This window comes from Strix aluco, chromosome 1, assembly GCF_031877795.1.
Source record: "Strix aluco isolate bStrAlu1 chromosome 1, bStrAlu1.hap1, whole genome shotgun sequence".
Classification (NCBI taxonomy): Eukaryota; Metazoa; Chordata; class Aves; order Strigiformes; family Strigidae; genus Strix; species Strix aluco.
Window position 1 is genome coordinate 34261681 of NC_133931.1, and position 144179 is coordinate 34405859.

At 38.3% G+C, this 144179-nt stretch overlaps 1 protein-coding gene across 3 annotated transcripts; it reads right to left on the reverse strand.

Annotated features, from left to right (window-relative positions):
- Positions 1 to 36702: 36702 nt before the first annotated feature.
- HNF4G (hepatocyte nuclear factor 4 gamma) lies at positions 36703 to 95794 on the reverse strand. Of its 3 annotated transcripts, none has more exons than XM_074847138.1 (10): positions 95495 to 95794; positions 52405 to 52573; positions 50814 to 50908; positions 47055 to 47161; positions 42980 to 43135; positions 40688 to 40775; positions 38446 to 38598; positions 38033 to 38269; positions 37427 to 37549; positions 36703 to 37051 (listed from the first exon to the last, which is right to left on the reverse strand). In XM_074847138.1, the coding sequence occupies exons 2-10, from the start codon at positions 52548 to 52550 to the stop codon at positions 36933 to 36935; spliced, it is 1224 nt and encodes a 407-aa protein (XP_074703239.1). In that variant the 5' UTR covers positions 52551 to 52573; positions 95495 to 95794; the 3' UTR covers positions 36703 to 36932. The 3 variants fall into 3 exon arrangements, with proteins under 3 accessions (XP_074703239.1, XP_074703230.1, XP_074703222.1); XM_074847129.1 differs by lacking the exon at positions 95495 to 95794 and adding an exon at positions 80489 to 80517; XM_074847121.1 differs by lacking the exon at positions 95495 to 95794 and adding an exon at positions 55529 to 56056.
- Between the last annotated feature and the right edge of the window lie 48385 nt (positions 95795 to 144179).

The following is a 144179-nucleotide window of genomic DNA, read 5'->3' on the forward strand; positions in this document are numbered from 1 at the left end:
ATTGTCCTGCATATTTGTCTCACAATGTATTTCTTGCATCAACAGACTCTTGTGTAAGTACAGAGAATTATGGAAGAGCTCTGCATCTCAGCTACCATGAATGGTGATGGCCTCAGAGATACCAAAATATATTATCCCCTGATATATTCCACCCACATCAGCTAATACATGTTGAGAATTCTCTGAGACCAAACATTTGAAAGATGCTTCTAGCAGTGCTTCTGACCTGAAATGTCAGAAATGACTTGACGTGACTTTCCAAATTGATATTCCAAGTGAAAACCTCTGGTTTGATTACTGAACTTGAATAATCAGTGCGGAAGAAAGAATCTCTTTTTTTTTGGCCATTACAGTGGCCTTTATAACCATAACTGCTGTAGTAGCAGTGTCCATTTGTTGAGTTAGATTACCACATCCAGTCAAAATTAGATTAAATGGCTCTAAAAAGTTTAGATTCTTGCTTTCCTCACAAATGTTTTTACTAGTTCACAAACCTCCAACAGCTTTGATTATTCAACGAATGTAGGCTAATTGCCTACAGGTCTCCCTGTATTACACCACTTACATAAATACAGTTACTAGTCTTCAAAGGGTAGCAAGTTAGCTTTTACAGGACCTAAAGTGAAATAATATGTAGCTTACTCTTTCCCAGACGCACCTTTTTCCTGGCAGGAGATTTCCCACATCCATTCCAGAAGCACAGCTATAATGCACAGCTATAATGATGGTTGACTGCTGCGCAGAGCCTCCCGCTGCTGACCAGCATGTGTTCCTGGTGGAATGGTGGCTTCCCACCCTCAAAAGGGGTTACTACTCTTAGGCTCGTGCCTTAAGAAAGCCTAAAAGATTGTTCAATTTTAATTACATCTTGTAATCCAAACCTTGTAACAACCTTTATTTGGACAGATGCCATTCCTAGGGCTCTGTAGCACAAATGGCAGCCTGAAAACAAAAAGAAAGGAAAGAACGTAAAGAAAGGAAAGAATGTAAAGGAAAGGAAGGAAGGAAGGAAGGAAGGAAGGAAGGAAGGAAGGAAGGAAGGAAGGAAGGAAGGAAGGAAGGAAGGAAGGAAGGAAGGAAGGAAGGAAGGAAGGAAAAGGAAGGAAGGAAGGAAGGAAGGAAGGAAGGAAGGAAGGAAGGAAGGAAGGAAGGAAGGAAGGAAGGAAGAAAGAAAGAAAGAAAGAAAGAAAGAAAGAAAGAAAGAAAGAAAGAAAGAAAGAAAGAAAGAAAGAAAGAAAGAAAGAAAGAAAGAAAGAAAGAAAAAGAAAAAGTTATGCTACAGCTAATCTCAATTACTGTGTTCATCACCATTACACACAGTAGGAAAAACTCGTCATTCCTACTATATTGCCTCACTATGAGGTACACCTCATGCATAACTTTTCACCCTTTATTACATTTGCATATCGAAATTAATATTCAAAATCAACATGCTTTGTGGAACAAGTGCACAGTACCAGGGACAGCCACATCTGAACTGTTCACATGGCCTACCCTAGTCTTGTTAGTAATTTACTCAGTCACACTGTGACAGTCTCAGTTTCATAGATTTCTTTGTGACTGGTCATTTTTGGCGGGGCTCAGGTAGCTTTTCTGAAATTTTTCTCCCATTTTCTGCAGTTCTTTCAGCCATTATCCTGCAGGCAAAAGGCTCTAAAACCCTCTTTCCTTTTCTTAAGCTTACAGGACAGTTTAAAGTAAAAGAAGAAAAGGACAGAGACAGGCATTCTCCTGTTGATAGAATGTCATTTCAGAAGTCCTTCTATGCTTCCTACTTTAGTCTGACCTACAGCAGTTCAGCAACTTTGCCTGAAGTTTAAAAAAAAAGTCTAGAAAGAAACATGGAGATTGAAAAGGATCGCTTTGCACTCTTAGAGCTGACCAGCACAAAAATTGGTGTTAAATTCCAGCTCTTGTTGTTGTCATACATGGAGAGATGCAGTCACAGTAATGGTTCAGAAGAGAAATGCCTAAGTAGAAATACAGTCCTATGTTTCTAGACCAAAGTTGCTCAGGTGTATTTATATTCTGACCTATTAATTAAGAAATAAATATTCAAGGTTTGCCACTTGAATAAGAATTTACAAAGAATCCCTTGCGTGCTCAAGCAATGCTGAGCAATGCTGGAGGGTGTGGGGGGAACACACAATTTGGCATGTCCACCAGATGGGCATACATTAGACAGGTATTTCAAAATAATCTCAAAGGTTTTACCAATCACAAGTAGGTAGGAAGACATCTGATTAAGAAGTCTGATTTATTCCATCATAAAATCCACCTGTGTAAAAAGGTGACAGCCACTTCATCAGCTAAACATTATTTTTCCCCAGTCTCCCTACATAACTCCCTGCATTCATAAAACATAACAAAGTCTAAAGTAACCAAAATTTTGGCTTGTGCAATGAAAATCAGACTTCAACTACTTCAGAATGAGACCATGCTTTATTGCAGACTGGAGACACCCACAGATACCCCCTCACCACACACACATGCTATCATTACTATTACCACACACGCTGCTAGTTCATCAACCCCTTGGTTCTCAATGCTAAAGTGCAAAGAAGAGGCAATCCCCAGTATAGAAGAACCTCTGACCAGGATTCTTAAAACAGGTCACAGGATTTAAATACTTTTTCCAATGACATGTCAAAAATCACCCAGACTCTTTTTGGGAATGTCAGATTACCAGTGTCATGCTGGATCCATCATCAAAAGAGGAATAATCTGATTTACATAGGGCCTAAAACTACAGAGGACTTTATTAGACAGAAGTACATCTCATGTTTAATCAAGAAACAAACGGGAAGCCGGTTCAATCTCAGGAGAACAGATATCAATGCTACTCCCACTAACGAGGTACATTACTACTTGTTGAACCCTGAGACCCCTAAAGAGGCTCAATTCAGCCAAGCAACCTAGAGGTAGCAAAGGTTTAGATAGCGCCAGAAGATCTTGCACCTGAATGAAGATTTTGCCAATCCTATGCCTAAGAGGGAAGGGAAAGGACGTGCTTGGCCAGTTCGAGTATCCCACCCTCCACAAACATCCAAGGTCTAAAAGGACATCCATGGTTATGAATCTGAGTAACAAACACAGGCACTTCCATTCAAATAATGGTAGTCCTGAATATGCTGTCAACCCTAAAGATAAGCACACTTGTACATCTTTTTTCTACCTTTCAGTGTTTAGAGGTATCTGCCATAGGGGGTCTTGACCCTTTAAAAAGAGGACGTGATAACTAGATGCTAAAGACTGGTATGAGGGTGTTGAGATCCCGCTTCAATAAGCTGTCCAAGAGGAACACAAACAGAAAAGGAGCTTTCTGAAAGCTAAACACTGTCCTGTCTCAGTTTTGGGTACTGAACACTGCACTCACTGAGCTTTACATAGAAGACAATCAAATCCTTAATCTCCACCTGTCTCTGAATAATATATTGGCATTGTGTACATACTCAGCATTGCTCTGTGCTTTACCACTTTATTCATGAGAATAACAGCTGTGAAGACATAGCTTTTTCTTCCTGCCTTTTATATACACACACCTACAAATGCAGAAATACACACACATGCCCACATATAAACAAATAAGCTTAGGTATACAGCCACATAAAAATTCACAGTAAGGCTCACAATCAAACAAAAAATTTGCAAATGCTCTAAACGTAACATGCAGGCTAACTAGACATACAACAAAAGACTTCTGAACCTTTATCAAATACAAATTAACAGGAATACATTTGAATTGTTAAGACGAACATTGCCTTTCAAATAGGTTCATCACTATTTCCTCCTTAGCATAAAGACGGGAAAAATATTGTTACAGCTCCACCTAGTGGAAAATGGCGGGAAATGCAGCGAGGACGCTCCGTCCCGGGGGGCCGCGGCCCCCGGGGAACGAGCAGGCGGGAGCAGGGGCAGCGGGGCGGCCCCGGCCCGGCCCCGGCGAAGCGACAGCCCCGGCCCCCCCCGCCGCCCACCGGCCCCGCACACCGCTCCCGCCTGGACCCGCGCGGACCGGTCTTTTTCAACCATACAAACTGCTCGGGTTTGGAGATCAAAGATGAGAGGATATTTGGTTTTATTTCTTTCGCGGGTGAGGCACTTTTGTCAGAAAACAGCGCCCTTTAATACTGGCAGGGTCATCCATCAAGACAAAAGATATAAAGCTGCCGAAAGTATATATTTTAATCAAAAGGAGTCTGAATTTTCATATACGTTCAGAATTTTCCTATGACCTCTGCCAAATTACAGGTAAGGGGATTTACTGTGTACACACTTTACTGCGGTATTCATCTTCACTTTTGTAATACATTTAATTGTTTCAAAGTTCTTTCCAAATATTAAGGTGTCAGTATTGTACCTGTAGCTAGACATGAGTGAAGCCGGGGCATGGTTACTGAAAAGCCTCTGTGCCTCAGTTTCTTTACCTGACATTCCGAAGTTCACAAAATACGGGAATGACAATGTCATACAAATGTGTCACCTCTTCATGTCAGACGCTGAAGGTAAGCACTGTAGAAGAACTGGAGGCGGGGAAAAAAACAGAACAAAACCAAACCCCCAAACCCTGTCAATGTCTATCGGTGTTACACTCCATAGCAGTTTTCTGAAAAGCAGTGAATGCAATGGAATGTTCTCAGCTGAAACCCTTGATTTATTTTATTTTTATAATTCACTTTTTGAACATTTTCTTACTGTTTTTTTCACAAGCAGTCTGTGTTTCATTGTGGCCTGTTAAAAGCATCCATCTTTTGAAAAGTCAGAGCACTCTGTTAAGGCCTACTGTGTAAGCAACATCTTTTGCTTCTGTATTTTTACCAAGTTGCTCCACTACTCAGTTTCTCTGCTCGGCATGTGACAGCCAGAACTGACCTTACATTTTGCAGGGCTCTAAACCACTGGCACTAAAGTCCGGGGCTTGAATAGCCAACACTCCAGCCCTGCTGCCAGAGGGGCAGTCTGACACTGAGCTGTTTCCTCCTACTAGAGGAGGCGATATAAAAGAGAGACCTGTGAACAGAAGAGATATTATTAATGGACAACAGACTGCAGATGAGTGGGACTATGCTGCTTCTGCTTCAGTATAGCATATCCATAGATTAACTTTAATTTAAAGCAGCAGTATAAATAATTTCATCATGCAAATAATTCCATTCATTCCAAAATATGCAGTATGCATTCTGCACAGTAAAGAGAATAATTGTAATTTTGTGCATATGCTTACAAAAATGCTTGGTATTGTATGGGGTAAAAAATGAAAAGAAAAAACCTTGCTGCATGTGGTTTAAATAGTGAAAATATTTATTCAGATGTTGAAATTTAATCTTGCAAGTTTTCTTGTTGCAGCTAATGGGACAGTTGACAGATCCTAATTCAGTATATGAATATATATTTTCAGAACTGTGGCTCCACATAAGCAACAGAAGGAAGGGATCCATCCACCAGAATTATTTACTTCAGTATTTGTATCTATTCTAGTTTGCTTCTCCTGAGAATGTAAATATTGTTTTCCTCAAAGAAGAAACCTGAAAGGTGCATAATGATTTCACTAAATTCACGTTAACTATACAGGGTAAATTAAGCAGAAAACATAAAGGCCAAACACTGTACACAGTAATTAAGCTCAATATTACAGGGCTGTACTGTAATAATTACAGCCAGCATTGCATGCACACTCTGATAATTCACTTAAATTGCCTTCAGAACATGCCAAGAAAATCTCCTTTACTCAGACAGCAAAAAAGATTTTAAAAAAAAGTCAGAAAGAAGGAAAAGCAAATTTGTACTTTTCATTTTGAAAACTATCATTTTTCCTTTCCCCATCTTGTCTCTTCTGGAAAAAAAAAAAAAAAACAAAAAAAACCCACACAAACCAAAACACCTAAATATAAATAGAGCATTTGCTGTTGTCTTTCTACTAAAGCTTTTAAATTTAAAGAATAATAGATGCCTGTCTAGACAACCCTAAAATTGTTTTAGTTACTGATGTATGGATGACTGATAAATGTCATCTTTTCTGCCTGCAGTGCATTTTGCATCCAGTCTAGTGACATTTGTCTATAGCTGACCTGAGTCTGCATTTTTCATTTGCATTAAGCATTTAAATTTTACAAGTCTGGAGCTCCAGGATTCACTGTTTACCGGAAAATACAATACCATTCCCTCCGCTCCCCTCCACCCCAAAGGAGAGATGCTTTCTTTGCTTGTCACATGGCCATTTTTAATTAAACCAGCAGGGAAGATTCTAATCAGACAAAGGCAGTGGAATTTGCTTCATACCTTTCCAAGTGAAATAATTATTAATTCCCTAGTTTCACATTTCTCATACAGATAAAATGAAATATGTAGCATGGGCAGTGAAAGGAGGTTTTTATTTAAATGTGAACAGGTTTTTTTTGAAACAATGCAAAAAAAATTAAGTATTTCATAGTAAATGACAAATACTTGGAGATGTAAGAAATTAATAGGTTTACCACTTGCTTTTAAAATATGCTTTATGCTATTAATGTCTTTAGGCATGTAATGGCAAGATGGTAGAATCACCTCATATACAGATTTCCATTGCAAAAAAGATCACTGTATTTTTACACACTTCTACTGAGAAACATTTGTTTCTGCCTACTTTGTAATACAGATGGTTCCAATATTTTTCAGTGTGAGCCATATTCTCCAAGCCACCGTTGCTCAAACAAGGCATGATTTTTGCAATACGTCACCTCAGACGACTGAACTCAATCGAAAGTGTTTGTAACCTATAAGCAGTCCCCCTGATTTTGAGTACGGCTTGTTTTGTAAAGACCGTGCAAATCTGGGATTGCAGAAAGCTTTTGCTGTTCACAGTTATTGCAGGCTTTTAAGCTTTGGGCTTCTTAAAAAGTCACCAAAAAATAATTCCACAGAAATTATTGTTTTCTGTTAATATTTTTGGTGACAAAACTAGAACCCTTTTCATTATAAACACTCAATATAATTTTTTCATTGCAGGTTTTTCCTAACAGTACTTTCACAAATGTTGCTAAGGTAAAAGTTGGAGGAACTGCTTTGCTTTTTTGTTGAACTAACAACAGAATGGCTTGGGTGGAAGTGATGGAAACCTAAAGCACGTGTCCAACTTTACATACATGAATAGTGCCATTAAAGGCCAATGGATTTGCATACTTTCCATTAAGGTTCACAGAAGTAGTCCACAATAGACTTTTTGTTCTACTAATAAAGCTATATCAGGGTATCTGCACTACTTCAAAATTCTCAGGCAAACATTTTGCCCTGCTGACTGCTATCATTTTCTTCAGCAGAATTATGAAAAGGCTTCTCTTTGGTGTAAGCTTATCAGGACTGTTCAGGTATTCAGGCTGGCAATTATTTCTCCTATGCCTTCCCTACCTTTGGCAGAAGTGCATCAATGTATGACAGAACCAGGGGCTTGTACAAGCACCTATCTTAGCCAGATTTCACCCTACCTGGTAGCAGACTCCCTGCAAATCCCTTGATTTAGGCAAATTTTCTCTTGGTGTTTTTTTGTCAAGCTATGCCTCATTTGCTCTCTATTCTGTGAGCTGGCTTTAACATTTTCACCTCTCCAGCACAGAAAACTATCAACCGTCAAGCACCCACAGCAGTCACAGCTACAGTGGGAAGAACTTTGTGGCATGTTTTTTTCTAACCACTGCTGCTGAAAATACAGTTAGATCCTAGAAACCAGAGCAAAGTGGAAGTGATTGCCGTACGTTTTTAACAAGCATAGAGGGTACTATTTTAAAATAGGACTTTTCACCAGGTTAATAAATACCACCCACCCAAAAAAGGTTCTTTTAAATAGTATCAAGAAAGCCTATGCTCTGAGCTCAGAGGAAGTTGTCGCCAAAGGAAAACAGAAAACAGTTAACCTCCACCTTGTATATAAATCAGTGCAACAGATGTAAAAGTAAGTGTACATTGGGAACCTACTGACCCAGAACACCAGCACTGAACCTGTGTTTTCTCTCCTCTCCAGTATGACTCCATCCTGCGATTTTTGGTCACAAGGCACAGAAGACAGAGTAGTTTTGTTCTCTTGCAAGATTCAATGAGAGAAACATTTCTTCACTGTCTTCTAATGCATCTGTTTTCCTCAGGAGAGATGAGGAAAGGTGTCATCACAGGACAACATCCAGTATTCAAGCAATCTAAGCCACCTCGTATTCTTAAATTGATTTTAAGATTGATCAGGTATTGATCAGGTATTGCCAGACCTGAAGAAAAAAGAAAAAAAAAAAAGAGCACAAAATCACTCTAGGATTGGCCTAAGTAGTCTCTCATCAACATTCAGCAGCAGTGCGATAGCAAAGAGAAGAAAAAAAAACACCCCACAGACACATGAGGAGAAAAGATAAAAGGAGTCCTGAATGAAGAAAAATATGTTATTTCTTAACTGAGCTGTGGATTAGGAAGAGGAAAGGGGCTCTGACATGGCCTGCAGCTCTTTGTTTATAAGAACATCCTTCCAGTGATCTGAACCAACATCAGATGGGAGCACAGAGCTACTCTTCATCTGTTTTCAGCACTCTGGCTCCTATGCAAACTTAGGGAGATACTAAGTGCAAATTTGTGTGAAAAGGCTTGTTATCAAAGGCTAGGAAGAGATTTTATTTCAATGCTTCATGCAGAATCTTTAAATTCAATGCTAGGAAACACACTAGAGGTTTGCAGGCTTCTCAGGAGTGAAGCTCTCTTACAAGAGCTCACACACATGTAAGGTCTTGTAAGAGCTCATCAATGTCCCGCTCCTTCAGTTAAGCCTCTGTGAGCAGCCCTTTTCAGTCCATCCCAACTTCAGGAATGCAGAGTGCTGTGGAAAGATGAACAGCACAGCAAGAACAGTTCAGACACTGATTTGGTTTCTAAAGCAGGAGGTCTGCATAAAAAAAAAAAAAAAAAAAGGCAAACTAACTTATGAATACATATATAATTTATTTTTATATATAAGTACTTGTAAATACATATATATTCTAGTCAATAGAAAAGCTCTTACAAGCCTTCATTTATTTCCTTTCATTAGGAAGGTCTTCTCAAAATCTTACTTCCTCGTTAAAGGGCTAAGTATGCATTTTTCTTTGAGAGACTGATACACTCTACATTGCCAACTAAAACTCTTTAATTTGCAAAAAAACTGACAATTGTCTTCCTGTGACATAAAAATTCTCTCTCTGTAAGAGCAGACCCATAGCAGAATGCTTAAGTTTTAGGATCCAGCTTGTACATGATGGAGAAAATTTCTTAGGGAACAGCTGTGTTAAAATGAAAGTGAAAGCATCTGTATTGCTTTAAGGATCTGGTTTTATATCACTGACACAGGCTGAAAATCATTCTTCTGAAACTGTTTGTGTTACATCAGTACAAAACTGATCTGAATTTGAACATTCAAACTTTTTCAGGAGAAATGGAATAAATGTGTGTCCTCCTACAGAGGGGCAGATTATTCTCTTTTCTTGGGCTTTTTTGTTGTTGTTCTGACTGCCGAAGGAGACAATTATTAGGACTGTCCTCTATAAATCTCTCTGTTTATCATTTTTATTTGTTTATTTGTGTATTTTTAAGCCATCCTTCTATCTCGCTCGCCTTTATAATAACAATAGGGTTTGCTTGACACCTACAGGGAGATCCTTCATGAATTTCTGCATACTATGCATCCATTTATGTATATAATGTGGCATTTAAATACAGAAATAATGCCATGCTATATTGGAGAAGATTGCATCCACCAAATATTTGCCTGGGAGAGATAGGAGGCTAGATAGATGGAAGTTTGGAAATGACATTAAAGGAAGGACAGATTGCAAATTGCTTGATCAATACAGTGGAGCAATGGAGAGAAGAACTGAAAAAGTCTATATCCTATAGGGATAAGGAGGAATATGGGTCAGTGATGAGAATTCAATTGCCATAATAAAAGAGATGGAAATGAAAAAGCACAACTTTCATGCAGGGGCAATAATTGCCTTTACATCCAATGGCTAGTGCTCGAAATAAAAAACAAAGTTATAAAAGCAGAAAAATAATATGAAAAATAATAATGAACAGTTGGGTCCCACTGTGTGTGACTGCTCTCCCTGTGCCCATTCTGCCTCTGCAAACTTCTGCCTGTCCCCAGACACATTTCTGGAGCTGGTCCACAGTTTTTATAACCTGCTTCTAACAGCACTAATATTTAGTAGACATCTGCACTCTGCTGTTGCTTATATTCAGGGATCTTCAAGGGCTGTAAAAATGGCATGGATTAGATGTTCTCTGTTTGCAAATGGGGAAACTGAGGCCTACAGAAAGCAGAATTTGCATATGGTTCCATGAGGACTCAGTGACAGGGAGGAAAAGCTGCTACAGGAGCCTCCTTAACAGTGGACTATCTTCACACCCTCTCTGTAGTGACCAGCGAAGTCCCTGTCATCAGATGTGAAGCTTGTAGGAGGGTTTTCTGCCATAAGATAGAAAGTAGCATGCAACAGCGCTTCACAGGCAAGGAGACACAGTGCCTCTTGGCTCTGGTGGGCGAAGGGCTGCCCCTGCAGGCTGTGGGGTTTTGCACAATCCCTGTCTGCGACTGAGTGTCCTCACCCTTCCCTGCCATTTGACCCCCCCATTAACTGTGTCCTTTAACATAAGCTCTCATGTAATGTGGTCTCTACAGCCAAAGCAGTGAAAACATGAGAGTTTTGGCTAGAAACACGACTTAGCTCTATATCTTTTAACTCCTAGCTCCAGACACTGTTCTGTTCTCCCAGAGAAGTTCCTATGCATCTCCCACACTCAACTGCATGACTGTAACACACCTCTATCTTCAAGAGTGTGTCTTTCTTGCCATCGTATGAATCAGATGTATAAAACATGAGCCTGCATGGGAGACTGTTGGTTCAGACTCCATTACAATACAGCAACAGTTGCAACCCTTTTCATGTTCATCATATCAAATTCAGACTTTCAGAACTTCCTGATATACCTGTTTTGTGGGCTGAAATTACCTGGGCGTAGGTTCTTCCTAAAGTGAAATTATTTAGGCTGTAGAAGTTTTCCAGATATTTCCAAGTGTTAGCAGAAAGACACATAAACAGGAAAAAAAGTCCTGCAAATCTAAATGTTAAAGAGATTGAGAAACAAAATAGTTCTTGATAAAAGCTGAATTTTGGTCTAAATGAGGAACATCATAGAGATTAGTCACCAAACTGCACACTTAATATTTGTTAGTCTTTTAAAATCATAAATTGGTAATATCAGGGGAGGGGGGTGTCATGCGCTTAAAAAAAGCCTATAATGCATAAAATTTTCACACTAATGAATCTTCCATGTTACCTTATAAAATATCATAAAGGATGCTTTACCATATAAAAGATGATAAAGGATGCTATACTGGATATGAGTCACCAATCTCATGTGAGATCATGATAGCAATTTTTTCCTTACTGTGAATGTTCTCCTTTCCAAAGGATGCAGTTAAGGTCTTCCACAGAGTTTTAAGATGCAATTTTTATGTGAAACCAGTGACTTTGGAGTTCGCAATTTCAAAAATCTTGACGAGATGAATGAAGTTAAAGAAATTAAAGGTCTTAAAAGGTTGTTTGAGGGTTTTGTGTAGGTCAGTCAGGGAAAAGTTATTAAATTGCTGTTTCGGGCTAATTCTCGGTTGCCTTTTACCTCTTGTTTTCAAGTGTTCTTCACCATAAAAAGCAAGAGGCATATAAAGTGTTGTGAAGTTGAGTTGCAAAATATTTACAATTATTTTGCACTGGTGTATACAGCTAAATGAAGTTCAGCACAACAGAGAACCAGTCCCCCATCTCTATCTGCAAGAGTCCCTAGGAAGGTGTGCACTGCACGAAACTTCTGTTTATTTTGGACACACTGGAGAAAGCAAAGACAAAAGTCAAGTGCCTCTAGTCAGCCAGAAACTGAGATTGCCTGTTAAAACTATACTTTTTTTGTATTATTGCTTCCATAGTCCTTTGTTTCCTATTTGAAACAAGTCAGTAGCATCTGCCTATGGCTTTATTTGTACTTGAACTGGTTCTGCCTACTAGTAGCACATTCCAGTTTGGAGAAGTCCAGAAAACCTAAAAGCCTAATTACAGGTGACTCCACAATCCCTCATGTGTTATTTTCATCACCAATACATACTCCGTTCTGTTGTAGTGGGGAGGTTTTACTTCTGATGGGTGTTTTATGGGATAATACCAGCCTCATTTCTCTCCCCTCAGTTTAACAGGACAGTCAAGGAGCTCTACTTTCAACTCCTCAGAATATGGGAAAATCAATGGAGCAAAGGAGAATGTGTTAGTGCCATGGCAGTGAAGTCAATGGGAAGCTTCACACCAGCTCCAGCAGGGTCTGGATCCCACATCTTAACCAATCTGCATTTTACCTCTGTCTGGGTTCTTAAATATCCTTGACAGCATTGCATGCTAACTAGCAAAACCCTTGAGCAGCATTTAAAAGAAGTAAGATTTGATTATATTTTGTTCACTGAGAACTATGCAGCCTTCTTACAACTCAAATTCGAGTTAATGTCACTTCGCGGAAAAAGAAGGAAACCAGATCATTCGAATTACAAGATTGTTGATGGATTAATTTGTGACAGAAGAAAGTGAAAGTGAGGTGGTGACAAGGGGATTAGTTAACAAGATGCAGTAAGAATGCTAGGAGAGCTGCTCTTGCTTTACAAATACACTAGACTTTTTGAAGATATTGCTAGCATGACAGATAAAGGGAATGTAGCTGCATTATATATTTAAATTTTCCAGAGACATTTGAAAAGATACTGCACAAATGGCTTATTTTGAAAATAAAAGCCCATGTGATGAAGAGGAAGCCTCAAAATGAATTAAAATGTAAGAAGAAAGGAGGGGGAGGAAAGGAATAATGAATATAATACACTTAAAATGGAAGGTATTCTCCTGAGAAGTATCACAGAGCTCTGCAGGCTTAAAACAGGGCACCTGCACCTTGTTATGTAATCTATGTAATGCTTTGCTTATAGACTCTTATTTGACTGAATTGATGAAAATAGTTTATGGGAATACTGATGTAAAAATATTTTTTTTACCTTATTTATAGTATTTATACTATATTTAAAGTATGAAGCTCCTTCCTTGATATCACAGAGATGGAAGAAGAGCTTAGCAATAGCCCTATCATTACAAAAATCACTTGTTATGGGCTTAATTGTTACAGAAATCCTTTCCCCCTTCAGACATGGAAATTACTTTTCTGCAATACCTCTGTTACGGCTCATCTTACACTGAACACCTGGAATGTCTAGAAAAGAAGTGCCTGGTGGAGTCCATAACACAGAGGTGCTTCTTCTTAGTTTCTCATTTCAGCTTTTGTGAATCACTGGCTCACTATCTTCATGCACAATTGTGTTATTAGATCCACATGCACAGAATTTACATGGTCCCATTAACCTTGTTCCTGCAATTTTATAATTACACTCAGGATGTGAGAAGCACCAATATCCCATTTTTATGGACAAGGAAAAAGATACAGGGAGAAACTTAAAGGGTTGGCCCCTTAAAAGTAATGACATGCAGTATTGCAGAATTTAATTCATCACCTAATGGAATCCTCAGTCATTAACCCTCCATGCGACTCATGAACCTAAACCTTGCCCTTTTGCAAAGAAAATTATAGAAAGAGCATAGAGTAAACTGAAGTCTAAAGCACTCCCACAGAGGTAGGAGATCTGCATTCAAGTTCTGCCTCTGCTGGAGCTAGACCAAGAATTTTCAGCATAGTTCTGCCAGTTTCCATGTGAGTACCTTAATTGTAAAATACTTGGCTTTCCAGTGAAGGGTAAATTTATCTTATTGGAGTTACTCTGTCCTTTATAAATGATTTAGTAAGAAAAAAGGGAGTGTCTCTTTAATCCAGCAATTTTCATCTATCACATGGAAGGTCTTGTGTTAGCTCACTGTCATGAAAAAAGCAGAACAGGGATTTGAATCCAGTTTTCCCCACCCCAAGGGAAGTGATCTTAGCACTTACTCACTCTTGTGTTGGACGCACAAGTCAAAAACATTGTTCAGGAAACATCTATTTCAGAGGTGTGCTTCATTAGCTCTAATTCTAAACAATGTGTCTGTACTGGACAAGTGTTAGCTCCTATGAACCTCTGTCCATATTCTTGGACATTGAGGATGGTACCTAAGAACTATTTAAAGCCTGTTTTGAGGAACTCAAGAACTTCTGGGGCCAAGACATTTGCCAGAAGACACACAGGTGAAAGAGTGGAGAAACTGAACCCATTGCTCTTAAGTCCATAGTCTATGTATGAGACTTTCTCTTGCTAAAATGAAAAAAGAGAGTGCATATTATAGCATTTCCTGTAATTGGTCACAATGCAATTTGTCTCTTGCCACCTCAGAATTCTGTTATTCTACCGTCTTTTCACATTTGCTAGGTAATTTGGTCTCCTTCATAGCCATAGTTTTGAAGAAAATGCTGTAATTTGCTGAACAACATAGTGAAGTTGTTGTTTTAGTGGTGGTACTTTTAGAGAATGACATTTCAGAGGCCATTGAAGCAGGTTTGGTGTGGTTTCCTAAGTGGCTTGGAACTTTCAATCTGAATGCCATCTTCTCCTTCCAAACCATGTTGCTGCAGGTGAGATCAGCAGAGGTGATTAAATTCTCTGGGGCCTGATCCAATAGAAAAACTCCATTGATTTGAACGAAGCTGGGACAGACATTACATAAATAAGAAAAACACCAGGTATCAAGGATGTTCTTGCCAGCCCAGTTCGGGATAAATCATTCTACACATACTCAAATTTAAACTCCTGCTTAATTCTTGTCAAATCAAATATTGCATGCAGATATGAAGAAATTTCTTGGAAGGAAAACTGTGCCTACAGTAAATTTTGAATATGTCCAATATTAAATTTTAGTTCTTGCTTAGTGCGTCTGGACTTCAGTTCTCCAACATGAATCATATAACCTCTTTTTTGTTGATATCCAGGCATCTGCAAAATCCTTTGGAGGACAGGAAATTATGGAAGTACTTTGGCTCAGAAATTATGAAGAGAGAATTTGCTATAAGAGATTGTGACTTCTAATACCTTTTGGTTTGGTTTTTATTTTATAATTGGGTCATGATATGCTGTTACTTTGGGTTCTTAAAAATTTCTGAGTTTTAGCTTGAAAATTCATGAATCTACGTACGTAGGCCCCATGAAAGCATGCTTAAATTTGTCCTCCAAATAAATGTGTCTGTAGCTGAGAGAAAGAGAAAACATATATATGGTCCACAGTGAGTTTTTAACATGTCTTCAAATGGCTATTTATTGTGACTTTTAGTGATTAGAAGCTACGGTTCTAGTCTGCTATGAACAACTATATTAAAACCAATACTACTCATTTGGCCATGAATTAAATTGCAAGCTATGCAAAAACCCAGCAGCAACTCGAAGGAGAAAAAAATTACCAGAGAAGGAACAGATATTAAGTGAATTCTAGGGACAACAGGATAATTCAGAAGACATTTCTGATACATTCTGCTCTCCTTGAATTTCCTGATCTGTCTTCAAGGTCATCATCAAATGGATTGCCTTGGTTTAATGAAGGCTATCATGCTCATCAGCATAGATTAAAGAAGAATCACAGCCTCACTGCAAACTAGAGATGGAAAACATTGTTGACTATTACTTCTGCCTATAAATTCAGAAGGAACAAAAACTTCAACAAGACTCAAAAACTAACTAGCAGAAAAACAAACCTCAGGCTGCATGTCTGTTGGATACCACATGTATTTTTAGCTTGTCTGTCTCCTCTTTCGAATTTGAGAAAACCTCAAGGTGGCATGATTTCTGTGAACCTGTTCTACTGTGAACTGAGGATAGCTTCAGGAGTAACGTAGCATGGACTTTGCATAGATCTCCAGAAATCCACTGGGGAAGACTGAAAACTTGTGGGAAGGCAGAGAAAACTCTCAGTGGAAGAAATTCAGGAAACTATCCACCCATAGGCTTTCCCACTAAAGCCTCATTAATGAAAGAATGAAACAAAAAGCAGGTGTTGGTCGCAGGTTTTTTTTACCCATTCTGGGTTACTGGCTCTGCCTTTGATGCTCTTGGCCATGGCGTGCATTTTAACTGCCTTTTACAGTCCACTGGCATCTTAGGAAAGAGAACCTAAACATCAGGGCTATCAAAGCTCTTTTGTAACAAACTGCAAATGGGCACTACAAGGCAGAAGGTGCGTAAGTTTCATCAGCTTTTATTTTGGAATGTGGGGAGTATGCTAGGTATGAAATGGCTTTTTTGTTAGGGAAAATGTTAATTACTGAATAGTGGTAGAAATAAGATGGGCTAATTTTCACGTCAGTATAGATGCAAAATTGTTGATGCTGGCTTATTGCTACAGGGAGGTGTTAGCTGTCAGATGCTATTGATTTCAGCTTAGATGTCTTAATTAGTCAATCCTATTGATTTCGATGAGGATGTCATGAAAAGTAATTACTCTACATTCAGCATAGTAATTTTTCTATTTTAACATCTCTTCTCTTTCAAAAAGCAGACTTTTTAAATTGCTAACGGCACTAATACCAAGAAGGCAACCAGATTATTTCGTTTAAGAATCAAACTAGACTCCTAAGACCACTTATCGTTTTGACAGTTTTTGAAACAGACCACCAGAGCTACACTCAAAACTGTCGAAAAAAGTTGTGTTTCAATACTGCTTCTTCCCCAAGGCCTGATTACAGTTTGGTATTCTTAACTTACTTATTGAATTTTCCCTCAAGTAGGCTTTGTGCCTGAAAATTGTTGAACTGTTCCATCATATTAGCAAGAAGTGCTTGTTCTAGTATAGTACAGCAAGGACAACAAAGCTCAACCAGTGTTATGTCACTTCATTCATTTTTCACCTCTTTTCACTTCTGTATTTCATCTCTGACAAGATCTTCTCTATGTATTTGTATGATCAAAGTCAGGAAAGTTAGTTTTTGGTGCACTGAATATGGATCAAAGAGTCTTTTTATCTAAAAAGCTTGCATTTGGTTAAAATCAATATACATATTTTATAAAACATTTCAGTTTAGTCTCAAGTGGTGTTTGGGTCATTCTTTAATTTAAAATTAATCACATTTTACAGACAGAAGAGTCCAAGTAAAAGTATTAATTCATGGAAAAATGCTAACTACACTTGAATGTGAATATATTTGTACAAACTGTAAGAAAAGTTCTCCAGAACTAGGACAGCAGAAAACATTTCTTCTGCTGCTCTTATTTAAATAATATAAAAAGGGAGAAGAAGAAAATAAAATAATAAAGCCAGCAGGTCTTCATGAAAGGTACCAAAGTTTGCTAGGAAGTCTTTTTAATGTAAAGAAGTAGACCACAAAGTTTTGACCACACAATGGCTCTATCTGTGTGACTCTTACTGCTTTTGCAGGTAAAGATTAGCACATTATTGCAGTGCTTCTCTTTTACTGAGCCTGCCCCAAGTATTCCAGTTAAGGCCAGTTGTATATGAATGGCTTTCCAATGTGGATACCAAAAGCAGGTCCTGAGTTTTAGGAGCTGGGTAGATTATTTTAGGGGTTAGGAATTCTAGTTTTGCAAGAAGAACTGCACAGAGATTATGAATATATATTACAAACAAAAAGCAGCATCCTGATGTCATGAAGTTTGATGACAAACAATGGCATCCAGTTTCAGAGGAAATTTCAGACTTAAAAAGGAAAAATTCCATACTTCCTTGCCCATTCCTAAATTGCTTTTTCCCCTCATAGTGTTGAGATTGTGGAAAGTAAAGCAGAATATAAAATGGGCATGCAAGAATCAGAGAAATTTTTTCTTGACAGGTTGGCTCACTGCAACAGACTCTTCTCTGCGTAGTCAGGATGCTCCTTGATTGTCATCTGATCAGTCCTTGAAGCCTCATTGAAATAAAATCTTATCCCTTCCTATTAGTCCAGAAGTAGCACTGATGAGCTGCAAGGCTACTTCATGTACTCTTGCAGTGTTACGTTCTTGTTTTGAGAAGTAAGGGGTGAAACAGTCTAAAGGGATTCACTGTAACTTGTATCCAGGACATCATGGTCTTGTGCACATGCCCTGCTTTCATGGAAGAATAGTACCATTTTTCAAATAATTTATACAGAAGAAGAAGGAGCTGATGGTAGTTCATGGACTAATTTCCAACACTAGAAGAAGAAACACTGTATGAAAACCTTCTTCATTTAGACTTGATTCTGGTACTTTATGAACCTAATACTTGGTTCACATAGTGGTACTGAACGTATATCAAAGATTCTGGAAATCACGGAGTCTATAATATCTGCCAGGAAAATGAACAACCTGTAAAGCATGTTGGAACAGATTTATATCAGCAGTAATTGTCTGACTATGTAAACCTGTACCATGTCTATTATAATAAATATTGGTTTATTGTAGAACTGAGATTGATTTCCTAAAGTATGAACTTTTATAAATTCATTGTTCGAGCATCATTCATTTCAGTGTCTGAATGTGATGTGTTATGTAATTGTATTACTATTTTATTTTTCTATAAAAACACCAGTTTCCTGGCATGGCATATTCTACTTGTTTCAATATGTATGTTTCCCTCTTGCTTTTGTTTCTCAGACCTTCTGAGCACCCACTGTTTTCATTGGGATGAACAGGGCTGGTACAAGTACCAGTACCTCAGTATCTCAGAAGATAAGGAAAAAACCAAACAAACAAACAAAAAAAAAACCCAAACCTTACCCTGAAAATACCTATAGAAATTCAGTTCTGACAGAAATATTAGAGGAAACCTTTTTGTTTGGGATTCTACATTTTAATAATCTATAAGTTTATTTTGTGTCACTTTTTCTGAAGGCCATTTTTTAATTTGCTATATTTGTACTCTGTTTCTGTATCAGCTTCTTCCTTGCGATGTCAAATCTTCCTCTTTCTTTTTGTGCTTTAAATGTTCAGATTTCTCCACAAAGTCTAAATTGTGAAAACTGACCATGAAGTTCAATGACACAATAAAGAAATTCTCAGTGAGCTTTGTGGCTACCATTTTAATACTCTCTGTATCTGTTTTTTATTCAGGTGCACAAGTAAAACATAATATGATCACTCAGATCTTTACAGATACTGTGACTATTGTATTTATAGTGTGCAAGATGGAACTGATCTGTGTCTGCAATGAACAGTATTATAAAACTGGAGCATCTTTTATTGCAAAATGGCTAGGCCAGAAACAGTTTTCTGTGTATTACCTTCTGAGCTCCTTTAGGATCATCCTCACAAATTTGAGTCTAGTTCAGTGTGTAAATTAGGGTGACAGTGTGCTAAACTTTTATGATTATGAGGGGAAAAAATGGTGTCTTCAGGTGGTACAGTAAGCTGGAGTTTCTGTGGAAGAAAAAAACCACATTTATTTTGTATATCTAAGTTTGGGTATACATAAGATGTAAAATGATACTGCTCCATGCAGGGACCAGTTTCTTCCTAAAGCTACTGAAACATTGGGAATAATTCAATGTTCATTGTATAATTGAAAGAACCAAGAAGCTGAATCTACAAAGAATTCCTAAAACGTTGTGCCAGTCTTTATGTGCATATGACAGTTAATCAATGTAATATAAAAATATATACAAATACAATTCATATGTGTATGCACCATAATATGCATACTTTATTTAAATAAAGTCCCAAATATACACATTTAAAATAAATAAATATCTAAAAATGTTGCAACAGAACCTTTTCTATCAAAAAAATATAATTCTGAAGGGTCTGAACATCAATATACATCAGAGTTCAATTCTTTCTAGTAATATGAAGTTGGTTTTATTTCTCTTTTAGATTGCTTTTGTCCCACTAAAGTGAATTGGAGCTGTGGGTTATTTTGTGTGCTGATGTGTATGAGTGTTATGCTTCAGAAATATGGCATATCAATTTCTTATTCATCTCCTATACAAATCTCTGGCCTTTGGAGTTCTTACAAAACATTTGGGTTGTAACCTAAAAAATTAGGTTATTAATATCCATCTGACATCTTTTCATGAATAAGTCAAAGATCAAAAGCAGCAAATTTAAAAATCTCCATTTTATCTTTGGTCAAAAAGATACTACGAAAAATAGGGACTGTCAAAGGTGACACTGAGCTAATGAGCAAAGTCAGAGACAAAATACTGTAGAACTGGAGGCAGGGGCTGTATGCATCCTGCAGGTCCTGGACTTCCCTAATTATTGCAATTGTATGCAATTTTTAGGAATATATTAAACAAAGTTTGAAGTAGGGAAGACTGCCTTACATTAGGGCTCCGCTGGGTCCTTGGGCTCCAGCACGGTCTGATGCTCTGTGGCCACTGCACTGCCACAGGCCCCCCCAGGCTGTGGGACCCCCCCATAGCTGCTGACCAGCAAGGCAGGCAACTAAGGGGTGTGCTGAGTCCTAGAGATGAAAAGTAGCCATCACAGGGAGGTGAGATGGGAGACAAATATGTTCACAGAAGAAATATCCTGCTCTCATGGGCAGTTCCTCTTTTCCCTCTGGGAAAACTTTTTTAAGTTTTACTACCATAGGTTCCAAAGATAATAAATACAGTTTTCTTCCGCTCCTCTGCTCCCATTTTCATATCACCAAGAAACATGAGCAGTGTTTTCTTACTTGTCCTTTTAACTGTGCTGAAATTCCTATTGTGTATTCCTACTGTGCTTGTTCATTCCTATTTTTCTTTTTTGTCTCTTAATGAGAGAAAGACTGTTTATTACCTTCACCCTTATAACTTTTAAGTTACTTAATAGACTAAAAAGGTTTTTTGGAAGACCAAATATATTTCTACTTTCCTTTTCTAGTATTTTGTTAGTATGCTCAGGAGAACTTTAGTATATAAAGCTCTGATTCGTCAGATCACTTAATCCCAGGTTTAAATCTTTTTGAAACACACAATTAGGTGGGTGTTCTACTGAGTCAGTTCTTTAAGATGTGATTTTCTTTTATGAAAGTGATGTGGGTTGTAATAAAATGAAAGGACCATCGAACTGGTTCAAAATTGTGCATTTAATTTCTGTGGTGGTTATTTTTTTTCTTCACTGTGCCTGATAAGATTAATATAACTGTAACTCTCAATATCATTTTATACACTTTATTCAGAAGAAAGATATATATTGTCTCTTTGTCATTTGTGTAAGACCGAATACAAAGAACAACAGACTCTCTTGGCTATAGTTCAAGTATCTGCATGTCAGTACATTAAGCTGATTGACCTCAATGTGTCTATCTTTCAGTTAGTGGAATCTTTTTTTGCCTTGATTGCCTCTCTGAGACATGCATACAGACTAGGGTTGTGCAGTCTTTTAGCATTTATGGCCAGATGATCTTCTGACCTCCATCCTCTAGAGGAGGAATGAGCAGTCTGTGGCCTGTGCTGTTCCCCATGGCATGTCAACCTCCCATGAACCCTGGAGTGTCAGATGGGCTTTTCTACGGGGAGGGAGAGGGGCCAAGGTCTGAAGCACAGTCTCATGTTGAAACCCACAGGCTCACACTGATTTTCACACTGAAGCTGGCAGAATGCATGAGGCCAAATACCGGATTGCACACATTTAGATCTATTGCAGTTTCCCTTGAAGGACTGACAGGAAATAAAAATGTTTCCCAGACACAGAGAATATGGATAAACCTGTAAGGCTTAAGAGATTAGAGTAAGTTATTGGTACTGAGGTGGTATTGGTTTGTCAGTGTACCAGCCCTGGAGACAAACTGGCTCCAGTAACTCCCTCTCCTGATGCCTTTGTATCACCGCAAGTGACTGAATCACAATGATGCTCTGCTTCCACTGAGAACTTGTTCCTTCATTTTTTTCATGGACAATTTGGCCTCACATACATCATATCAGCTGCCCTTACTCCTCTCTACATAGTAAATAAAGGAGTTAAGCAAAAACAAAAACACACAAAAAAAATCAAAAAGCCTCATCCAACCTAAAGCTAAGTCCAGAATTCCTCAGCATTCATGAAGCTTCAAGTCAGATCTTGAACAGGGTTTCACATATCCAATCAGTCCTTTCTTCAAGGTTAAAAATTGACCTTCCTTTCTGAAGAAAAAGTAAGGGAATGTTCCAGGTCATTATGGAAATGCATTTCTAGTTAGTCCCCTGAGGTCTTCTGTCCAGTTACTTCAACAAGCGTCCTCTCAGTTCTTCTGGACACTCACTAGATGCCACTGTGGCCGTCTCCCTGAAATCTGAGATTTTATAGAAGGCTGAGGTTAGTTGTACCACACTTTATCACCTTTTGGGGCACCAATACAAACCTCTGCTCTGTGAAAACATAAATATGTAACAGAAACTTAGACACACACAAGTCTATGGGACCAGATGGGATACACCCCAGGGTGCTGAAGGAGCTGGCTGGGGTGCTCGCCAAGCCGCTTTCCATCATTTACCAGCAGTCCTGGCTGACCGGGGAGGTCCCGACAGATTGGAAATTGGCCAATGTGACGCCCATCTATAAGAAGGGTCGGAAGGATGATCCAGGAAATTACAGGCCTGTCAGCTTGACTTCGGTGCCCAGGAAGCTGATGGAGCAGCTCATCCTGAGTACCATCACACAACACATGCGGGACAACCAGATGATCAGGCCCAGTCAGCATGCGTTTATGAAAGGCAGGTCCTGCTTGACAAACCTGATCTCCTTCTACGACAGGGTGACCTGCTTATTGGATGAGGTAAAGTCTGTGGATGTTGTCTACCTTGACTTTAGTAAGGCCTTTGACACCGTTTCCCACATCATTCTCCTGGTGAAACTGGCTGCTCGTGGCTTGGATGGGCACACGCTTTGCTGGGTAAAAAACTGTCTGGATGGCCGGGCCCAAAGAGTTGTGGTGAACGGAGTTAAATCCAGTTGGCGGCTGGTCACGAGTGGTGTCCCCCAGGGCTCGGTTTTGGGGCCACTCCTGTATAACATCTTTATTGATGATCTAGACGAGGGGCTTGAGTGCACCCTCAGTAAGTTTGCAGATGACACCAAGTTGGGTGGGAGTGTTGATCAGCTCGAGGGTAGGGAGGCTCTGCAGAGAGACCTGGACAGGCTGGAGCGATGGGCTAAGGCCAACTGTAGGAGTTTCAATAAGGCCAAATGCCGGGTGCTGCACTTTGGCCACAACAACCCCCAACAGTGCTACAGGCTTGGGGAGGAGTGGCTGGAGAGCTGCCAGTCATAGAGGGACCTGGGGGTGTTGATTGACAGCCGGCTGAACATGAGCCAGCAGTGTGCCCAGGTGGCCAAGAAGGCCAATGGCTTCCTGGCTTGCATCAGAAATAGCGTGGCCAGCAGGGACAGGGAAGTGATCTTACCCCTGTACTCGGCACTGGTGAGGCCACCGCTCGATTACTGTGTTCAGTTTTGGGCCCCTCACCACAAAAAGGTCATTGGATTGCTCAAGCGTGTCCAAAGAAGGGCAGTGAAGCTGGTGAAGGGTCTGGAGCACATGTCGTACGAGGAGCGGCTGAGGGAACTGGGGTTGTTTAGTCTGGAGAAGAGGAGGCTGAGGAGAGACCTCATCACCCTCCACAACTACCTGAAAGGAGGTTGCAGAGAGCTGGGGATGAGTCTCTTTAACCAAGTAACAAGTGATAGGACAAGAGGGAATGGCCTCAGGTTACCCCAGGGAAGGTTGAGACTGGATATTGGGAAGTATTTCTTTACAGAACGGGTTGTTAGGCGTTGGAATGGGCTGCCCAGGGAGGTGGTGGAGTCCCTATCCCTGGAGGTGTCTAAGAGTAGGGTCGACATAGAGCTTAGGGATATGGTGTAGTTGGGAACTGTCAATGTTAGGTTAATGGTTGGACTGGATGATCTTCAAGGTCCTTTCCAACCTAGATGATTCTGTGAAAGAAAAGGATCGTGCCAAACATTTTGTGGCACAGATGAATTTTTGTAAAAGTGCAATGTCCAAATATAAAGAAGTGTTTTAAGATGCATTAAGTACTACCCAAAAAAAAAAAAATATGGAGGGAAAGAAGGGATCCTTTCAGTCAGTATATACTTACTGGAAATACAGGCCCACCAGTCAACTGAATATTTGTTGGAGTGATTCTGGCAGGGACCGTTTAAATCACCTTCCTGTTCCTTTGTTACCTCATTTCAAATATTTTGGATTTAGTAAATAATTATGAAGATCATATACTGTTGCCTGCTATTTTTTCTATCACTAGCATGAGCTAGGGCATTTGAACAAGTAATTCACTGAGGAGCACCAGTTTGTGCTAAGTTCTGGTTTCTGCCCATTTGCATTGGTGCCCTGAAGCATTTCGTAGTTTTGTTGCTTGGAAAAATCAGCTGCAGCACAATATTTACCGGATCACTCTCACACAGCAAATTTGATCAGCAGAATTTGTTCTGCAGCTACTTGTTTATTTTTTTGGTGGTTGTGGTCAATTAGGCAATGATAATTGTCAGGACACTGGAACAAGACTGTGTTCCCTAACAGGGAGGTCAAATGATATTTCAGCTGGTAAGTAGTAGAAGTTCAATTAGTACATGAAGCATTTAAAACCAAATTGAACATAGCAGTCAATAACATTCTTTTGGGAGTAATCTTGCACTTGCAGAGGGATCTGTCTGCCTACTTAGCAAGGTAGCCTCGGGGATGCTCTTACCTGTGCCCAAGGGCTGGCCCTGCACACAGAAGCCCCAGGAGAGGGCATGGCTTAGGTAAGAGTTCCTCTTCCCATGCAGTCCCTCCCTCCCCAAACTGGACAGTGCACTTAGCCACCATACCTGAAGATCTGGCCCATGTATCAGCACTTTGTTCCTTAGCCACTTCTTCACTATCCAGCTGTTTAAATCGAATGCCATGAGAGCATAAAACTGAAACCATTCATTTTAATATTATTGCAAAGGCTTCCTTTGTCTTCCTCTTTTATTTCCTTCACAATTTTTGAACTGGCAGAACAAGTGCAATGGGATGTTAACAGCAAGCTGGGACCAACTGCAGTCATCAGACTTAGGCACCTACTTCCTACTTCTAAGCATTTAGGATGAAACCCCATCCCCCCCCTTAAGTCTCACAGATTTCACCACACCATTTCCAGGTAAAATTAATGCTGCCATCATGTATTGCATTCTATATCAGCTTGACTATAAATTTGTATAACAGTTATCATATTTCATTATATTTAGTTTTTAAATTTACTTACTTCCTCCACCATATCTGTATCTGTAGATGTAATCATATAGATCAGTTAAGAAGTCAGACTCGGAGAAGTGGCAAAGAATCCTCTGAAGAAAGCACTGAAAACTAGGTCTACAAAGGGATCCAACAAAAATACATGCGTGACCAGCACAGTGCAGCATAGGTGAAAAATACCAAGCTAGCATAGACATACCTGGAAATACTAGCCATATCAGTGCATTATATCTTCAGTCTTCATGTTGTACTGACACAGGTATAATGCTTTCAGTATGACAGCTCGCATGTCAGTGAGAGCCCAGAGGTGGATCAGAGGCCACAGTATTATCCTGCATCACGAAATATAGATAGGCCCAAAGAGGGGCTGAGGTCCCAGCTGCCGTCCTCAAAATTCTTCTCTGCCTAACACCAATTTCCCATAAAAAAGTTCCTAAATTCTTACTTGTATACACAGACAGAAGCATCTCAGCCTCAATAGTTTTGAACTTCATGGAGATTCTACATGGAGATCCACAGCCTCATCAAGAAAAGAGAAGAAGGAGGCAATGTCTTGTTCTGCCTTTTAGTTTCTAGCTCAGTGGTTAGCACACACGAGAATTCCCACATGGGAGATATCTGGACTAGGAATGTTTAACTTTCCAACTTGCTGCCCACTGGTCAAATTCTCAGCCTTGATTTAGGGGCTCTGTCCTTACCCTGCTTGGGGACATAGTTTAAATGATAACCGTGGCAGCTAGTAGGCTAAATGATGAGTTCCCTGTGTTATCCTGTAGTAAATGAAGACAAGATGTTTCATGCTTGTTCCTCAGTGGGTGTTCACTCAGAGAGACTGTCTCCGCTCAGGATGCATCCTCCTCAGCGCTGGGTGTTTGAGGTAGGCCAGACCCTTGAGCCAGAGAGATTCTGTAGATACAAAATTGGGCTAGAGCTTCTACAAGGCAAAATATATCACTGCTACTATAAAGATCTCAGCTTACTCTTTTCAGTGATTTATATACTGCTAGTGTGTAAACCTTTTTTGCCCCTATATGAACTGTAAATGCTAGCCACATTTTTTTCAGATATGACAGTCTCATGCAGTAGGTTATTTTTTTTCCATTAGAACACATGCCATTAAATCCATTATCCTTTCTAGTTTCGCTGTCAGTGCAATCTGTCTCTTTCTCTTGCTACAGTTAATGCCACTATTAATTAATCTTATCCTTAATTCATACCTCGTATATTTTTTAAAGTAAATGTAGAGCTTGTAATGAGTTGGACTGACAGATTTTGAGATCAAAGGGACAGATCATGAGAGATACATGGGCAATTAATTACTATTTATGTACCCAACTTCCAGTGATTTCAGCAGTAGTTAGGTGCCAAAATATCTTTGAAGATTGGTGCAAAGTTTAGATTCACATGTTAGCTGTAGTGCAAAGTTCCCATCACTAGATTAATTTTGAGGGCGACTGCATCTGAAGGTGTTAGGACATAGTGCAGTCCCTCATAGTCCATTCAGTCACCAACCTTGCTGAAAGGATATGAGTGTAACTCCACTGTGAGCATAGCTTTGTGATAGAACAAATGTTTCTACCCAGCTGGTGGTTGAGCAGTGAGTTCCACCAACACATCATACACGGGTGGAAAGAGCTACTTGCTCCTTTCAAAACTCTCACCCAGTGTTCAGGGATAAAGATCAGAATTTTCCATCTGTGATTAATTTTGTGTTCAAAATGATGAGGAGGTGGGAGAGTTTTAGCAATTCATAGAGGACACTTAGCTCAGTCTGCATCTTGTCTTCTTACATTGTTTCCTGCGGATAGGAAAGAGCATCCATTCTGCTGAAAGTGGTTGTGTTTTTTAAAATACAGTGGCTGAAGCAGCAATAATTTGTATGTTGGACTGCAGCACTGTAATTTTTTCCGTTCCACAGGGTGGCATGCAGCAGCGTGCCACTTGTCCCTACACAGCACAGCATGCCAGGGTGCACTCGCCTTTAAGCCTATAAGCAGCTCCGGTGAAGTCAGCCATGACTCTAAAGTTAAGCATTGCTTAAGTGCTCTGTTGGATTGGGTCAGAGTTAAGCATTTATTCAGAATGTATCTCAAATGTCTTAGCAGCCTGAAGAGCTCTATCTCATGCCCTGAGGGTGGCTGCTTACTCTTATAAACTAGGTTACATTAGTGAGTGATACCCAGATACTCTTAATTTCTGTATGAACAGAGCTAATAGGACCCCTGCCATCTTTTCTCAAGTTTGCTTACTTATACAACAGAGTTTGATCAAACTCCAAGGTAGGCTTGTTACGCTCTTTAGCAAAACTTTTCTTCGAATAATACTGTAATGTTTTGTATTGTGTCATAATATTGCACTGTAATATTATTCATATAAAGAAGCAACATTCCTAATACATGAATAAGAATCACTCCAATGGAGCAGCAGCTTTAGTGGAGACTGAGCAGCAGAAAGAAACTCCCTTCCAGTTACCAGGTGATGTAGCCCTACAGACATGCTGGAGAAGGCACTCTGCTGCTCCCTTCTTACTTTAGGGGTCATCTGCACCACTTAGCCTCATTACCACTGAGGACATGAGTCACGTGGGACTGACCAAGCACTCTCAGTTGTATTCCTCATCATCTGAAATGAAAGAATATTAAAGGAGCTTGACACCCTACTTCAAAGGTCAACAAATAACTCTCAGTGTCTCCATATATAAAGCAAATGACAGTGGACAATGGGCACAGCTTTGTCTCCTGTGCTGGCTGTAGTTTAAAGCAAAGTGACAGGAAATAATGAGGTTTAAATTGGTGAATTGGTTTGTGTGTACTGGGGATTAACCTGTAATACACATTGCACCCAAATTACAGAACTTCAGAGAAGAGCAGCTTTAAAGCATTGTAGCACACATTCTGACTGCAGTGATACCTCATTTACAGAAATACTGGTATTCCTCGTTACGGTCCCACAGTCACATGTCATAAACTTAGATTAAAATCTTAAACTACCTTGCAATAAAATTGAGTGGTATTAGAAAATGAACACTGCTGAAAACTGATTTTAGTAAGGTTAGCTGTAAAGAAAGTGAAACGCATCAGCTAAGATCTCGTCCAAATGTTACATTTTTAATAATACTTCAGCATCAGTATTTATGAATGAAATAAAGTGCAAGGAGGAAAAGCATGACTCATGCGTTTGTGCTTTTTAAACAAAAGAATGGGATGAAATAACTGTGCTGCTTACATCCTTCCACACACTCCCTGTAACAATCCAGATGTAGATTGCACAGAGAAAATGAGTGGCAGCATAGAGACCTTTGTGTCACCATATGTCTCCCTGTGACATGAGGAACTACCGTGGAGTTGCTAACATGTTCAGAGGTCACAAACAGTAGGTAGTGAGCTCAGCAACAGTGAGTAACAGAAATGACAGGATGCTCTGCATCCTTCTAAATCTGCTGATGTTCTCTCTTGCCCTTTCTAGTTATTTTACTAGGTGCTTTTTTTTTTTTTTTTTGCCCCAGGAAACTCAGTCTAAGCTCACATGAAACAGGGCTAGCAGTGTGACAACACAAGTGCTGTAAGCTTGATGGGTTCAAGGATTCTCAGGCACAGGATTCAATATAAATTAAGCTGTAAATAAATAAGGATTCTTACTCTGGGAAAGATAAGATTTAGGTGAGAGAGAGGACAGAGCAATGCAATTCATAGTTATTACACTAAAGAACCTTTATCGCCAGCAAATGATATTATTAGGGTTGAAGACAGTAATTTGAGCAAATAGTTCCATTCACATGTTTTATTTGAAGTAAGCCCCATGAATCTATTTAGTGTGCTGATGAAGGCATATTCTTTGGGTCTGAGAGTTCTCACTGCTTTGGCTTTTTTTGGCCTTTTAATGTCTTCATTCACTGCCTCCACTCCCCCGCACCAGACAGAACACAAAGATGACATCTGACATAGCATGGTCATTTCCAAGCATTTAAAATCTGAAAAGAATACTCAAAATACCAGAAAGCTTGACTTGTATAAAAAACCCAATAAGTGGAATTATTTCCAAATCAATATAATATTTCTTCTTATTTTTCTGAGTGTAAATTTAATCGTTTGAGGAGATTCTCTGTTAACCATGATGCCTTGAAGCTTTCTCTGACCATGACAAAAGAAAGATTACTTTTCACGTACTCATATACCTCCAGAAGCTGAGGCATTGCAAAAGGCAATAGTGCTGTGTTAGTTCCTTGGCTGACTGCCCTTCTGTGCTCATCAAGCCTTCTTGAATCTATCCTTTCTAACTGGGTACCCTTGAGACTAACAACACTTTATTTTTTAAGGGTTTTTTTCCCACTATTACCCCTATCTTCAAAGTGCAAATTTCTGCTTAAGCAGGTGTTTCGTTCCTCATGACCAGGGAGACGTGGATTCCTCTCCTGCCCTCCAGAAAGATGCCATCCCTATTCCCAAATTATTTGTTGGTTAATGAGCAGCACCTCAGTCTGTTAATGTCTGAAGAGGCACGATGTCACAGGGATGGAATAGCTGCCTCTATGTATTTAAGCACACGATGCAATTTCAATCAATCTGCAAAAAAACCCACACTAAAATAGAGGACAGATCATGCTACAGTTAGATTGTGGTTTTGCTGTTGAGATAAAAAATGGATATTAATGTTCATGTTGCAAAAGAAAAGTGTACTTCACAGTACATAAATGAAATATATAAAGTTTGTTATTTCATAATACATTTGTCTGCATATTTTAGACTATTGTTCTGTTTTATTACATTTCTGATCAAGACTAATGCTCATTAAAAAATCTAATATGACAATGAAAAATTTTATATGGAAAATTCTTGTCCTCTATTACAATTGCTATCTGCTCCACTTTTTGGAAACACAGCAAATTAGTCTTGGGCCATAGTAATCTTAATTATATCTTGGAATACATGATGTTGGAAATATATTGAATAAACTCTTTTGGTGAGATTGCCTTTGCCTCTTAACGCAAAATCTCTATGTTCATATGCTTGCATTATTTAAATTACAAAAGGCAGGCATCTGAAAAATGGGATGCTTTGTTGGGCAGTCATATTCATAAAAATTCATTCAATTGTGAGGGGGGGTCAAAAAAATAGGGGGGCAGAAACTGCTTGCTGATCAAAATGTAACATAAACTGCACCGTTTCATTTAAACAGCTAAATGCATAGACTAAAAAAGAAAGTTTTATATGATCTCAAAACTGTGTTTCTATGAATTTGGCATGCTTTTAGCTAGATAGCAGTTGTAACCCAATCTATTTAGTTGTTTTATTTCAAAAAGACAGGAAATAGGGGCCATTCTAATAGGTGACACAAGCACTCTGCAGATTGAGCAGCTGATGTGAGGATGACAGATGAGAACATCACCAGCGCCAATGCTTTTTTTTTTTCCAAAGTTGTATCAAATTGAAATGTTGCCCATGTATAGAATTAAAAACTTGACCAAATTTTTATCTCATCTCAGTTGGCCTGTGAGAAGTATGAAATAAAACATGACTTAGCATAATGGATGAGCTGCTACCATGATCACTTTGCAAGGTGACTCTGACTGCTGGCATTGTAGCATCAACTGGGTGCTCGCTGTCTTGCAGTGTTCCCAGCATGGGAGAACTTCCAGAGCTACTTCAGGAAAAGTGGTCAGCACATGTGACAGTAAGCACTGCCATAGGCTACAAGAAGGATCCCATTTCACTCCCATGGCTTTACTGCCCATTGATAAGTAATGTGTTTAAATAACACTTAGAGGAAGGGGATTGGAGCAGTAATGGAGAATGTGCCAGGCCTCCCTGCACAGCAACCCTGTGAAGAGCCAACAAGCTGTCTGTGGGCACCTGAGGGCATGCTAAGGTACTGGGATATGGTTCATGAACTGCTCAAGAAAAACTGTAAATGAATCAGCTGTTCCAACTTAATCTGATGTTTGCAATATACAGGTGATACACTGGACCACAAACCAAACTATATTGAGCAAAGCTATCTAATCTTATACCTCCACTGTAGAGGTTCTCATAATCTCTTCATGGAATTGACAGCATTATCAGATTTTTGAGGGTCTTCTTTCCTTCCTCCTTTCACTAAATTCCGTTGAAAGACTGTAGTATGCCTTAGTCTATACTCTATTAAATATTTTTCTCTAACCAGTCACTATCTCCTTTAATTTCTTAAGGTAATTTCACTTCCAGAAACACATCTCCCTGTGAAATCTTTGTCATTATGTTTCCTTGAAGACATTCAGAATTCTAAAATTGAAACACAAACTGCTGTCTGTTCAGTCAACCTACTAACAAACCAGCAGAGAAGATTACATGGGAGGCCAAACCCCACAAAGCCACTGAGTCTAATCAGACACATGAGGTTCTCAATTGTTCAGCTCTTGCTACAATCAGACTCAAAGAGTGGATCACACTCATCGAGTGTGGATTTCTAGGCTTTCTTCTCGAATCTCAGAGCACAGTGTCTAAACTTCAGATGAAACTACCCCTTGATCAGACTGGCTAAAGGAAAATCTTCGACACTTGCTGCTGTTCACCTGGTGGAGCACACCTCATCATGTTAGACATCAGTGACTTTCACACTTGCAAAAGGAAAAAGTGGCGTCAGGCCCAAAATCATGGCATAATTAAGAACTCTGTGATGGTGCAAGGTCGTCTTGCCATGATGTGACCTGGACCAGCTGTCATATCAGGCAGTGTTAGTGAGGAGGTGACAACCCTCTCAGGACCACCAGTAAATCTCTTGTTGATGTGGCATCTTTGACTGAAATGAACTACCAGATAATGTCAGTAGCAATCGTAGCCCCACCACAATATTAAGGAATAAAGATCATTGTCATAAGAACATTTTGTAGGCATAACATGCTTGCTCCCCCAGCTTGATGAGATTTTGCCCATCCTGTTTAGAGGCTATTTAGATATGCTCGTATTCAAAGAGAATGATTTGCCTCTTTCCATCTTGTGATAGAAAATGGAAGTTCTCTTTCACTGTGTAAGTCTTTATATTTAATTTCTGCCTTTAAGTTTCTTACCCTTTAATAGAAATATTTATCATTTTGATTAGAAATTTTTTATGGAAGAAATTTTTTAAAAATATATTTCCTGCAGTTCAGCACCTTTACTGCTCTCTGTAATCAAATTTAGATTTTGACTTCATAGAGGGCTGTTTATTTACATGCAGATTTTACAATTAATGACAATATTGGGATTCACCACAAGACAATAAGGAATGAGAAGAAAGTAGTGATTGATGGCAGCCTTGATGACAACTATGTCCTCTTTCTTTTTATATTACAAAAACAACAGAAGAGAGGGAAACACAATTACATTGTTAAAACAATGACTTTAAATTTTGGGGTAAATAATTTTTTTTCATTTCTTGATTTTTCCTAGGGAGAATAAAGGGAGAGAAGAAAGCTAATGGCTGTACATCAGGACAGTATGAAAAATGAAGATATCTGAAAACCAGTCCAGAAGATTTTATGAAAGACTTACTGTAAAATATGGAACTAAGTATTTGCTTACTATATACTTTAGTGTAAGTAACACAAATATTGGAGGTGCACAACTAGAAATAGTCTGTTGGAAAGACAAAAAATTTTAGTCACTCAAAGACTGACAGATATCCTTGAGGTGAAAACATAACTTCCAAGTATACAAATATTAACCAAGAGCTATTACAGATTTTCTTATATTCTGAGAATCTTAAATTTTCTGTCGCAGAAGGTTCCTGGAGCTCAGTAAATACCTTCACTCACATTCAGAATTCCTTAGTTGGGAGGAATTTTGTACAGTGATTAGAACTTAAAGTTAATGCATCCATTTCTCTCTGTAAAATATACACTCCTGGTTAACCTGTTGGAGCTGTTTGCAAAGTTGATTTATGTAAATCCTTAATGAAGAGTCTGTCAGCACTTCATAGCATTGAAGATGTAGGGGTGTTTCCATGTTTTCTCCATTGTAGGCTGAAAAAAAATCTCTTCTGTTCCCTAAAATCATAAACTGCCATCACCCAAGTCAGCATTCACATGTAAAGGGCTGAGAAATCTTTCTAGAATAATCAACCACAGACACAAAAGTTCCTCAGAGGGACCTGAAGATCTCCAGCATTCAGAAGTCTCTTCTTCCTCCTATGGTAGCTTTGCCCTGCAGCTCTGCACTCCAGAGTAGAGCACATGTGCGCAAAAGCAAACAGCCCAATTAATTGTGTTATTACCACCACCCAATCCAAAAAAAACCCCAAACACCTCTATTCAAAATCTACTCAAAGGAGACATACAACTGAACATACTTTCCAAAGCTGAGGAGATACTGGTTATCTAAAAAAATGTATCTTAAAGAGTCTTTCTAGAGTTTTCAAAGTCTTTATCTACAGAATAAATAACTGCTTGGTTGCAACTAAATTAGCCAAAATAACAATGCACTAGAAGAGCAATGAAAGGGAGTTATCCCTGTCCAGGAAAAAAAAAAAGGCTGTTGAACATATGCTTCATTTTAAACACAGATGGAATTAGGCATGTGCTTCAGTTCTTTTCTGAGTCAGAACTAAAAATTGAAAACCATAGCTGTGTAATACTTTGCCATGTTACTGCAGAATCAACTAAAATGTTGCCATCATATTCTTTCATATGATTTCAATATCCTGCTTGAGCAGGGGGTTTGGATAAGATGACCTCCAGAGGTCCTTTCCAACCTCAGCCATTCTGTGATGCTGTGAATACTGCAAAGATGAAAGCATGTTACAGTTTTACACTTATTCATAATATAAGCAATATAAACCACTGTCATTGTTTATGTAAATAGTAAAAAATTACCAAAAGGCAAATGTGTCATTTGGATCATTCATTTTTCTTTATTGAGCTTTGATGAAAAACAGTCCATTTGAAATATTTCCAGCAACCATTGAATTCCAAATGCTCAACACAAAAACTTGGTATCAGAGTTCAAACATATAAAGTTACATCTCATTATAATTTAATATTTAACAAAGTTAATCATTTCTGATTTTTCATAATTAACTTTACAAAAATAATGTTACATTTATAAAATAAATCAGCTTTTCCCAATAAATTACAGCAGTGATCTTATTCAAAAATGTAATATATTGTACAAAATAGATAACAACTTTTTGTCAGATAAAATACTAAACTGTATTTTTCATCCAGTACATTTTGGCAGTGTGTGAAAATATTTTATTGTACACTTGATATCTGAAGTACAGTGTGAAAAGTAAACCCATTAAACTATTATGCACATTGCTTATATAAGGCAAGGGTGGTCAACTTGGGGACTACTTTTTATTTCCATTTAAATGTTTTTAGTCAGACCAATATTGCCATGTTTATGCAACTGACATAATTAATCTGACCCAGTGAAGTCATGCAGATCCAACTTGAGCCCAACACTTTTTCTATGACAAGTACACAAAAGTGACCGCCATCAGTCAACTTTTGGGCTGCTCAGTATGTCTCACACATGCTTGGTGTTTCCCCACAAAGCACTGGTGGCCAACTTGTAAAAACAGCACAGTCCAGATTACCCTAAAGTTAATGGCAAAACTTCAGTACTTATTCTGTCATAAAAACTCATATTAAAAGGGACTTGTAAAAAGAGCAATGCATTGATAAAAAATAAACAGTAAACAGCAAAAAGAAAAACACTCTAAAAAGCAAAAGGTAAACATTAAGAGCTACTGTATGCAGACTTTACAAAAGCAACTACTTTCAAATAACATAAACACAGCATCTACCTGGTGTTAAGTGTATTCTCATTAAAGCCTTTTGAACGTTCAGGTCAGCTCAGAATTTACTGTTGCACTTCCTGTGTTGCATTTCCTGTCTGCAAAAATGTATCTGAAGAATCATATCAGTTTGTTTGAGCAACTTTTAAAAGCCAGAGGTTTAACTATACCATCTTTGGATGCTATGATTAAGTCAGGTGTCTGGTTCAGGATGATCAACATCTCACCTTGCAGAAGTTCTGACTCCACTATGTTTTCTCTTTGCAATAGTTCAGCAAACTTCAATATTTTATTCTCTCCTATTTCTCTGTTTCTCACTTACATAACTTCTGGGAAGAAAGTCTACTTTTAAAGTACTAAAGGAAAATCATTGCTGTCTGGAATAAATAAAATGTGCAAAGTGGTGATTTTCTTATGGCATCAGTATTGTATGAACAACAGATCACTTTATGTATCACAATAGATTATTTTCACAAATTGTAACTGACTATATGCCCAAGTGCATATGTGTCACAAGGTTCCCTTTGTGCAAATCCACAGAGGGTCCAAATCCAGATGGGTTATTACAGACTCCAGACACAAGGCTTAGTCAATGTTGGATCCCTCCAGACTGGAAGGGGAGAAAGAGGAGAAGGGGACTCATCACAGTAAATCAATTCATCCCAAGCTTCTGAAAACTCCAGAGGATGAGTATGTGGTGTGCTGGCTGTCTTCTGGCTTGAAATACCATGGCTCAAAGCAGGAACATCTGGAGCTGAACTCAGGTATGTTTGCTGCTTGGGTTAGTAAGACACAGAGCTACTACATAACTACAGCTTCTCTGCAGGTGAAGTTTAGAGTGAGTGCTGAAACATGCATTCACCAACCAGTTAGGCAGACAAACACAATGGCTACATTTACGCTAGTAGATCAAACAGTACAAAGTCTATACTTCAGCCCTTAGGTCAAGCGGCATGGTCTGGCCATATTCCTAGTTATACTCTCTGTGCCCCTGAAGAGAGGTGGCCATATCCAAAGCACCTGCTGAAAAGTGTCCCTAGACTGGCCTAATTTGCAAAGCATGCCCAGAAATTCTTTGGGACAGTACTAGTTAGTCCTGATGAAAAAGCATATCAGTCCTTGCTCTAACTACTTAGCAATATAAGTGCTAGCACCCATGCCTCGACACTGTCCAATTGACTGATACAGACATTACTGTGTATACAGATTTTAGAAAGCCCTCAAACGTATTTGCCCATGGCAGGTCTCTGATTCATAGAAAACAGGTAAGCAGGGAGGATTCAACTCTTTTGTTGAAATTATACTTGAAAGAGATGGTTCTTTCAAACCAAGATCTTTTCAAAATGAGTTGGGTATTTCTGTCTATTAAGTATTTTCTCCTCTTTATTTAATGCATGTGCTTTGTTTGGTAGCCTACTGCTTTATTATTAATGGAATCTTGTCTGTTTGTCTGTTTAACCCACTTTTTCATGTCTACAATTCACAGCTAAACAACCACTAACCAGTTCCATCACAATGAAAAAATTATATACACATCTGAAACAGTAATATTAAGACAACAACTGAAACAGGAAATAAAAAATGAATCTGTGCAGTTAAAAGATCTAAAAATAATACCAACCTCTATACATATTTGTCAGACTGCAGTGTCCACAGTTACAGCTGTACGTGGCAGTCAGAACATTGAGTATTCTTTCCAAATCATGAGGTGTTTTAAGAAACACCCACAGTGGTGGCTGCTGAGGAAATAATTTCCTTTATCATCCTGAGATTTTAAATGTGCAAGAGTCCTACCAATTTATCTAGTGCACAAAAAGGAAGAAAGGAAGGAAGGGAGGAAGGAAGGGAGGGAGGGAGGGAGGGAGGAAGAGAGGAAGGGAGGAAGAGAGGAAGAGAGGAAGAGAGGAAGGAAGGGAGGAAGGAAGGGAGGAAGGAAGGAAGGAAGGAAGGAAGGAAGGAAGGAAGGAAGGAAGGAAGGAAGGAAGGAAGGAAGGAAGGACGAGTAAGACAGAGACAGAAACATTATCACAATGGTTTTTGTTTCAAAATAGATTGCTGTGCAATGACTGAAGCCTGATTTGTAGACATTTTGTATTCTTGCCCAGAGCCTTGAGGAGGGGAAGGTAATGGAGTTTCTGGAGTTGCTGAAAAAGAATATAGAAAGAATTACATATTTTATATTCTACATACACATATGCATACTACTACACCGGAAGGAAGTTCTCTTACATTTGCCATGCTAGGGAAATAGGATATTTTAATTAGCAGAATTTTTAGTTTATTAAAAATTGTACATGTGAAAACAATGATATATCTGAATGGTGCTGAATTTTAAACATTAAGTTAAATTCAGGTCAAAGTCTCTTATGTAACACTGTTTATATACATATGTTTGTAATGCACAATTATTTTAATTAAGAATGCTGATGAAATAACTGAGCACTGACAAGCCACCATTCTAATATTTTTAAATGTAACAGTGGAATGTTATGACAGAAGGCTAACTTGCAATTACTTACAAATCTGTTCTGTATGTACAGGAGCAGACATTGAACTTATGAGGATAGTTTGGCCAGTTAATGGATCCTGGGCTAAGTGAGGATGTACTGGATGATGCAGATGACTGGCATCATTAGAAGTACCTGCAAAAATAACATAAGCATATATCAATTTGAAAGAGCATGTTGTTGCCAGCAAATTCAATAATTACATTTCTGCAAAGTAAATATTTTGATTGGCAATTTGAATAATTGCCTCTGGGTATTCATTAAACAATTTTACCAGACTTCAACTGTATTAAGCACTGTGTTTATTTTCACTGTTTTGACTGCATTAACAGAGGATTTCACAAAATATTTGTAAGGATTCTTCTATCTGCCTAGGGAATTGTATGTCTAGATATTCAGCAATGACTGAGAAGTACACAGCACAATCTGAGGTTGTAGGACTGAGTTAACAAGATGAGCAGCCAAGACAAGAAGGCTTTAGCTAACAATCAGATGAACCAAAGCTCAGCCAGCAAGGCAGCGGTCAAAGTGCTTGCTAACATCATGATTCCCTCAAAATCCCAGTATGCTAAATTCAATATAATACAACATGATAAATTTAACAAGTTGTTAGCTTACCTCCCAGTAACATTTCCTGAAGCAAACTGTCAATTTTAACAATTCCAAATAGTTTAACCAATTGTATTTGCTCAATCATTTGCCAAGTGATGCTCTGGAGTGTAGGCAGTAGAAGCAGAAGTTCTCCAAACCTTCCTCGGGAGTCGTACTGACGATCATTAATATAATCCTCTAAACTGATTTGGACTTGGAACCGCATGTTTTTAATCTTCATTGGGTTACTCAGGCCTTTTGCATCTTAAAAAATGACAAAACCTTAAAGTCAAGGCAGATTATGATTTGGGAGGAGCATCTTACTTGTTTTCATTTTATTCTTTTCCATCAAGCTAGATAACATGAGCAGATGCTACATCAACAAAAATTACTTTCAGTATAATCACATATAATTCTGAGAGATATTTTCAAAAAGGTACCTGGATCAAAAAACACAATTGCTTTCAAGCAAGCGTACTCATTGTCGTCTATTTGAATCTCCTGGAAGGGTCGAACTAATTCATCTAGAATCCGATTTGCCACTCGGCTGATCTCTACTTCAGTACTGTTGCGATGGATTATGTAATTGTTGCCTTAGAAAGAAAGGATACCAACATGTGGATTGATGTAAAGACTTTGATGTAATGTACTAGATGAAGCCCATTTTCAAAAGCACATTTCATTTTGCTTAATCAAATTAATATATTTTAAGTAATAACTCTCCTTTGTAGCATACAAAACTGTTCTTTGCAAACAGACTATATATGTAAAATACAGCTCTCAGTAAATAATCTGCGCATGTAAATATGACAACATGTACAGTTACTGATTAGTCCACAGGACTGAGGTCCATACTTGAATGCACAACTATGGAGCAAGTAGGCCTTTATCTTTACATAATAGATAAATGGTAAACTGATCTAAAAATTTCTTCTTCTTCCCCCATTAAAATAATGTATCTCAAGCTGAATGATCAGGATTTGTGAATGGACTTCTTCTAGAGGAGACACCAGGAATGCTTCTTTTTCTAACAGATGCTTCTGTTACTCCTAATAAAATTTAGAAGTATTATAAAACTTTCAGTAAAGAATGAATTTTCTCTTCTAATTTGAAATTTCCATTTTGAAGACATCTCCATCATAGCATCTTCATTCACATTCTGTCCAGAAATCATCTAACCTAAGTGATGAGATCACTGGGAAAGCCAAAGAGCTTCCGGAAGTCACCAAGCAGTTTTTGAAAGAAAAGCTGATGATATATCATAAGAAAGCCATGCCAAAATGACTCTTAAGCTTTACCTCTAAGTATCAGAAATAAGCCTTGGAGCCTCAACTTGTTTTATTACATATATGCTGATGCTGGAGATGCTGACTATAATTTTCTGCTTATTGTTTTATCATTATTTGCCTTATTACCTACTAATCCAAATAAAACTGCAAATATTTCTTTTTTATTTCTGTTAATTTTGTCAATAAAACTGTATCTACAGAAAGAACTAGGTTAAGAAAGTAATCTGTATACTTTTTAACTTGAAAGTATTGCTGGTGAGAGTAACATGTCCAGACCAAGACCTTCTTAACCTTTTAATGTTATTATATGCGTAAAAATAAATTCAAGCTGATTTAGAGCTATGAAAAGGCAGGCCCAAAGAGGAAGGAGAACAAGTAGTGGAAAACCTTCTTGTACCATACCACCAGTGAAGAAACTAGTTTGAGTCCATATTCCGCATAGCATTCATTGCCTCACATAAAAAATCCTGTCCAAGAAGACCTACAGGCTTTCTCACAAAACCGCCCAAGTGCTGCACATGTTTAGTGTGACCATTTTTGGGAGGGTGCACTTCAGACTGACAGAGTAGTGTGTCAAACAATGCTAACAAATGCCTCATCACATCACTATACACACAGGCACACATCTCATCATATTACTGTGCCTCTTCTGTTGTGTGAACAAAGAGAAGACATGCTTCCACCACATGATGACATCCCCTTCCCTAACAGCCATTTTCTCTTTATATAACCCAGTGAAGGAGCCATTTCAAGTGACCAAGAATAAGCTTATGCAGGCATGATGACTCCTCATGCCATGGATGCACCCATCTCCCACATGGCATGGGACAACAGGCATGATGTTTATATGATGGCCACATGGCAAGGCAGCAGTGAGAAGACTCTTGGGAATGGGAGTTGCAGGGAACAGGTTATCCAATTTTCTAGCCTGTACAGTCTTCTCTGACTCTGTCTGAAGGGCTCTTGAGAAAGCTCCAGATAAATGGTTTTCATGAAGACTGAAATTAGTACATGGGCCACAGGTTGGCTGCTCCTATCTTAAGCAAAGGTTTTTTTATGGTTTTTTTGTTGTTGTTGTTGTTGCTGCTTTGTTCTGTTGTTTATGGGACAAAGGTGTAAAGAGGATGCTAATGTAAGGAGATAATTTTCCAGGAACTCCCTTAGGTTGTGGTTTCTGGTAACCAATAAACATTTAGCTGTATTAACTCACAGGAAACTGTCCACCTGCTTTTGCTGGAACAGGGCATGTGACATTATGTCATCAATAGCTATTTAGCATTCGCAGAATGCATTGCTTTGATTGTGCTAGAACAGTTGTCCCACTTAAGTGATTACATGGTTGCTAATGTACTATAACATCATCATTATTAATTAAAACAAAACCAGTATTTACCTAAAAGTAAAATGTCCTTATATGCCATGGACCGTTTTGCTGCTCCAAGCAACAGGTGTTCCCCAGCATGGGCTCTTAGCAGGGCAACCTCAAGAAAAGAAGATCAGACTCATTAGATGATAAAGCAGTAAGTTCCAATAAGGGCAAAAGAAATGAGGATGCATATTACTGTGAGTGTATTCAGCTATAGGTACATGTTTAAGACTGTTAAGATTCTAATGTAAAATGTAAAGTGAATGTAAAAACCTTAACACTGTACTAACAGCACACTATAATTAAATTGTCATCCTCTGTCACTTCTAGCATTTGGTCTAGATTTTAAACATACAGCTCTTCAAAATGTTTCTCAATAAATACAATGCTTGTATTTATTTCCTAGTGCCTATTTCCTTAACAAAATTTTCTCTTGAATTTTAAGTTGACACTAAAGACTCTGGTGGGCTGGAATGAACAGTTACAGTAAATTCAGCACTATCAGTGTTTCATTTTTCTCACCTTGAACCAAAAATTTATGTTTCACTTAAAAGAGCCTTCTCCCCAACAAAGCCATCTATGCTAAACTATCCACTACTGTCAACAAAGAAGAAACCTGATTCATACCAGGATGGCACTTAAAAATGTGGTCTTTAGTTTACTCTTTGTCACCTATTTACTTTCATTAATTTTTAATGTCTGCTTGTAATTTCAGCGCTGGCCTCTGTTTCCTCAAGGAACTCCTCTCTTGGCAAGTAATTCTTTTCTTACAAATCCAAGCCAAAGCTTTATGAGTGATGTAAATGTACACAGCACCTAGGAATACTTAATGTGCTAAGACTTTTCAGGTTCTCAACAGAGTTAACTTATCTGCTCTGGCCTGCTCTATGGTTTGTAAATCAGGCTGATTCCCAGATAAGGATTCATTTGTTCAAAACCAGATGGTTTATTTTATAACTAAATGCACCAGTGCCCCTTAGAAAGAGGCTATCACAAATGCAAAAGTGGCATTTGTTTTAACTCCCAATACCTTTGTCACTACTCTTTAAGGTTCTGGAGTATTTCCCAACATGTACTCTTCATGCACTATAGGGGTGTTTTCAGCCTATCTTTCTAAGCTGATTTTTTTTTTTTTAAACACAGACAGAACTTTTTAATGAGGTCTGATCCTTCTCTTTTCCTTCATGCTATCTTAACAATAAAAACAGCAATATTTTTGCTTGCTTTTGTTGCCCTTGTGACACCAATGCATTTAAAATTCTCCTTATTTTGCATTAAAAGATTTTTAACTTATTGCAGTATGTTGAACTTATGCACACATATCATATTCTGTGGGCCTGCAAAGACAACATTAAGCTCCTATTCTGGGGGGTCTCCTGTGGCCTGAAACACCTCCATATTCCTGCGGAAGAGTATAAGAGGGAATGAGCTCAGTTTGAATCTCAAACCCAAAAATGATCTAAGCCTGCTTGCAGGATTTTATTAAAAAACTGAGAGACTGAAGAGGCAAAAAGAAGAAATTACACAATTCCACTTCACAGAGTCATTTTCAAGCTGAATCAGATTTTGGTGGACTGGAATCAAGAGAACCTGAGCTGTGAACTAACCTCCTGCCCAGGCGGACAGTGAGACAATTGCTTACCGCAACATGGAGACACTGGTTCCAAGTGTGCCAGCACAACTTACTCTGAAACCCAGTGATATATTAGGATATATTACAGATGTGATGATAGACCAAACCTCTGTCATAAAAACCCTTAAGAATTTTCAAGGTTTGATGTTTTTTTCCCCCATGTTCATTGTATACAATATAATTTTAGTACACTGTATTATATGAAAGATTATTTGCTGTGCATTGATATCGGTATGTTTGGCATGTTTAAGATTCTAATGGCTTTTATTTTTTGCAAATAGAGAAGACCTGCTTCAAATTAAGTAACGTGTCATAAACCATATTATAATGAAAGGTGAACATGAACTAAATATTTTCCAAAGTCAGAAAAAAGCATGGTGTTTTTTACAAGATTTTTTTCATTTTTGCATGCAGCTTTGTACCTCTGCTTCCAAAAGAATATAAAAAGCACAAAACACTGAACGACATACTGGTTTGCTACTTCTTTTTGTTAACGTGATAGAGCCTTATCAATTTCCTCTTTTTTTTGTGGTGGTACTATTTCAAAGCTTTAAAAAATTTTAAGATGGTGGGTGTAGCACCCAGCTCTACTGATCAGACAAGAAATAAGTGTTTAATCATAACATTTAAATATCACAGAAATAACAGGACAGTAATTAAGTTCTCTCTTTTGTCTCCTCTTATACCTGGTCATCCAGTGGTAATTCACAGAAGCCTGGAATATATTTAGCCCATTCCACCAGGACCAAAAGCTGTTGCTTCATAGATTCACAGACATCACTAATACCAGCAATTTTCTTAACATTTATGTCAGTGCTAGCACCAGGACTGGAGATTGAGATCTGGCCATAGTGAGAGAAAAAAAAACAATATTAAATTTCATATAATTGCATTTTCTCTGGTTAACAGCATATTTAAGAAAAAATCGCAGCAGTAATCATGCGTACTCTTGAGAAATCCCTTGACCATATGGACCATTAGTCTGCACATAAATTATAAAATTTTATTTCTCATTATTACAAGTATGTATCACAGTATGTTAAAAATTACACTATTCATATCATGATACAATATCTTCTCATTCCAAAATACTGTTTTTAAATATACCAGAGCCCTTATTATCTGTAGGAGGGAGGTGGGTTTTTTATTCCTTTAAACTGGTTGACATTTACTTCAGAAAAAAAAAGAGCTCATAGGGGCATGCAGTAACATTAAGGGCAAAGAAAGAGAGAAATAAAGGGGTAGCATGTTCTTCTAGTGAAAAGATAAGTATCATTAACTTTAGAAGGTAAAATGGGGGTTTTTTTAGTGCCTGGAGGAGAATGGTTTGTAATGATGAAGCAGCAGTATAGGTGGAGGCCTGAGACATTTCAGAGCAAATGTAAAGGATATGAGTGTGCATTAGACCACCTGCAGTGAACAGTGTGCTGTGAAATAAGAACAGAGCAATATCTTTCTGGGCCTGAAGCTGGGGCACTGTCACATAATCACTGAGCCAAATCCTGAAATTCTTAATGACTTTTCAAGGAAAGGAACAAAACCAAGCTTGCTGTTAAGCCTGACAGGAAAGACAACGTAAGATAAAACCAAGCCTGAGAAGAGGTCAGTTTATACCTCTTATAAAACCAGGGAAGAAAAAAGTAAAGAAGAAGAAAAGGAAAAGGAAAAAGGAAAAAGGAAAAAGGAAAAGTAAAAAGGAAAAGGAAAAGGAAAAGGAAAAAAGGAAAAGGAAAAAAGGAAAAGGAAAAGGAAAAGGAAAAGGAAAAGGAAAAGGAAAAGGAAAAGGAAAAGGAAAAGGAAAAGGAAAAGGAAAAGGAAAAGGAAAAGGAAAAGGAAAAGGAAAAGGAAAAGGAAAAGGAAAAGGAAAAGGAAAAGATTCCACCACAACAACATGAAAACCCCACCGCTGTACAAGGCCTACGAACCTGACTTTCACCTTACGTTTTATTACAGGAAGCATACTCAGGAATTCTGTATTGATTATCTTCCCTTGGAAAAAAAAAAATAATTGTTTGATCTTCCAGTAATGTGTACCTACAAATTTCAGGATGCTGGATGCTGTTTAGGTTGATTCCTACCAGATCCCCTTAAACCCCCCAATGGGATCTGTGGTGAAATCCCATTATCCTTGGGTGGTCAAAAGGAGTTGCACTTCTAAACTAAAGCTCAGTGCTTCCTACATAATTTAGTAGTCTAAAACACTGAAAACAGCTTAGATATTAATGGCAGTTAACTAGCTGAACATTAGTTCTCAGGAAAATACAGAGCTAGGCAGATGAAAAAAAATCCTCAGACACATAATTCAAAGGTTATCATGTAGGAGAAAGGTTGGAGGTATCATCTCTTTGTAGACAGAGCATTTGTGAAGTCCTTATTGTAATCATGAGTCCATTTCTGGCATCTGTTCTACAAAAACGAAGCTGAAAATACTGAATATAATTCAGATGAGAGCTACCAGTAAAGAAAGAGAGTAAAGTAATTCAATGTATTTAATTTTTTCCAGAAGAGTATGAGGAGTCTTGATCAAGATTCAAAAGTACCTACACAAAGAGTGTTCTGATAGCAGGAGGCACTCTGATATACCAGAAAAAGATACTACCATGCACCAACTAGAAGTTAATTCAAGAAGTTAAAGAACAGGCAGATTGTTTAACCAGTAGACTTACTGACTCTTGAACTTCATACATTGCCCTTCCCTTAATATCTTTTAATCAAAACTATGCATCTTTATGAATTACATCTTACAGGATAAACTATAGACTGTGCTGAAATTACTTGGTAAGCTTCTGCAGGGGATTCATGGGATTACTCCCATGGAGTTCATTATGAACTCCTAGGGTTGCATCTCTTCACCAGGATATGAAGCTATGAACTTTCCTCTCTATTTCTCTACTGCTCTAACCTGACTCTCATTTCTGCAGTGGAACATGCGAGTCGTTGACTTCATTGAATCATAGACTAGCCCAGGTTGGAAGGAACCTCAAAAGATCATCTCACCCAACCTTTTGTGGGAAGGGGAGCCTAGATGAGATTATCTAGCACCCTGTCCAATTGTATCTTGAAAATCTCCAATGACGGGGACTCTACCATGTCCCTGGAAGGTTGTGCCAATGATTGATTGTTCTCACTGTAAAAAATTTCTTTCTTATATGGAGATGAAACCTCTCCTGATGCAACATATACCCATTAACGACTTGACGAATATGACAATATAACACTGTATCCCTATTGTCCTGAGAACCATCAGAGACACATGCCTTTACTCCTACAATAGTCCAGCATGTCGCTTCCATATTTACATAATCCTGAAAGCCTCTCCTGGGTCTGCAGGAGAAAAAATCATACTTGGACAACTTTCCCCTGTGAGTGATCTTCAGAAACAAAATAATTCATTTTCTCTATTTTAATATGAAAATTTTAAATGAGATAAATGCACCTTCTTCCTCATTTCACAGCTGAAGGACTTGGCCAATGATTTGTGACACTACCACCTCCTCCAAGTCATTCCTCAGGACTGAACTCACCTTAGAGACTCATTCGACTGAGGAAAAAACAAGGACTTTTAAGACTTTACTACTCCATCATGTTAATGTGACTTCTTGGTCTTTGAGGACAAGAGTGTATCTTCATATATGCTTGGCATAGTGGGAGCAGTTCTCTCCTATTACAACATACCAAGTAGTAAGTAGAATAAATTTGTATGTATACACAACCTGATGTTTTAGGCCAGGAATCTACCATCTGAAAAGAACTTTGTGGCAGGAACAGCTGAGGATGTGATCCTATTTAAGATAGATCTTATTCCTGAATTGCATATACGAGTTGGAAATGATTAAGGGAGTAACACAAAAAAGCACAATAAGAAAGTTCAAAGAATTACTAAGGAGGTAAAAATAGGTATATTTTTCATACTGTATAGGTATGAAAGGTAGGAAGGTCCATTACGTTCATCTAGTCTGCCCAGACATATGTGCCAAAGACTATCAACCAGTAATTCCTGCATCAATTCTTTACAGACAGTTCTACCCTAAGAGAGATGCTGATAAAGGATGAGATTGCAAAACATTTGGTGATGTATAAATCAGTCAGCATGAAATCATAAAGGTGGCAGTTAAATTCTAAGTAAGTTAGTAAGAGGTGCAAGAATGCAGAATCAATGACCATGATTTATCTGAGGTGCAGAAAAGGACTGGAGACTGTTCCATTCAGCAATTGATTGGATAGGGGGAAAAAAAAGAAAAAAGAAAATGAAGTTCAGATGAGACAAAGAAAATTTAAAAGTGATATGTGAATAGACTCTGCAGTTGGAACACTTCTGTTTGCCTTATTTATAATGTCTAAGGATATTAAAAATGGGATTTTCAAAAGAATGTAAGGAAATGAGTGTCTACACCCCTTTGAATGTAATGGCTTTGGACAATTTTTTCCCTAATGTTTCATGGTAAAGCCAGCCTCAAGGATAGATAGATGCCACCAGCTGCCTGAGACAGCAACTGATTTAAAAGCAGTAAGAACCATAAAGCTTTATTAAGAAAGGCGCCTAGGACATACTGTCCTGGACAAAGTAGAAGATTTTTATTGACTTTGCTTTAAGAATGTATTCTATTACTGATTCTTTCATTGGGAAAAGGAAGCTGGGTGCACTTTGGAAGCAGAAAAAAGTAATCTCAATAATTAATACAATAAGAAATTGAAAAGTATTTAACTTTAGAAAAAAATGGTCTTGAAGTCATAAAATAATTTTGTGGTAGATCTCAGTACCTGGCGGGAAAGTGTCTCAGCTTGTGACAATGTACTAATAGAGGGAATATTGCAGCCATCAAAAGTGTTTCTTCTCGTACTTATCCTGTCCCGTTCATTTTGTACAGCTGGAAAAGAATAATCATCTCATTTATTGACTTGCAGACATTGACACACAATACCATTTCAGAACTTTATTAGATAACTATAAGAATCAAAAGGTACGACATTCAAAAAAGACCTTGCACTTTTAGCTCTGAGTAAGGAGGAAGGATGACAATACATGTTTATGGTCTTTATCTGTATACTGTTTGCCTGTAAAAAACAGGTATAACTAATTGTAGATAGATACTGAATTATCAGCACTTTTGTGACTGGCTTTATTACAGTAAAACCTCTTTCTTCCTTTGAACTTGAACACATGTTGTTGTTTTGTTATTTTAACCAATTTAATAAGTGAGGCTTTATGATAATGGTAGAAATGGACATCTCCAGACTGCTGAACAGGTCAAGAGGTACAGCATCACCACTGACAAAATGTCTGTCAGAGGAAGTCTGAAAGCCCTACTCCTGCTCTCCTGTGAGAAACCCTGAAACAGGAATGAAACGTGAATTTAACCCACTAGAAAGATAATTTTGAAAGTTAAATCTCACGCTCCTCCTCATTGACACTGCCAGTTTACCTAGCCAGTTTACAGAACATTAACTAAGGAAAAAGAAAAGAAAAAGCAACAAAAAAGTTTCAGGCTAATAAGTTTTGTCTCATGGTGTCCCAAAAAAGGCAGTTGAAAGGGCTTTGGATAAGGAATCCTTAATCAGCACATGCAACACTTATGAAGTATCAAGGCTTACTTTTGAACTGAAGGAAGAAAAAAAAATAAAACTATCAATCAGATTTTTCTAAAACCTAGATTATGTCCAAGGTTAGGCCAAGGAGAAAAGAAAAAAAAAAAAAAAAGAATTGTGCTGATCAAAATCTTTTTATTGCACAAGGAATCTCATCATCTTTTAAGAGCAGCAGCTTTATTTCCAAAGATATGTTTGCTATTTTGTGGGAAACAATCTGCATTACAGAATTTAGGAGTAGTACCAAAGGTTTCAATAAAAAAAATAAAATATTCTATACACTAAATAGTTTTCAGGGTTTATCTGAACAATGCACATAGTTTATTCCAGAGGTGTACTAACTTTTTGCCAAGGACACTCACTGATGGGCCTTTTATTAAGGTCACAGTAAGAAATGTTGTGCAGTGATAAAGTGCTAAATGTTCATGTAGACAGGAAACAAAAAATATAGCCTTTTTTAAAAGAATGGAGAAAAAAACATTCACTGATCTTAGCAGCTGAAGTGCTACCTAGATAATTAAAATAAGGTCAGTGCTGATTAGTATTAGAAAAATAATAAGCTATTCTGACAATCACTAGTGAAAGTCACTGGTGGAAAACTTTGAGAATAATAGGGAAAAGCTTCAATTTTCTCCTGCGTATGCATAATTTTGGATTATTAGACTGGATTGTCTGTCTTGCTAAAGCCTTTTTGACAGTTCAGGCTAAAATTGCCTTAAACAGAGATTCCATGAGGAAGGGGGAATATTTGCTCAAAGAGGGCTTGTATAGCTTTTACCAGATGAAGCCCTTCTTACCTTCGCCCTGAAGAAAGTGATTTGCTAGAAACAAGCATAGAAACTATCATATAGACCATGCTACACTTATGCTATGAGACATCCCCTGACAGTGTAGGGAGGTATATAACAACACACAAGCAGTGAAATTTACAGCTGAGCTTTTTGAATTATTTTAGCACTGGGAAGCATTGAATAAACATAGCTTGGATGCAGTGAAAAATTAAAGTTTTATAGGTAGTGGGACCAGAGGAGGCAGAGTGGTGTAAATTACGTTAAAAGTTTTGGGCAAGATATATCTTCACTTCATAAACATGAGTCAGCAGCGTGCCTCATGGCGATGTCAGCTAGCCATGCACCGGGCCGCATTAGCATCTTGAGGGAAGTGATTTTTTTCTCTGGTTTAGGCTTCCCAGTAGATGAAAGATGCTGGAAAACTGGGCAGTGTCCAGCAGAGGGCTATGGAGATCTAACCCACAAGATGCACAAGGTGATTCAGAGAGAGGTATCTTTGTTTATGTGGAAAAGAGGACCAAGGTGGAGGTCTTAATTCCTGAAGTTTACAGAAAATGGGGTCAGATTCTTCTCAGATGCACAATGAAAGAACAAGAGGCAATGGACACTACCCTAATTGCAGTACGACACATTCCAGTTAGTTATAAGCAAAAATCTCCTCCCAGGGAGGGTGATCAAGCACTAGAAGGAGTTGCTGAGAGAAGTTGTGGAATCTTCCCTCCCAGGGACTGTGTAAACTTGGCTGGATGGGGTCCCAAGCAACCTGACCAAACCTAGAAGTTAGCCTTGCTTTAAAGGGGGGGGGGGGGGGGGGCCTGGACTAGATGGCATCCAGATGTCCCTTCTGAGCTAAAGCATTCTTTAATTCCAGGTTTTGAAAGTCTGTGAAGCTTTGCTTTTTGCAAAACTTTTCGGGTCTTCCCTTTTCTTCACATCAGATTGATAATGTGTATACAATATGCTACTGATTTTAATGGCTCACATTCCAAAAGGCTAAACTGTGTTCAAGGCGACCCACAAGAATTAGCAAACCTGTTTCATACATACACAGTGTAACACTGTTTAGAATATCCCCATCCAGCTGCAAGGAGAAAATCCATTTTACCTCATACTAAAACTTGATTACTAGCAAAGCAGTACTACAGTATAGATATATAAGAGCATAAAGAAACAGCTCCCTTTATCTTAGGAAAGCTATGTATAGACTAAAAATATTATAGCCTAGTTACAGTGCAGGAGAACTGGATGCTCACATTACAGACTGGCCTTCAGGTGGATATACCATGCTCCCAACAAAACAGATAGCAAAGTTTGTGATGAACCATTCTGGATTTCTTATTTGAATCTGATCAGGTTGTCTTTTGCCTCTACATCATAATTGCCAGTGAAGCAACAGCCCCAACAACCCAATACAAAAGTCCTCTGTTATTCCCACTGCCTTTCTTTCCCTATTGCTCTGCTCCTGTGGTTGTCTGGTCCTTTCACTTTGACAGGAGGACCACTGTGACACCCATGTTTCTTCAAGTCTGTCAGTGAGATGCATAAATAACTATCTTCCCATGTTTGAGATTAATGAGATTAGAAATTTTTTAAATAATGTGGACACTCCACTGACAGCTACCACTACAGCTACCACTACAGTTCTCACCACTACTTTTTTGCTCAACTTCACACTCCTTCCCCTCTAGCTTAAATGCTTCAAACATTTAAAACTAAGGGGAAAACCAGTAAATTGGCATTGTCATTACTTAGATAGGGTAGAGACAAAATCCCAGATAGAGATTTTATGATTCAAATTTGATAAAAATTAAAATTAAAATCTCACTCTTTGAACTTTTACAGGATACAGCTCAACACTTAGAAATCAATGAATTTTGGTGCCAGGATTCGTGGATTAAACAGTTGCAAATCCACTTTAAACCATAGATTTGCTAATACTCAAAGTGTTAGAACTGCTTACCCACCTGCAAATTAGATGATGCATATTTCACCTCAATATAAAAGTTGATGCCTCCATCATGAAGGCATTACAGCAGACTTTCCATTGAATTATTCTGCTGGAGATTTTTAGAATTCTTATTACATTTTAAAACTAATTCAGATTATTTCTCTTTGTATATCAAATAATAAATGACTCTATTACCTTCTTTTTTCATTCCTGCTCGAAAACACTTTTTTAAACGACAATATCTGCATTGATTCCTTTTGTCCTTGTCAACAATACATTGCCGGCTGAATCTATCAGAGATAAGAAAATGTAAATGTAAAAGAATTAATAAAGCTGCACCCTGATTATGAAGAAGAAAACCAACTAATGTTATTTTGATTTGTTTTTTAAAATAATCAGTCTTGAGCTGTGTTTCATACCTGCTCGGTATATGCATTGGAATGGGGAAGTGTGGAAAATTTTGAAGTTATGTGCATCACTTACACCTCAGTTTATTTCTGAGATGTATCAGTAATTGGCTGCATCAAATGACGGTGGAGGAAAAAAGGAAGAAAAAAGCTACAAATAGAAAAAGGAAAGGACAATCAAGGAAAATGCCAAATGTCACTGTCACAGAGGACCCGTTAGTTGCAAAACCAGTACCCTTGTCTGGAAAAGTTTACTCGTTCTGGGAGACACCAATGAACAAGCTACATGTTGTATTGTTACAGATGAAAACCTAGACAGGAAATGGGAGGAAAATTTTTTAGCACCACAATGAAATAAAGACATAAGGAAACACACAGAGCACGACACTGCAAGAAGGCTTACCCATGCTCTCATGCACATCTACAGGTACGTATATGAGGGGAATGTACATAAGCCATCCCCTCCTCTCCCCGTTTGCTTCTGCTTTTTTGCTGTGCATGTGTTTGTTAGATAAATCTGTTTTGCAGAGCTCTTCTTGAAATCACTTATATCAGCTCTTATCACACCACTTTAGGGGTATGTCTATGCTATATCACCATGTCTATAAGGGAGAGATTTCCTTATAAGAGTATTAAGAACCAAGGAGAGCAAACAACATTTCCAGTAGCAAGCCATTTTTACAAAAAATTTTCTCCTTTAGTGATTTGTCTAAACTCACAGAGGTTTCCATATTCTGTGTATGGCTTAAAACTGACGTTTTATGGACTTGTGCATGCAGACAGAAGTTTGTCAAACATGGTGCAATAACCTGCAGACATCCAGAAATTAGCAGATTGCCATTCAGACTACCAGGAGGGAAAATGGTCACTCAAAAGAGCCACATGTCACCCAAAGTGGAAAGTTGTGCAGATGTACTTGCACAGCCCTTAAAATAAGACTCATAAATCTTAAGACTTTCTATTCAGAAACTGCCTTCGTAAGAAAAAAAATTGGAAATAATTTTTACAAAACAGTTAAGAACTACACTTTTCACATTAACAGTGAAAATATGAGAATTTTTCTTTTCTTTTTTTTTTCCTAGGAGATGACCTTTGTAATCATAAATGAAAGAATGAAACAGCTCTTGAGTGATGTAATGATATCAACAATATCAAGACATCTGCAATGTAGTATATGGAATGTGTAATATCAAGTAGTCTTGAATAAAAGACTTTTTTTTCCAATCGTAAGACTTTACCATGAACCACACGCTCATCAAAAATGCTGGTTAGAATTCCTTAAGAAAAAGCTGAAATTGCCCTGACATAGTTCTGAAAAGGTCTGAATGTAATTTTTGCTTAATTTCATTAATTTAGTGCCCGTAGAACTTTTGAAATACCTGCATGTATAGACGTGATTTTTCCGTATACTGCGTCTAAAGAATCCCTTGCACCCATCACAGCTGGAAGCACCGTAATGTTTTCCAGTTGCTCGGTCTCCACATATTGCACAGAGACTACTGATCCCGTTGTCAGAAGCATTCATGTTGACAGCTTCTCCTGAACTGTCTGAGGAGAGGCAAGAACAACATACTTAGTTAGGGACAAAACTTTTAACAACCACCCCATGGACAATTTGTACTTTTTCTGGAGGCTTTTTCTGACCTTTTCTCTTTTAATTGCCACTTACTATTTATATAGCATGGCACATCTGATTACATCTGGTTCTTATTCAGATGAACACTTTCAAAGTTATAGAGATGTTAACAATTTATGAAGTTCACAACAACAAATAATTTTATTCTAAACTCTTTTGAACTGAAAGGGGTCAAAAATTAAAGTGTAACTCTGCATGTGTAATTACACATACATTCTTACTAACAAGAAGAGGAACTTTGACACAAAGCAGTGTTGCCTAGGTTGCTGGCAAAGATCTTGTGTATCAGTTCTCATAGGAGTTGGCAATAACTATCATACAAAGATAAAACTGCATATGTGACATTAAAAAATAAAAAAAAACACAAGACAGTTTTTGCACAATACTTAATGGGGAAAAAAAAAAAAAAAGCAAGCTCAAAGAAGACCGTCTAAGTGTTATTTCCTCACACAAATTTTCCAAGGGAACACTGGTGCAGACTTTCCTTGCACAAGTGAATATTAGCTACATGATTAACAATTAGTCACTGAGTATGGTAATCAATACTGAAGAAATTCACCCGAAATCAAACTAGACATATTTATTCTTCTTTTAACAGATGTGTTCAAAGAAATAGTGTGCAAATATATGTGTGCAATAATAAGAATGTGTGCAAATAAGAATGTGTGCAAAATAGCTTTTTCTGTTATGCTTCTGGTTTTGCAAAAGGAAAGCTGTTTGCAATATGCCCTAAACATTTGTAGTTGTTCAGCCAGGGAGAGGAAAGAGTGCCACATTAATCAGTTTTTCAAACATGCATTCAAAAGTCAAGTACATGAGTTCATGAACAGTGGACAGGTCGAAAAGTAAAACTGTTAACATTGATACATATTATTATTCATATTGTACTAGATCCAACAGAAATGTACTACACAAATATATTGTAAAATTTTCATTGTGTTCCAAAGAGCTTACAATTTAGAGTTCTTTAGACAACGAGAGAAGAAGCAACTTTTTAATTTTGTTTTACAGAGACACAGTTAATAGGAATTATATTAAAAATTGCTTAAATAAAAAATGAAATCTTAAAGGTAAGAATTCAGTTCTGTAACTATTTTATTTTAAAACTAGGTTTGTCATGACTGGAAAACTACTTTTAAAAATGGGTTACAGAATTACTTTAGCTAGAAAAATACAAAACCTTTGTCTTGGAGTTTTCTAATTTTGCATCATGATGCAGCAGAATAATTAAAATATTTAAATTTAATGATTAAATATTTCACAGCAATATAAATTGTGTGTATATATAAGGATATACTTATTTTCCTTGGTATTACTCTGAAACAATTGACCTGATTTTGCAAAATTCTTTGATTTCAACAGAACTGCATGATCTGCCTGAAATGTTGCTTGTTAAACTTCTCTGAATGTTTCTAATTAATTTGGACAGCTAGGAAAGACACATAGAAAGGTTTGTAAGAGGCATCCTTCAGTTCCAGACTAGCACTGTAGCTACAAGACAATGTTTTTATAAATGCTATAAGAAAATACTTCAGCTAAACTCAAAGAAAACTCTAAACAGAAAAAGGCTATCCCTAATAACTAATAATTATCAAACTAATCACTTAAGAGTGAATAATTTAAATAGCTCTATCACCAACACATAATGCAACACAGCACAAACTCCTTAATCTGTTTTCCCATTTTATGTAACATTAACAGATCTGAAAAGGTGCTATTCAGCAAAAAACAAATGACCAATGAAATCACCCGTATTAGAACAAAAAGCAGAGAAGTCATCTAAAAGTTACATAATCGTTGATAGCTTCAGAATCACTTAGGGCATAAAGGTCTGTTTTTTCTTCCTAAATCAATAACCAAATCTACCTTTCTGTTTACAAAGCTTACTGTAAAGTAGCATCAGAAATTCAGATAAAACTTCCAGCTCAACAATAAAAACTAATTTAGGTTCTACATAGCAGGAATATGTGTAAATGCAGGTGCTATGTATTTTTTCTGCAAATCACTTAATATTTGTTCTCCCTTTTAAAAATACATACTACAATAGATCTATGAATTTTACTTTATGATACAATAAAGCAATTGTTTAAGTATATTAGAAGATTTGGAAAGCCATTTTAGAGTAGTCTAATTTGCCTGATACTTTTCTTCACTTTAACAGACTGACATTTTCTTTATTTTTGGCCAGTACTCAATGAAGGCAGAACAAAAGCAGTGTGCTTCCTATTTCAATCATGACTTACTGATACAATTTCTCAAAAATTTATTGCATTAAAAATTCCACATAAAGTGTTACATTAGCCAAACACAAGTAGTTTTTCTCAGCTAAACATTAGCTTCTAGAAAGCCAATGTGATTTTTTAAAAAAATCACTCTAGTTCATATACACATACCTAGAAAGTCTAGATTAACATTTAAATAAATAAAATACTAGTCAACCAATTAGAAACTAGGCATCAAGCAACGGTAGCGAATTCTTTTCACAAGCCTCTGGATAATTTTGTCCTGTCCTTCCGGATGTTATATCTGAAATATACTTTCATGTCCAAACTGTCAATACTAGTTATTCATTTGTCTTATAGTAAATAAAGCAACTGCTGAATACACCATTTTCTTCCTTTGATTAACTGACTGGTGACAGTACAGTTCAGTTACTTTATTACATATAATCTCTCTTTTACTTTCCTTAATGTTAAAGAATTATAATGTTATTAACTTAGTGATGAAGTGTAAAAAAGCAGATACATAGTTTGAAAACAACCCCCAAATGCTCCATTAATAAAGCATTTAGTTAACACCTTATAGAATTACTAAACTTCACTTTTCCTGTTAACTGGCTTGATTTTGCATCACAGAGCAGAACTCACCATTGCCATTATACAGAATCTGCATCGTTTCGAACTCCAGTGCTGTATATGTCGGATCTAAAACTTCACTGTAGCTCGCCATTTCCATGTCTAGTATTGGTTCCGAAAGCCTCATCATTGATCATTGAATGCAAAACCAGTGAAAAGGCTGCTCAGATGCACAACCTTCCCATTCTGTTTCACAGTGACTGATAATCCAAAGTTAACTATAACTGTGTCACTTACGTGCTGCAATGGGAGGAGCTGGAAAACTGCTTCTGCATGCTATATTCTACCTGCATTTTTTTTTTTTTTTTAATGATACAGTGCAACCCTTCTGATAATCTTGGAATGGTTTATGGAATAACCTTATCAGGAGTTGTACTGGTTCCAGTTCTTGAGTGAACCCAAGGACATGCAGGAAGCTTCCTATCTCCTATGCCCTGCTACACATTTGGTTTTCAATGTGTGATATAAACAGTCCTAAACAAACCACTATGTCTATGTAAAGACACTGTAGGTTCATATGCCATTTTGCTCTCTGTCTTCAGAACAATAAGGAAGTGTGATACAATTATGGAGTATCTTCATACCCAAAACATCCATCATCATATTTTAAAAGACAGCTGCAAAACCTCTCATTTTTACAACCATTAGCGTTCTTTTAACAGCAGCAATGAGCTGGCTGCATAGACGCTTAACCAAGGCCTCAAGCAACACAAGCTCTGCAGCAAGGCCAGTTTATAGATCCCCTCCATCACACACAGTGTTGCTGCGATTGCGCTAGGCAGCAGACCTTGCACATTCCCAGAAGGGGGACTTCCTGCTCTAACCCTTCTTCATACAAGATGTAATGGCAGCATGTTGTTTTCAAGCACCATTCAGATGCACATGTTAATTGCTTTAAACATGATACTTAAAATAATATACAAAGGTTTACATGTTAACTAAAATTATCTTTTGTTCCTTAGTGCATATGTTTTGATAAGATTTTCTATAAATAATCTCTTTTTTTGCTTTTTCATACCAAAATTGTATGCTGCACAGATACAAACGTAGCTAAGACTAGCTGAGTTTACATCAAAACTCCAGTCCTGAAAACATTCTGGCATATGAGTAAATTTAAAATAAGGGAATGAATGTAAGATGGAAGATATCATGTATGACATGATCAAATCTTGCTATTCCCTCTGCTGTTAGCAGAACTTCTTCAGTGCTGCCAATGCAGGCCCCTCAGTGACTACTAAGGAGAGGGAATGAATTGACCCTTCATACTTCTGTCATACAAAAACTCATTTCAATTGATTTTTTAATATGGAAAAATGTACACTATAGGAAAGACGTTCTTTATACTATTTTTTTCACTCTTTGCTAAGGAAAATTCTTACAGTCAAATCTTGCATTTGTAAAAATCTGCTTTCTGGGGGATTTTTGCCATCATGAAGTAAATCACGAACAATTAATGTATACTAAATGACTACTGTAAAATATTAATATATTTTCTTTTTGCCTTATGTGGATCAGAATGCAGTCCTGGAATTAGAGCAGCTGTGGAAAGAAGCTAATGATGAACAGCCTTTAATCTTATGTCAGTTCAAGCTTTATAACGTTCACTAGTATTCAGACCCCTGCACAGTAGATTTCTTTTCCTATAGGACATCTGCACTGTTTTTCAAATTCTGAATGACCTTGCAGCTTGTAGTATGAGATGTTCTTTCAAATTCTATGTCAAGTCATCTACTACTGACAGGCAAGAAATATTAGCCTTAGGTAAGCATAAGTTTTAAAGTTGTATAATTAGTCAAACTGTGAAACATTCCTTTGAGATAAGTGATACTGTAAACTTGAGTAAGAAATGATTTTTCAAAATAAATTTTGCAGTAATTGTGAAGAAAGAGAAAGCTACACAATGGTTTTGTTCATGTGGTTGTGTTGTGCTTTTTCTTTAAATCTGATGATCTCACAATCACATACAGAAAGCATTCCTATCTTATCTTTAAGACTATTAACTCTGTTAATTGTTCAGTTCTCCATATTAAATGTAATCATTCTTTCTGATTGTGGTATCAAATAGAACACAACCTAATAAAATCAAGGTTATTTCCATAAAAGCCTTCCTGACAATAAAAACAAATCTCAAACTACTGTCACTACTGAAAACAGGTTTGGGTTTGTTTTTGTTTTTTTTTTTACTAAGTAGCAATATGTCCTTTAATCATTCCAGCTTAGTAAGAAATGTAGGTCCCCAGAAGAAAGTCTTCTTAATTATCTCCCATGTGTTCTGAGTAAGGAACACAACTTCACAGCATTTCTTGTTTTGCAAGTATAGTGAGTTGTGGTGGACACGCTTGGAAGGCATCTAATTTTTGTCAATAAGCTGGCATATTTATCCAGTATGTTGATAAAACACACACTTTGATATGTCTCCCCTCCTATTTGCTGGCACACATGTGAGACAGGGTATGCACGTAGTCTGCACTAACCAATCCTAATGAAACCATATGAGCTGAACCAGAACATCTTGCTACGGAAAACTCCAAAGATCTCCAAGTTAGAGAGTTTATTTGCCAAAAGCTTGCTACCCAGGAAGTGGTGTGCAAATTTATGCACACCAGCAAGGAATCTCATCTTTGACTTACAAAGACATACGCCCATGTCATACCAGAGACTGAGTGTCCCTCTCCTGTAACACACCCTCAGCACCAGGAAGAACACTGCCAGTCACCATCACATCAGCTCTGTTGCAACCCACTCCCAAGTATTTGATAAATGGTCCATGAGTAATGATTGGGAAATGTTTGCTTGTATTCTAAAATGTATAAAATTATGACGTGTTTGACATAAAAAGATTTGTAACACTGTAGCATTGCTTTATTTAATAGAGATTGCCAGCTTTTTTATTTTGTAAATAAAAATGTTAAGAGTTCGATCAGATCTAAAAATTAGTGATAAAATCTAAATGTGTACTACCAAACTTCTTTGACTTCTCGGAAAATATGCTTTTGTGCTTAAAATCTAAATACCATGATGGAAACATGGCTACAGTCCTCTACAACTCTAAAACATTACAGCAAGTCTCAACATTTTCATGCCCCCCTGCCCCCCCCTCCCCCGCCAAATAAAATAAAAAAAAAATTCAGAGCCAAACAAAGACAAAGTTGCTTCTGAGCTGGTTAAAGGATTCTTCAGAACAATTCGTGACCCATGACAGTAAATGCACAACACAACACCTGCTTCCAGTAAGATGATCAAAGGCACCATCTCATATGCACTTTTCAAACCCAGCATCAACTATCAGCTTTACTGAGTAAATTTATGACACTTAGATGCTTCTGTGCCTTTTCATTTTGCATCTTCCTTTTGGTGTTGTCCTAAAAATATAGTGGTTAAATAAAACACTAGAAAAGCAAAGCCAGTACCAGAATTGAATAACAGGTTTTCATGGCACACTTATTAGGCAAGGTGGTAAGATTAGCTGCAACAAATCATTCCAGGTGAAACATAAGTACAAATCTTTGTGGGAAATCTAGGCTAAGCCTGTTTCCATTACACACATTTTTAGACACTTAGACCACCCCAGGCATTCTATAAAAACAAGATTCTTGCACATATTGAATCTGCCTCTTTTTTCATTTCAATTGGTGATTCATTATATTGAGCTCCACTGTATCATACAGCAAAAATACATAGCTTTCTTTAATAAGTTATGATGAGGGCTGTTTTTACTTTTTTTCATCTTGGCATAACAGAGAACAGACCATTATTGCGATGTCTGAATTGTCTATGTTTTTGGCTTCCTAAAGCATCCGTCTTTCAGAACACCCAGATACAACATCAACAGCCACGAATATGAATAAACAGAGAAAACAAAGAACACACCTGGCTTCTGACTTGTCAAACACTATGGACCCACCTTATTTAGCATGTTTTTCAAGATGGAAATAATCCTAAAATAGTTATGATGATGATAACGAGTAGTCTACATCAGAGTTTCAAAGCTGAGTAAGAGATTTAATACTCCAAATTCTATGAAGTGCAATTTACAATTCTAATCTCACATCCACTAGGGTCTTTGGCCTGTCTGCACTTGAGGGGAAATATCAAAGGAATATGAAAGCTCTAAAATATTTTGAGCCTGAAGAATAGTTGCTGCAGGATAATTTTGAAGATAATTTACACTGTCTGAGGATATAGCCAACTTTCAGATCCTCCCTCCCTATTCTAAATATCATTCTGAAAGTATAAATGATTTAGTCACTTTATATACCACATTACCATTGAGGGGATATGCTACTAGCATTGCAACAGTAATATAATGGTGTCATATGGAAAAGGAGGATGATACATCCACTACTTAAGGTCAAGGTAAACAAAGCTATCTGGTTTATCTGATTTTATTTATCTCTTACACATGCGTACATGCGTCAGTGAGTGCCTTGGGTAGCATGTCAGAACATACAAGACACATTCCAGTTGCAAACCCTTAGTTGCACTCTCTTTAACAGAAAGGTGTGTTTTGAGGATTCGCATATTGCATTTACTCACAATCTGCACAGATCAGAATTATTAAGATAATATCTTCTGCATTTTCCAGATGTCCTGTGCTACTTTCTTTCAATGGTTTAGTGAAACAAGTAGTATCTGCGTGTGGTGGTCCTGCAACTGCAATCTCCAGCCCTTGACTACCTAGCAGATTCAGGAAGATTTGTGCTATTATTTCACTTCTTTATTATTCTCATGTTACAGTGACTTTCTTCAACTAAGGAGAGCTGGATTACACATATAATAACTGTACGTCAGCTGCTAATAACTTAAAAACTTTATTCTGAGATTTCTCAGCCTTCAACTTAGCATAGGACAGCCTTTCACCAAATAATACCACTGCTGAAGAATAGGAAATAGTCCAGGAAAAGCCATCTCATAGCCAAGAGATCATACATGGACCACTGCATACACGCCACCACAAAATGTCAACTAGTAGCTGTGCAACTGCGCTGATGGAGAGCAGTATGTCTGGGTAATGGAAAAGTCAAGGCCATGATGGTGCCAGTTGAAGAACCACATTTCTAAGGTTTTTTAGAGGCATAGCTAATGGTGAAGTGGAAGCCTGATGACAGCCAGTCGAAAAGGAGGTTGAGAGACAACCTCATTGCTCTCTACAGCTTCCTGAGGAGGGGAAAGGGGAGAGAGAGGGAGGTGCTGATCTGTTCTCTCTGGTATCCAGTGATAGGCTGTGTGGGAATGGTTCAAAGCTGTGTCACAGGAGGTTTAGAGTGGACATTAGGAGGAATTTCTTTACCGAAAGGGTAGTCAAACACTGGAACAGGCTTCCTAGAGAGGTGGTTGATCCTCCATGCCTGTCACTGTTTAAGAGGCATTTCTACAATGCCCTTAATAACATGATTTAACTTGGTCAGCCTTGAATTGGTCAGGCAGTTGGACTAGATGATCATTGTAGGTCCCTTCCAACTGAAATAGTCTTCTTCTCTTCTCTCCTCTTCTCTCCTCTTCTCTCTCTTCTCTTCTCTTCTCTTCTCTTCTCTTCTCTTCTCTTCTCTTCTCTTCTCTTCTCTTCTCTTCTCTTCTCTTCTCTTCTCTTCTCTTCTCTTCTCTTCTCTTCTCTTCTCTTCTCTTCTCTTCTCTTCTCTCCTCTTCTCTCCTCTCCTCTTCTCTCCTCTCCTCTTCTCTCCTCTCCTCTTCTCTTCTCTCCTCTTCTCTCCTTCTTCCTCTCCTCTCCTCTCCTCTCCTCTCCTCTCCTCTCCTCTCCTCTCCTCTCCTCTCCTCTCCTCTCCTCTCCTCTCCTCTCCTCTCCTCTCCTCTCCTCTCCTCTCCTCTCCTCTCCTCTCCTCTCCTCTCCTCTCCTCTCCTCTCCTCTCCTCTCCTCTCCTCTCCTCTCCTCTCTCTTCTGTCAGAACACAGTATGCCAAGTACAGGGGTTAGGAGGTAAAGACTGGGGACAGAGAGTAGTTATATTCCTTTAGTTATTCTAGGAGGCTGTCCACAGTAGACTGCAACATATGCAGATATCAAATGTTACACAGATAGGTATCAAATGTTACACAGATTTAAAATCTTGGTTTATATATACATAAGTATGTGTACATGTGTACACAGGAATTTATTTTCAGTGTTTTAGTGACAGCTGGGTTTGCCACCTGAATTATCACTGAGTATACTTATAGAAATGGATTTTACAAGTGGAAGTTCTCCCTCCTACATACTGAGTTCTAGTAATTCTTGACATTGTATTGTCCATGTGCAGATTCTCTCCATGAGCTAGAAGTAAATCTGTAGTTTGCTACTTCAATCCATTTCTGTGCTTGCTTTGTGTCCAGATTAACAGTAAATTTGCTAACCCTATCTGGGGTTAGCAGGCACTATTAGTAAATTGTGCATTTTCATGGGGAGGTAGTTAAAAAAATAGGATAGTTTTGCTTTTTAGATAGCAAAAGATATGGTTTACCATTAGACAGACTTTAGTATTTAATATTTCTATTTTAACTTACTAGTCTTTAGTTCATCTTGTTCTTGAAAACTCACAACAGCCAAATGTCAGTTTAGAGGGCTTAAAGAATTTTGTAGCATAGAGTTTTGTGGTGAGATTTGCTGAGTTACAATTAAATGACTGGAGTCACTTGTTAATTATTTGCTTAAATCAGGTAACTTATTATTTTCTGATACACACAGAAAAATTAATCAGAGACTTGTCCTAGAGAGCAGAATGAAATGAGAAGAGGAAAGAGTTCAGGCATAAGATAAAAACAAACTCTCGTGATGCTGATTAGCAAGACTAAACACTCTTGTTCAGTCATCCCCAGGTGATTAGTAATTTCTTAATAAGCTGCAGTTTTTTATGCACACTTGATCATAAACTATATTTTATATAGTCAGTTAGATAAATTTTACTTACAATTTATCCATATTTATCTTGAGAGATACCATATAATGAGATTTTTTTTTGCAGATAAACACTATTGCCTTTGTCATACACTATAAAAGAGTTCAAAAAAAGGTTAACTAGTATCAAGGCAAGGTTTGTTTGGGGCTTTTTTTCAGCTTGCCTAGAATCTTTCTTTTCTATGTGATGAATTAATCACAGCAAGTCTTCTAATTTCTATATTCCATCCACTGCTGAATGATTTATATATTCTACATGTTTCAAAACAAACTCAGTACACTTCTGCCCATACTAGTGACTATATAACTTTTGGTCCTACGTAAAGGGCTAATTAAATAACTGAATAGTCAGACAAGTCCCATTATTTTCAGTTACTCTGTCTAAAATTAAAATTTTTAACTAGAATCTAAACTGACTCATCACATTCCCGTAGAAAGAATGTTGTGTCAACACACTTGACTTAACTCTTCCGGGACACTAGTGTGGTTATGCTTAGCCTGACAACTCACATTTTTATTGTTACAAAAATCAGTTAATGAGAAGTTCAGAGCATGTTAAAGTCTATGAATTTAAACTGAAAGTATGACAAAGGGACAGAAAATTCAAAATATCACACAAATAAAGCAACAACATGAAGGCATAAAGGCATATATTCTGTTTCAACAATATTTTGGATCAGCTTTTTAAAGTATGAAAATAACTCAATTTTATGCATCAAATAAATATGAAGACTTTTAGAACAACTCATCTCTTAGGGAGGCATGCATGTAAACTACCCTGACTTTCAAAGGGATACTTTTCCCTCTGAGAACAGTAGTATATCACGGGATTGAGTACTGCTGAAAAAACAGCTTGTAAAGCATATCAAAACCAACAATCCAAAGCTTCTAAAAATCCTAAATTTGGCCAAGGAAACCGTTACACTAAGTCATAAACCAAGAAATTTCACATCTAAATCATTACATTATTTTCCTTAAGAGAACAAATTCATTCTTGTTTTCAGCAAACATGAAATGACAACAGCCATCTCCTTGAAAATGCAAACAACGGGGCTGTGCTAAGAATTGGGGAGACCGTGGACCCTTGATATCTTTATGAGCAGAGGCATCTGCATTGTGAGTACAGCAAATTCAGATCCCAGTGTACATAAAACAGAATAATCTGGAGAAGGAGCTTAAGTCTATTCTTTGCTGCACACGCTCTGCAATTGGCCAGTAGTTATCTCTTAATTTTAACACTTGCTAGGTGTGTTCCCAGGTAGGAATAAAACATTAACTACCGTGACTTACAAGAAATACAGATGTATCTGCTCCCAACAGACTTTTTAACAGTGATTTCAATGAGCTCAAAATCAGTAAAAGTCCCTTTTAAAAGCTGATAATAAATATTAGAAAAATAAGGTGGGCTGCATCTCTCTGATTAATAAAGCCAGAACACCAATCAAGCTGAGCAGGAAAAAATTCACTGGCATGGAAACTGAGAGAAGCGGTCCTGCAAAGTTGTGCTTAGTCTCTATCTTAAGAGCAGGTAAGAGGAAGCACTGAGAAATGGTCATAGATGCAGTTACGAGTGAAAACACAATGCAAATCACCAAGATAAAATCTTAAAAGTTAGTGTAGGTGCATTAATGTAGGTTACATGATCAGGTCTACCTTAAGTACCATAAATAACAGCTGTGTCTGGGTGGGTTTTCTGGACATCAGCAATATTCATTTGGCTGTATTCCGTGTTTTTAATGTATTCATGTAGGTAGGCTCCATCATTTTATCTGAGAACTTTGCAGTCAGTAACATTATCTCCATACCTGTGAGAGAGGTACAAACTCTATTCCCCTTTTATGAACTGAGAACTGAGGCAAAGAACTGAGGCAAAGGACAACTAAAGATAGTGTTTATGGCACTTGAGTCCACGTGTCTACAATACAGTCATCTGCATGCAAACTAGATGCCTAATTCCCTTTGTATACAATGATCAGAAACAGGCACATCTAAACAGATTCATCAAAACTATCTTTAACAGTAGGTTGAATGGAATCACTTCTCAAAACACCTATTTCTTCCCACTGGTTGTCTAATCAAAGTGCTCACACAAATGCAACAGATCCCTAGAGTTAAGTGAGGTGAATCTACATAAATGACTCCCCGAAATCTGAGAAGAGAGCTGGAGACCCTGGATGGAGACCCACTTCCTGCACTATCCACCTGAGCACTTTCTCAAAGCTGAAAGTGTATCATACAGCCCACCTGCTACAGGTTATGAATGCCAGAAAAAACATCCTTTATCACGTCTTAAATCAAATTCAAAATATTGTTATACTCCTAGTTCACATAATGAATGTTTGCTCCAATTTAAGATACGTTTCAGAAGGCCTGAACTTCAGGAAGAGAATCAGCCAACATAACAGGAATGGTCATGTGTACAATCATAAAGTGAGGATTAACAGAATCAGACCCAGGTATCTCTGCATTTGATAAAAATGAAGATTTATGTAATATAATCCAAAAATAAGTTAGGTGAAGAACATTCCTCACAACAGAAAGCGACAAAGCAAATGTTATGTTACCATACCTAAAAGGGGAACAGCTGCAGCCCTGGTTTGTGTACCCAAAATCCCTGTGACCGGAGGACAGGCCTCTCTAATTTCTTCTGGAAGGTATACCAAGCACACAGGCTCAGAACCTAGCTGATACCATCTCTGGTCTGGGGAACCAGAAATACAAGGCATACAGAGAACACAGGTCACTCCCCCACCTTGCTGGGACACTATTTAGATGCATCTCCTGGAGTCAGGATTGTGATGCACTTACCCCACAATGTAGATACAGGTGCAGGAACAGCTTTCCGCTTGAAGTTAAGCTGCCTTATCAAAGCTACATTCTATGTTGAAAAAAGGAGAAATTACAACGAATCTGTTAAAATTATCTCAGGAGACACGCAAAAGATGTTGCACTCCAAGGTGTTGGTGATTTTTCAAAACAGTGCAGTAAATATATACATCTTTTCATCTGATTAAGAAGAAAAAGCAGCTGTAAACTGTACTCTCTACTGATTAAATGCCCTGACAACACCTAAAACTGATTCATCTTCCAGATAACATTGCTTTAATTAGACACATGAGAAAATATCTAAGGTGACAGTCCACTTCTGATCAGTAAGTTCTGTAAATACATCAGCATTTAAAACACATTAGTATTTGAATACCCCTAGCTGATTTGTGAGAATGGAAAAAGTAACTTCCTATGAAAACTTAGTCTTTCAACTTCCAAAAAGAAGCAGAAGAAAAGAATGTCCTAATCAGAAAGAACTGCAGAACAAATTTGTTTAGGAATCAGGAAGGCTGAGTCAGTAGCAGTGAAGTGCAAGGAAATAAAGATGGCTTCACTTAGGTGATGAAAAGGTCACTATTGGGTGTATCCTAGCCATTCATGTTAATGTTTTATTACAGATATAACAAATTAGTCAGAATTTGCAGGTGAGTGGAAAAAACAGGGTAACAGGATTTAAGTGATGTAAGGTCTAGAGTTGGAGGCACTGTTGTAGTAGACTGACTGTTACAGCTAGCAGAAACAACAAAATTGCTGCACCAAAGAGAATATCAATGTTAGCTGTCTGAAGTGGATGTCCTCCTTGGTCCAATAAAGATGCAACTTCCTGCCAAAACCTAGCCTTGCCTGGGCATTTGAATAAGTACAACTAAAATACTGGAACTTCTGTGTTACACTTTTCTTTGATATATAATAAATATTAGGGATAGGAAACACAGTAAGTATTTTCTAATTGAAGATCGATGTGACTTGTCTCATTTGATCTGCATAGCATTCTTATGAAAAAAAATAAAACAAAACTACAGCACTGTTGTCTACTGTTATCTTGGAAGGAACAGTTAAAAAAAAATCTGAAATCCAACTATTCCTACTAAGTGTGACAGAAATAATTAGTCTGGGACTCCAAAGTCTTCAGAATCACTGAATCCAAAAAAAGACATGAAGACACAGTCTTTGTTGAAAGCATTTTTATTTTATGTAAGTGAAGTCGTATTTTTCATTTGTTAGGAGAGAAAAGCAAGAAGACTCGGAGATGAAACAGTTGTTTGCTAATTTCCAACACTGAAGAGAATTAAAATGACTAAAGTAGTATTGTAGCAGATTGCTGTGCTATATTGTTTTGAAGAAGGAAGAAAAAATAAAAAGAAAAATTAATAATAATGATAATGACAATAATAATGATAATGATGATGATGATGATGATGATGATGATGATGATAATGTCTTGATGTTATTTCCTGAAGGGCATCTGAACATAAATTCAGTCAAGAAAGAAGAGATACAGAAGTAAACTAAAAGGCTGGGTATTTGCATGACGCCTTATAATCAGTTTTATAAGTCCAAAAGGAGGAACTATATGAAATACCACTATGGAAATGAGGAATATATTCTTAATCCTCAATTTCAAGGACTTCAGAAGATCATCAAGTTCAGCTTTATCCTCAGTGCAGGTCAGACCAGGTTGTTAAGGGCTTTATACAGTCGTATCTTGAAATACTTTAAGGGATAGAGACTGTCCAACTTCTCTGGGCATCCTGTTCTTTTCTGGACCTGGTCCTCCCTCGTCCTCAGAGAGGGGATTTTTCTCCCTACTTCCAGTCCAGAATTCTCATGTTTCAACTTATGTCCATAGTCTCTTGTTCACCCATCTGCACCAGAGTGAGAAGCCTGGCCCCATCTTTTCACAAACTGCCTTGAGCTACCAGAGGCTGTGAGGCCCCCTCTCACAAAGCAACCTCATCTCCAGGCTGAAACAGCTCTGGTCTGTTAGCTTCTCCTCAACCTGGCAGGTGTTCCAGCCCCTGACTATCTTGGTGGCCCTCTACTGAACTTCTTCCAGTTTATCCATGTCTTTCCTGGAAGAAAGGGGACAGGGGCAGGACGGAGCTAAATTGGATGCACTGTTCTAGATGCCATCTAACAAGTGCTGAGTGAAAAGGAAAAATCACTTCCCTCGATCCGGCTAATATACAGCCCAGGATGCTGTTGACCCTCTGCTATCAGGACACACTGCTGGCTCACACTCTGATTGCTGTCTATCCCTTGGTTCTTCTCAGCAGAGCTTCTCTCCAGCCAGTCCCTTAATTGTCCCCCCAATACAGGATTGTTCCCCAACTGTCCCCCAGTTTCTCAATTCTCAACTGAATTTTTATTCTCTAAGAATCACAATACATTTCTAGCCACCCCTGGCTAAATTACTACAGCATTCCCTAGTTTTTAGATGTACACATAAATTAAGTTACCATGATGGACTTGGTTCGAAAAGATTGACTTAGCTGTCTCAAACAGTTTTAATTAAAATACTGCCATATCTGTTCACTTAGCCAGACTAAGAAGTCAGTCAGTGGCACCAGTCACTTCCACTAGTACTTCTGGACACATTTTGTAGAGCCAGCAGGACTCATCTACACCTCCTGCTATCTGTCATTCATCTGACAGTGAATGGCATTTCTGTTTCCATCTGCACAAGGGGGGGAGAGTTAAAAACTGCCATTACAGCTGGAATTAAGGAGCAATAATGGCTTGCCAGCCATGTTCAGGGCACAAGAATGCAGATCTTACAGAAGGACACTAAAAGGTGTTGGTTTGCCCATCTCAGGGAAGTGAAAAGTGAGAGGGAGTTTATTCCACAAATAAATCATGCACGGTAAACATCACAGGGGGGGGGAAATTATTTAGACAATAAAACAATGCTGCCATAAGAACAAAGGCATAAATTTGAGGCTGGCAAGTGGAAAGCTTCTAACATGGCAGGGTTATGACACTGTAACAAAGCTCCATTTAGGTAGTAGAGACAAGGAACCTAACTGATTTAAAGACACTGAGAGAAATTTATGAAAGGTATTATATGAGTTGGTGACATCAGCCAAGTTGATGACTCAGGAGGTCTCTTCTAGTCTTATGTTGCTGAACATTTGCATCATGAATAATTTTTTTACAAGTGGTCAGTGAACGATATCAAGTGTGTTATTCTAATTATGAATTAAACAAATATAAATGACAAAGTTAACCTTAGTGCAATAAGCAATTAACAGAATTATGCTTTGACTGCAGCTGATACATAATTAACTGCTGTAAATGACGGTATCCATCTAATTTGCCCAGATTGGAGTAGCATTATTCTTAGGCATGTTTGGCAAGTTCTTCAGTAATGTGCACTTGAGTGAAGTGCTCTTTACTAACATGTTCAAATTCACAAAGCTGTTATTAGAATTGCAAATAAGATATACACCAGCATCATTTCCTCAGCCCATCATTTTCTCATCTTTGGAACTATCCTTGACAGAAAATCAAACTGTAACAAGTCCAAAGGATGTTTGCACAAATGGAGCAAAAGTGGCGTTATATAATTAAACAGGGAAAATGTACAAAAAATCATCCTGATGAACCAAGCGAGACTGAATTGAAAACACGTGAGTTGCTGCTGAGTAGGAAGGAACAAGAATCATGGAGTTCACTGGGAGACAGAGGGGAACGATCACAGTAGAATTCACTTAAGAAAGTGGAAAGGGGAAGAGTGTTTTTTGAAGTGTGTTTGTTTAAGGCCCAGAAGTGACAAATATCTGATCATTCACAATCTAATGAAATTAGTAGGAAAAATCATCACCTTTCAAGAACTGGGTTTTCAAGGTCAATAGATGTTGGAGTTACAAAGTCCTTAAGTAGCTGATTAAAGCATACAAATTTAAAAAAAGAAGAAACTAGTGGCTCACAGTTCTTCTGTTCGTCTTTCCCAGAACAATATTGGAAAATCTGGACAACTGGAGAAAGTAATAAGATATCATGAGGGAGCAATTGCCTGATAAGGATCACACACAGCCTTGGGTGAACAACATAATGATATCATTTAGCAAAAATCTTTGGGCTGTGTTTACCTTCCACCAAGCTACAACCAATTTCTCTGATTTCATAGGTATTTATGTGGCTTTCAGAAGCACATAATCTTTCCAACAGTTGCAACTCCAAATGGTCATAATTTTCTGAGTGGCATGTCGAAATAGGACAGCTAATGACATAGGCTCTAGCAAGCAAGGAGGTTAGTGAAGCATGCAGCAAAACTAAACTTACATTCAAAAAAGAAAACAACAGAATACAGAAGCTTCAGTTCTCCATATACAGCTGAGGGAAGACTTCCTAGGCTGTATTTCCATCCTCACCTCTAGGTAATACCTGCAGCCAATAAGGGTAAAATAAATGCTAAGCTACCTGCAATGCAAACCAACTATGCCCCTAAAGAAAATTCTTATTTGGATTATAAAGGTTGAGAATACAGTGCTTTCACTCAAGGTGCAAAGGCATTTCTGAAGATTAAAGAAACTTCAAGAAAATGCTTAAGTCAGACAATGTTGATGCCAGATTTTCTTCCACTTGTAGAATAAAAAAGCATAGAATTTATACAATGTCTTGAAATACTATCTGGAAGGATTACATATAGGGAATAAGAGACAAACTGGTTTTTAAGACTGCGGAACTGTTGACATAGAAGCACATGAATAAAACATTCCCTGCTCTTTGGATGACTCTAATGTTTAGGTACTAGGTAAACTACATACTAAAACAGGATTTGTAGTTGAAAAGTCTGAAAGAAAAATAAGTTTAATTTGACTATGTGGAGAGGGTTTCAAGTAGAATGAAGGCATGAAGGAAACAAAGGTACATTTTGTAGTAACCCTGAGAACTACTTTACAACTCTTGCAGCCTCACTAACTTTCTTGGGTGAACTGCACTTTTAAAAGCTACACTTTAGCTGGGCAGTCACTATCTTGTTTTGGTTTTATGTATACTTATGTCAATGCTACCTACTAATTCTATACATTCTGATGTATGTGTAGTCTGTACATTTATGAGCAATTCTTAAATACAAACAAAATATACAGTGGCCACTCATAAAGTTCTGAAAGACAATTTTTTCTTCTGCATCCCAAACGTAACTCTCTGCTATTAAGATCCAAAGAAAAGCATGTAATTTTTAGGTTTTCCTATTAAAAAAAGTATCCACTAGCTTCAGCCAAGACAGCATTCTTTGCTTTGCTTTTTACTTTACTAGAAACCTTATGGGTCATACATTGTTCTTTCCCTTGGAAGAAACTGACAACACAGAAAATCATTTCTAGACACCAGGGATGAAACTAGCTCCCCTTATTTAGATACAACAGGACTTTAGTCAAGAACAGAGATTCTTATAGTCTAAATTGTAGGTCTGCTGAGGCACTACATTCTTTATTGATCTTGTAAACTGCAGTGCATGCAAAATAGAAAGCAGTAAAATTATTAGCCCATCAGTACTTTCTGTCCTCAGAAGTGATACGGCTACACCAGTATACCAGACTGATTATGGCAATATCAAAAATAAGAGTGGTTTATTTAATAGTTAAATATATATAAAATTAATTCTTATCTGCATATTTTCACATGTAGACCCTGGATCAGAAACATACCATTTGGCTAATTGTGGAGGAAAAAAGCACTACTTGTAATGACACAGCCTCTCCCACTGGGGCCACTATAAAGGCACATAAAAATCACCAGGTGTACTAAAGTGAGGATGAAGCCTAGAAATGGATCTGTTCTTTAAGTCCCTCTGTGCCCCTCTCCTTACCCTCGCTTATCTATGCAAGGTAAATTAGTCTCTCCATCATTCATGATGAGGAAAAGTTGGAATCTCTATGGGAAGCACACACTTTTTTTAAACCTCTTTTAGTTCTGCATTTCCAGAACTCCCTTACACACCTAATCCTATAGCCATTAGTAAGGCAATAAAATGACATAAAATGAGCAAAGAGCAATAAAGCAATCATATCCCAGCATGTTTATTTAGTCGTGGTCCTTAATGACGGAGACCTTCGTACCCACTGATACCTGGAGCTACTAACTCTCTGCTGTCTCAAATCCCTGGTTATCATTATTCTCAGACTTATGCCCAATGTTTTAAAGCCTTCTTCACACAAATCGTGCAAAAAAAAAAAAAAAAAAAACCAAAAAAACCCAAACCTCACAGAAAGATTAGTTTTATGGAAAAAAAAAGGCTTTACAAATTCAGCCCTAATCCATTTCCTTTTAGAGCAATACTGAAAGAGTTGAGTTAGGGGAGGCAGAACAGTGGAAGAAGTGGACATCTGGTCTGCCTCACCTGACAGGTACCAGCTTTACTTCTGCTACCTATAATCTGACCCGGCTGGATGTGAGTTAGATGCAATGCAAAATTTGCATATCTGCACTGAGGTTGTGTCAAAATGTGTTAATGTGTGCCTTAGCCTTTGAGTGTACTGTCCAAATTAGGAACGCTAAATGGCTGAAACATCAAACAGAGCTTGGTGGCTGTTGTTATTAGACAGTAGACATAACCTTAGTGGTAAGAAATGTACTTAAAATCTAGCTATGCACTTGAAGGCAAATCAGACTTTCCTCAAAATACTTAACAAGCAGATAAATTTAAGCTGTACTAACTAGTATATTGTGATTATTTTTACAATCATTTATATGTCAATCTAAAATCCGTTCCTTTAAAATACCACACCTTTTTAATTTAAAGAGCCATAGTTATCTATTCAGTGTTTAAGTAGTTTCCTCTATCTTTACTTCACTATTTATATTATTTTCTAAGATGCTTTAAGAAGCATAATTCCCATAATGGGACACTCTGATAATCTAGACTGACTTCTGAATAACACAGAAAAGTGCAGTTTGACCCAGTTATGCCTAATGGGGACCAAGAACATGTGGTTGTCCTTCAGAAGAACCCATTTTGATTTAAAAATGGCCAATAGCAATCTACCAAAAAAATCTAGGGACCAATCACAACCCAGTGATTGGTCACGATTACAGTCACAGCCAAAATACAGTAACTTACTTCTAGTTTGGATATTTCTAGTTTCACCTTTAACCATCCCTGGTTGGTTGGCTGTTTTTTCCTATCTGTGAAAAACAACCCACTTTATTTTTTTAGGGTTGCCTCTTTATATCATGTAAAATGTTTGCAGAGTCACTTTATTTTCACCTCAACCACGTGCTGTGTATGTTCCAGTCTTTTCTTCCCAATCTTTTTCTTTCTCTTATTTCCCTGTCCCACTTGCTCCTTTTCAGACCATTTCTTCCCTCTTTGATTTTGTCATTTTGCTTAATTAATTCCCTACATATAAAAATCACTTCAAAATAATTAAAATGTAATGAAGCCAACATGTCTTTAGACTACTACTGAAATTAGAGAAATTCTTTCATGGAACCATTTTTCAGGATCTAAAAATCATAGTATTTCTGAACCTGAAAGAGGCCACCATTGCATTTCTTAATACGTTGTACTAAAATGTCAGCAGATCTTACTTTTTCTTCTTTAAAACCTCCACAACAGATGTTTATAAAATGTCTGTGAGTACAGTTTATGCATTTCTTGTGGCAATTTGAACAGGACTGGTCTTTGAATCCTTTCCTTTTTAGTCTGAAAAAAAAGATCTGGAATTTTCTTTTAAACAATTTGGGGGGTGTTAAGCTTTATTTCCCTGTTTGTATGATACACCTGTTGCATTGCTTGTTCTTCTCTTGCTCACTCCATCTTCTCTAGACTTTTCCAGAGATATTCCCTCTTTCAGTTAGCCTTTTGTCAGAGATTGGTTTTACTACAGCTTTCAGCAGTGGTTTGTTCCTCTACTGGGCGTTCTCAGAATCTGTCCTCTTTCAAATTGGGATGAGCTGTGCAGATGTGGAAGCCCAGCCATAAACTAGCAACTGTTCAGAACAAATAAATTACGTGACCTAGATAACATGCGATATGTTGCATTAATATTGTAAGCAAAAAATACAACAGGTTGTGTTTGCACAAGTAAATGCATGCAATATACAAAAAACGCATATAGCCTGGCAACGTTCTTCAAATAGCGTGCTCTAGATAGAAAAGTTGCTCAAAAACTACTCTGAGGAAAAGATTCCTCTTTTCATTTGAATTTTCAAGTGTCCAAACAGTATGCTATTCTTCAGAAAATACCTTGCTGAAATAAAAACAATAAAAAAGAGCTATGTGTTGAATTATTTCATTGAGCTAGGATCAGAAGTAAAACACTGTGATAAATCATATCATTTTGCTTAAAAGCATGGGAGAACAAACCATGGACAGATAGAGGAGAAAAAGAAGAAGAAAATAATGGGAGAAAAACAAAAAACCAGTGCCCCTTTCCGGATGATTGAATTTTGTTTAATCCATATTTTACTCTCTGCTACATAATTTTACACTCTTGACAAAGTGTCAGGCAATTGGAAGAGGGTTGGAAAAACACATGCAGCTTTTTGTGAACTTTATGACTCCCTAAATTTAGATGACTTTTCTGAATAAAGAAAGTAAAAATAAATCAGGAAACAGTGTCAATAATGGGGTCTGAATTATCCAGCAATACAGAAAATGAAAACATCTTTAATATATTTAAATAGAACTTTCATAACATAAATAGCGGCAATGAGATTTGTCGACTGGCAGTGAAAAAAAAAAGTGATTTCTAGCTGACTTACACAGCTGACCTTTCAAAAAAAAATATTACACTGCCTATATATACTGTGGCTTATTTACTTACATGTTTCAACTATTGTAAGAATTCATAGTTAAAATGTGGCCAACATGTACCTTACCTAATCTTAATAGCAAAAGCTGGCACTGAAGTCTTGGATAAGCAAATATATTCACATTAATAGTTACAATTTTAGTTTCCAGAATTAAAATCAATGCCAATTTACCTGGATACTGCAAATAAATTAACAAACTATACAGAAAAATTAATGCCTACAGATTTACATTACAGTTTTATTTTCATCACACATATATAGTGTGCTTTTGTGTATATAGAGAGATAGAAATAGAAGGTTATGCAGTTCGGCTTAGTGACAATTTTATGATAGAGTCATGTTTAAATGCAATACAATTATCTTTAAGGAAATGTGCTCATAAGTTAAAAAGTTGGAAAATATGCATTTATATAACAGATTTGTCTGGATTTTCTAATAAGAAATCTTCCAGAATTCTGTAAACATTCACCATACTAATTCTTTGGTCAATAGAGTAACATCATCAGAGAGACCTGACAATAACGGTAACTACTAGGCTAAGTCAAAAATTTGGTTAATACATACAAATCTTCTGAAAAAGCATCCACATAATAATGCCAGTAAAAAATGAAAAAAGGGGGAGCAAGGTGGTTCTCAAAATCAAGAAACTGTTGGTTAATCCAAATATGAAAAATTACTAATCAGTTAAAAAAGTCCTTTAAAACTTTAGCAAATTAATTTTTTTTTCTACCTAGCTCCAACAATAGTTAGATGCAACACTGAACCCAAGTTCATATTTACATCCATTTCTGCCAATTCTTTACCTCTTCTCTATGAAATAACATAGTAGGTCCAGAGTTGCAGCACAGTGCAGTACACCTGCCCAACCAGCCAGCAAGATTAATCTTTTTTCTCTTTGGGAATTTGTGACCAGTGAGGAGCAGAATGATCAACCAGCTTTTTTACAACCTCCGGATGAGATTAATCATGTCTCACCTTATAAGTCACTCAAGTCCCTGAAATTTTTCATTCTGTTAACCTTTCATGTCAATCCTCTTGTTCCTTATCCTTTCCAATCTTATTAGGCTTTTATTTTCCTATGTTAATGAACATAGACTTCTACCACTCACGCTGAAAAGTTTATCAGTGAATCCATTGCTCATCAGAGGTATGTAAAAGCAAATGGTATTAATTCTACCAGAAGTGTTAGCAGATTGGTGCTTTATCAAGCCACTGTTCTTGCTTTTCCAACATATCTGCATTAAGCTAAACAAATATGATCACACAATAAACTTCCAATATTTAACTGAATGTAGTCATAAAGTGTATCACTCAGTAACCAAATCCACACACAAAACGTGCAAATTATTACAAAGCGGCACTACATATGAAACAATAGCAACATGCACTATCTCCTAGGTAGTACTAAGGGACAAAGGACACAATCCCTATCAGTGTTAAAAAAGGTATATCATTCAGGATACTTCCTTCAAACAAGCCTACGGGAAAAGCTATCTAAAACTCGTAGTAAAAAGTAGAATTAGAAAAGACAAATTTGAGTCCAGAAATAGAAATAAATCTAGAAATAGAAGCTCGCATGAGTCTAAGGATGATCTTCAGATGATGGCTTGATGGCAAGTCTGATAAAAGATAATCAAATTTTAGTCAGACCAAGAGAATAAATTTTCCAGTTGTTTTATGCCACAAAAATATTTATTAATGTGTTTATAGGCTGCCATTGATTTTAGTTGAAACAGTCCACTAATTATCAGAAGACACAGTATGGAAAACTTTGTGCAAAGCACTACCTAGTCTTCAGGAAATTAAATATAACTATGAGATGAGATGGGATGAGACGAGATGAGACGAGACGAGATGAGATGATATGATGCGACAAAACAAACAGGAACAAGGAGAAACAGTAAGATATATCCACCTACTGATGTGCTTTTCATAGACAACATTCTGTCCCCTTCAGTTCTAAACACTGAAGGTGGTGAGGAAAGAGATCTTAGACCTGCCTACAACTCCTCTTCTCAACAAAACATCAGTGAACAAAGTGAAATGAAAAGCACACACAAACCACAAACCAGCAGAAGATCAAGTACTCCCATAAAAAATGAGCTGCAGAAATTTTTCAAAATTATTCAGACATCTTAAGATGCAAATATGCACTGCAAGAGAACCCATGGCTCTTGATAATGGCTGGACTCATCCTGTTGGGAGCCAGCATGCTGAAAAGCATGGTTCTCAACTGAAAGCACATACACACACAGAGTAACAGTATTTACTGTACCACCATTCTCAGCAGGTAGGAGAACCAGCAAGCACAACAATTTATGATGGTTTTGATCACCCTGTTCCTTTTCACTGGCAGACAAGATGATGAGTTTACAGACACCACGTAGGATATGTAGACTGTATTTCATCAGACATCTACTTGCATCTTTTGATGCATGAATGCCTTTGAAAATCTGAGTCCAGCCCTAAGTATTCCCTACAGAAGTGTGATGATAAAAGTTTGTATTTGCTAAACTTTTTTTGTCTTGAGCTCATCAGTTGGCAATTATTGTAAATGATTAAGGAAATAATGAACACTAGCAGGCAATTCTTAGAGCTCAGTTCCTGGTGAAAATGAAATCTGTTTTATGAAACAAAGTCTTGGGAAGTACAAACATCAACTGAATACCTGAAAATGCCTTTTTTGTAGTAGACGTATCCTGAAAAAAACAGTCCAATTCTGGCTTTCTGGTTTTTTTCTTCTGCATGGATATGAATTTCATGGGCACTGTATGCAGCTAACAACCATACAGTATACATGATAAATTTTAATTTAAATGCCTCTAAACTAATTGAAATAACTGAAATAATTTTAAATATTTGCAATTATTAACTAAAGCCATTTTTCCCTCAAATTGGTTTCCGTGTATCTGAACTTCATGTGACTGTACTATAAGCCACATTCTGCTATACCAAGACAACACAGCCAGTAGCAATTGAGAAAACACATTATACATAGCACTTAGTTTGCCATGAAATTCTAGATGAGTTAATGATATATAATGGCCTACAATTCATGTGTGACTTATTTTAGCAAATCTCACTGATACAGCAATTCAAGCGCACTGCATCAAGGCTGCACTAAGTATAATCAAATGGGCTTGCAGAAAAATCAGCAGAAATTACAAAACACTTAACGGAGAAGAAAGTGACATGCTTAGAAGTCCTGAACTCAGTGTTTTTAGACTGTTTTAACACATCTGTTTTATTAGGATTTCCAGTGCAGAATTTGTGGAGAAAAGAACTAAAGTGTCAGCGCTTATTAGTACCCTGCTCCTTACCCCAAGCTATTGAAATAGTTACAAAAACCTGTCCAGTTTCACTGTGATGGCTGACATCTTGACTGACACTAAAATGACATGCAAAGGGTATCTTTGCAAGCTCTCTTACAACTTTTTAAGTGGGTTACCAGGTACACAGCCAGTACCTAAGATACGGATGCACACCAGATGTACCCTGTGGCAGTAGGTCTGCAGCAAGAACAAATTTTGCCATCTCACGAATCAAACCATTTCAAGAAGCCCTGATGAATATATTGAATAACAGAAGTCCCAGGAATACCTGTTTATCTGCACAAGTCTATGTGTGACTTCGTTAGCAATTTCCTTTCATTACGAAAGCTAACCTTAAACCTAATCCTAGCCCTACCCTTTGTGTTCTATCTATTAAACAATCATTAATCCAGGAAAAATCCTTTCATTTTAACCCGTTACAGCTTTGTTTCTTTAAGTGCCCTTTGGAGGAAATTTGCCAAAGGCTTTCTGGAAAATTAACTATACTGTGACAATGACTAAAATCACAACCAGAAAGCACATCAAAGCTCTGAGCCTGACATTCCGTAGGTTTGCTACATACTGTAGTGGGATGAAGTCTGGAAGGGCACCAGCCCCCTTGTTTCCCTTTCACTAGCCTTGTTGGCAGGAAAGGAGATACAGCATTTGCTTTCTCTCTCAAGACAGGACAATCAGAAACCAGCATACAACACCAGGAGGTCCACTGCGGCACACCTATGTCAATAACATATCCTTTTCCCTATACTTAGTGACTCCTTGAAAGAACTGCAAGCTTATGCAGTGTGTACTCCCACTGAAAAAATTCTTTTTATTAGAGATTTAAACATTATCTTTTCTGCATCAAGCTCACACTGTACTTCCGCAGATTTCATCTGCAGCCCTTTTTAGAAAAAAAAAAAAATTAAAAATTGCATGGCATTTACCGTTTTCCATGACATTCTGGTCCTTTGATACAGGTATACAGGGTGACATAAAACAGACTAGTGAGACAGATTAGTAAATATAAATCATTCTGTAGTTGGGAACTGTCAGTGCTAGTTTAACGGTTGGACTAGATGATCTTCAAGGTCCTTTCCAACCTAGACGATTCTGTGATTCTGTGAAGATAATTGAAATAATAATACTTTCAGATACCTTCCTACTTGTAGTAACACCAGTTTTACCAGTAATATGTGCAAGAACCTAATGTGGAAAAATTGAACAGGTGAGACAGAAAACATCTAAGGTAGAGCAAGAATAATCCTGGTTCCCATCTCCTGCTGCCCTGCAGATGGCTCCCACACCACCATGGGAATTTACCTCACCATGGCTGGTCACCCCTAATGCAACGCAGCCACCTCCGGCTCTAGATGGCAGCTCTCTCTGCAGCTCCTGCCAAACAGACCAGTGACAATGGGCTCACCTAAATACAAAAAAACCTCCACTCTGTGATCAGAAAGCCATTGAAGTTCACAAATAATAGATGTTGGAGCAAAGCCAGTAGAAATGTATCTGATTATTAAAAAATGTCTGCATTCATTTGTGGTGGAATGTCCATTTTTTATATGGTGCACATTATTTAATTTTTGTGGTTTGGGAAATAATGGAACAATGCGCAGTAAAAATATACATGCAAAAGCCCATACAGATACTAGAGAACTTGAAACACTTTTTGCTATGAAAAATCTAAATAAAAATTCAGGAAACACATCATCAGACAGAAAAGTCATTGGAATAAAATTTGTCTTAAGAGATCTGGCAAAACTAGTCTGTTTCCACAATAAAAAAAATAGCCTGAGGCATAAACTTTACCATTACTTAGTTTTCTCAACTATCTTTATTCACCTAATAGCAATACAAATCCGCATAACTGAGTAGATACAGAGATCTCCTGTGTAATCACATTACCTAAGTATATGATTTTAATTAATAAACACCAGACATAATAATTATCTAAAGCTGAATTACTGGTTTTACTTGATATTACCTGTCCATTCTCTTCAACAAAAATAAACAGGAACAAGACAAATGTCTTTGCCCTTCTGCTACTCTTTCAGTGGAAATCTAAAGATTCAGGGCTTTTCAGACTCACCTTTTATAAATTACATGGCGTTTGATATAACATAATTAATTCACACACATAAAGATGGGCCCTCTACAGAAATGTCAGTTTTGGTAGCAATGGCCACTTGTCAATAGGAAAAATGTACTTTATCTAGATAAAAAGACTAAACCAGTTCAAAGTACTTTATTAGCAACAGCTCCCCTAAGAAAAGTGTGCAGCAAAACCTAACACCAACACACCACTTCTTCCAAGACCAGACATTATTTTCACCGAAAGAAAAATATCTGTAAGAGTATGTATAACAGTGCCCTCTGGTGAGTAGTGGCCAAGCAATATGCTTCCATTGTAAGGGTAAAGAAAGATTTTTGTGGCAGGGCTGAGACGTCATTTGGACAATTTTGCAAACTGAATTATGGTATTACTCTTCAAAACCAGCAATGAAGAAGTTACATGTTTTGAGATTATAATTACTTCATGCAATTAGTTTATGCTTATTTTTTTAAATGCAAACTTGCATGAAGAAAGAGACAGTAGCCTTGACAAGGTGAAGATTTATGAGTGCCATAGACAGCATAGTTACTTTTATGGCTCAGAATGTAATAGATCCTAAGCAAACACTGATAAGTCCTCTATTCTTCTGAGAAGTATCCACCCACCAAGTGTCCTGACATTGGAAAGCCCCACAGTTTTGATAAGAATAAAGACAAGCTAACCGTAGAAAACAACTTCATTTCTTAAGTCAGTTGAAAACATTCATCAAATGTTTTGCAGGCAAGGGCTGCATCTTCCTCCATTTATTGGACAATGACCACTGCACTTTCAATCCTACTGAAATGTGTAAATCCTACTGAAATATGTAAAAAAAATATATATATACACACACCATAAAATACATGTGTATATATAGAGATACATATGTGTATCTATATATATACACACACATACAAAATTAAGTTGCAATATTGGAGAGACTTGTTATTCAACCAAGGAGTAAAATTCTACTTTCAAAAGGTTTAATTGTCAAACACAACAGAAGGTACTTCATAAAATACAGTTGATATGAAGTTGCGGTGGTGGTTGAGGCCTGAAAAATACCGTTCTTGTCTACTTTATTACCTGCTGTCTGAGCTGAAACCAAGAGTAGCTTTACTGGGAATGTCCTTGTCCTTCATCAGTACTTTCCAGTGATCACATCTGCTCTGTCTCTGGAAGTACCATGGCAGTTACTTCTAGGCTCCTCAGTGCAACCTGCACCACAGCAGTGCTCTCGTGGGGCAGGAAGACTTAGGGAAGTCACCAGAGCTGTTTGTATCTATGATGTTTGTACTGCATAGGAATGAGAAAGTGAACTTAATGAAAATGTTACCCTAGTCAACTTATCTACCTCTTATGACAATCATTCTTCTCATATTCAATATACCTCATCACCCTCTTGCTCTAACTGTGGTGACTAATTAACTTCACGGTTTTTAAGGAAGGAACTTGGCAGTCCCACTCTGCTGTTTAACAAATAACCAGCTCTCCCCAGAGGACTCAAAGGAGTCTCTTCCAGCCAAGTTCCTCTGGGCCAGGTATAAATATCAAACAAAAACCCACCTCAGCAGGTGGCAGAAAGAAGTGCGGGAGGACAGGATTGATAAAATGTCATCAGCAAATAAAAAATCTTTTACATTATTTTTCAATATTTGGTTAATTTATTATAGAAACTGCGACGGCTACATTGGACATTGTAGCCCTTTATTATACTATATGACTCGTCAGATTTATGCATTAGCATCCTCTAATACATTTACCTAACACCTCCAAAGATCCAGCTATCAGCTTTCCCAAAACAGAGGCTCTGGTACTTTCAAAGGAGGACGAGCTAATTAATTTTACGCAAAAAAAAAAAAAAAAGAGTGTGACATGTTGTAAATAACAACAACAAATTATAATACTTTCAAAAAGTTAAAAGTTCTCCCTTCTCTGCAAATTGCCACCCTGGCAAATAAGTGGATGGAGTAAACTGTTTTTCAAAATCTAACCCAGTTTACCAGAAAACTCCACATGTGAAGAATGAAGCCAATTTGATTTATTTTGGCAAGTAAAGAAGGGAAGGGGCTGTGAAAGTCAGGTCTGCAGTACAAATATTAACTTTCCTGATAATACTTCAGCAATCACTAAAGATCCTAGAGCAAAGGCTACCTTTTTATTATAGCAACAAACGGCATTCAGCCTTATGAGGCCAACAAGCATCACTGTAATACATGAAAAACATAGTAATAGTTCAGATCAATTTGGGGTCTGCTCTGAACCTCAGATGTAGGGTAAGTTAGAAGTCAGCAAATTAAATTACTGGCTTTTAAACTTTTCCATCATATATTTTTGTATAGCTCCATAAATACTTCTAAATTAAGGCAGCTGTCAACATAAGACTTATCCAGCAGCAAAATGGAAGAGTGAAACTACAGTGTAAGACGTCACCATTTGCTTATGCGAGAGACATTAAGAGCTCTGTACAGTCAGATCATGTTAAGCATTCTTCACTGGTGAAGTAGTCACTAGCTGGAAGTGCTAGGGTGAGAATGTGGTAATTTTGTGACAGATTGGTAATTTTGTCAGAGTGAAAAAAAATTATCCAGGGTAGTTGTAAACAATACTTCATGGGAATGTATTGGAAGCAACACAGAAACTTAAAAGCAGACAAACAAATATGAAAAAGCACATTTTTGCAGAAAACCTTAGCAAATTGACAAAACTTGACAAATTTGTTACAGTCCTCGTAAGTTCAAAGTCAATGAGATTTGACCATATCGGACATTTTTTTCAGGTGCTAAAAGCAAGAACATAAAAAAGTCAGAAACACTGTCCTGCTTGGGGGTTCAGCCCAGGCTTGTTCCACTTGCTACAAAGCTCCGCATTCCCTAGGGTGCAGCGCAATCCCTTGTGTGCCACCAAGGCTACTGCCAGCGGCTTTCTCACTGAGCCCTTGTAAAAGAATTAAAGGAAGTTATACTGAAATTAACTCTTCATTAATCAAAGGCAAAATAATTCTCTCTCTTCCAGCCACATGAGAGAGGAGGGGACAGTTATTTGGAAACTGGAGAGCCCTGGCAGCACTCCTGGCTTTTTTAGCTCAAAAGAGTGCATCTCTGTCAGTGCTGTGGCGTGACTGCATCAAGCCGACTTTATTCTTCTGTTCACAAAGGGGTACTTCACATGTCTTAGATCAGTCACAACTTGCCCCAGTGATTCTAAAGAAAAAAAAAACAACTATTATTCTAGATTTTAAAAAAAAAACAAACAACAAAACAACTGGCAGAACACACAGATTTCTTTGAGTACTACTTATTTTCCTGTGCATTCCAGTATCTCAAGGTGCTCTGACAGTGATGGTGCATAGTAAATAAAGTAAAAAGAAATCCACTCTAATTAAATCTATTTATGATTCCTTTAGCTGTGTTACATCACTGACAAAAAATGGACTCTGGTTTGCCTTCTTTGGGCTGTGGGATCACATCACTACAGCTCTTTCAACACAAAGTTATAATAAAAAGTGGGATTAATATTTTTTTTTGTTTTTATCAAGTGTTTATAGTGTCTAGGTTTTCCATCTCAACTGTTCTTGTTCAAACTAAATCTAGTTCGGGAAAAAAATCCCCACTTCATTTCCCTGAGAACCCAGTTATTTTATCTACCTCACCAACCAAGCTACTCTACCTTGTCATTTCAATTTTCACATATTTTCTCTTTGTGTATTAGTTCTATGATTCAATGAAATCTCATCTCTTCAACCCACTGCCATAAACTACTGTCCGGAACAAAGCTCTCTCTCTCAAATTCAATCTCAAACAAAATGAAAAAGAGAAAATCACAAATGAGAAAGTGGACCACAACCAATCCTATGGGTCCCGTTCTCACAAGGTCTGCAAGTTATTTTGATTCATCAAGTAAACCTGAACTATGGGAAGGTGCTATCACCTCTCTTGTTGCCGAATGAGAAAGTGTTAATAAAAACAAGACCTCCTTCCAGGGACACTGGAGTGTCAATATTAATCACTGATCTGGCTGAAAGACACTTCTTGATCTTAAAAGTGATTTCCAGATGAAATACAAACAGCTGAAATTTTATTGTTTAAATAAATGGGGACACAGACTGTCACACATCTGGTGGAATTACTGTTGCTAAACTATGGTTACTATAAATAGCAATTACTTACTGTAATGGTAACACCTAGAAATCCTTTGTGCTCAACTGAGTCTTCTCTCAGACATTTAACAGCCCTAGTAATCAGGAAGGCAAGAAAAACCTTTATGTTTATGTCATCTATACCTCTGCACAAAGAACTGAGCTGCAGAGATCTCACAGTTGAAAGAACTTTTAGAGAGGGATTAATTTATTTTTGTTTAAAAATTTAGGACATTTATTGCACTTTCTTATACTGCCTGTTAAAAGCTTTGTAATTTCTGTCTTCAACTCTCTGCATGCATTTTTTTCTCCTGTTTATATGCCTTTAATAGCTTTGTATAAAGCCCCACCTGCTAAAGCCTCCACAAGAAAGCTGCAATAGCTGTAACTCATAGGACTGGATTATGAAACTTTTCCTTCAAATGAGTATCTGGAAAACACCAAAAATAAAGTACTTACGTAGCGAACATCTAAAAATGCTGGAATTGAGCCACTATATGTGAACCTGAGAGTTAAAAGGACTGAGCAAAGAATCAATTAACGTTCTCTACAGTTAGAAAATACTTTGTCATATAATGGTGGCTGAAAGTAATTTTTGCAATCAAGAACAAGCAGTTGTCTGTATCCATACTGTGCCATTGTTGAGGTACAAGCAAGGCAAGCCCATACCATTGCTTCAGTGGAACTACATAGAAAGGGAGTTAGCACTGAATTAAAAAATCAGTTTCACACAATGAAAGTGTGTTTTAATAAAAAATGAAGGAATTCATTTTTCCTTCTATCACAGTGATTTTTAAATTGGTGTAACTCAATTAGTTGAAGTTTGATCAGCAGAGCAATCAGCAACAGAGTGCGCAGAATTGATGCAAATATTCCCACATGCCACATGAAGCAGTGACATACTAATAATAGCATATTGATGCTGATGTTCATAGAGTCTCTGTGACTATTAGAACAGTTTCATTTGTTGAAAAGCTGTACTTAGAATTCTTTATCCAGCTACAAATAGGAAATCTCATTAATAAAGCTATTTTTCACTTCTTCAGCTGAGCTTTTAAAAAGTTAGGTTGCAGTGAAAAATTGCTAGCATTTCTCCATGACTTCTCAGTGTAGCACCTCTTTCTTATCAGGTTTACCCTGATGTTATTCTGTAAGTGTGCATATGGTATAGAATGAGACGTTATTGAACTTGACAAGCTGCAATATACTAAGAGTAAGCCTCTAACCTGCATATGTATACACACCTTGTAATACATACACATTTCTCTAATTCCCTCAACCTTCCCATTGCCGTATTATAACATAAATCTATTGCTACTACTTTGTCTGAAAAATGCTATTTTTTCACATCTCAACATTTTGTTTTCTTCTAAGCACAGAATCCTTCCTTTGTGGACTCCTACAAGGCTCAGTTCTGAGCCCTCTGTTCTGTTCTCTCCCAGGTCTTCACCTTACTACTTCCGAGCACTGAACCTGAGGTCATCAGTCACCTATAATCTTAACCACCACACCAGCTTCAGTGATGCTTATTTGTAGGCACTTTAACACCTGTTAACAAACCTCCTTCTCCTTTGTCCCTGCTGTTCAAGCAAGTTCTAGTCTTCCTCTTGGCTTACAACACCAAAGCCCGAGATATGCCCAAACAAAGCATCTCTCTCATTATTACCCCTTCTCTCTGCTCCTTCTCAACTGCTTCCATATTTCATAATTTCAGCATCAATCTGCTTCTTCTCCTCCTGCATCTCATCTGCTTGCAAACTGCCTGCTGACTCCTGAAACATTCTCTGTATGTAAAAATTTCTTTGGCACGCAGCTGGAGAGGGTTTTTTTTCCCCAAAAACTGTGAGGGCAACAGCTTTCTCAGAATCTCAGACCTAGCAATGGAAAGTTTTGTAGACTTTGTCCCTTTTCAAAGATACTGCCACCTAGAAGTCCAACCACGTTCAGTAGTTGCTATGACTGATGTCTGAACTGTGATCTTCCCGGCCACAGCGACTCAGACGCTGGAGGCCAGTCACTTAATTTCATCCCTTCCAAGTGTGGAAGTATGGGAGAGCAAAACCTTTGGAAATATGCCCTACGCACTTCTTCACCAAATCCCTCATCTTGAATTTCATCTGTTTTCAATTCAGCTACATCTCTTTCTGCCCTAAAGCCAAGCTCTCCAGTCCTACAGATGTACAGACTGTAATCCATCCTCTAACACAGAGAATGGTGCTCCTGCTCTTCACCCAAGAGTAAATTACAAAAAAAGAATAAATCTCCAACATTAATCCCCTCACTCTCCAAAGAATTTGCTTGGAAGAAATCTACAGCAACTCAAAAAGAACGTGCCACATTTTTTCATGCTGCAACTGCCCACCAAACAGCTACATTTAATACACAGCCAACTGCTCTCCTCGTGTCTTTAGCAAAAGCTGGTGGGCTACTCAAAAGACAAACAAAACAAAAGGAAAAATAAAATTTAAAAAAGCACCAAACTCTCGAACACATACACAAAAACCCCAGGTATATATATGATCAGCCTTTATACAGAAAAAAATACCTTTGCACACTATTCTTACTTATTAACATTAATGTCTATAAATAACTTGCACACAGTTATCTTGTTTCAGCAGGGCAATTCTGAAGGAAATGGACAGCCATACTAAAAATGGAAGAAAATATATTTAACAGGCAAAGTCAAGTTTTACCTTCATATAGGTTAAACAATTTATAATTTTGCTTAAATAAAAACGTGTATAGTTGTTCTTCTTTAGACACACACCTAGAAAGTTTGAAATGAGCTGTTTGGACATAGGTATCAACACAGAATAGGCATCAAGGCTCAATCAATGGGCATCAATAGGCATCAAGAAATTGCTCAGGGAATTTAAAATGTGTGGGATTCTTTCCTTCATTACAACCAACTCCATTTCTTAACACAGCTTACTAAACCTTAATTTTTTATTTAAGTAAGTCTACAATAAGGTTCCTACACGTGGGACATCACTCTAAGGTGTTCTATGTGAAGTTCCTAATAATTGAAAAATGTGTTGGTCAAGACCTAGATGAGTCATCACTTATTCCGATTTTATTTTAAATTTTATGGTTTAATTTTAAATATTATTTTAAGGATCTATTTCAAAAAACAAACCATTGAAATATTTATTGCTTTTGGCTTTATTTTGGTGGAGATTACTCTTAAAAAATAAATTTAAGTAAGCAAAAAGTGTGCTTAATTTACTAAACACTGACTGCATGATGGAAGTAAATATAAAAATGAATATACGTATATAAATACATAAAAAGTAGATATACTTTATAAAAAGTAAGAATTGTTTAATAAAGCAGCTGTTAAAGGCTTTGTTTTTTCTTACAACAATGTCTAGTATAGCTGCACCTGATTTAGTATTGCTGCACATTTTACTACATGAAAAAGTAGGTGTCACTGTACTTATAAGCATAGCAAATCTTATTTCTTCACACATTCATTACATATGACATTCAATATTTTTCTAATTCAAATAATGCCTATCTTCAGTTTTTTCTGTAGGTCATGATCAACTCCATCCCATTTATTTCATTTGGCGTAATTCCCACAGGGTTACTGCAAGGAATTGCAAAGATTCAGCATCATTAAAGGTCACCAACTATGCATAGAAGTAAGTAAGTGACCCTTTCCTGCACTATCATCTGCTCAGAGAACTTCCAAAACAGTCACTGGAAGTTTTATATAAAGTCAACAATATTCTTCTACGGTATATGGTGGCTTCCTTTCAGGAACTTAATACCTTTTTGGTTTAAATGTCAACTATGCTTAAGTACAGGACCTGTCTTTAAAACAATTTCTGTATTTATTCACGTCGACCATCCACTTTCTAAGGGGTGATTGCACAAAATATTTAGGAATGCTTTTAATCCAGTGCATTTAGTTTCCATGAAAGCAATGTAGTAGAGGAAAGAAGAAAGGTAGCAGTGGCATCGTACTACCTACAGCAGTTTGAGAAGCACTGCTCTGTTCAACTGTAAACACAGGTATTTATAGACTAGCAGATATATTTAGTGTCATAAACATCCCCTTTGGTTGGAAAAATTAAATTACATACATTGTTTAATATTAGGTGGCTGGTTTGTTTTCTTTTTATTCTTTCTTAAATTACAAGGCTAATGAGGCATACAAAATGATTCTAAATGAATTTAGGAAAGGATGTAAGGCTTGTTTTATAGGAAGGTTATTGATTTTCAACAGGACTCTAACTATGTCACATACTAATAACAGCATTAAATGTTTTGTATCAGGGCAAGAAGGCAAGCAACTTGGAGACTTGTATGATTCACAGATATAGAAAATATATATACATCCAAATGCTGTATCTAAAGCTTGAGATGATACACTGTAAGTAGCTCCCAGTGTTCCCAGCAAGAAAAATATCCTTGTACAGAAGTAAGCTCCTCTTACAGTTCTAATACAACTACACTGACTCTAGGGTCAGGGTCATCTCAAACAGACAACATTAGATCTGACCCAAAATGGGTTAGAATTTTGAATTCAGTGGTATTAGGATCAGGACACAGAGAAAGAGACAAAGATGAGGATGTCTGTCTTCTCTGGCACACCAAAACCAAACCATATATGGAAAGCATCTCAGCTGAAAGAAAGGGATTCCTGCAAACAGCAGCCACTAGCAAGACACAGATTTTTCTTGATACCTGAAAAAATATATCTTGACTTATCAAGGATTACAGGACGTGTTGAATTCTTTATCTAGCTAAGAATAATGGAGCATCTTTAATTTTCCAGCATCACAAGCTGTACTTGTGGTGGGCTGATGTATCCTTTGCAAAGTGCACCACACAATCCGTTTTCAAATTTCTAAACCATTAGTGGGTTGATGCCAGGGCTCCCCAAAGTTTCTGCTTCCAGTTGTACTGGTCTGAGGTAGAACAGAGCTATTAAACTGAAAAACAGCAATATATTACTTTGTCTACCTAAAATTACCAGCCGAGGCAGACAAAACTGTTTTCATAGTGACTTCTAAGAGTATATTGTCTTTCTGGGCTTGATAATGTGTTTAGTTCTATCCCGTAGCTTCCCTACAACTATTTAACTACATTACTTTGCCCAACTAATTAAATACTTTGTACCAGGAGAGTTTTTCCTTCACGACCTTCCCTATACAGCTGAGGTTTAACAAGCACCTTGTTGGCTTGAGCTGCCCTGCAATGCTGCTTTTCATACTCTTACGGAAAGCAAGAGCTCTGACTTACAAATTCAAGGCTACTAGATGGAAAAGGAGACCACAAAGGGTTAAAAAATTTGCTACAATCTCATAGATACGTTCTTCAGGCCATTTGAAGCTGTGTTCATTTTCTATCTGCCAAGGTTTTTGCAATTCATACATGTATCTTAATTTCAGAATGCTCATATGCGCTCTCTGGTTCCATAGAAACTCGGGAACGATTATTCCGAGTGTTTTTTTATTTTCTACCCTCTTTCAGCTTCAAGTATCTCTCGGGAAATAAACTACTTTACCTATTGGATTAAAATAAGATAAAAGCTCCACTATTAAGTTCTGTACTAACAAAATTCATGGTGAAATTTCTGTTAAAATTTGAATCCCTTTCTCAGCCAGAACCTGAAAACTGCTTAACATTTCCTTGCCCTTAAAATGTAAGCCTATTAATTGAAAGTTTCCAAGTTTTGCTCTATTATTGAAAAGGTCTTTATAGACTTGCTATTGGAAGGATTACTGCAGTGGAATTGCTTGTTCTCCTATTTACCACTAACCAACGTGATGTTAAAAATGAAAAATGAGTTCCACTCAGTCAGTTTTCGAGCAGGTAAATACCCCTACCATTATATATCCACCAGTCAGCTTTCTCTTTTTGGCAAGAAAATAAATGACTGATTTTGTTGACAGAACAATTTGTTGAGGTCTGGCTGCAATAATCTAAAACTTCAGCCTCGGCTTTCCTCAGAACTGACCATTTCTTTCAACGGGGACAGCAGAAGCAGGCACGTGCCCAGACCTCAGCCATGGAAGTTCAACATCCACTAGATCAATGCAAGCGTCCCTATATTTGGCAATTTAGGCAACTATCATCTCAGCTGCGGACAAGGATATGTATTAATCGTTGTACCTTTGTTAAGGGGACAATGACCTTCAGGAGAGGTGGGAGATGAAGTGGACAAGCAAGTGATGCTAATGCCTTAAACTGCCTTGGTTGTTTTGGCTGAGCCTGAAAATGGAAGTGAAATGAATCAGCCTGCACCAGGGAACTTGTACTGTTTCTCCTCCACTCTTACTTATCTGCAAACAAGGGCATCTGAATGAAGCCTGAAAACTTTGGCTGAGGAGATGGATCCCAAATTAAAACCCAAAAGCTCAAACCAGACTTGTGTTCTGTGAAATACAGAATGCACTGACATTTTTAAATGTAGTATGGATTGTAAATTCCTGGGAGCTGTGGCTCTGGTTCATCCCATTTATGTTTTACTCTCAGTCCTAAATAACAGTAGTTAAGGAGATACAGGCCCTGTAAAGTACTTTTTATTTGAGATAAGTTCTTTTCATCTTGACTCACTTTAAACCAAAAAAAGCTGTAACCAACAAACAAACAAACAAAAACCACTCACTAAGTTAGCCTAATAGACCTGCAATTAGTTTAATGCATTTTACATTTTTACAACTAAAACTTCTTCCCCCTAGTCCTGAGGTTACTTTTTGCTCTTTGGGGAAATTCCAGTGGAGGTTTCCTTTTATTTATTTTTTTATTTTTGCAGATAGCCTTTTGTCTTTCATATAATGATCTGATTTTCTATGCAAGTTGGGTGTCAACACCAAACTCTTAAAAGGGCAAGTTTGTATCCCTGTAACTTATATAGAAGATTCTGAAATGAAACATATCAAGATAAATCTCACATTAAAACAGAGTGCCTTCTTTTGCATTTTTTTCTCCTCTTACTGTCAAGGCCAAAGTTATTCACATTACTGTGCTCAAATCTAAAGTTCTTCCTTAAACTTACATCAGACCAAGTTCTGACACTTCAACAAAACTGAAGGAAATTAAAAAGCATTATCTCTAAGTCTCCCTAAACCACCCATTAAAATTACATGTATAATACTAATATAAAAAGTCATTGAAGCTCAGAGAGCCAGATAAAAAGAAAAAAAAGTTAAAAGCGATAATATAGGGTAAGACACTGTAAAATGTGAACTGAGACAAGAGGCTCAAAGACATTAAAACCTCTCTAAAAATGTAAATCTTTTTGAAATGTTTTGGATTTGGACATTACAAGCAGGAATATCACTGTTCTCCCAAAAGGCAAGAAGAATATTAAAGAAGGATAATACATACCTACTACGTAGATAGCGTCTACCATCAAAATTAGAACTAGCAGTAAAAGCTATGCACGATTTTCACTGTTCATAAGTAAAAAGCCTACTGCCATTTTTTTGAGGACAAAAGAAGAAATATGGATTGAAGGTAAGTGCCCAGAAACCATATGAAACTATACACGCAGTCGACAACGTACAGGATCTCTATCCCACCTAACCAAGTCACCAAATGGTCCAGTAGAAAAGACTGTTTTCAACTTGTTTAGCAGTTGGGAGCAGGGGAGTAATAAACAGATGAAGTATTTAGCAATCTGATGAACAAAATCCTATCCATTTCCAAAATCGTAATTTTACCTTTGGAACTACAACAGCAGGTACAAGCCAACACCTGACTACATCTATCCGGTGCAGAAAGAGGATGGTGAGTGTGTATTAATGTGCAATCACAGCCTGGTCACCATCTCACTTCTCTGAGCAGTGTCTAAAACTCTGCTGAGGGAATTTCGTCTGCTAATGTAATGTCAGTCTGACATCTCCTTGCAAAAGGACTGTGTGCAAAACAGTCTTCAAGCATCTGGACCACCTCTGAGTGTATGAACTGTTCCCATTCAGTGCCCAGTGATGATACTTTACATGTCATCAGTTAATGACAAAATGACTTATTTAACAAAGAAAAAGGTAAATTCAATCTGCATAACTTTCTGCCAGCGAGGCCTATTATGGTTAGCAAGTAGCTGGTTACTGATAGACATTGCTGCTCAGACAGGTATAAACCAGGCTGGTGCAGCACAGCAAACCCATACAAAAATGATTCTCAAAAAGGGGATTCTCATTGCCACATTGCCATAGATGCACTATCAATTGCAAGCTGAGTCATGTTTGTCATTTCATGGAGGCTCGATCCCCATCGCCCACCTGAGCCAAATCCCTGTGTTTGGGCAGGTACTGTCATACATACACACCAAAAAAATCCTCTTCCATCACAGAACTAAATAAATAAAAAAACAGAAGTCTAGGGGCAAACTTTACCATGCTAGGGATAGTGGAAACAGTGCTATTTGTATAGGTCTATTGCAGTTGGATTCTAACAGGAGGCAAGGAAAATTCACACGGCACCTTGTATACTGCTGACTGTAATGTATGTCCTTGTTGCCTGGATACCTCTAGTGAATTACTGAGCAAGGGTGCGAGTCCTTTTCCTAGTCAGTATTAAATAAAAAAAATCCCAATCTCCTACCCCATAAGAGGCAGAAGATGCACATGGAGGCTTCCTGCGCCTGTGCCAGCTGTGTGCCAGAAAAAGACAGATCGAGCATTGAGAATTTTAAATCTTGTGGGTTGCCATGCCACGTTATGAACTAGATCTCATACAATTCATCACCCAAGTTGCAGAAAAATAGTTCAAGAACTCAAAATAATGAATTCTGTCATTTCCAATAGAAGTGTGAAGGGAGAATTATGAATGAACCTTTTAAGAACACGTATGTGGAGGGAGATTGCCCTTCTACAAAATGAAAGCAGCAGGCTTCTATTTAAATGGCCCAATCCTGAAAGCGAGACCTTTCATTTTCAATTAACTTAAATTGACAATTGAGAAAGGTTTGAAAATGTTGTTGGAGCCTTTCAGTTTGATAGATCTCAGCTCTGACATTGCACACAGCATTCTGACCTGATTTTTAGGGTGTGCTGGTTTAAAATTGAAAATTTGAAATTAAAAATATTTGATTCAGTCAATGCCATTGCAAGACATCCAAACATCTTAATCTGTGAGAAATGCATTTTCCATATTTTTTCATCATATGTTATCTAACGCATCATTCATTAAGATACATTAAACCTAACAGCCATGCCTTCCTGCAACCTTGTTATTTTATGTTGCAGCGATAATTTTGTTGAGACATTAAATTCTATCACAGAATATATTACCATGTACATCAGGTAACTATTTACCACAGAAATAAAACATTTATTTATATTCTAAAGCACTCTATGTTACCAGTCTACATTAAAAGAATAATGCAATTATCTAATATTACATACCTCTTCTCAACATGACACAAGGCAAATCAAACTCATTTTCAGGCTTAATATTCATTTTTAAGCACAGAAATGGAAGACTTACGAACAGCCGAATGACTTCATTAAATAAAAAATTAAAATAAAGAAATCGGAGAATATTTCAAAGCTCACAAGCAAGAGACAGAACTTTGAAATCTTTGAGAAGTGCGGCATTGAATCCCTGCATTGAAAGAGTCCATTTATCAATTAATAAATGGAGTACATTGACCCTGCTTCTTGACAGATGTAAAAGCACAATCTGCTCAGCTCAGAACCCCATTTATACCAGCGATGACCTCTTAAATCAGTTGTGAATTATTATTGTTTTGTTATGATAGACTCAATTCCCAAATAAAAACAGTTGATGATATTTTCCATCACATTACTAGATTTGAATTTTTTTCAGAAAGTCTCTCTCAATTAATGACCTGATAAGAAGAATTAATATTGTTTAAAGTATTATTTTGTTTCTTGTAGCCAGTGTAAATTGATGTACATGATGGAGGTTTGCAGGTAACACTGATGACATGTGGTGGACCCCATTCTTCCACCCGCAGTCATAAAGAGCTTGGACTCGGACCAGCCTAGTATTGAGTCCATATGCACATGATGTAAATTCTGCTGCAAAGTTTGAAACAGGAGCCATGTCAAGCACAAGGACCGAGTTCTGTTCTTGCACTGCTGTAGTTTGGTAAACTCAGCCAGATCAAATAGAATTTGATTCAGAGACTCAAATTTGGCCAAGCAATACTAGGCCATATCTTGAGGAATGGGAGTAGCAAAGATGTGTTTGTTTATACTAGAACACTTTTGTTATGGAGTTGGCCTGGAGACAATTATGCGTGCAAATTAGCAGTAAACATCACTTGGCCATCCAAGGAACTGGCTAATATAGCCTGGCCACAGGACAGAGGTACTTATAATAGCCATCTTGGAAGTGCAAACTGGACCTCTGCATTGCTCTACTTTTACACTACTGCTACTAAGTACAAAATTTGGGAATAGAGATACTTCTCTAGTTATATGAGATATGCTGCAGAGAAAGTTATGCTTTGTGTTAAGGAAACACAAAGTTTGTGTTCTGGGAAATGAGTCTAAATGCATGACCTGAACCATGAACAAGATCACAGCATCCTGATCTTGTCCTACACTTGATTTTATTTTTTTTTAAATATATGTATGAAGTGAGCCTCGGGCAGCCTGGTGCGCTTCAGTAAGAGAGAGAGGGACAGGGAGCCTAGTACTGGACAATGGAAGTAGCACTTTTAAAATTCTTTTTTCCTCTCAGTGCTTCAGAGATGGAAGGATAAAGAGAAGTGTGAACTGAGTTACCACTGAGCATTTTGTCCCTTTTTCCCTTATCATAAAAAAGAGGAAAATAATGAAATGACCAAAATAGTGTTTATATTATTTGAAAATCACCTGTATGTATATAAATGTTTCATATGTCTCCTGTATAAATTGTAAGGACTTCTGTTCTTAAGGAATATGGGGAATTACCTAGCACTTCATAGTTTCCTTCAGCACATAAGAGACTCGGGGACTTTGAAAGCTGTGTTAGCATTGTAAGCCTTCTTCACTAACTCATTTTAATGAACTCAGCACCAATTAACAAAGATGTTACATTAAACTACTCTCTTTGTAATATGGATGAGAAATCACAGTAAATCAAAGTACATAAGTACATGCAGCACTGCACAAGAAAAGGCCTACACAAAGGAAGGTCCATTTTAACACAGCCATAGTTTACTATGGAGAGTATTCACACTTGGAAATGTGAAAAGTCGCTTTAAAATACTGTTATCATTGGAACCTACTGTCTACTTCACAAAATGCTTGACTAGATATCCCATTTCAGCGCATGGAAACAGATGTTTGACTCACAGGTGTGACACCTGGAAGTTGGCTTTCATCAAAGGTACCCTGTAAACAGTGCCCCTTCAACACTGTAAAAGCACTGGAAACACTGCTGCAAAACTCAATCCTTGGCTTGCTTTGCCCGTTTCATGTTCGAATTTTTCTTTTGTATTTTTTTTTCCCCTAAGGGAAGTGTTTTGGGATTGTCTAACAAAGTGTCCGGCACTGGCCAAGTGTTACTACTAGGAGCAGCCCTGCAATAACAAATCCATCTGCTGCCCAGGTGATCGTGAGAGCGGGGGCGGAGAAATAAACGAGGGAGGCAAAACCAAAAAGCCTTTAGAAAATCCTCCTAAACTCGGTGCAAAGCCGTGACTTCGACTGCTACGCAATCACAAATGCCAGCACAGCCCCCGGCGGCAGCGCGGCCGGGGCCGGGGCTGCCCGCGGGGGCGCAGGAGCGCGGAGCGGGACCGCGCTGCGCCGGGCTCCCGCAGCCGCGGCCCGCGGCCAGGACACACGCACACCCCGCCCCGGGGGCCCGGGGCTGCCGCAGCGCGTTCTCCAGAGCGCCCCGGGCGCCGACAGCAGGGGCACGTGACTAGGCGTATTTACCAAAAAAAAAAAAAAAATTAAAAAACAATGTATAAAATTAAATACCCCCCGCCCCAACCGGCCGCTGTCGGTTTTCCCACGAGCGGGGGCAACTCTCCCCACCTTGCACGTTTGCCTCCTCCGGCGCGGCGGGCTGCGCAGGGCTGCGTCACTCGGCCGCCCCCGGGAACTTACCGGCGGGGCCGCCCCGTCCCTCGGCCTCCGGCGGCGCGGTCGCAGCTCACTCAGGGCGGCGGCATCCCCCGGGCCTCCTGCCTCCCCCGCACCCCCCGGCTCCCCGCGGGCGTCCCGCCGCTGGGCTGGTGACTTGTTTGGCGCGGCTGGTACCGTCTTTACCATATGCCGTAGCGGGCAGGAGGAGGGGAGGGAGGGGGGGAATTAACTTTGCTCAATGGCGAGAGGGCAGCAGCCTCAGCCTAAGCTGATCGATTTACTAAACAAACTGAAACGTGGGTGGGGATGTTAAACAGTAACCAGCAGCTTCAATGAAAACTGAAAGCTCCTGCAGCTGCCGACAGCGACTGGACCTGCGCGCAGCCCGCGACCCGCCGGCGGGCGGGCCAGGCGCTCCCGGACCGGCTCGACTCGGCCCGGCCCCTCGGGGCTGCGGCCGGCGGGAGCCGCCGTGTTGCGGCTTGTTTGCCCCCCCAGCCCTCCCACAGCCCCGGTGCCCCCCGGCTGGCTCCGCTGCAGCGCCCCCGGCCGCCGGGCCAGGGAGCGGCCCGCCCCTCGCTCCCTCGGCTGCGCCGCGCCGGCCGCCCCACGCCGGGCCGCCGCCGCTTCTGCGCCACCGGCGGGCAAGTCACCCCCGGCCCGTCCTGCTCTGCCCCCCGGGGGTCCGGCGCGGCCGCCCCCCGGGCCCCGAGCGAACGGCCACCCCGGCCGCGGGGCCGGCCCCGCTGTCCCCCCCGAGCCGCAGTGCTCAGCTCTCCGCGGGGTTTGGTAGCCCCAGATTTGCGGACGACCAACCCTCAAGGGTTCCCCAGCGGCTGTCGCCCCCTTTGCTCCAGGGAAACCGTCTCGGGGGAAAAAAAGCCCCCCTCAGTTAGGCGCCTGGTTACAGAAAGAAACGGGACCAACTACGGGCATCCACTGAAAACTCTGGGTTCCCTGCGCTAGAGACGCTTTGTCGGCCTCTCACCATCGAGAAGGTCGTGACACGAGGAAGTATTTATAAAATAATAATTGTCATTGTCCTCCGACATCGAACATTCACAGACCCGAAACAATAATTAACGCCCTGCCTATGATATCACCAGCTCACACCCACAGAGGCATCAGGAAGAAAGGAAATAATTCAAGGCAGTGAAGGTGTTGTCACTCCAAATATCATCCGGGGGGGGCCTCCTCGACGGTGTGAGAGGAGAATATTTGACAGAAGTTCCCATGTAAGAATGACGAAAGTCCCCGTGGAAAGGGACTGCCTCGCCGGGGATGCGTGAACATGCCCGACTCCCATAACTGCACACCCGTGTCAGTGATTTAACGACACTCTCGCCGTAGAGGGACTACGGGGGCTCTACACAGGAAGGAGATTGGAAAAAAAATATGAAAAATGTTCTCTTCCTCCAGCCTCTGAAAGCGGCCAGTGATTGATTGGTTTCCTCAGTGAGGAGATCAGCGAGTTTCCTCTACTTTCTTACCGATGGTACCTTGCCATGCTGGTGTTTCTCGTTAAGATGGCCAATTCCTCACTTCCAGAGTTTGCCCGTGGAAACTCTGGATCTAATATCTAGGGGCTTTCGATTGTCCCTTGGAGGGAACAAAGGGAATACTGCTTGACAATCCCCCCCCCCCGCCCCCCCCTTACGAAACATTAATAATCACTGGAAATAATTGCCCAGATAGCCACAAGGAAGGTGTAAATACATCCAAAGTCCTCCGGTGTTATTTCAAAGGCGGTTTTTAAAAGGCCAATAAAAGTCGCCGAGGAAGACTTGTTCCTGAGGAGTTCTTGCCCATCTCCTGCCGCAGATAAAATACTGCAGGCAAGGGCAGCCCTGACAATGAAATAAACGTTACTGCTGCTGGCTACAGCGCGCCTCGGAGCAATCCGCAGGCGCAAATAGCCGGTTTAAAAGTGACTGTCACTTACATGAGGGCTGTTTTTTACCTCTCTTCTGAGAATCTCAGCCATATGCCGTGGGCTAATAACCAGGTTTCTTATATGAATAAAGAGGATTGGTCGGAGTTTCTTTGCTGTCTTAATTAGAATAAAGTTAACATGCTTAAAGCCATGTGGTCATCTGTAGCAACTGTATTTCTACACTTGCATCTGGATGCGGGCAGATTTGATGGAGGGGGACACTCAGAACGTTTTAATTCCAATCGCCTCGGCGTATACAAACGTTATTATTATTCTTTCTGCGGGAAAGGTACTGCTTCGTGCCAAAAGCAAATAGCTTGCAGAACAGTAAATGGAATTTCTTTCCTGTGCGGGGAATATTTGCGCGTATTTCTCATCACGTAAGGCCACGTTTGATTTAACCTTAATGTAACTAGTGGTTTTCATTTCGACTTCAGCATTTCCTTAAATGGTTTTTATGAAGTGGTTGCCTCTTAGTTATCAACAACGTTTTTGAGGAAGAGTGGGGGGCAGCATAGAGTCCCTTGACGGTCACCTCGCCGCCAGTGCTACCTCTGAAGCAGCATTTTCACGTGTCACCTCCACGATGAAATCATGCGACCGCCCAAAGAGCCGCAGTAGCTGTGAATTGCTCCGGCGCCCGTGGTCGGGAGCCCTTCCCGCCTCCCCCAAGGGTGGGGGCTCCCGCCACCTCCAGTACTGTCCGTGTCCCCCCGTCCGTCCGTGTACACCCCCCCCCCCCCTTCACCCCCGAGGATGGAGCACCAAGGCACTAGGGCAGCGGCGGGGACCCTCTGCCCGGGATCCCTGAAGGCACCAGCTGGGCCATCGGGGCAGGAGATGCCCCTCTTGCTCACCACATCTCTCCCCGACTACATCCCGGGAGGCAGGGCGGGGAGACGATACTGAGGTTAGGGAGGGGAGGAAGTCCACGTAGCCTTCTGCCGCGGAGATAACGAATATTTCCAGGCGTTGACCTTAATGGGGAAGTCTCAGGCAGTATAGTTTCTGTGCCAATTTGGAGAAGCCCCTCTAGGCACTTGGCTGCCTCTGGCTGTGGCCGCAGACACCTGGTAGGCGGTTGCCCGCCGGGCGGCGGTTGCCCGCGGGGCTGCGGCCGCCGGCTCAGACCCCTCGTCCCCGCGCTGCGAGGGACCCGCGCCCCGGGCGCGCAGCCCGCAAGGCTCCGCAGGGCAACGACCGGCCACCCGCGCCAGGGTCTGCCCGTCCCCGACCTGCTCCGAGCGGCGTTTGTCCACCCCTCGCCAGGCAGGCGCCCGCAGTTTATTCGGGGAGAACACAAGGGGGGCTGCCGGAGCTGCCTCCGCCGGCGGCGGGGCATGGGCTGGGGCGGCAGCCGCGCTCGGGGCCGGGCGGCCGCCCGTCGCGGCAACCCGCCCGCTCTCCGCTCGATTCGTTCCGGTACCATTAACCTGCGGGTGAAGCAACTGTTTGTGTGCCCTCCCTCCCTCCCTCCCCTGGGCTGCTTTTTCCCTGTTACTGATCCATCCCTTGTAAATCATTTATGGGGAACTGGGCACTTCTCTCGCAGGAGCTTCCCTGACAAAACTTTCCCATCTTCAGGCAAGCGCCTTTTCTTTGTTAACACGAATAATTGATAAAGAACCCCAACGTGCCTTCACAACCCATCTCAACGGCTGCCGGGAACTATAGTCACTTGGGGTCACGGGGTGCTCCTGGTTTTAAAAGCGCAATACAGGAAACGATCAGGACCAAACCGGTTTAAAGATACAGCCAGTTTTATGTGGTTACCTGAAACCATAAATGGGAAACGCGGTCTAATTTTACAGGTTCTGGTACCGAGCGTTCAAGCTGACTTCTGCATAGCCCTTTCCCCCTCCCCCTGATCAGAGAGCACCTGGCATTCTAGTACTAACTAATGTTTCTGTGTTTTCTTGCCTTGAAAAAACAGAGTGAAAGTGCATTGTTCAAAAGAAAAAGCTGTAAACCTCTTAAAACTCTCAATCGTGAGATTACGCCGGCACCACGCGGCTATGAACCGATTTCAAGGGCTGCGTTAGAGACTGTTTTCTTTAAAGGTTCCCTGGCTAAAGTATTAATTGCCAGGGTTTCATGAAAGATTTGCAGACTTTACAATCATTTATGATCCCTGCAATAAAAACTCGGGAGATACGGGCAGACTGGTTCAAGGTGTAATGCAAAGATGTATTAGGTGCCCTTGGCAACTATCTGTGGGTGCTGTTTGTATTCTCCGAACACGCCCTTCGCTGCAATGAACATTTCTGCAAACCGCGGGTTGGGTTGTTCATTTCCAGAGCTCTGAAGGTTCACACAAAAGAGCTATAGATTTCAGGCAGGGGAACCAAATGATTGGAAACTCATTCTAGTCCCCCGAAGAGTTCAAATGCAAGTGAGATAATTACCCTTGACGAAAAGTAAACTTCGAGGGAGAATGTATGCCTTTCCCCCTCGTAAATTAAAAGCCCGCGAGAGAGCAGATTTGGGTATTCAGAGCTGCAATGCTCCCCTGACCCCCATCAAGGCGGAGATTACATTATTGTCCGCCACAGCAGAAGGCGGAGAGGAACCCCTCGAATCCGAAGAAAGGCACCTCAAAGGGTATTGACGGTCCTCCAATGATATCCCATTTAGGAGCCTCACAAGCGAGCACCCTAGGCATTTTAAAGATTATCCCCCTAAAGATCTTTGAAGATTATGCTAATGGCTGCAGATTACAAGAGTTTACTGGAGAGCTGAGAAACAAAACCAGCCTCGTGGCGGTTGCCCATGGTAATTTTCTGCCTCTCTTTCAAGATGGTTTGCGCCCCCCCCCTCCTCCCCCGCCGGCCGTTCCCCTCATTAGCAGCGGAGTACGGAGGGAGGCGAGGGGGGCTCCTGCTGCCCCTCTGTATCTAACGGGGCGGGGGGGCCGCGGCTGGGCGAGGGCGCCGGGGGCCGGGGCCGGGGCCGGGGCCGGGGCCGGGCAGGGCAGCTCCGCAGGTAACGCGGCCGGCGGCGGCGGGGCGCGGGCGCTGTGCGAGACCCGGCCGTGCCACCTAGCGGCGCCGGGCCGCGCTGCCCGACCTGCCCGCTCCTGCCCGCCGCTGCCCGCCGCCCCCGGCCCCCGCCCGCGGCCCCCCGCGCCGCCCCCGCCTCCGGGCAGAGGGAGGCGGCGGCGCAGCGGAACCGCAGGGTGCCCGCGGCTGGAGCGAGGGGGGAGCTACACCGGCCCAGCCGGTAACGACTGCCGTTATGGCAGAAAGCGAGCGAAATCCTGCCAGCGGTGTCACCGTTGTTACACGCGAGGCGTCCCACTTACAGCAGGGGAAAAGGAAACGATCGGCAGCCGAAAGGTTTCACGCTGCCTGAATGCTTCGTTCACTTCCCTCTCCGCTCCCATCTTGACCCTTTCACCCCACGAATATTCATCATGTAGATGGATTGCTAAATGCAGTATAAGAGCCAGGGTCTCCATCCTGTTTGTTCCACCTGATCCATGTCGGTGATCCTATCAGTTCCTTCTCCGGTAAAAGCACATCCTCTGATCATGCAAATAGAGGGTGGGGGGTACATTATCATCTGGGACATTGTCATTAACATAGCGGTAGTGAATGTGTCGAAGTACAAATCATGTTCACTGTGTTTGTTTTTCTGATTAAAAATCCTGCCAGGCTAAAGCAGGAGTAAGGGCTCAGAAGCACAAATGCAGTTACTGATGTAATGAGGACAAATATAATGAAAACGATTCCCCAGATGAAGACAGTAACTGCATATTTGGAGATAACTATTTTGATCTTGTTGCTTAATCCGGGCCATGTTCATAGTATGCTTTATGCAAATCGTGATTAATTTATTTTCCTCCCAAAATACGTCAAGAGATGCATGCATGAAGAAAAGATGAAATGAAAAATATTTCATAGTTCTTGTAAGTACTTCAGTATACCATATCTGAAAGCACTGGTCATAGCAGATCATCTTTCTGAGGATTTGTTGCTTGGTCTACGCTTGTGAAGTGTATTGTTCTATCGTTATTTGATGCCTTTAACGTGATTTAGAATATACATCATGCTTATCCATAAAAAGGATCAAGAGGATTTATGGTGATTTCAGCATGGAGACGTATCTGCTAGTCTTCGTGCTCTGTCCAATATGGACTATTCCGAAATGATCCTTGCTCAAGTGGTGACTTCTCCCTCTATGTTTGAATATGTCATGTTCACCTTAGACTGCCTTCCAGGAGATACAGGTCTTGGGAGATACCTTGGAAACAGCGGGATAGATAAGCAGAGGACATTGCTGTTGGAAGAGATTTAAACAGTAACAATAGAAGAACATAACACAACTGAAATGGGCTAGAACAGAGATTAACAGGATGAGCATGCATCTGATACATAATTTGTACACAAAGTAGTTCCGCCTCATTGATTCAGTTAGGGATGACTGAACTCAAAATGTAGGCAGGGCAAAAGAAAATGATCTTTTACTGATAAGTGAGTATAATTCACACTGCACATACCAATAAGCTGTGTGTATACATGGATCTTGACAGTGTAGACATGGCATATGAAAATCATCTTTGGATGAGAGTTAGGAATAATTCAGTCTCCATGACATCAACTGATGAAAACTTCTGCAATGTTTTCAATTGGGCTCCGCAGGTAGAAAGCATCCTAGATGTCTAATGAACCATTTAAACAAATTCCATTTGTCTGGTTTAATAATGAGGGTTAAAACTAAGTGGTCTGTCAGGGCTATTTTTACGCTCATGTAGATGCAGATAAGATGAGACAATTCAACTTTGCCTAAATCTTAAAGTTTACCAGCTATTTTTATAGCATCCCAGAATGCATTGTGCTTGGCACTGGGTTTAAGAATTGCAGAATAGCTTTGGAGCCCATTTTGGGTATTAAATTGTTTAAAATAATGGTTTTTAACTTATTCCATTTGTAGATCACCACATTTTATTTTCAGTGGAGGTACAGACTCATGGCAATACTCGTGTTTTTATTTACTTTTCGTAGTTACCCCTCATCTCTCCTTAATTCACCCATACCGCAGTAATTCACAGATCACCAGCTGAAAAACTCTGCTTCAGGAAAAGGCAAGCCAACTCCTCCTGGATGGGTTTCAGTTGAGGTGGTTGCACTTTAACCTTTTCAGTGCAGTCAGCTCAGAAACACAGGTCTTTAGTGCAGAAGGAGGCCTGAGCGCTGACCACAGCAGCTGAGGGTGAAGGGGCTGAGCCAGGTGAGCGATGAAGAGCCCTGCCAGTCCCACCTTTGCTCCAAGCACTTCTTCCTAGGTTGTCCACTCCCTAGCTGAAAGCTGCCAGTTCCTGAGATCTGCCACCAACCATGTCAAAATGATACAGCTTAACTTCATAATTACGTCAACTTGTTTGGTTTTTAATCAGATGATTATAACAGTACTGGACATGCATGCAGTAATAATAGGAGATCTGAGGAGGGATACAATCTTCAAAATACAGATCAAAAGAGGACTGGAAGCTTGCAGCTAAAGGTGAGTGGCTGTATTCTGGGTTAACCACAGCACTGGAGATTTTCAAGGTGTAACTTTAATCATCCATGCAGGGGAGAGCCTCGTCTTCAAGTTCTGAAATCACCAGATCCAGAAGGGGTAGGCTGTTTTCTGTATACCTCAGCCCTGTATGTGCTCATATAATTACCAAAGTTATTAAGAACCCAGCTACAGCTGTGATTCTTGTATATTCCTCATACTCTGTACAGAGCACAGAAGCGTTCAGAACACATAATCAAACCCTACTATGTTCACACTTATGTTAATAATATAAGCCAATTTTTTTTTCTAAGGTAATAAAAAAAAAAAAAAAAAAAGAGCAATGGCATTTGTAAAATTCAGTCACTAACCCCAAGAAATATGTTGAGGTCACCATAAAAATAACCACACTCCATATCACACTATATAAATTAATACTTGCTAACTTTCAGTGTATTTTCTCATACTGATATGTACAAACAAGCATCTTCTTTCAAGGAATGGGAGACACTGATGCATGTTTTTGACAGCCTGACTGTAGGATGTTTTAGTGAAGTACTCAGATTGTTTATTCCTAGAAAGGTTGTATGTGTTGTTTGATAGCATGCTAACATGAGGGAACTTGAGAGTGTCCACCTTTCCCTGAGAAAAGGAAACAAAAAGACCATTTAAGTAGGGGTGATGTGTTGGTTAGAAGAAATGGAATGCATCAAACTCATTATAAAATAGCTGTTTTAAGAGTTACTGGTTTGCCTCTGTAATACAAAAGATGTAAACCAAAAGAGACATGCTGGGAAAGAGTACATTGAAAGGAAATTCTCTCCCCAGTGTGGAATACATTGTATCCTCTGAGAAAGACTTCTTTGGGAACAGCTGCTTCTCTATAGTCTATGCTGCCATCATCACTGAACAGACGATTTGTCTTTGAGGGATGACCTATATATATATTTATACATTTGTATAGATGTGCTACTTCCTCTGCTTTCTTAATAGACTTACTGTGCGATATTTTGCCAGGTTTTTAGGCTCGCTGTGTTCCACTTCCTGATTCATGTATCTACTATAATGAGCTGTTCCTCATGTTGGGACAAATAGAAGTTCTGGGGAGAAGGCCAGACTCACATAACAAAGGAAAGAGGCCCCGAACTCCCTAAAGATGAAGGTGCATGCTCCACAGGTCTAGCACAGGTAGACAGGTAAGACCAGGTAAGACCACAGGAATTCAGGTAAGTATACAGAACATGTATGTAAGTAGACCTAAGATATATTTTTCAGGTCCTTGATATGAACCATGTGCACTGGAAGCTACTTTTCTAGAACCTGTGTTGCATCTGAACTATCAGTGTGCACCAGATTCATCTTCTGTTACTGTGTTTGAGCCTTGGGGCTGGAGATTTGTACTGTGAAGTGAATTTCAGACTTGTTTCTCTACTGGAGCATCACTTCCTGATACACTTCATCATACCGTGTTGTATGAAATGGAGAAGGGGATTCAGAAATGTGAATCTTAAATGAGCCCTATGGCCGAAGAAAATTTCAGATGAAGCTTCTGAGAAATCTTGCTATCAAAAAGACTCCTGTCTTGACTTGTGAATAAATAAAAGTGACCAAACCGAGTAACCAGACTGACCAGGCTGGCAAAAGAAACTCTTTCAGGGAAGAACAGCTATTTATATGCTTTAGAGTTACTGTCAGTGTTCAAACAGGTAGATTTACACCAGTTATATTAATGTTTTGTCTTATTTTTTGACTCTTGTAAAATGTATAGCTGAAATACATTTATGCAACCCTCTTGTGGGCCTTAATTACAGCAGTTGAGCTAGTCACAGAGGCAGAAGATTTTTATATGCCCATAGCTATTGGAAGAGTAAACTCTTTCAGTAGACAAATCCCCTTTCCCTGCTTTCATTTAAAATCTCTAATTATACTTTTAATGCTTCACAGAATGAAACTTAGAGAAGAAATTATGCCTTTTCTTAATTTCATTCCTTTGCATGTAACAATTTTAACAATTTGAAGTCCAACTCTCTACAGTAGTTTCTGTGGCTTATATTTTGTGAGAGTGTGTAAAATGTAAACTCTGTTTTATTTCTCTGTAAATGTCAGGAGAGTATAAATCAATAATAGAGTGGTAACTGTGCAATTAACTCATGTCACCCCTGTACCTTCACATTAGCATCACTGAGAATGGTATTACCCTTTCAGTGACCTCAGTAAAAGCAATAACATCCTTTTCTGCTAAAGCTAATTTTTTTAAGTGAACTTAACGCTCCTGAAAGGTGAAAGATTGACAGTCCTGTAAAGCGAAGTTCCTTATTTGGTCATTGACTAGGTACTGTATGGGTAGTATGTAATTCCACAAATTATCTAGTGATCCAACCCTGTCTCAGAAGGATAAGAATGGAGTCTGCTACTTCTTTCACTCATTTCATTGAGGCATCACAACTTAGATGTCAGTTTTCAGGGTAGTTTCTGATGCAGTTGCTGTCAATTAGCAAGCAGATTTGGAATTCCAATTCATTTTTGTCAAGCAACCATACATTACTGTAATCGGTATTGACAGACGGTAGATGGCCACCACAGACCTGCAAGAGAAGGACATGTATCCAGTTACCAATCCTCTAACAGTTTCATTTGCAAAATGGCATCAAATAGCAGTTCAAAAGGCAACAGGAAATCCTTGAAACAACTAAGGAAGTTAAATGCAATGTAATAAGCTTCTGTCAAACTTGTAGTAAGATTTTGAAAACTCTGTGCTTACCAGGAAAATGGAGAAAATTCAGTAAATGAGCAAGTGGAAGATAATTTCATTACTCCTACAAGTATATTTTTAATGTATGAATTTTACACCATAGTAATCAAGACCATATATATTTACCAGAAGTCTGAAAGGTAATGGCACTCTGGGCCTTGAGACTGCGAAGATTTTCATTCAGTTGTCCCCTCTGCCATGGTTCTCAACCAAAGAGAGGAATGTCTCTGTGCCTCTCTCTTGTCTATAAGGAAAATAGGCAAGTACTTCCCTATCTCAGAGCAGTATAGGGTACAGACAAATACAGAACAATTAGGAACTTTCTGATACAGTGGCAATAAGGGAATCAGATACGAAGCTGAGGTTAGACTGTGAAAGAATTCACCCTTTAATTGTTGAAAGGTCTTTCTTCAGATGTGGGAAATGTTTGAAGAGCAATTACTTAAAATGGCACCTGATCTCTTTATAGGTGTACTTCTGTACTTCTATGTGAACATGGACCTATTCTCATCAAAGTTGAGAGGAAAAGAATAGAAGAACCAGAGCTGCACCTACGATAGTGATCTGGTGTGTCAGAGAGGTTCTTGTCTGGGTGAGAACTTGCTTTCTTTCTGTGTTTGGGTTGATGTGTACAAACTCTAGTGCAGCAAGGATGATTTCAAAGTAGTTTCCTTCTCAGTGAAGGTGTCGTACCAGTCTACCATCCACTGTGCACAATTTGCAGCATGGACATGAGGACCCCCAGGAGTTTGCATTTGCTGCATGAAGGGAATTTTTTCAGCAGCAGCAAGGCAATTTGGGGTGTTGGTACAGAGGTCTGCATTGCACTGCTGCTTAAGTGTAGATGTATGGACGCATGTAGGACTGGCAACTAGCATGTTCTTGACTGCCAGTACACACTCAATGTGGTCATACAGTCCTAAAGCCATAGCAGACTGTACCAAACTCCCCTTTTATCCTCCATTAGTCAGTGATGTAACTGCAACTAGCAAAGTGTTGCAACCTTTGCAACCTCTGCTTCTGCCCCAAGTGAAGAGTTTAGCTGTAAACATTGTCCTCTGCTTTTTGGGTAAGATGATGATTTTTGTCTCTCAATTCAGTCTTTTCTGAAAAAAAGTTACAACTGGTGAAATTTTTAGCAGGAATAAGTTTAGGCTGTTGGACTGTATCTATACTAAGGGTACTGGCTAAGACAGGAGTCAACAGTCCTACCTCTTTTCGTGTGGTTTTATGGGAAGGAAGCCTTAGAGGTTAGGCTGCAAATGAGCTATAGTGCTATCTATTCTTTCTATACTATCCTTTTTCTAGACAGTGAAGTGACAAGAGCCAGATGGTATACTGGACATACTGCACATAGTCGGAAGTACTTGCAGTATTCACATCATATTCAAGTCCTACTATTGTCTTCACAGTGAACTGTTCTTTGCAGCTCTCTTAGGACTGAATCTGGTCTTTTGAAATGTGACAGGAGTAAATATTTGGATGATAGGATGATGAGATTTTTTTAAAATGTTGCAGGGACTTAGACATATCTTGCACTAAATGTACAGGAGGATGTGTTTCCAACCCCTGAGATAATTTTTAAAAGATTTCCCCTTTGATTTAGTATAATATTCTTTGGGGTAAATCCAGTTACCTAGATTGCAGAATGCTGTTATGCCAGGTTACAGTGATGTTTTTCCTGTGGAATGGCTGTCTGGGCTTCTTTCAGGACATTTGCATACGTGGCATCTCTTCTTACATTTAAATCCAACCACTCCTCAGTGTGCCATCTCATTAACTGTACACTGGAAAAAAGAAAAGGAGAACACTGTGACCTGTGTATGTGTAGTACTTAGTGAGAACCTAGGGAATTATTTAATGAATGAAATCACCTCAGATATTTCTTCTACATTCTTGAATAGCCCACCAGATCCCATATGCCTGTAGAAATTGCTATAGGGCTCAGGTGGTCCCTCATTATCTATAATGTCATTTAATTTCTTCCATCTTTATGCTGGAAGTACCTTCAAATAAAGCTTGATGGCATAATTCTCGGTGGCCATAATTAACAAATGAGGCAGAGGTAGGACAAGAACCCACATTTATGAGTGCAGAAGAGATCCATGTTGGTGGCAGACACCACGGTGTTTACCCAGTGGCAGAAAGCTAGTGAACTCAGCTGTCATTTGCAGTACCCCCTGCAGGGACAAAGGTAGTGCTAATTAAAACTCACTACGCACAAAAGGGCCATTCCTAATGAACATGTACTGGTGAGATGTTTAGCTGTGTCTCTTGCATCTTCGGATACATTAAAAGTAGCTTTCATGAGAGATTTCTCTTCCCAGGAAGGGTTGTCAATTTTCCTGAGGATTTTGGTCAGTACGATTGCCCTCTATGCGGAATCACGCAGTGACAGTCAGAGCAGTAGAAAGTGTCTATTACAAATATTGTCATTCTGCAAAAAAGATTCGGCCTGACTTTTTGAGTGATGTTGTCAGGAAGTACTCTGGCAGCAGGAGAAGAGGTCCTCCCTTCTTTCCAGCTGGTCATGGGTTTTGGAAGCAATGACCTTTGGAGGTCTCTTCCAACCTAACGTACTCTATGATCATTTCTGTGAAAGACAACTAATATGATAAATCTATATGAGCACAAAGGAGTTAATTTTGTAAGAAATGTAATGTTGCCAAAGTCAATGGTAAAATTCCTCTTGCCTTCAAGGGAAACAAAACAGCTTTTGTTTATGGTGGAATGGGAATTTTTTGCACTGAATACGTTATAGAACGTACAGGCAAACATAACTATACAATTGTAACAACTGTTTATCATAACTCCACCCTGACACGTACTGACAGCCATAAGCATGCTTTGACTTACGGATCTTCTGTAAATACTTGCTCTGGTTCAGCACCAGGTCATATTATAGCCAAAGAATCCTATTACATCTGTCTTTATCTTTTTTGCTATGGGTTTGAATCTGCCCGCAGAGCAAGACCAGACCTGAGACTTGCAGCATATTCAGGGACCCCACATGCCAGGGTGTGCCTGGTGTGCTTGCATGGCAAAGACCTGCCAGGCTGCTTGGCATAACCCTCTTTCAGAGCAATCTGAATGTAGTCATGAGCTTCAGAGAGCCTGTGCACATGAGAAGGCAAGAAATCTTTATTTGGCTTTGAATAGTAATTTGGGGTATCAGCATACCAGCTGGTATTATTTACATAACCACATGGAGTTAGGCACTTGACTGCTACCAAAATTCAATGTATTCACTCAATGCCTGAGAGCACCTTTGAAAACCCTATCTGCATGCCCCGGTATCTGCTCCATACTGATGAGTGTGCTGCGAACGTCTAAACACAAGGATACAGTTAAGAGGAATAACTGAAGCTGCGAAATGATGCCCTTTACTACGGTTTTCAGTGTTACAGACAGAATTTCAGGTTTCAGCTTTGCAGAAATGGCGTGCAGCCTGAAAGCATTGTCACTGTTAAAGGAGATCTGCGAAGTCATAGTGAAATGGGGAATGTTTTGAAGTTAATCACTTGCATTTCTCACAGTAAACACTAGATGGCCATGTGGCCTTTTTCTTCCTGTCATGTTAAAACTTAATTACGAAAAAGCCCCGTGGTGTTCTTGATGACTATAAATAATATCACATTAAGAAATTTCCCTAGAAAAATTAGCCCATGTTAGTCTGATTGCAGCAGGTTCAAAATTGCACAATTGTATATAGTAGCCGTTAACTACACACTGTGTTCTATATGAGATGTAGCAAAAATAATTTTTTAAAATATCTTTTTATGAAGGAAAGAAAAATCTCTGATAACAGTTCCAAAGTAACCTTTCAAGGTACATTCTGGTGTTGTAACATAGTTTATTTTCTTGAAGGAAGATTGCTTCCTGGTATGGGTGAATGTTCACATATCTATATATTGCTAATCCCTAAATTAAGAGGCATTTCATAGCTATCAGTCTATACGAAGATCTGAATGCTATGGATATAATTTGCATTCCCAAAGCATAGGCATCTTTGAGAACAAAAGTTACATTAAACAAAAGAGTTCAGCACCCTCACACATGTTGCTCTAGGATAAGGTTTGATTTATCCTTTTTGTAATGCATACCTTTTTTTCTGCAACTGTAACCTCTTAAGATTTATTTGTAAAACTTGAATCATTAAAAAAGGTTTGATGGAAATTATTATCCTCCTCACATTTCTGTAGAAGTATTATTCTTTTATTGAAAAGGCAATAGTGTTCCAAAATTCCTAGTAACAAAATAGAACACTAGTCCTTCTGATTTTAACTTTTTAACAGGGCCTTTGACTTCCACAGGTTGAATACAGTTCTTACAGATTCTTTTTTTGTCCCATGCTTCATTATCTCTGATAGAAATGATAGAAATTTTCCATCGTCTGGTTTTGGTTCATTTTAGAGTAAGAGGGAACCTTTATGAAACCGGTAAATCCATTGCTCACAGAACTCCTAGATCTTAAATGCAGAAATTATTTTTAAAAAGCCTTATATATAAATTGGAAATACCCAGTAAGTTATAAAATAACAGTTATCTATATATGTATTGACATTCTCTTTCTTTCTTATAATAGGCATTCAAAAAATCAACAACAAACTATTTATTCACAAAAAGCCTACTGTAGACTCTGGGATGGCCTAATTAATTTCTCTGATGTTCCCTACATCACTGCACATTTCAGAGTTGTTTAATAATGTGAATTATTAATTTCTCTGAAATTATCTTCAAAAAGTTATCCCTGTTTATGCAGAAGATGTGCACACCTTCCATGACTTCTTTGGCTGCAAATTAGTTTAGATAGACCTTTATTGCCAAAGTAAGGTAAATTCTGGCATTACTATGTGGGATTAAAAATTCATTTCTTACTTAGGATACTACTGGATACCTATACTAAATGCCAGTAAGATGTGAGATCTTTATGTTCTGCCCAAAGATTTGAGATGCATATTTAAAGCAGTTTTCTGGATTTTAGGCAGATGGCTTGTTCTTCGTTTATGTTAGCCTCGAGTGGCAGATCTTTATTGACCATAAATTTCTGGCACTCTTATAGTGCAGCTGCTTCACGTTTAATATTTGGATGGCAGAATGCTCAATAGTATTGAAAGCCAAGGAATTGGATTTGAGTTTAATGCACTGCTTATTACTCTCAAAGAGCTATTTATTTCAGGGGGGATCAGCTATGTATGAAGGCAGTTATATCAAACAGATGAGCAGTTCACTGCTGTAGATAAGACAAATCCTTGTTTTAAAGTCTTCAGGGCACATACAATGCTACCCCATGTAGTTCCCCTTACCTTCTAATGGATAGGTCTGGGCTCTTGTATTTTGCTTGTTCTCAAAATGAGTTTGGCAGCTGTAAGCAGCTTTCAGTCAGATTCCAATGCACTTCAGCAGGCAACCCTAACCTGTTCCTTGTTCAGTGCTGACCCTGCTTACAACAGGAGACTGGCCTAGATGGTCTCCTAAATTCTCTTCCAACCTGAATTATTCTCTGATTCAGGAATTTAGTTTGTGTTCCTGAAAAACATTTTGAGACTTTTATGACTTCCTACCAGTTTCTACTTTTTTTAACTGTCTATGATTTTCCGCCTGTTCTGGGAGAAAGGAGACGTTATGGTGGGTTTAGTTTCTAAACTATGGAGTTGGTCTCTAAACCTACATTTATGCTGTGGAATAAAACAACGTTGGAGCATGGAGTTGAGCACTGGATCACAACTGTCCTTGCTATTTAATATTTAGTAAACTCATTGGCACAGCTTAGCCCCTCCCAACTAGGACTTTGCCTGCAGGCTAACAGACAAATGCCTGGATATTCCTGCACAGGTGGCTATTCCCAATAGGTCATTCACAAAAGTTAGAGCAGATGTAGCCATCCTGTCCCTGGAGGGGAAGAGGGTTTTCCATGGAGATTTGAGCTGGTCAATGTGACTTCTTTTCAGGGCTGAGCTTCCCCTAATCTAATTTGTCTATTAGGACAGATATATTCTCATGCTCTGAGATTCATAGTGAAATGTCTGCTGACCTCAGAGCAGGCACCAGTCCTGATTGCAAGTGCAAAGTCATTTGCTGACATAAACTTGTAGGAGATTGTAGGTAGAGTAGTGCTGATTGAGAAGTAGTGGATCTTGGGGGAGCCCTTCATTCAGAAATTTGACTAATCATGCAGATTTTCTACTGCTGGGCACTTTGTTCAACAGTGTAAAAGCTGTGTGGAAGTTAAGATGTTTGATAACATAGAAATAAGCTTCACTGACAGACATTTCTCCCTGCAAAAGTTGCCAGTTGAACATAACAAATGAAACTGGTGTTTAAATTTATTTCAGTAGATGACTTCAGTGAAGGTGGGCTATGCTAGAACATTTCCAGAGCTATTGTTACTAAATCTGATCTCTGCTTGCTCTGTTAGGACAGATGTTTCCAAGACTGGTTTATATTGCTTGAGGAGGAAGCCCTCTAACAAGCTGTGATAAGCCCTATACAGTCAAATATATTGACTCCTAGATGGTAGGATTGACTACTTGCTTGCTTACAAGATTGTAACTTTTCCAACCTTATATTCTTTGGGTGGCTTGCCAGAGAGATGAGTATTTGTAAAGAAATTTGCCAGATCCTTCCTTTTTGTCCGGAATTCTTAAGGACCTTTGGAAAGGTACCAGCACGTCCAGCAGTATTCTGTAGGGTAATATCAGCAAGTCCTTGTTTTATCTCCTATACTGGAAAGGGTACTGAAAATATAAAGGATGTCTGACAGTTTGACATGTTTTAATAAGTTGTTTATAAACTTGACTTTGACAGGAATTATTTACTGGAACCTTCATGTTCCTGATATTTATAGGATTTGGATTTACTTGCAGCAGCTTGTGACTTTCTTGATTTGCGGAATCAATAGGTGGAAGGTTATGCTGACTTTGCAGAGTTGATGACCTTTGCAATGTCTTGCTACCATGTTTACTAGCAAGCTTTGTTATGGTCAGGTTTCTATTTGTCTCGGACTCCTCTTTTTGGTGATCCACAGGAAGGAAATGAAGCGTAACACAAGTCTTCAGAAGAAACAGGAGTCAAAATATGTTTTTTTGGTGATATCCTTAAAATTATATCAGTCTGCATTTTCCACTTACCTAGTAATCAGAATGTGTAAACTGAGAGAAATACCAGCTTTTGGCACTGGCTTTGTCGCAAGTTGTTGAATAGATCCTCTTCTAAGAACAGTCAGGCTGGAAACAGATGACTTTCTAGTTCCATAGAAGTTGGACCAAGGAAGAACAGAAGACAGATCATGCATAGAGCAACACACAACATAAAGTAAAATTATAACACACTTTCCAGGTGATAACCTAAAACGTTCCTTGGTTGGCATCAAAATAACCAGGTATTTTTTTTCTGGAGACACCCATAACCATACTTTTTCTTCAGTGCAGGTGATATTTCCATGTTCTGTGTACAGTGGCTGCTTTTCAAATCACTGAGATTGTAGTAGGATGGTTAATAAATTCATGGTGTTGTAGCCATTGATTCCACATGGAATGTCTTGCAGGTGCTCCCCGCATGGAGGTCACAGGTATATAAGCACAATCATATTTAATTCCATAAAACGGATTACTTGGGCAGATTTCCTGAGCTTGCAATTTACTTGTTTCACTACTCTATTGTTCAGGTGGCACTTGGTGGTAGTAGAATGTATATGCTCATCCTGAAGTGACAGCCTTCAACCCCAGTTAAGTTTTCTGAAACACCAGGAAATCAGTTTTTGTGATTACTGACACCTCACATTTGCATTTGTTCTGCACCTTTTTTAGTGTCTCACCATATGGTCCATATTCCACTTCAAGATGCATTGTGACAGATTTATTATCCTATCCTAGTGGAGAGACTCTGAGAACGTTCCACTATTATTAATTATCTATGTTATAACCACGTAGCTGAAAATCACTGAGCACACAGAACATCTAACAGATATTTCTAATAAACATTGTACCACTTCAGTAGTGATGATGCCAGCTCAAAATTCAAAGCTGATAGGTTAAAAACTGAGATATAAGTAAAGAAATGTCAACTTCCAGATAAAAAATACAAAGGTAAGAATTCCACGCTGGTGTGTGAAGGCAGGGAAATAAAGCTCTTGCTTCAGAAATCCATCCCAGTTTTATACTCTTCTAGTGCAAGCTGATATAGTACAACATACCTACTGTCCCACTGCCTTTTGTGTTTGTATGTGGGATTTCACTTTTACCGTACAAAAAATGATTTTAAATGGTAAATGATTCTGAGGAAATCAAGTTTTACTTAAATAAGAAAAATCATCTGCCTCAGTGTTGCCTGAACTGATGGTGACAGGTTTGAATGAACCAATGTGGCAAATCCATGTTCGTGTGATTATACAAGATGAGATGATCCACCCATAACTATCATGTTAGTAAAGAGGTTGGGAAGCTTCTTTTTGCTTAATATGTATCCAAACTCATATAAATTAACATAATCCTTGATATTCTGAAATGTTTGAGGTATGATTTGATTTGGCTTCCTCAGTTAAATATTCAATCTATCAAATGAACTCTCAAACTAGTTCTGAGATCTTACTATACTGTCTGCTTTGCTGTATTGATTACTGTGTGCCTTAAGATCTCAGAAGTAAATAAGATTTTCCTGCTGCACTGTCCAAGAGTCATCTGCAGATATGCATCATGGTGTGCACTGTCATCCCAGAGAAGTACCCCGTGAGCAGAGCTGGCAGACTACTACTTGCTTTTAATTACATGTTACCACCAGCTAGTTACTACAAACACTGAATGACAATATGTTGTCATCTTTTATACATCCAAGAACGATAAAATACCATAAGCAACAAAAAATATTTTTTCTTCTATGCACTGAGTCATACTTTATCAGTATGGAAAATGTCTGCATCCAGATTGTATTTCCATGTTTAATGCTAAAATTAGTCAGTTAATTTTATGGTCTATTGCTCTTTGTAGTATTCAGCTTAAAAATATAGAAGTTTACCTTGTTATTTTTTAGAGATCATGATGTTTGTCAACTATAGGCATTTAAAAGGTAGAAACTCCAGCTTTTCTCAAGAAAAAAATAACAACTTTTTTAGCAATGTCTGTGGCAAACTAAGGTCCAACAGACTGTAATCATATATCAAGGTAAGCACATACCTAGCCATTTCCAGCAGGAAGTATACAGATACAAAATAAGGAACAAGGCAGCACTGAAGATCACTGTATGGAATTTACCAGTTATTCAAACATTTGCAATAAATTTCCATCTCCCTCCTGTCAGACTAAAATAGCGCTGTTTTTCGGAGCATGATTTTTAATCTAAATATTTTCTTGATCCACTTCACAAAGCAGCCTCATGAACAATTATGTGGACAAAACTGATAGGACGCACTGACATATAGGGTAGGAAAAAGTAGTCAGAGACAAAGGGAATGGGGATGAGAGCTTTTAAAGTATCTATCTCCTGTAATAACACATACTGGAGTGCCTGAACATACTTTGTTCAATGGCCTTATAAAATATGCATGATATTATAGGTTAAGCTGCTTGTGGAGCAAATAATACTCTTTAAGAAAAAGAAGTTGTACTAAGAAACATGAGCACCACTATCCTCAATCATGGGTACATAGACCATTATGTTGTATCCTCTCTGTAACTGACAGAAAACACTGATGCAGACCTTCTTCCAGTGCTTGCAAGGACTCTGGCATGTCAAAGCTTTTACGTTCGCACAGGAGGTGTCTGTCTCAGACAATGCTGATCTGCCAGTTTCCTAGTGGGATCTCCTTAGAACATGCAAGCTCTTTTTAAGTGTCAATTTCCACTGTACCTATTGAGAAGACTTTGACACAAAACCCTTTACAGTCCCTAAGACATTTGATAGCATAGGGAGTTTTGGTATTATGGAAGGTGCTACGACCAAGACTGAGAAACTCATGGGCCACTGACAGGTAGACTGAAAAGACCCTGCATCATACACCTGTCTTATCCCACCATGATGTTTTCTAGGAAATAAGTTTTTCATAACACTTCCTTCTTGAAAGACCTTCCCCTAGACTTTTCTGCTGTGACCTTCAGCAGTAAAGGGAAACTGTGTTCATTATTTATACTGAATTCGTATTCATAAATTATTATTGATGCCAAATTAAAGACAGTTTCTCCCAGAAAAAAATGTACCTACACTTTTTTCTATACCATTAGGAGGTTCAGGCGTTCTTCCTTTAGGATCTCCAGAGTTGCAGAATTTCCTCATTAATCATCCAGAGGCTGAGACATCCATAACTGAGCCACAATGAAACCATTCTTCAGAGTAGGAGGAGCACTGGAGGAAAGGGACTGCAGTAGCATCACACTGTATCTCTTGCCTTACTAGTTTTGCTGTTTCTTCCTCAATTACTTATTTTTTCCATCTTTTACCCCTTTGAAACCATCTACAATTGAAAACATCCCCGAGCTACCTACTCGTTCTGAAGTATGCCCAACAAGCAATATACTATCTCTGAGTATTTAAATTGTTGGTTTTAAATCTTGTATGTTTCCTGCCTTTACTTCATTAATTGTTATGGATTATGAGTGTGGATCAAATTCATGAGAGTGTCAGACAGGATCCTAGAAAGTTCAGGCTGAAAGGAACCTCAGGAGGTCTCTAGTCCAGTCTCTAACTCAAAGCAGGGTCAGTTGTGAGATCAGATCAGATCAAGGCTTTAACCATTAGGGTCTTGAAAACCCCCAGAGATGGAGACCGCACAACCTCGCTGGGCAACCTGCTTCATAGCTTGACTGTTGACAGAGTGAAAATCTTTTTCGTTATGCTCAGTCTGAGGCTTTCTTCAGCTTGTGCCCATTATCTCCCATGCTCCAGACATGCACTGCTGCAAAGGGCCTTGCTCCATCTTCCTGTTGATCTTGCACGTGTAGGAAGGATGCTATTATGTTCACCTGAAGGGAAGAATTTTTTCTCCTAGGGCATGCTTTCCATCCCCTAACCATGTTACATGCTGTTGTTGTCAAAGCAAATTACATGGCAAAAAAAATCTGTCATGGGGCAAATGAAACATTTGCTGTTGGCCAGGACTGAAAAACTGAGTAAGAATAATATGCTGGTGTGCCAGCTCACCAGAAAGAAAAGGGCTAAACACCTGTGGATTTGAGGCAGATGGAGACTGTGAGTCCTGTTGTGGAGAAGGAAGAGACTTTTACAGAATGGCATGGCTAGTTTGAGCATTTCTGAAAATGTCATAATCCTCATAAGAACAGGTCTGAAGAAAGGGAGTGGAAAAGATCTTATGTTGCAGAGGATGATCTCTGCATTTTTTATCGTAACATTTGCTTTGCTGTCTCTTATATCTCTGTCACACAGAGGAATGCATCCATGATGAGTAGGAGAATATGACTGCATTTCTGCTGCCTTGGGTCCTCATATGTTCTCAACTGCCTTTATAGGCCAGTGAGCACTGTTTGAACCTTTGATATTGTCATGCAGTATCCTGATTTTGTATTTATGACCTCAGCTGACCTACTTTTCCATGCATTGCCTCTTCAGTCTTTCTAAAATTGTCCCTCACTTACCACTGTCTCTGAGCTCCTGGCAGTCAGTATTTAAAAACACCTTGTGTCAGAGGTGGGCATAGACCATCACCCTTAATAGTTACCAATGGACCTACCCTTCATGAAAGTGGTCTAGTCCTTTTTCGAAGTAATTTATAATTCTGGCCTCCACAACATCCTGTGGTATTGAGTTCCATGGTTTAATTCTCTCCTTTATGCAAGCATTTCCTTTTGTTTGTAAAATAATTTCTATGTATGCTACTTCCTCTTTGCCTGTAAAAGTTTTAGTCATCATTCATTTTTATGGATGTCTATCACAGCCTTCCTCAACTGTCTTTTCCCAGCTGAAGAGTTCTAGTTTACATCATTTGTGTTCAGCTGGCCAACAGTACTGATTATCTCTTCTTTCTAGTTTTTTTAGTTCTGCTGGAACCTGTTCACAGTGAACATACTATTCAAGATGTTAGTCCAATGCAGACCTAAACAGTGGCATAAGAATATTCCTTGTTAGATTTCTGGTTTTAAGGGTTGATGGAGAGTTCAGTTATACATCTTTCCTGATAAGAGAGCCTGAAAAGTCTCATCAGCTGAAGAACACTTAGATATATTTTTCCCTCCAGTAGTGTTTCAGGTTTATTCCTCTGAAAACTGCCTTGATTAATTCTATTATCTCTGCTCAAATGGATGTTTTTGTGCCTCTTCCAAAATGCACTTTCAGTTTGATAAGCCAAACTGCTTAGGCATGATGGATGATTTTGTAGGAATTGGTCAATCTATCCTATTATTTTACAACCCTCCTTTAAATCTATTTTTATTTCAGTTATTCTAGAAAATTGGTATGGCAGGTTTTTCATAGGATTTTGTCTTTTAATTTCTTTCTTGCTATCCAAAATGAAATTCAAGCAACTTCGGTGTTTTTTTCATACTGCAAAACAAATCAGCTTTTTGGTAGTTTTACAGTATTTTATTCGAGAAACACCCAGACCTACAGATATCTCTTAGAAGACTGGTAAAGCTAAAGCTAAGATAAAGGTTCTTTAGCCTCACTATGAAGGCCCTCTAACTCAGCCATACAGCTTCCAGGCAAACAAATCTTCCCTAGCAGCCCAGACTGCAGTGATCTATGGTATTTTTTAGATAGATGCCCCTCTCAAATGTTGAAGCATTACAATTGAACCTCCCCTACATGGTTTGCAAAATGTTACATTCTCAGGCATGGGTATGTTTAAAGCAGAATTTTTATTACCCTCGATATCTAAAAATAAACACAGTCTGGACAGCCACCATTGCATCTAATGCCACTCCAGAGAGCAAACTCTTGAGCTGCAGAGGACTCTAGAGCAGGTAATGAGCCCCTCGACCTTCTCACAGAAATATTAATCCATAAAGACAGACAATTTTGACCTTGTGCTCATTCAGAACTGCTGCAGATGCTCTGTGGCTGTTTTAATTAGTGGGCTTACTGGGTCTTATCACGTGAAATGACAAACAGAATGTAATTTATTGTGTCTAAAAACTGAAGGTAGTTTCACCACATATTTTTATAAAGAGTAAATCTAGTTTATTCCAGTATTTTTTCAAAAATGTCAACTATTTCATTTGATCATGTATTATTTTAGGGAGGTTTTGATACAATTTTCACAGTCAATCAACTAGATCTGAATTCGTTTTATCTAAAGACTTGAAATCACTCAGCAAAATATCCAGTTAGGAGCAGCAAGAATTATTACAAAAATCCAGTAAAACAAAAGCTGCCATTCCTTCAAGAACAGAGCAAAAAAGATACTTAAGCTGACATTTGACCCACTTGCACTTAACTAATAAAATTAAATGCAAAACCACTCCAAATAAAAATGGAGTTAAAAATAAGGATATGCGTATATAGGAAAAGGAAATTAATGAAAAACATTTTTAAGATTTCTAGCCCTATGAGAGTAAACAACGAAAAAACACCAGGAGCTAAGTTCCACACATTTTAAACAAGTCCTCAAGACATTAAGAAAGCGTACTCAGTGTTACAGTTTCTGGTTTATTTTTTCATAGTGTAATGGACCTATAGGGAATTCCCAGGGGATGAAATGGATTCTGCTGCACTTGTTGTTTCTTTTATAATCAGGAAAAGAAGCATTATAAAATGTCATAACTCTGGCCTCAGACTGCTCAGAAGTTTGCTGCTCTAATTAAAAAGTGAATGTTCCCAATGTTTTGCCAAATAAAGCTCTTTTATAACAAATAACCTTTTGATGGGGAAACCACACTGTTTGGACACCAAAAAGTAATTTTAAGGCTTATCTTGAGTCTGTGCCATGGTAAATACAGGCTAGAGCTTCTTGCCTTTCCTCTCTTTACTGAGGAATCAAAACAGACGTATTTCAGCAACCAGCTTGTACAAATATTCTACTGTAAATGTAACTACAGTTTGGAGTGACAAATTCTCTTCTAATGACATTTTTAGAAGGATTACACATGCTCCTACATTAGGGCAATGGTTCTATAGGATTATGTGGCACTTTTGCTATTATTAACGTAAATCTGCACTGCTTTTGTTTAACTGTCACAGACAGCTCCTTATGGTCTGACTTTTTTTTTGGCCTTACTTTTCTGTCTTTTTTTCTAACTTTTTTTTTTTTTAAGTTTGAGGTTATTCAGGCAAATTACGTTTGAACTGAGGAGCTCAGAAAACTCAGTATCTATAAGGCATTTTGAAGACACACAAAATGTAGATGTTGATAGTTATGGGCTCAGTCCCACTCTTACTAACATTGATTCAACACTCTTTTAAGTAAATGCAGTGTCAGTTCAATAACAGAACTGTCTTTACTTAGAGCATCCGCAGGCAATACACTAAAGGTGAAGAGGAGCCATAGCACCCTAACGTGCAAACCTTGGTAAGGTACATCTATAGATAGATAGTATCATGTCCTGCTCAGACAAGGGAGACAAGTGACTCAGATTCGCAGATCCCCAACGGAGCGGACAACAAGTCTCCAAGTCTAAACATTTATTAACTACCCACAATGTACTAATTGAACACACGATATTTGGCTAAGTATATAGCAAGTTGTGGCAAGCAATATAATATGCCTTGCATTTCTTAATGGGAAAGGGAAAAGAGGGAGATAGAGGGAATGGGGAAATACAGATCACCAGTCTGGGTTTCTGCGCTGATCCCACTGGCAAGGGTTCCAAGAGACTCAGGAGGCATCCGTCTTTTTCACTTGCATCCGTCTTCTTCGCTTCACTGCACTCTCCAGGGCTCCCCCCCATCCTTCCCCCTTCTTGATTTATACACACTGTCTTTGGGTCCGTCCCCTAGGTCAACCCACATACCTACGTATCCCATGTACGGGGAGGGGTAAGGTGTTTCATGGGATGATGTAATTAGCATGATCATGTTAGCCCTTGTTAGCATATTGAGGGGTTTTAACTTTAATATGCATTTCGTGGATAATGAAGCAAAGGTCATTCACCAGACAGATGGCCCTTGAAATTTGTCCAGGTGCACCAGAGCAGAGCCGTCCTTTCTCCACAGGGCTCCCTCCTCCAGCTGTGTCTTGTGTTATTCGGGCAGCCTTATCAGCTTCGACCTCCACACCATCCACCCTGTGACTCATAGTTTTGTCTTGTGAGTGTTTGAGGCATTTCTTGGATCAGCCTCAACTTTTGCTTTCTCAGGCTGTTTTTCTTAGTTTCTCGCAGGCCTGGTTTCTTGTCTCTCATAGATAGATAGATAGATAGATAGATAGATAGATAGATAGAGGACTTTACTCCACAGTTCTTTGGTCCTTTCCATCAGCCTTGAAGTACCTGTTAAGGTGTGGCAAATAAAGTCTAATTCTATGTGAGTTAAAATGGTGCAGCACCTCTCTTGAATGTCTTGAGTTCGTATCCTCAAATTCCAAGGTTTGATTTGGTTCAGTCCTGAACACTAAACACCTGTTAGAAAATTACTTGAACACAAAGTCATCTTGACAAGATGCTGAGGGTCTCCTGTGGTCACTGGTAGCCAGAAACTGACATCAGATTATCAGACACTCATCAACTTGCAGATTTTCCTCTGAGTTAATAAAAGTGAAGTGCAGCTAGGTCACTAGTACGACAACATATCAACATCAGCTAAGTAACCCCAGGTCTGGGGATTGCCAGCAACCCAAGATGTTTATCACATTCTGTGGGGCTTTTTTTCATATGTCAAGGAAGATGTCTGTGGTCCTTGCAAGCATGTAATGTTATCCCCAGAAACTAGAAAACAGTAGGCAGCATCACAAGTGATGTCGATTTGTCAACCTGGTAGATACACAGTAAAAGGAAAGAGGTTGAGGTAACAAATATTTTGATATCCACACATCTTTATATGCTATTGTATTTCACAGGGTATATTAAACATTAAACTTCTGATGTCTTATTACCATGACAAGACAAGAATTGCAAACAGCACAGAACTGCAGGTAATCCATTTTTATGACAAGTTTTCAGTGCAAATGAGGAATAGCAGCATAAGCCATTCTCATTACTGTATTCTCATCGTCCTCCATAGATGTCACACCCAGGGCAATCTGTTCAGTTGTTTTTTTTAAACAATTATATTTCATATTAGTAGATGTTCTTGAGCAGACCAGTTATCTGTGCTGGCCACTTCCAAAAACAAATGTAAATTATCCTTGCTCAGACAGTTCAAGAAATGCATGCCCACAATGAATAATAGTTTTGAGTATTTATGAAACATCTAAATGCTTCAGAAAAATTAAAGCCATTCTGTAAATTCTGGTTGTTCAGATTCTATTTTGATGTGTATGCAAATTAGTATACAGTAAGGCTCTTATAATGCATGTTTTTTTAATGAATTGCAGAATATACATATGAGCCATAATTAGAGCTCTTGGGACCAGCATTACCTAAATCTAATTTGCTGACATGCCATCGTAAGGTCAAGTAAGTCTTTAAAGAAAAGAACTCTAGTAATCTGAGATCAGAGACTTCCAGATTTTTCTTCAGCTTTGTACCACTGCATATTCATGCACGTGTTCAGCAGAAAAGCTAACCCTTTTTGATAATAATTCACAAGGCTATAAGTCCTGCTGTTACTATTGGCTGAAATCGTTAAGTGCTACATTATAAATTAATATGCATTTGTTATACTATGACCCTGGTTTTATCTTTGTCTTTGTCCTTCACAGAAAAATAATTTTGAGGATTTCAGCAAGTTAAAGAAAAGAAAATCTATAAACTATCAGGTATTCCTTGTGTTTGCACATCTTTACTGCCATCTCCATATAAAATTATTCATATAACTCAATTTATTAATAACTTCTTTATTTCCTTTAGCTGCAACTGCTGTTTATTTGAGTTTGTATGTTACTTTTATAACAATAGGATACTGGTACCTATCACCTTACAGATGGCTGTTCTGTACGGTGGCAATGTTTTGGCAGGAATAAATTTTTCTCTGTATTATGAGATCTTTAACTTCAGAAAACAAAACAGTGACATGTATTTTTTTTTTATTTCCTGTGTTTTTTCCCTAACAAGTCTCTTGGTAAAGTCTGGGAAATTCTTGTTTGGAAAATATTAAGGAATCTAGGTCAAAAGTCCTAAAAACATATGGAATTTTCCATAAACAATACCGCAGAGGTTTGTAGTTCAATTTAGGAGTTGAAAAGCAAGCTCTGAGGTATAGATTGCAATTATACAGATATACTGCATGTTAAAATATCAATCTCACAACTCATAATTATGTTGAAAATATGCTGAGGTGGCTAACATCTAAAAATATGGCAATAATAAAAGTTTACGATTTGGGATTAGGAATGATTCCAGACTATGACAGTGAAGAAAAATAATGGAACCTTATGTCTTACTACGGACCCATTCGCAGCAGAAGGTTTTTTTGATCCTAATGTTACATAGCACAATGGGTTTATTCTGATTTATCTGGAACACACTGAGTAAATATTTGACATTCACAGCTCTTTTGAATATGGCATTTGTGGACAGCTTTGAACATCAGGTTCATGGTTTTCTTTTCAATAATTTTTATTTATTTTAGAAGCTTCAGGTGAGGCCAGATTCTCACTCTGCTTGGCACTCCACAGACAAATAGCAAGATAGAGTCCCTTCATCAAGGAACTTGCAATTTGAGTAATGGAGATAGAGGAAGGAGGCCAAAATAATCTAGCCTTACTTTACAGAAGGGAAAGTATCACAGAAGTCCATGACAATGATAACTTCTTGATTTGGTGCTCATAAGTTACTTTCCAACCACAATGAAATATATTCCCATTTTAAAAACTGTAGAGAAACACTTGACTTTTCCAAATTATAAAAGCCATTTCAAATTGATAATGTGAGTTATTAGCTCATGTAATATTCTTAAGGCTAGCAATGTGAGGAACTCATATTTCCCTTACATTTATAAAGACATAAAGAAGAGACTTGTTTCTTTGATTTCTTTTTTTTAAAGGAAGACTTTCTTAGAAAAAGAATTCACTGTAATTAGAGATTTTTTTTTTAAGTTATAAAATAGTTGCTGCTTTCTGGATTTATTGTTTTGTGACCTCTGTCTTGATAAAATCTTTCAATTTCTGAGATACCTTGTAACTCCTGAAATTCTTCTTGCTTGGACAATCTTCATTTTTTTTATGTTGTAAAGAATAAAAAAATGACTGTATTTAAGCAACCTTGAGAGAAATATTGTGATAGGAACTAGTTTTGCAAGACATTTAGTTTATGTAGAACTGTCCTTCTCGCTAAATATCTGAGAAAAAATGCATATTGTATGAAAAATTTTGAGCTACATTTTGAATTGTTAAATTTATAAATAGACTCTCCCTTACATTTCCTTTTTATCTTTATCTCTGTATTTGTCTCTTCCTTTTATACAAACCACTTTCCTATAAATTATTTTCACTGCATTGGATGCCCACGTTCTCCCCTTGGGAGGCACTCTAGAGGCTCCTTGTCCTTATACAAAGAGTTCAAGCTGTCACAGTCATGCTTTCATCCCTCCTTTCTGTTACTCTCCTTTTTTTTATGATTTGTAGTCTGCTGTCTACCCCTTAGCCCTCTCATTTTTACCTCAGCTTGTTCTGCGTCCTACTAATCAGAGGCCATTTTTCTTTTTGGGAGTCATTCAAACTCCTACAACATCAGATCTCTTCTCAAAATTCCTGTTTAACAGTCCTTTGTCTGCTTTTAACCTGTTCTTATTGAATATAATTTTTTTTTTTAAAACTAATGGTTTGCAAATGATGCTCTTAATGTAGCTTTCTCCACTCGTTTTGTTTTCTGTAGTCTTTTCTTTCTGCTGTCTCCATTCATTTTCTGCTGTTATTTCTCATTATTTCATCTGTCTAATTCAAGGCCTGATCTACCTCCACCAATATAAGATTCCCATTGAAATTAATAATGCTTGCAAAACCAGAATATTTAATCCAGAAGATCTTTTTCTCTGTATAAACCTGCCCTCTCTTGGAAGTGTTTAGGCACAAGACAGTATAGCTTCGGTTTTTAAGATGTCTGTATAATTTGAAGACAGGCAGATCAGGAGGTTGGCTGGTCCAATCTGTGCATGACAGCCCAAATAATTTTACCCCTCACCCTCATTTTGGGTTCCTGAGTTGGATGTCAGAAATCTGGATAATTGGTTTGGTGAACCAGAGAAACCAGTCAACACAACCCTCACAGATGACACTCTCAGGGTATTCTGGATAATTTCTTTTTACGTTCAGCAAAAAAGGGATCTTCAGGGACCACTGTGGAGGAGCCCAAGTGACCAGGACCAGGAGCAAGCAGCACCCTACAGTTTTGCATGCTTGCTTGTTTTCTTTATAAACACCAACCATGGACACTTACTGCCCTTTCCAGTGGTAACACTTCACAGGCTTCCTTTGCTCCATCTGCCCTTGAATTCAGTCAGGAAATGGTTGGTCATTAGCCTATCTGCAACCCCATTATCTTTGAAACAGGCAAAACTCTAGGTGAAAGTTCTATAAGCCACTGTAATGTGGATGTTTTCTAGACAGGTATTCAGCATATTAATATAAGAAATTTTAATTAATCATAATTTCAGTTGACATGTGACAACCAAAGAAAAGATCTGCTGCATGTGTATGACTGCTCCAACTATTGATTTGGCTTTTGGGCCTGATCCAAAATCCATTCGATGAACTTAATATTCATAATCAGATCCTGACATTGGAATTTATTGGGAGCATTTATAAGTAGAGGTATACAATTATGGATATAAATAGAAAAAATTATCACAGCTTAGCAGTGTTTAGTAAACCATTATGAATATTTTTTTCTCCTGACTTCTTCACATCTCAAACTGTAAAATCAGGGCAAAACCCAAAGTATCTTCAGCACCGTAATTATTTCATTATGGATCTAAGGACAATGTGTTTGAATAGTTAAAAGCCTTGTAAAAAGCACACTGAAAAACGAATGAAAGATTTTTCATTGCCTTCAGTAAGCTTCACATAAGTTCCAGGATCAGGCTCATCCTTCACATATTTGTGAGTGAGCCCAGGCTCACCCATTTGAGTGTTTTATTTAATACTTCACAGCTTCTGGTATAAAATGTGTGCCTTCCTCGATGTGCAGAAATATTTCTCAGGCTATGTTTAAAATCTATAATATATATACACATACATACATATGTATGAAAGCTAAAATATATACAAATAGCTAGCTGTATAAAAATTCCTTTCATGATGAAGGAACAGTTTGTATGTGGATGGGAAGCGTTACCTGAAAACATATGTCTGGGCAATGCTTTCCTTAAAAATACTTCTGACAGACTTAGTTTTATTAAATCAGTCATTGTGAAACTGGCTGAAATGCTGAGATGATAATGGTGGTTGGTAGCTCTAGGCTTTCTACGATTATTACTGTCTTCTGAAGCAATAATATAAAATATTTAGAAAGGGATTTTTAACATGCTGTTTCACTGACCCAGCAATTTTTTTAGCAAAAATAAAACTGTTATTTGTCTTGACAGTCCCCATATCTTTATTCTTAAAGTATCTACCTGTTACTGATTTACATGTGGGAGTTGTGTACAAATGAACACACCATTGGGAGCTGTCATTAGCTGCCTATGAACTGTACAAAATCTGTTGCAACTGATATGAAGGTTGACAAAATCCTTGACCAAACCAAGTGGTGTTTGAGTTTCCCCTGCTTTTGCTATTGGCTATGTAACCTCTTTTACCAAATGTTATCATACACACAGAAAGTCTCCCAGCACATACCCCACGGCATGAATTCTCTGGCTGGCAGGCCAGGGTGGGCTTTGCTGTGTGGCAGATTTCTGGCTGCCATGGAGGGGCAGAGGAAATGAGCAAAGTCTCACTCTCAAAATAAAAGCAAGAACGCTTGATGAGCAGCTTTTCCTCAGTTATTGTGTGTCTCCAGCATTAATATGTGGAATATTTTTCAGGGCAAACTTTTAAAAGTTTGGATTATATCACATGTTAATACTGAATTACGGAAAACAGTTACTACTTTTTAACATTTACATACACATAGAGAGTTTGGATTCTGGGGATGAAAAAGATGTCTCGACCCTGAAAAAACCCACCATGTGCTGTAAAACATAACATAAAATTAGGCCTAAGTTTTCCAAATACTTATGGATGTACTTAACTTTATTACCTTGAACAGTCCCAGGCAGTCAAAGGGTGCAAAGCCTGAGAATCAAGGAGGAAGAATTTTACTATTATTATAATGATATAATTATTGCTGGTTTAACTTTAGGCTCCAAATTCCCTGTGTTTAGAGCTCATTTGTGTCCTTTTTAATGGTCTAATTTACCTTCAGATGTGAGCAGCAATCCATGTGAGATTTTTCTGGAACACTTTGAAGTCCCGGATTTAAAAGTGCCTCTTTTGCCAGTTATCTGAGGTGAGAATCAGGTCAGCTGTATTGTTTAAACAGCTTTAGTCTGAAAAAGAACAGTTTGGCTAAATGGAAAAAAAAAATAAAAAAAGGACATTTTTACCATTTAAAATGAGAATGTTTCTGAGAAACCATCTTCATTCAAGAAAAAAGTACCTTGTGTCTCTGATACTTGCCACATAACCTTAGAAAGGACACCATTAGATCATGCCTGGCAAAACACAGCTTATTATTCCTGTTACAAATTATTTGTTAGGTGCCAGCATTGTGCTGCTTCACAGAATCAGGAAGAGATGGAGACATAACTCTTGCCACGAGGATTTTACAGTCTAAATATGCAGATCAGATAAAACCATCACAAAATGCATAGGAAGAATCATGGGAGAGATCTACAGAAGTGTGTTGCTGTTTTCATTTGAGTAGATAACAATGTCTTTCTTGAAATTATTTAGCATTAATGGACAGAATAAGTTAATTTTAAAAGTTATTTTAATTAACATAAATAGCACATGGGGCTGACTCCAGGACAAACAGGTACATAGAAGTTATGCAAAAGTAACACAGAGGCTGAGACAGGCTATAATGGGATGACAAATAAGGTCAAGTTGAAGGCCAGAAATTCAGGCTTGATGTGAAAGACAGAAAAGCCAAAGAGAATCAGAGAGAAGAGCAATACAGATCTTGTGCAAATAAAAGATCTCCATAGACTGCAATACAACATTTTAAATTAAGTGCTAGCAAAACTTCCAATATGTTTTTATTGTATACTGAAAATATCTAAGGAAGCATGACAGCAGAATAGGATGTAGTTGTGGATATGTTAGTTGGTGAAATGTGCTTTCAACAAAGTAGGAATATATTTGCAGAATGTATCTGGGGAAACATGCCAGGAATTCCAACTTCTAACCACAATCTTGCTTAAACAATATTAAAAAAAGAGGAAGAAATATTGTCTTACCTATTTCTTCTTATGGACTTCTATTACATAAAGTTTCACTGGTCTGTGATGTCTTCTGCCCTCAAATACCTTGATGAGTTGTGGCTTAATCTAGTTTAAATTCATTTCTCACTTTGGTACATGGGACAAATCTACTCTTCCAATTAAAAAATCTGTTCCACTGACATACTAATGAGGAATTAGCTATTATCAGATATCTCAGGCTTAAATAATTAATATACCCTTTGAAAGACTATGGGTGAATGGTCAAATAAAGCCAATTAAATTAAGACAATGATCAATAACTCACTGTTAGAAACTATATGACTCGATTCTATAACAACTGTCATGCATTAAATTTCTGTGGTATAACTAAAGCATCTGTTTTAGAAAACAGAATATTCCCTGGCTATTAATAAAGCTGGGGCCACTTTAATTGTTTTTGAATGTCAGTATTGTGTTACCCAATGCCTGCTGTGTTACATTCAATTCATTTTTAGGCACAAGATCACAAAAACAATTTCACTGAAACCCACAGGGAAAATAGATGTTCAGGTTGAACCTTTGTCCTTAAACTATAGTGTTTTCATCTTTAAAACTCAATCTCCAGGAAAAAAAAAGGATAACCTAAAGCGAAATAACAAATCTCTCAGTGGTTGCTTGGGGCCACATGGAGTAACACCACCACATGTTCCTGAGGGTGACCTCAAGAGCATTTTACCAAATTTAAAGTCTAAAGCAGCTCACCTTCAGTCTCTCAATTCTTTTGTTAGGGCTGTGATTTGTCAAAAGACTAATTCTAAGAATACATCTCAATTGGATGAAGACATAAATTTTAAATGTAACAGAGAGTGACATTAATTCTAAAATTCTACAATTCCATCCATACACAAGATTTGTGATCCCAATTTTAGAGGTTACTTTCTAGTTCTTGGACAACTTCAACTGCAGGACAGCCTTAAATTCTCAGAGTAAGAAAATTATCTGTTATGTTAGGATGAAACAGGCATGTTTTCTGGACTGAGCAACATCAAAGGAGTTATACCAGGTTTGCTGTATTTGTTGATGAACGTCACAGCCCAGTGTCCTGGTTTAACCAGGATAGGGTTAAGTTTCCCCAGCAGTGGGGGGGGAGCTCTAGCCGGGTTATTCAGATACCATGCGGACCTCACATCCTGGCAGGTCACATTTTCCTGGCACGGGAGCGCGGTGCACTCGTGGTTTTGTACATCGTGCTTCTCACTGCTGTATTTGGTAGCTATTTTGCTCTGTTCATTGCTATCACTATTACTGTTATTGTTATTGTTGTTGTTTGTTGTGTTGCTATTGCATTGTTGTATTAAACCTTTCCTTATTTCAGTCTTGGGGCTTTGTATTTCACTCCCTTTGTGGGGGAGGGGCAGCGGCCTCGTGGTCTCAGACCCCGGCAGGGGCTAAACCACCACACCCGGCTTTGCATATTTTGCATATATGTATAAATGCATGCACGCACATATTTGAAATGTCCATATTCTTTCAGAGTTTTGAACTACTGGATGCTACGATAGTTGTAGTAGCTTTCTTTGATTAGTTGATTTTCATTTTTCTGATTGACAGTTGTTAAGATTTGAGGTGGCTAATTCTCCTTTGTCAGCTCTGAGGAACCATTTCACTAATAGTCTACTCCTCCTGTTTCTGGAGACAGGATGCTTATATCATACATCTTTGTTGCCATAAATCATGTTCCTTTATGTGATCTCTGGTCACTAATCATAGATGCTAGTTAAAAAGCTGCGCATAACTGTATCTTGTACCAAGATATATAATAATGTTTATTAACTGCTGGTAAAACTATCTATATCGGTCCACCAGTTCTAGCTTACATTTGCCTGTCCACATATGTGAAATTCCCTTAAGAAGAGTATTAAGTTTGTTGCCTATTGTGGAGGAAAACACGAAGATATACAAAGATGTTGGTGAAAGGTGGAATTGTAACTTACAGAAGAAAAGATTACATGGGTCAGTTTTATCTATGACTTGCATTTTGTCAGCTAAGGGCAAGGATTCCTCTGAATGTCTGTCAGTAGTACGGCTTTGATGATTTCGAAGCCTATGGAGAAGTCGCACAAAAAACCACTGTCTTGTGTTTCTGTTGTCATAGCTACTTTAACCAGTAAAATTAAAACTTGGTCTGTCCAACTGTTTCAGATTGTGTTGTCTTTAGGATTGACCATTGCCCTACATCATTTACTTTGAAGGTTTTTTTACATATGGTGAACATCTGAACTCTGTCTTTACATAGTTTAACCTTCTTTAAACCAGGAGAAACAGAGATGTATTGTAGTGATGTATGGCCAGTGTTATCTGTTGAAACTGTAATTGAACAAAAGTTCCTATAATTTCATTCCCTTCTACTCATTAATTTATTTGGAGAGAATGATGCCAATGCTTTGGAACATGGCTGGAGTCCTTAAAAGAAATGTAGATTGGTTGAAAACAATGCACCAGCTATGCAACTGATATATCTGCGGAACTGAAGGTGGGATAGTCAAAAATCCATAACATTTTCCAGTTAACTCTATTACAGAGGTCTTACTGATTTAACGGGCACAAATTTAGACTCAGGCTTTGGAAACTCATGTTTTTCATACAATTGTTCCATTTAATTGAAAAAAATGCAATCATTTTACATTGCTAGTATATTATATATGTGTCAGGCAGCACTACTACCACAATATGATCAGTTAAACATGCTCAGACTCTAATTGTGGTGTGACAAAGGGATAACCCTGAAAAAAGTGTTCAATTATTTTCATGCATTTGTCTTTTGAACTAAGATCTTACATGCTTGTACTCAACCTAAAGTGAAAGTTCTCAAAAAATACATTGCCTGTTGTATTATTAGTTAATTAGTAAAAATAGTACTATGCAATCATGTACTTAAAAATGTATTCTAATGCAGACAGGTAAGAAGACAGCATTAAGACTGACCAAATATTCAGACTAAACTCCTTTTCTCTCAGCTAGTGTATGTTCATTTGTATAAGCTGTAACATGACATGGATTTGTTGCTATTAAAGCCAATGGCAAGATCTTTACTGATATGCAAGGTAGGTACAGCTGAAAAATTTGAACATTTACTACATTTTTGTGAAAATTACCCAAATTGAAACAAAGAGTTCCTTCACAATGTGCAAGTATTGGAATAGGCCACCAGCAAATTTCTATGTGAAATATTTCTGTATATTTCTTAGAGAGAAGAATCATAGTTTGATGTTAAAGTATTTAGTCAAACGATTGCCTTGCTTCTGTTGTAGATAATAAGTTGTGTCTTATGCATCTTAAAAAGGTATACTAGGGACTACATTAGGAAATTAGGTGAATACACATTTTGGGTTTTGGCTACATAATTTTACCGAAACAGTTTTGGTGGCCAAGGGCACATAGATTTCTATACTTTCAAGGTGAATATTTATTTTCCTCTGATGTACTGGCCTTTTAAATTTCTCACAATATAATATAAACATTAGGTGATGAGTAACTTCAGGGTACACTTTGTGACTTTTATAGTAAGGGTAAATATTTAACATCTATGATTTTGTTATTAGAATATAATCTATTAAAGGTATTTTATTGATCTTGGCTTAGTAGTGCATTCCCCCAAGCTATTCTTTATTTCTTATGTTTTGAACACTTTTTTCCAGTATTCACGCTTTGCCTTAGCTCAAAACAAAAGATACAGAAAAATTGCATTAGTTGGAAAAAACATGATTTCTCCACTATAGTCTTCATATTGATAGAACCTGTAAAAGTAACACTGATTTTTAAGGTTTTGAACTTTGTATGAGGTCTGTCAATAGCTAGGATTAATTATATGACTACTGAGAAAAAATAGCAAGAAAACTTTAAGTTCTGATTTCATACCACTGCTATAGGATTTAACCATTTCTGCTGGAACAGAAATTCATTTATGATGTTAATCCACATTGACCATAATACTTTCATCAAGCTCCTTTCTTACAAATGCAGATGTGAAACCTTCACTTCAAATACATGAGTGGTCCCCCAGAAAGCAATAGGACTATTCAAATGCTTAAGTGCGTGTGTACAGGACTGGAGCCTACATTTTCACACAAGAGCTCATTCTGTGTTGGTAAGACGTACAATAGAACACACAGTAAAATGGAATAAAAGCACAAAGTTGTTTCAAAGTTAATCACAAAGTCTTTAAGATCATATGCAAGACACTGCATATTCAGGTGCATCAAGGGGACAACACTATAACGCATTAATTCTTTCACTCTACTGCCATCAGGCACCAACATACATTTTCTCCTGTAGTTTGTATTAAAGTTACCCACCATCCTCATACTTCAAGAAGAGAGCTGGACCAGAAAATCTATTGATATGGTTACCCATTAAAAAACAAACAAACAAACTCCACAAGCTTTGTTTGCCAAGGAAGGAAAAACGTGTGCAGTCTAGTGACACAATGGCACAAGCTTCAGCTAATGTAATTGAAAAGGGGATGGACATGAAGACCTTGTAGGTGCCTGGGTTATATTATCCCCAAGACATTTTTCATAACGTAATTGGGACCAGTGCTGTGCATTCCAAAAGTAAAATAAATTGCTCTTTTTTAGTTGTTTTCATGACTGCCAGGGACCAATCATTTCTAGTGGGAATGTTTTTTTCTACCCAGAGAAAGTAAGAATTGCATTAGAGGCTTTAAAATTATCCTCAATTTCCCTTCAGTTTGGTAGCAGAATTTTAACAAGTTGCTTCCAGGAACCCTTGAGAGCTTTCCTCAGCATCTCATTCTGTTAAAACCTTAGATATATCCCTGCAATTACTATGGAATTTAAAATACAGTTGTAAGTATTTTAAAATTGGCCTTGGTACGTCACCACTATTAAAATTTCTATTAGTTTTTTATTATATGTAATTCCCCTGTAGCACCATGGAGTTGCCTAATAACAAATTTATTCTTCTATATTATAGGTTGTATGGGATAAAGTTGAGAACAGTAATGTAATGTAAAACTCTCTGTTCAGTTGGTTGCAACTTTTTCCAAAGTTTTTTTTTTTTATTTGTTGCTGTTGTTGGTTTTGCTTAAATTTTTACCCTGCTCTGTATTGTATTTAACAGATGCATTTTTGTTAACCATTCTAGCTTTAATGTCATGGCTAACAGACCTCTGTGAAAGTTGCAGCTACTTGTTCTCATTCAGTTCCAAAGCATGGACTTTTCCAGCACAGTATGTAAATTCTTCCTCTTCAAGTCTGCTGTCTTTCATGACTTTCAGGTAAAACATGTCTTCTTTCAAGCTCCAAACAGGCCATAAACTCCCCAGATTATTCTCCTAAACCAGAGAATTTCCATCAGGTTTTTGTGCAGTTTCTATTTTAGAGGGAAATGGGGCAGATGATCTGTGTCAGGGGAAATTTGTTGTAGATAGCAGTATGTTTAGGATATTCTGTAGAAGTCTACAGAGATCCCATATTCTTGAGCTGTGAGTTTTGTTATCTGACTAGTTAAGTATTTCTCATTTTTGCTCAGACTAACGTATGAACAAATTTGCACAGAATAATTCTTACAGTTATGAACTAGCACCAAAAATCTCTAGTGCTTTCTTTCAGTTTAGTGCAGGAACAGCACTCATGTTTAGTTTATGCTGAATTATTGTAGCAATCCCCTCACATTTCTTTATAATACTAATAAATATGTGGGAGCCTACTATGGAAACAATATCGTGCTGGCTTGATAAGGTTAAATTTGGTTACAAGGAAGAGAGGGCCCACAGCATAGATTGGTATATAATTAGAGTAGAAATATACCCAAGGAAAAGACATTGTGGGGACAAGAGTTATATACTGAGCAGAGGCCCTTGATGAGTATTTAGTCTTGTAAAAGAAAAGAAAACTCATTGTTAATGCTGCAAAATAAAATGCAAGTTTATGATATTGGCATAATAATCTTCCTACGGGTTAAAGAATTTCAGATTCTAGTAAATTTGAAGTTGAGGAAAAAAAATTAGTTCCAAAGCTCACAGGTTTCGGTGTCATTAAAAACACAATATTTATAAAGTAGATATAAAAGATTGGGTATGTGAGTGGATCAAAAAGGAGCTAACAAAGCAATTATAGTTTGGCTGGAGAATTTGAAGGATGAAGAGAGAGTTCTTACTAAAGCTTGAAAGAAAAAAAAAGGGAAGTAAAGTGTAAAGGAAATCAGATATTATTTTTTCCTGATCTCTCGCCAAACACCCCATTGAAGAGGCAAACCTTTATTCCAGTAAAGAAAGTTTTCCTGCCAAAAATGTGGAGGTGGCTACTTTGTTCCCAGCCAAGCTGAGGATGAATTATGAAAATAAAACTTATATCTACTGGGACCCTCAGTCGTCTGAAGATCTGTTGCAACATGTTGAAAGTGACTTAATTCAGGAAGATCTGGATTCTAGCTCAGGCTCAGAGGGAACTTGAGGACTTTATGGTTTCCTTTTTTTCTATCAAGTTTTATAGCCCACATTTGTAGTAAAATAATGTTGTTTGAAGTTTGTATGTTTCATGGGAGTGGTGCCTTGAAGAAGTTATTTCAGTTAAATGGCACCAGATGGAGTGTTTAGTTTGTGACAGGATTCCAGTGTTTAGTTTGAAATTATGTTCTTTATTTGATGGCTTTATGGTATCAACAGCTATTCTGCTGGCATATATTCTTGTTCTGCCCCTTGGAAAAACTGGATAAAATGCATCTTGAATCAATTTTGGGGAAAAAAATAATGCTATGCTTAGATATTAACATAGAGGATTTTCTTCACTATGAGCTTTCATTACTTCATATCAGAGTATGAATTAGCTTTTTAATTCAATAATATGTCTTGGTTCTTTTTCGACTATATGACAAACCCCAAAGATATACAGGAAGGACAGAATAAACCCTCAAAAGCAACAATAATAATTAATATTTGGTGTGAGAGTCAAAACTATTTCTGTACTAATATGGGGAGTCAGTACTTAATTTTAATTTTATTTTTTTAATTTGCCGTCTTCCTTTATGCTGGTGTTGGCTATATTTTAGAACCTCCACTTTGTAGCAAAATATAAAAGCTCAAAGAAGACGGGAAGGAGATCATCACTGGTAAATGTCAGGGCAATGAGGTTGCTACTAATTGTATCATTGACTTTTAACAACACTTCATCCAGAATTAATGGGGGGGGAGAGAGAAGACGGCTATGGAATGGAAATTACCAGCCAAAGAACAGAAATGAAAGAGGGGGCACAAAATACTTTGGAAGAGAGAGGTCATCTCTATAAGGGGGCAGCCCTTTAGAAACAGAAAGCACAGAAGTAAAAATGAGAGTGTGATTTTCTCTTTCTTGAAGGAAACTGGGCTCCTCAGCCCACAGTCTTTTAGTAGTGGCAAAGACTCTAAAGTGGGAAGATAAACATGTGGGAGCTTCTATCTTCCCTAGAAAAATTGACAAAATCCAAGGACTTTTAATAGTGAGAGACTCTGAGAAGAAGACAGAAATCAGGTGTCTCGTTTTGTGTACATTAGCAAATACACATCTAACTACTTGTACTATCTAGGTATAGAGTGGTTGTGCTAAAGAAAAGGAAAAATAAAAGATAAAGGAATAAAGTAAAGAAATATTTTAAACTTTCGAATGATCTTCAATGGTTAATATAAAAACAAACCCAGTCACAGGTGGGTGAGACATCATCAGCATGTGAGTAGATAGAAAAGTTGATGGGAAAGTTTGAGAGATCTCATCACCCACTCTAGGATCTAGGAGAGTTAAATTATAGAACAGGTCATCCTGAGAACAGGCATACAGTAAGAGGCCATCCCACAGAGAGCATATAGTTTCTTAGGCACATTGGAAATCTTTTGGTGAACCTATCTGTCTCTAGGTAGTGCACCCAAATTACTTTTAAAACTGAGACTTAACCTAGAAGGCACTTAGACATTCCTCAAAGTTTTGCTCCAAGTGAGCCATGTCTTTTAAAAACAAAAGCAATATCTTGATTTGTAACCAGAAACACTTTGAGAGCAAGAGGAAATTCTGGAATACACATACTCCCCGAAAGCAGAACTCTTCAGCAAGAAAACCACAGACTCCTGCCAGAGCTCAGCTCAGGTTTCCAAATAATTTGAGGTGTGGCACACTGCAAAAAGTAAGATTTATAGGAATTCCTTCATACATTTTAAATATATGACTGAATTGTAGGAACAGTTAACTCATGTCTTCTCTTTTGGGAACAGAGACATTAAAGAGACATTGTCATGTCTTTTTTTTTTTCCAATAAAATGGTTTGAAATATATGTCCATTATCATTAAATGCTTATTTGTATCTTTCTTAGCTGGGTGTTAATTTTCATACCTCCTTTAGCTGAAAAGAATAAAATTTACACTATCTTTGAAATCTTGAATGAATTAATGCTGTTAAGAACTATCAGGAAAAAGGAAAAGATTTAACTTTATGAAGGAATTGCTACTGCCATAGTGTCTTGGAAAAAAGTCATATAAATAATCACAGTTATGACAAGCATATAGAGACCAAGACGTTTCTAATCTCTCCTGCCTCAACTTTAATAGTTTTAGTGTTCTGTAAAGGCCAAGAAAAATCTGTACTTTTTGCACTGGTTTTCCCCACAGGTCTGTAAAAAACAAACAAAAAAAAATCAACCAACCAGCAAACCAAATACCACCCCCCCCAACAAACCCCACAGAAAAATCCAAGCTGATGAAAAACTCTGAAGTTCCAACAAAGAAAACCCCATGTTTCAGTAATCACACCTAGGTAGTCAAATTTCTCATCTTAAAAATGTTTGATTAATTTGCTGCTCCTCTTCCCAGCGATGCCTCGGCCTTTCATTTAATTTGTTTTCAAAGAGATGAGTCTTGTTAAAGCATACAGATATCCTTATTCATTGAAGTGTTATGATAGAGGATCTCTATGGATATGAACAGTTCAAGAAATACCCATTCTCTAATCAGCAATCACACCAAGTGTCTATTGCACTGATCATATTTAACAACACAATTTGTACAACAATCCTTGCCTCTGCCATGCCCAGTTGTGGACACCATTCGCTCTTTGGCTCTTGAACACAAAAACAACTTTCCCCTTCAATCACAGTCACACAGCATTTGTTTGAAAAAATCTAGTGAGCCATAAATCATTAACAGCCTACACTCCACATCTGGAAGATCATTTAGATCAATCACATCATAATGCTTCCAGTTATTCTAGAGGAAAAGAGTTAACTTTTCCTAAAAGAGCTATCTGCATGTGAACAATATACCCACATACGTAGCTTTATTTTTAAATGTTATTGTGACTTTTGCCACTATTTATTCTACTTTTTTTCTTTAATTTTGGCAATTCACTCATACTGCATTTCCTACTCTGTAGGCTAGACCTGTATTCATGCATCCTGCAGTGTTTTCATTTTTTTGTATCCTTGGAATCTTTATGAAGTATTCAAGCTTTTCATTTGAGAAATGATTTTTCATTTTTTGGTGATGTAATGAAGCCCTCAGAGAAGTTCTTTACTGCCAAGTCCATTACACACTTTTATTAGTACTTATGCAATGATTGTTATACAAAACCATATATATTTCTATGTATAAATATATATATGATGTGTATATAAATGCAAACAGTGGAAGTGGAACAAATAACACTGCTACTCTTTACTATTTCATCCTTAAATAGCTCAGCTGTTTTCCCTTTTTTCTTATAAGTAATCACCTTTCCCATCTGAAACAAATTAACTCCTGGGGAGGATATGTTCTGAGAGCTTTCATATGGTCCTTGTTACCAGGGAAACTACTTCTTTTGTCAGTATGTGTTCTGAAGCTCACAGACAGTGTAGATTGCTTTGTAACATCAGATGACAAGAGACAGCAAGGGCCAACTAGTTTGCATGTGGATTCTGAGTGAAAAAAATAATTAGAGACTCACACAGCACCAGCCAACATTACTTATCCTGGACAGCTCTTCAAAACAGAGGTGTGCGAAATAGTGTCGTTTATCCATGTATTCAGTTTCAGTAGGTTGATGAAACAAATACTGTCCTGAGGGCAGGTGAGTGGGGGATGTAGTCCAGAGCGTCCATCAGTGCTGGGGAGTCCTCTGCTGGGGGATGGCATGTCAGGCATGTGCTGGACACCGCAAGGTCCAGGTTAAGAGTGCAGGAATAAGCTGTTAGAGGAAATCACTTCCCTTTGAGCAGGTTCTTCCTGAGTAGATGCATCTCATCTTGAAAGTGATTTGTAACATTTATTTAGTTTTTGTCATTACACTGTGTGTATTTTTCTATAGTATTAAGCGTAGAGCTTCCACTTCCTAATGAAATACAGTACCTGAGAACATACCTTTCTAATGAAAAATGCCTTTTTTTTTAGATGTATGGTCTGCTTTTGTATTTTTGGCAAACAAAACCAACAGGTAGAGAAGTAAACCAGAGCTATGACTGTACCTGATAATAATTACTGCTGTTTCAGAAGTTTCTCTCTTTTACATTTTTAATCTGTAACAAGCTCAATGCCCACACTGGATTGAGGGAGGTACGTGAATTTAAAATGACTAGCAAACAGGATATAGAGTTGAGCCAACAGTGAGAAACAGTGTGCCATTAATGGCTTCTGAACATCTCAGCAAGGCTTCTGTTTTTAAGAGTCAGTTAATAACAAGGCTCAATGTATGTCTAGAGTTTTATTCAGAGGAGATGGTTTGTTTCAGAAGTGAAGAAAGACTAGATTAATGGATCTAGAGCATTGTTTTCTTTTAAAAAAAAAAAAAAAAGGAAAAAATCGTCTGGATAATCCATTTTCATTCTTTGGAAGACTAAAATAATAAAACCAGGAACACTGGCTGCAGAAGTGGAAATATCAGCTTAGTTTTAATCATAATCATTCCACCATCACTGCAACAGTCCTGACGAGTTGGAGTTCAGTCTTTTGTGAAAGCCATATATGAATATAACTGATGTTTCAGTCGGCAGCACCTAACCATGAATATTGGTTATGAGAACAGATCACAAAAAATATAACACATTGACAATACACATCAAACAGTATTTGGAAAGAGTCTGTACTGTTAATCTGAGCAGATCACCAGGTAGTGGCTATTCAACAAGATGAATACAATCAGAAATGATAAATAATATACACCAGGCCAGACAAAATAACTGGGATTATAGAAGTGGAAGAACAAGTGATTATAATCGCTACTCTTAGTTACGTGGCACCAGATGTATTAAATACTAACACAAAGGTAAGGTTCCTTGCCTGGAAGCATACAATCTAAACAGAGTTTTTATGCACATGATGGGAGCTAGTCCAAGAAAACCAGTGCAACTGGATGGCAAATTTATGAGTGCATTTGGTATAATGAGGTGTAAATGATTTTCTCATGATTTTCTCTTATGATTTCCAACACATAACACTTTTCTATATCAGGTTTATGTTTCTCAAAGGTACATCCAATGGGCCTGATGCAGCAAAAAATATGGATGTGTGCTTTAATCTCATAATCATATACACAAGCATTTTAGATAAACTCTCATTCTCATCTGATTTCAATGGGACATAAGCATATGCTTCAGTGTTTTGTGCAAATGGAGATTATCCCGCTTTCTGCTAAAATAACAGATATGAGGAGAATAAACCTCAAAACCTCTTCCCCTTGGGACATTGGGTAAAAATCCAAAGTAAAAGAGACTAGAGTGTGTGAGACGCTCAGGTGAGCTCTTCCTTGAATTCTGCAAAAACTGTATTTTCAGGTCGAGTTTATAGCTAGAAGGTCCTGCAGGAGTTCTGCAAAAGCAGAGCATTTAGACCCTGAGGGAAGAGAGAATGCTCTTCCCAATCTCTTTCAACAATGGTCTCCCTTGTCAATTAAAAGGATGCCAGCTACTGTCAGCTAGGAACGTCTGTCAAGCCCTTAGTGTAAGACGCCTGAAGGGAGGACGCAGATTAAAGCAGTGTAAGAAAACAGATGTTAGAGCATGAACTAGAGATGTTCTGAAATTCAAAGAGGTTGTTCTGCCTTAATGTGCTTAATTACAGAATTTCTTGTTGCTGTCATTAAAATTGAACCCTGCTGTTAGCTCATTCATCTATGCTCCAATTTCCATTAAAAAATTTCAGTTCTTTTAGGGGTGGTAGGACCACCTAGATTTGCTGATCCCTGAGATGTTACATCAATAGGGGAAAAAATATTCTCTTTACAATTCTGAACTATTCAATGGTAAATGTAAAAAGGAAGTCCAGCGCTTAAATTCCAGGACTAGGGATTAGATGATCTAGATTTTATTACATTAGATAGATTTGTGATGAAAATCTATCTCCCTTGAAAACCTTGGAAGTTTTGCTATTAACTTCAAAAGACACACAATTTCTCCCTTGCTGTTAAAGTTGGAGTTAGTAATTCAGGTCAGTCTTTTGAAAAGGCCTCAGAACTACAAATCTTAAGAGAATACAGAGCATCCCAAATATCAAGCATCCATCACTGGTGAGCTCCTTTATGCAAATTCTGTACCTAATTTTTTCTTCCTTGATTTTCCCATGTAGAAAATAAGAGAAATAATTTTTTGTTTTATAGAGAAGTTTTACTTATTGATAAACCAATGAAAATAAAACAGCATTAAAAAGAAATGAAAGAGACTAAAAACTGCATGTGATTAATCTTTCTCTTCCTCTCTTCCTGAGTTAGGTCAAAACTGTATTTTCAGTTTTCTATGTAATCTTCACTTTTCAAATTTGTTCATTCTGGGATAGAATGAAAATTGGGACCATTTTGGTGAAATGCATTCTTTATAAAACATTTGAAAACTGCACTGAAGACTTCCTTTCAGTAAAATTGAAACTGTTTTTTAAGGAACATTAAAAAAGATTTTTTTATGAATCTTGTAAAAACAAAACGTTTTCACATTTTCATTAAAACATTTCCAATGAAACAGCATATCCAGAGGGAATAGTCCCAGCTACTTCAAGTCATAAGAAGAAGAAAATAAAATCAAGGAAAATGTAAACCTAGTATTCCAAATTTCCAGAAAACAGAGTAAAATAGTCACATAAATATTTAAGATAAATATAGATGAAAAGGTCAAACTTGTGCCTACAGGAAGCCCAGGAACAATCTGAGCTTTCGTTTCAGATTTTGAATGAAGTTATATAAAGATGCCTTCAAATGTGGTTAAGGACAGGGGAGAGGAACACCCGTTCCTGTGGAGTCACTCTATGGAAGGAGACCGAAGCTCCTGGAAGGCACTCGGGTAGAGCTCTACATGCCAGAAGTTATGAGTCATGTGTCTGAGACAGCGTGAACCTGAAGAGACTGGAGAAAGAGCCACAGAACCACAAGTATTTGTGTCCATTTAATATAAATATCAGCATAAAAAGCCTGGCACCAAAACCCAGCATTATATCACTGCATAAGAACTGTGTTGTTGCAATGTGCTATTCACATTTTCATACACCCAGCTCAATAATTTTTATCTAGAATTTTATTTGACTTTTTAAGCTTTCTGTTGTCCCTCATAGAACATTCACTCAAACACTCTGAATAGCCTCTACTCTTAATTCCTGAATGGTGCTTTACAGTTTCTCCAGATATACTCTGATAGAGTAAAAAGGCTTCAAGGTGTCACATTTAAAGGAGTTCCATATTTGTATTCAGGAACCTAAACAACTGACCTGCTCTTAAAGAGATGGTTCTCATTTGTACATACAAAAAATGTGATCAAGATTTCAAATGTTCTCTGTACATAATATTGGGAGCAATAACTATTGGATATACTAAATAATTCTGGAAAACAATTATGAACCTCAGTAGAAGCAAAGCACTTCTGTGAGTTTGATATGTACTGTGTGAGCTGGCTACTTTTGAAAATCAGCCCATCAGAATTTTTTTATCACTCTCTCAATATACCAGCCTCAGCAGTACCTGTGACTGCGTATTGTAAATTATCTGTTTTGGTTAGTATTCCTACCAGTAAACCCACATGCTAGGGTACTGATGAATAATGAGCACAGTAAAGTTGGTGAAAATTCAAATATTCATAGAAACATATGAGGGACAGTTTCCACAGCTGGTTGTCACAAAGGATTATAAATGCTGCTTCAGAAAACGTTTTTCAGTTTTAGGAACCAGTTTGCTGAAAGAAAATCCAAAACGTTTATTTATTCTTTAGTTGAAGTATAACTTAAAATCATTTTGGCATGGACTGTCTGCAGACATATGACATATTTGGATGGAAGTGCCCCTTGCCAATGGTCAGAGATTTTTGCTGGGAGACAAATACACAGAACACAGCAAGAGGCTGACTGAGTGCTGGTTAATGACAGCTTGAGACAGATATTCACAGAATTTAGCAGGTAGCAGAAAGAAAATGGAAAGAAAATGAGGAATCTCCATACTATCAGAAATCTTTTTTTTTAACAGATCACTGAGTATCATTATTAGTCTATGTAATCCCTCCAATACCTTCAACTAAAGTTCCAAGTCACTGGTAAAAAAGGGACAAAAAGAAAAGCTGATATGCAAAAAACCCCACAGATATCCCCCTCCAAAAAAAACCCCAAACCCTAGAACCACAGTAGGTGACCCCTGGTATTTTTGGCTGAAATCAGAACAGTCTGGGCTATACCATAGCTGCAGAAGAACAGCTTCTGGGTCTGGCCTTTGGTCTGCTTGTCCAAAGAAATTATGCCAGTTTTTCTCCACTCTGCACCAGGAGGGGTATTAGTAGAGCATCGTGCTGGATCTACAAAATTATATTAGCTAGGAAAAAAGGTATTATGGTGTTTGGAATCATATTAGGGCCTTCAGGACTGCTATTTTGCATGTAATCTAAAAGTGCTTTCAGTAGTAAAATATCCCAGGACAGTATATCAAGGTATTACTCCAGAAATGACCTTAATACGAACAATGAAACAGCAAAGGGAGGTGATGCATGCTGTACATCTCAGAAAAATCTGAGTCGGCCTGTCTTGGTAGATACAATGCTGTTTTTCAACTGATCTCAGTGAGTGTTAGGTGAGTATTGTACATGAACAAAGCAACACATTTGCTTCTTTGGTGTTTTAGAAGATTTTGCAAAGGTTAGTCAGAAGAAGGTGGGAGAAGGTGAGTCACCTCATGCACTTCTAAAGAGACCAATAACAAAAGAGAAATCATCAAAAGAAAAACAGTTACTTTTAATTGTCCCTTCTCTGCTTAAGTGACAGCTGTAACTCTTTCATTAACAACGCTAAATTTACCTTGAAAAAAAAAAAAGGAAGAGGAAAGCAGCATGTGTAAAAATAGGTGCTGTTCAAATAGATGGTCATTTAGTTATAAAAATGTATCCTAAAAACCTGTTAATTCATTCACATAGATGCTATTGACATTGTTCAAGCTGCTAAAATATAGGTGTAAACATTTTCAATCTTGATAAACAAAGTAAGAAATACTTTCTTCACATTTTTTTCTGCCACAGCTTCTATGAATCTGCCCCGATCACAATGTAGAATGGAAAACAGTTTAGGAAGGGCTCTTACTTCACATCAAAATCTTTCACTTTGTACCCCATTGTTATTTCTCATAAGATGTGGTCTCTGTTACCTCAAAAACACATTTTCCCTGTTATTTCTTTCATATCCTTCCAACAGTTAGAGATAATTTTTTATCATCTTTACTGCTTTACTGCTAGAAGTGTGTTTTTTTTCTCCTAAAAGTAGATTTTCTTTTTAAAAGGAAAAAACACCCCCAAACTTCATATGGCATTTCATATTTTCAAAATACTTCTGTAAGTACTGTGTTTTCATCAGTTTAAACCAGCAAGGTTGCAGTACATTTGATCAACCCTAAAAGACTGTCTTGTTACAGAGATCCATTTTTCAGTGAATAAATGTAAAATGCCTTTCGTTTTGCATAAGCTATTTGAGCACCGAACTTAATATAGTATAGTAAATATTTCAACGTCTGAAGCTTTTCTCTGTAAGGCATGATCCTAAGACATTAAAATCTATGGATATTTTCCAGTTGCAGTGAGAGCAAGCTATCTCCCCCAAGTCTCCCAT

Excerpts from the sequence above, each read along its gene's own strand:
- HNF4G (XM_074847121.1), bottom strand. The coding sequence starts at position 55,646 with ATGATGAGGCTTTCGGAACCAATACTAGACATGGAAATGGCGAGCTAC. Across the intron at positions 52,574-55,528 it reads GATTCTGTATAATGGCAATG|ACAGTTCAGGAGAAGCTGTC; the intron begins GTGAGTTCTGCT and ends GCCTCTCCTCAG. Across the intron at positions 43,136-47,054 it reads CTGAGACACTTTCCCGCCAG|ATCTCAATCTCCAGTCCTGG; the intron begins GTACTGAGATCT and ends CACTATGGCCAG.